The following is a 124,384-nucleotide window of genomic DNA, read 5'->3' on the forward strand; positions in this document are numbered from 1 at the left end:
CTGTGTGACCCCACTTAACCCAGGGAAGGGCCCCAGACTGCATCCAGCACCAGCCCTGGCTGAGAGCATGGAGGTTCCTAAGTCTTCCCAGCTCAGACTCTCCTACCTGGCCTCAAGCCATGGGGACTGTGACTATGTATCGATTATACCCCCAAGGTTCTCAAGGAATCCCAGCACCTCCTCTCTGTCTCTGTCTCTTCCTCTCTTTCTTTCTCTCCAACTGTCAGTCTGTCTCTGTTTCTGTCTCTCTCTGACTCTCTCTCTCTCCCCCACTCACCGTGTGTGTGTGTGTGTGTGTGTGTGTGTGTGTGTGTGTGTGTGTGTGTGTCTCCTCCTGTTACTCTATCTCTCAGACCTGCCATCTGCCTCTCTGATTTTCTCTACACCCCAGGTCCTCTCTGCCTAGCCTGGCTGCAACAGAAGGAACCATTTATCTAAGGAGCCCTCCTCACTGCAGGCCTGGCCATCCATCACAGCAGTGGTGACTGGAGCAGCTCATTTGTCACCTGCAGCCTGCTGCCCTCCCCTCCGGCCCCACCAAGCAATCATTCCATTAGCCATGGCTGTGCAGTCCCAAGGAGCAGCGCCTGACCCCAGGGAGAGGAGCAGGAGGCTGCCTCTGTCTGCCCCAGGCACTCACCACCCACCCCCATCCTTTTCTCTCCAACTATTTTTCCCTGGCCCTTTCTGTCCTTTCTTACTCTCCTCCCTCTGCCAGCTGCGACCTCTCCCTTGGTCTCATGGCTGAGTCTCCTCCCTTCTCTTCCCCCCTTCTTGTCCCTCTCCCCCTCCCTCCTCCTTTTCCTACTTTCCTTTCTCTTCTTCCTCCTCCTCCTCCTCCTCCTCCTCCTCCTCCTCCTCCTCCTCCTCCACCTCCTCCTCTCTGTGCCCCCTGACCTCCCCAGCCCTATCTTGGTCTGTGGCCCCTGTCCCATCTCAGTCTCTCTTCTCTTTCTGAGTCTCATCGGTCTGCCTCCAGATGTCTGTCCTCTTCTGACTCCATCTTTCATTTCTGTCTGTTAGCCTCCATTTTTCTTCCCCTTCCCCAGGGAGCTCGGAGGGAAGAGGAAAGAAAACAGGGAAGGGGGTGAGAGGGAGATGGGGCCAGGATAGTCCCTCCAGCACCGTGGGGAGGAGTGAAGCACCCCGAAGCTGGGAACAACCCTTATCCTGTTCCTCCTACCTTCTCAGAAGTCCTTCCTAGAGGCTGGCCTCAATCCTCATGGGATTGGGGAAGCTCCTTGGATAGACCAGAAGGTGTGCGCTGGAAGTTGGCCATGAGTGTGTCCAACCCTCTGAGTAGTAACTCACCTTTCCAATACCCATTGTAATTGCTGTGAGGTATGAAGACCTGGGCTCAGAGCCCCAGTACCTTAGTATTTTATTTATCTGGTACAATGTCACAGCGATATAAAAGTAACCAATACAAGGGGGCTGGAGAGATGGCTCAGTAGCTAAGAGCGCTGACTTCTCTTCTAGAGGTCCTGAGTTCAATGCCCAGCAACCACATGGTGGCTAACACCATCTGGAATGGGATCTGATGTCCTCTTCTGGAGAGCATGAAGATAGTATACTCATACACATAAAATAAATAAATATTTAAAAAAACCTAACTAATATGGAAAACTGGTACCAGAGAATGCTTTGTGAGCAAGCCTGAGCATGTGGCTCTTCAGCCTTCAGAGGAGGATCATAGGATAAATTGGGAAGGGTTTGGAGACTTGGGCTGGAGGAGTCCTGGCCAGGTCAGTAGGGACCTGGGTGGAAGCTTGGAGGACCAGAATGCCACACAAATGCAGACTTCAAAGGGGAGGAGGGTTCTTTTGGGAATGGGGCTAGGGCCCATTTGTGTTCCACTCTGAGGAAGAGCTTGGGCCACATTCTATCCATGTCTTGAGTCTCTGTGGGAGGCTATGAGGGTTAATTTTTAACTATCTATTTTTCACAACTGAGGATCACTCCAGAACACCCAAGGGATCATTGTGGAAGATGGAGTGGAAAGACTGTAGGAGCTAGAGGTGGTGGGTGACCAAAACAAAACAGTGTCTTCCAGACACACCAGCAAAGCTGCAAGTGTGAACTCACAGAGATTGTCATAGCACACACAAGATATGAACAAGATCTAGCCGAGCAAAATCCCAGCATGGAGAAAGGTGGTAGGCATGATGTCCCGCCCCTAGCTAAAGGAGACACTGGCAATCAATAGCTTCTAGTGGAAGGAGGTCGGGAAGATGGAGGAGAGAGAAGGAGAGAGAAAGAGGAGAGAGAGAGAGAGAGAGAGAGAGAGAGAGAGAGAGAGAGAGAGAGAGAGAGAGAGAGAGAGAGAGAGAGAGAGGAGCAGGAGGAGGAGGAAAAGAGAGAGAGAGGAGAGAGGGAGAGAGGAGATTTCTTCACTAACAGGACCCTGTGAGGCCATCTGTGCTCCAGTAGACAGGAAGCATGAAGTAAATTCAATGGGGGTGAAAAATCTCACATAAACTTGGAAAGGAGGAATGGCGGGAGGGGTGGAGGAGGAAACAGGAGGGGTGGGAGGTGGGCTTGGGAAACAGGAGGAGTGGGAGGTGGGCTTGGTTATTTTCTTTTTAACAATAAGAGCCTGGGGATGGAGAATTGAATCAGTAGTTAAGATTGCTGTTCTTAACTTGTTGCTCTTGCAGAGGACCCAAGTTTGATTCCACCGAGATGGTTGTTCAAACTTCCATAACCCCAGTTCCAGAGGATCCAGTCTGTTCTTCTGACCTTCAAGGGTATCAGCACACACATGGTGCACAAACATACATGCAGGCAAACATACACATATAATGATAAAATTTAAAAATCTAAATTCTTTTTTTCTCCTAGATAGAGTTTCTCTGTGTAGCTTTGGCTGAATGAACTAGCTCTGAGGACCAGGCTAGCCTCGAACTTACAGAGATCTGCCTGCCTCTCCGTCCCAACTGCTGGGTGGTCCTGGGCTGAATAAGAAAGCTGAGCAATCTTGCCTGGTGTCCTCTAGGTCACAGCACTGGGCCAGCCACCATCTCTTACATTTTGGGAAAAAATTCATCAGTCAGGGCTACAAAGAGAAACCCCATCTCAAAAAAAGGAGGAAGAGGGGGGAATGTTGGTGGTGATGAGGAAGGAAAAAGAGGAGGAGAAGGGGAGGAAGAGGAGGGGAAGGATGATGAGGAGTGGGAGAAAAAAGAAAAGGAAGAAGAAGAGGAAGAAGAAAAAGAGGAGGGAAAGAAGAGGAAGAGGAAGAAGAAAAAGAGGAGGAGGAAGAAGAAGAGGAAGAGGAGGAAGAATCAAGCAAGTCAAGCCAGCCAGCCATGGGGAACAAGCCTACTAGTAGGCATTGCTTCTTCATAGCCTTTGCTTCAGTCCTTGCCTCCATGTTCCTATCCTTTCTTCCCTCAGTCACAGCATGTGATCATAAGGACATGCAAGTCACTCTTTCCTCTTGCACATTGATTCTGGTCACAGTGTTTAGCACAGTAGAAAGCAAACTGGGAACAAAGGTGATAGACTATTCAACTGAGCAGAAGAAATTCCAAGAGGGCGTAGGATTCAGGCTACACCATGGTTTTACTGGGTGCCTTTAGACAGACTTCCATGGGGATCTGGATCAAAAAGCAGAAGGACTTGGCAAGTGTGCAGTCTGGGCAGAACAGAAGCACAAACAACCACTGTGAGCTGCGAGTCACTATGCATCCCTTTAATGCCAACACAATGGGAGGCATGGGTAGGCCAATCTCTGTGAGTTTGAGGCTAGGCATGCTGGTCAAACATGATGGGAACCTGGGGTTTAGACACCCTGAGTTACTCCTGAGCCTGTTGGGTGCTCTGTTTCAGGAATTTTCCTGGGAAGACTATTTCTATTCACCCTGGATAGATGACACTGCCAGCTTCTATTCATCCTGGATAGATGGAATGAAGGAGTCCATTGACATGCAGCTTGGTAAGCCAGTAAGTTTTGGGGGGTTACTTCTAGGAGTGTGAATGACTCAGACAGCTGCTTCACCCAACAGCTCACTTCAGAATGAGTAATGACTCATAAAACTGCATCCCTGATGTCGTAGTTAGGGTTTCATTGCTGTGAAGAACATCATGACCAACGCAACTCTTATAAAGAACAATATTTAATTGTAGCTGGCTTACAGTTTTAGAGGTTCAGACCATTATCATCATGCCAGGAAGCATAAAGGTGGAGGAGCCAAGGAGGAGCCAAGAGTTCAACTTCTTGATCCGAAGGCAGCAAGGAGGAGCCTGTGTCACACTGGCTAGACTTGAGCATACATATGAGACATCAAAGCCCCACCTCCACAGTGACACACTTCCTCTAACAAGGCCACACCTCCTCTGGTAAGGCCATACCTACTCCAACAGGGCCACACCTCCTAATAGTGCCACTCCTTAGGGGCCAGGCATTCCCACTCATGACTCTGTGGGGGCCAATCCTATTTAAACCACCCCAACCTGTCTCCCCCGTGCATCATGCAGGCAGACCCACTTGAAGAGTCTACCTCTCATCAGTTGTTCACTGCTTGTGTATCCTAGGGTTTTACACAACCTTAGATTTTTCACAACCTACTTTAATAATGGTTCTTAAATGCTTCAACCTCCCTTCTAGCCCACCACCCACCAGAGGTAGTGGTAAAGAAAGGTTACTAGGAAACAGGAGTTGTTGACCCATTTAGAAATAGTTCTTTGGGGCTATTCCAATCTTCACTGTTAGCAGTCCAGCCCTCTAGCTAAACACCAACACGAATCAGCAGTGGCAGTCCACTCTGTTCGGCAATCCCCACTCAAGAATCTGCAACAGTAGTTTGATTCAGAAGAAACCAAGAGGCTCTGCCAATTGGCCTGAGTCTGCAGAAGCTTCAAGAAGCTGCCAGAATACCACAAGAAGTTCTCTGTCGAGTTACTCTCTACCAAGTCAGGACAAGCAAAGACCAACAACACAATGCAAGGCGAACCAATGCCAGAGCCTCCTCCCACTGTCTGTGGGGTCATAATTATATTCTTCCAAACACTGGGATGCGGGGAATTGGGTGCGGCCGCATGGGCTAAGATGGCGCCCTGGCCCATTGCCAGGCCCCTTGAAACCCACGTTTACTGCCTTGCCCGAACATGCACAGTGAAACTGCATGCGTAAGCTGCTTGCCAAGTTAGATTATTTCTCGTGATCCGGATCTCTCAGCCTATCTGTGACCGACCTGAGCTCGTGCCGGGAGCGTGTGTGATTCTGATTGGATGAGGTGGTGTGGAGTGAGATGAGGCCAGTTGCCGCTATTGTATAAGAATAGCCCTTGCGGGCTGGAGAGATGGCTCAGTGGTTAAGAGCACTGACTGCTCTTCCAGAGGTCCTGAGTTCAATTCCCAGCAACCACATGGTGGCTCACAACCATCTGTAAAGGGATCTGGTGTTTCTGAAGACAGCTACAGTGTACTCATATAAATAAAAAAAAAAAAAAAAAAAGAATAGCCCTTGCCCTAAGTAAAGAAAGCTGCAAGTAAAGAGGAAGTAAAAGAAGCTGAAGCTGCATGAACCCGTTTTGGTGTCTGTGTCATTCTTGTCTCTGTGGGTCGGAGACTGCGGCATCGGGCATCCTCTCATGTGTCTGCTTCAGCAAAACATCCTTTCACATGTCTGCTTCAGCAAAACATCATATGACAGAACCAATCTCCAAAGAAACCAGAAATTTCAATGTCATCCTAGGGGGAGGAGTCTGTCTTGGGAGCTTTCTGGTCCATGTGTCGCATGAGCTCTTCCTTTAAAAAAGATTTATTTTTAATTTTATAAGTGTTTTGCCTGTATGTATGTGCACTATGTGCAAGTTTGGTGTTCAGGGTCAGATGAGGGCACTGGATACTCTGGAACAGAAATTATAGACTGTTGTGAGCCACTATGTTGGTTTGGGGACTCAAACCTGAGTCCCCTGCAAGAGCAACAATTGGTTATTAACCAATGAGCCATCCCTCTAGTCTTTAAATTCTTTTATAAAAAAAAAAAACTTATTGTTGGGTGATGGTGGTGCTCACCTTTAATCCCAGCACTAGAGAGGCAGAGGCAGGCAAATCTCTGTGAGTTCAAGGCCAGACTGGTCTACAGACTGAGTTCTGAGACAGCCAGAGCTACACAGAGAAACTATGTCTTGAAAAACACAAGTTTTTATTTTATTGTATTTTAAAGTGTGTGTGTGTGTGTGTGTGTGTTTATGTGCACCAGAGTGCAGGTGCCTGTGGAGGCCAGAAGAGAGAGGGTAGGTCCTCTGGAGCTGCAATTATAGGGGGTTGCAAGCTTTCTAACATAGGCTTTGGGAATCAAAGTTGGGTTCTTATGCATGCGTTTAACGGTTGGGCTTTCTCTCCAGCTCCTCATGTTAGTCGCAGGAGGTGCCCTGCTCCCTCCATGAACACGTTGGATCCTAAGAAACAGCTACAGGACAACGGGTGTGTGGCTTGGTTGATGTCTGCAGAAGCACAGCAGGAGAGAGGGTCCTTAGATACATTCCATTAAGTCACAGTGGAGACAGTGGCAGGCTGAATAATGGCCCCCAGATGTCCACTCTACAGTCCTCAGAACCTGAGAATTTCCAAATGTGACCCCAGAAGAATCTGTAGATGTGTCCAGTTTAAAATTCTGGGGACAAGGAAAAGAAAAACATTAACTATATAAGTGGACCCGATGTGCCACCACCTGGGACCTTTTAGTTAAGAGAGGGTCATAAGGAAACTCCATGAAGTGGAAGAAGCTGGAGTCAGAGGAGTTGGGAATGGAAGCTTCTGGAATCTTGGAAGCAGATTCTCTCCCCTTCCCCAAATTCCTGGGGACTACAACCCAGCTAACACCATGGTTTAATATGGCATCAGACTCTGAGGAACATCCGTGTTGCTTAAGCTGGAAGGTTTGTGGGAAACAGACTTTTGCAAGGTTTCTGATCTGGATTTTCAGACCTGTGTCTCATCCGGAATGGAAGGCACACAGCTTCTTGCTGTCCTGTGTCCAGCTGCCTTTTACACACAAACACTCAGAACACCGGAGGGGAGCATTCTCTCCAGAAAGAACCCGTAAGACTCACTTTCCCAGCCTCCTGTGTGTCTATCACATGACTTGAGTCCCAGTAAGGTCCTAAGTTCCAAATGTGCATCTTGCAGAAGGGGCCCCTGATGGGATCCATCTGTGAGGTGAGGGCGCATCAGAACAAGAAAAACATGACAGCAGTGACATGACCTCCCAGTGAGACAAACTGGGATGTCAAAGATCAGTTGTGTTTTGGATGCTAGGGATGAAACATTTTGCATACTAGGAAAATGCTCTGCCTTTGAGCAATATCCCCAGCCCTTCACTGGGGGATTCTATGCAGGGGCTCTAACACTGAGCCACACTTCCAGCCCCTCATTGGGGGATTCTAAGCAGAAGCTCTACCACTGAGCCACACCCCCAGCCCCTCACTGGGGGATTCTAGGCAGAAGCTCTACCATTGAGCCACCCCCTTCCCAGCCCCTCACTGGGGGATTCTAGGCAGAAGCTCTACCATTGAGCCACACCTCCAGCCCCTCACTGGGGGATTCTAGGCAGGGGCTCTACCACTGAGTCATGCCACACCCCAGCCCCTCACTGGGGGATCCTAGGCAGGGGCTCTACCACTGAGCCACACCCCCAGCCCCTCACTGGGGGATTCTAGGCAGAAGCTCTACCATTGAGCTACATTCCAAGCTATTTCTTTTGGACCCAAGCAAGTCTGCCATTCCTCACTTCCTCCTACAAGCCTTGATGGACATCACTCACCCAGTCCCTCTGGCACATTTCCACTGTACTCATTCATTCTTGCTAACATAGAGCTGTTCCTTGGTCCTCTGCATCCCGGGCCTCATTTCTGCCTTTCTTCACTGTGAGACCTTGGGTAAGCTGCTGCACCTCTCTCGGCCTCAGTTTCCTTTTCTGTGAAGTGGCTGCTGGTGCAGGGGGCATTCTGGCCCAGGTCCTGGTTCAGGACCCTCTGATCCTGGTCACCTCTCACTACTCTCTCCCCTCTCCAGATTTTCTAAGTGTGGTCTGTGCACCTTGACCCAGTTTCCAGCTCTACGCACTCCACATTGGGCTAATTAAACTCCATGCTCTCTACCCCCACACAGACCTCACCAAGTCTCTCCCAGCAAGGTCCAAGCTCAGATGTTTTCTTTTCTTACAGAAAGCTTCTCAACTGCCCTAGCAGCAGCACACACCTTTACGTAGGAAGCAGAGGAAGGTGGATCTCTAAGTGTGAGACTAGCCTGTTCTACAGAGTGAGTTCCAGGACAGCCAGGACAACCCTGTATTAGAGAGAGGAGAGAGGAAAAAGGAGAGAGGAGAGAGGAGAGAGAGGAGAGAGAGAGAGAGAGAGAGAGAGAGAGAGAGAGAGAGAGAGAGAGAGAGAGAGAGAGAGAGAGAGAGAGAGAGATTCTCATGATATTCTCATGTAGTCTAAGTTGGACAGGCTCTCCTTACTTACCTGCCTCCCTAGTGCTGGGATTACAAGTGTGGTGGTTTGAATAGCTTTGGCCCCCATATTCTCAAGTGTTGGAATGGTTGGCTCATAGGGAGTAGCACTATTAGGAGGTGTGGCCTTATAGGAGGAGGTGTGGCCTTATAGGAGGAGGTGTGGCCTTATAGATGGATGTGTGGCCTTTTAGAGAAAGTGTGTCACTGTGAGGTCTTAAAGACCCAGCTTTGAGGTCTTAAATGCTCAAGCTACACCTAGTGTGAAACACATCTAGTCCCTCCTGCTGCCTGGGGATCAGGATGTAGAACTCTCAGCTCTTTCTCCAGCATCATGGCTGCCTGCACACTGCCATGCTTTCTGCCATGATAACGGACTGAACCTCTGAAACTGCAAGCCAGCCCCAAATTAAATATTTTTTTCTTTAATTGCCTTAGCCAGGTGGTGGTAGCACGTGCCTTTAATCCCAGCACTCAGGAGGCAGAGGCAGGCGGATTTCTGAGTTCGAGGCCAGCCTGGTCTACAGAGTGAGTTCCAGGACAGCCAGAGCTACACAGAGAAACCCTGTCTCGAAAAACCATTAAAAAAAAAAAAAAAAAAGCATTGCCTTGGTCATGGTGTCTCTTCACATCAATGAAGCCCTGAGACAAGCTCATACTACAATGACTGATTTTATGTGATGTGGGGGATTGACCCCAGGGCTTCATGCATATGAACCCAGCCCTCTACCACATGAGATGCAGTCACAGCCCACTGTGATTTTGAGGTAAGGTCTCACTCACTCTGTAGCTCAGGCTGGCCTGAGACTCAGTCCTCCTGCTTCTGCCTTCTGAGTTCTGGGATTGCAGGTCTGTGCTAACGGTTTCATCCTAGAGTGTCCCTGAGCCCTTCATCCAATCTGTCACGCCAGATTTTTCCTCATGAGCATGCCATCTTGGAAACTTGCCTGCCACCTGGGTTTCCCTCTGCTCTTCTGGTGTCTCCCTTGCCTTCATCTCTTTCACCCCCTACCCTTTAAATGTTGGAGATACCCCGAGGCACTGTTTCTGTTCTTCCCCCGGGCAGCCTATGCCAGTCCTGGCTTGCTGACAAGTCCCAAATCCCCTTCTGCTGCAGTTTCCTTTTCTGAGGGCCACAGCACCCTAGACTTCTCTCCCCTGTTTCTTCTACATTTGGCAGCCCCCCACCACCCACCTTGTGCTCTCCTGCTCTCTTCATTCTAGACTGACAGGCGCTGGCTTGAGCCCGTGGCTACTGGAGCTGGTGGGGCCTGGAGGGTAAGGTTAGTGTGCTCGCTCATCCTTCAGTGCTGCTCTCAGGCACTCCATGTGTCTGTGTCACTCATGCTACCCCCAGCACAGCAGCGCGATGGGCCACTGCAGCCTCTGCTCATCTTGTGTCCAGGGAGGGCAGCTGCTTCCTTTGTACCCAGCCCTGTGGTGGCATGGGCACCTTCCCTGTCCCTACCCGAGTCACTTTAAGGTCTTTTCCCTAAATTCCCCTCAGTCACCACCTCTTTCCAGCCGATAGGTCTTCCTGTGCCTTCTCACTGGCTTGATCTGTTACCTGATTTCCAACACCCAGTCCAGCCTCCACCCCTCTTCTCCTGCCTGAGTTCCTGATTTCCAACTTCTGATATCACAGGAAGTCGCTGATATCACAGGAGTCTATGAGGAATGCTTAAAAATATAAATCAGGAGCTGGAGAGACGGCTTGGAGATTAAGAACATTGACCCGGCAGGGTACAGTTCCCAGTATCCATTGCGTGGCCCACGATTGCCTGTTCTGAGTATCCAAAGCCCCCTTCTGGCCTTCGCAGACACTACACGCACATGATGAACATACGTACACAATCAAAGTACACATACACACAAAACAAAAAAAATTATATAAATCAGCTGACATCATCTGCTGGCCTGCTCCTTTTAAATTTCTTCTGAAGCAGCCCTTTGCTCTTAAATCCTAATCCTCCGTGGTGTGGCTATTAACGGCTTTTATACTTGGTCCTCTGAAAGTCTCTCTGCTCCCCACTCCATGCAGGAAGCACGTCTTTCGTTTCTGCTCATTCTTTGTCCCACTCTGAAAAAGCCACTGCCTCACACGTCTGTACACATTAACTTTGTACTCATTCCCTAGAATCCACCCTCATGAACGAACACACACACACACACACACACACACACACACCCCTCTTGTTCCATGCATGATTCTGAGAAAATGACCTATTTTATTTAGGAAACTTCATCAACCTCAGCTCCCTCTGGCTCAGGCAAATTAGAGTCCTTCTCTTTTGCAATCCCACAATATCCTACGAAGAGGAACCATTTGTGGCTGGTGAGTAGGGTGTGGCCAGCAGAAGCTCAGGACTGTGAGGGGCGTGACAATCAGGGCTAGGTTCTTGGTTGATGGGTGGGGCATGGTACTAGAAACCTATGGCTGCTTGGCAGGGGCGTGGCTAGTGGAGGCTCATGATTGATGGGTGGAACATGGTACTAGAAACCAATGGCTAATGGGCAGGGGTGAAACTAGTAGATGCTCTTGGCTAATGGTTAAGGCATGGTACCAGAAGCCTATGGCTTTTAGTTATGGTTGTGGCTGGTGAAGGCTCTGGTAACATTGAATGTGGTTAGCGTATGCTGGTGTCCTGCTGTCTGGCCAACTCTAAAGCATAGGCTGCCTGGTCTGTTTCCTGTCGTCGAGATGTCGGAGCTGCTACCATCCATTTCCTCCTGCACCCCAACTTCCCACGGGAGGACTGTTCAGGCAGAATTTCAAAGTTTTATGGCAGTTTTTACAGAAACCACAGAGAAGGGACATCAAGTGATGCTGATGAGCAAGGGGTGAGAAGGGCAGTGGGTAATGGGTTTGATGCACAAATGGACAAGAAAATGCAAAAATAATAACTTAGGGAAAGCAGAAGGCTGTGAGGGTGGCAGGGTCACCTAAGGTCGCAAGGAGTGGGCAGCACTCCCCGTTCCCCAAGGATGTCTTTTTTGGGCAGGAAACATCAACAGTAAGAAAATGCAGGTGGCCTACCAACAGATGTATGGCCTGCAAAGTTAAAAATGCCCACCCAGCCCCCCTCCCACCCTCCCCTCCACCCCCGCCCCCCAACAGGCAGAGATGTGGCAGCATTTGCTGGCTTGTAGCATTGGTCCTCTGGGACCCTCGGTCTCCTCTTCGAGGGTCCTGCCCAGATTGGCTGGCACTGAGAGCAAAATAAACCTTCTAGACTAGAGTATTTTCGTTAACCCTTCTAGAATACTGTCAGGGGAGGTCAAGTGGGCTCCCTTTGATTCTCAGTCTCATCCACTAAGCCGGTTCTCAAGGCTGAGTGAGTCCTACTGCCCTCTCAGAAGGGAAAGTCTGTCAACGCCCCTTTCCCCAAGACATGCACCCTCCCATGCCCCCCTCCCCAAACACACTATATACACACACAGGCTCCTCCCTCCAAGGCGTGGCTAGGCTCTCAGAGGTAGTGGAGGGTGAGTAGGGCGCTGGAATGTCAGAAGTAGTGGGTTCAAGATGTGCCTCCTCTGGCTAAGCCTGGGGGACAGATACTCCAAACGTCCCTCCTCCATCTCCAAGCCTCTGAGTGGATAAATCAGGGAAGGTGCGTGCCTTTCTCCCTGCCCCCCACCCCACACAAACCCCTATCCCTTTCCCTGGGGCCTGCAAGGGAGCTCCCTGAGGGTTGGGGTGGTAAGGGCAGAGATGGATGGCGTCCTGGGATGGCACAGCCTCCCTCTGAGGTACCTAGGGAGATGTTCTAAGACCTGGGGGCACAGGTGGAAGTTCGTGGCTTGAGGGAGGGACACGAGAAGATAGAATCAGGCTCGGTGTCTAGGGAGACAGAGAAGTAGTGTCTGGCCAGGGGACTCGGGTTTAACTCACAAAGGAAGGGCTAAAGGGGATGCATCTGAGAAGGGAGGGCAAAGGATGGGATTCCAGGGGGAAAGGGAGGCTGATCCCAGGAAGAAGGCTGAGGAGGAAGAGCCTAGGAAGCGCCCAGGCTGAGTCTGGGTAGAGAGACCGGTGGGTCCAAGAGCAAATGCCACCAAGTCCCCACACTCAGGGCGGTGGCTAGGGCCCTAGAAGCCCCGGATGTGGCAGTAAGCCTCCAGGCTGGAGAAGAGAATGTAGAGGAACCAGAGGCCCAGGAAGAGGGCGGTGGTGGCCAGCTTGGGTCCCCGCGGGCCGCCCAGCTCGCCGCCGATCTGTGGCCGGCGCCGGTACAACAGCACTGCGATGCACACGAAGGCGAAGACGGTGAACAGCGTGACCGAGAAGGCCAGCGTGCCTGCACGCACCTCGAAGGGGCGACCCTGCACCGCCCAGTACACCGCTGCCACCGACCAGGCCACACCCAGGCCCAGGAACACGTTCACAGCATTGGAGCCGGTCACGTTACCGATGGACGCGTCGGCACACTGGTCCTGCAGCGCGGCCACCTTGCTGGCGAACGTGTCTACAGGGACAAGACAGAGGGGAGGGGGGTGCGGTGTGAGAGGCTGCGTGACGTCCCCAGACCATTGCCTACTTCCTTTGGGATCGGTCTTCATGCAGTAAGCTTCACTGTCTGTAGAACGCTTCTTTGGGACTTTTGTGCAACCAGTAGGCTCCACCGCCTACTCTCAATGGCATCCAGCTTGCTTTTTGTAAAGCTGGCATTGAGCTCTCGTCTAGGGGCTCACTTTTTAACTTTGGAGGAGCTGCTGCTGCCCAGCCCTCTTCCCATCACAGCCCGTCAGGAAACAGCAATGGGTCCCCACATGTGCGCTCCCTGTTGATGATGGCATTTTGTTCCAAATGTACTATCCTTCCCAAGAGGTTTGCTGGGGTCCAGACAATCATGGCCTCAGCCTCCCTACAGGACACAAGGCACTGCCCTGTTTCTGGGGCATGTTCACCCTTATACTGTCTGCTCTCTACTCTCATCTGAGTCGATTTAGCCAGGGTGGTATGCATACCTGCACTCCTAGCACTTGGGAGGCTGAAGAAAGAGGATCACTATGAGTATGGGGCCAGCCTGGACTACATAGTTGATTCCAGGGCAACCAAGACTACAAATTGAGACCCTATCTCAAAACAAAAACCAATAAACAAAACAAAACTAAAACAAAAAACGTGTGGTGGTATATGCCTATAATCCAAACACTTGGAGGTAGAGGCAAGATGGTCAGGAGTTCGAGGCCAGGTTCTTCTACATAATGAGTTCTAGACCAGCTTGGACTACCTGAAACCCTCTATAACAAAACAAAACAAAACAAAACAAAACAAAACAAAACAAAAGGTGAGATGGCTCCCTGGGTGTAAGTATAGCATATGGATCCTCGTTTGGATCCCAGTGTCTATATAAAAGGCTGGGCATTGAGCTGGTAAGATGTCTCAGCGGGTAAAGGCACTTGCCACAAAGCATGATGACCTGAGTCTGACCCCTAACACCCACATAGTGGAATAAGAATGCCTTGAAGCTGCTCTCTGATCTATGTCCATGCACCTCTGAGAGGGTTCCACCACCCACCACACGGAACTATGACATCACCTGGGCAGGGCCTGTCTCTATGGAGCTCCCCACACACAATGGGTTTTGTGAGGTTTTCCAGGAACACTGAGACCATTTCCAACCCCGGAGGGCCTCCCCTTCTTCCTAGAGAGTCTGTGACTGCTTTTTATCATTTCCTGCCACTTTAGTCCCCTGTGACCCCTTCCCTGGCCGCTCTGGGGTGGGGAAAGCCAGCACACTATACCCACAGGGCCCCTCCCTGGCCCTGGCATGGTTTTCTACAAAGCAGCCTCACGAAGTGTTACCAGGGATGGAGGTGCCCAGGGCTACGAAGACCACGGCATTGACTGAGTCCTTGAGGCCCACGGTGCATCCAAAGTGTGAGGCCAGGTCTCCGATGAGGGCAGTGAGCACACCAATAACCAGGATGCAGACACCAAAGCAGGCCCAGCCATTGCAGTACTCCGTGGGTGGAACGCAGGCGAATAGAACTTTCCAGAATACCGTCAGGAAGTGCATCACGTAGTCAAAGCAGGATGGCAGCCGCTCCTCACGGGGTCCATCCTCATCCTCCTCCTCGTCCCCTGTGGGCACATGACCCAGCTGGGGCACACATCATGCCTCAGACTTCCTTGCTTACACAGCTCCATTGTTAGGCTTCCAGACAGTTCCACATGAACTGCTTTCCCAGCATGCCTTGCAGCTAAGAAAATGTTGGTCTGAGATGAATATATTTATTTTCTCAGAATCCCTTGCAGCTAAGAGAGTGTTGGGCCCAGGTAAATGTAATTTCCCCAAATTCCTAGCAGCTAAGAGTATTGGGCTGAGGGAAGCTCATTTGCTTTCTCAGATTTACAGCTAAAAAAAATAAATATTGAGCTTAAGAAAATTTGGTTTCCCAGAATCCTTTGCAGCTGACAATGTTAGAGAAAAGTAAATATACTTACTTTCCCAGAATTCCTTGCTAAGGGAGTGTTGGGTCCAGGTCAATTTACTAACTTCCCCAGCATCCCTTGCAGCCAAAAGAGTGTTGAGCACAGATAAATCCATTTACTTTCCCAGAACCCCTCAAAGCTAGAGGAGGCCATAAATCTCTTTCTAAAATCACTCGGTGTCTCACAAACCCTGACCACTAGAGATGACCATGTCTTGAGCTAAAAATAGTCATTTCCTCAAAAGTCCTCAAAACCACCGACAGCCATCTGTACAGCTAGAAATAATCACTGCAGTGGCCTGGGGCTCTGGCTCAGAGGTAGACTGCCTGCCTAGAATGTGAAAGGGCCTGAGTTCCATCCTTAGCATCATGGACCAAACGCACACCAAGATTTCACAGTCGCCTTAACACAACTGGCTTTCCCAGAGTCTCCAGGAGCAAGATAGAGACAAACACCCAGCTAAAATTAGCTAAGCTCCCAGAATTCCTTGAGGTTAGTAACAGCCATGTCCTCAGATAAAAATATGCACTCTCGCCGGGCGTGGTGGTGCACGCCTTTAATCCCAGCACTCGGGAGGCAGAGAGGCAGAGAGGCAGAGAGGCAGGTGGATTTCTGAGTTCGAGGCCAGCCTGGTCTACAGCGTGAGTTCCAGGACAGCCAGGGCTATACAGAGAAACCCTATCTCGAAAAACAAACAAAAAAACACTCTCCCAGAATTCCCCTGCTTGTAGTAATGCTAAAATACATAGTTTCCCATAATCCCTTGCAACAGTGGGTCACTCTCTCCTCTGCTTCTCTGGAAATAAGACAAAAGGAGAGATTCTGAAATGTTCTAGCTCCCTTGGTACAGGCACCCTGCATGTGTTTATATTCTGAGCTTTGCAAAGAGTCCCATCCTGTCCTTTACTGTGACCAGATTGGCTTTTAGTACCCAGACATTTGTGTGATTTGAGAGCCTAGAAGTATCTGGAACCCTCATCCTGAGTTGATAAGCAGGAGGTGATGAGTGTGAAACAGAGCAGGCTCTCGGGTGCCAAATATTATAGTTGGAAGGGTGCTGGTAAGGAAGGTGGCCAGCGGCCAGCAGGCAGGAAGACAAGGCAAGGCTAAGCCAGCTGCCAAATCCTGAAGCCACATGCCAGGGTTTGCAATTATAAATCCCCAAGTTTTCTCTCTAAGAAGCAGGAGATCCCTTGCAGCAGTGGAGGAAGAGCGGGGCCCTGCCCCCACCGTCGGACACAACATCCAGCTTGCTCTCTCTTTTCTAACTTCTTACTTAACCGCTGGCTAGCTGAAGAAATAAAACCTTGACTCTGTGCGTATCCAAGTGTGCTTTGTGGTTTCTGAGTTCTTCAAGACAAAACTTTTAGTTTCAACCACAAGTAAAATGGAAATCAGAAACAAAAATGGAAAACCCAGCAGACACACCCCAGCCTTTCTGGCCCCACCTACTTTCTATGTTGTTCCTACTAGGACTGCGGACTTGACACTTTGAGGTGCAGGGGCTACTCTGCAATGATGAGGGCAAAAGTTTAGAATAAGAAGGCAAAAGAGGAGCCAGACCCAGGCATGCTGGGCATGTGCTTAGTCTCAGTACTTGGGAAGCAGGGGCAGGAGGATACCTGTGAGTTTGAGGCTGGTCTACATGGGCTGTTCAAGGCTAACCAGAACTACATAACGAGACCTTGTCTTGATAGATAGATAGATAGATAGATAGATAGATAGATAGATAGATAGATAGATTGATTGACAGACAGATAGACAGACAGATAGATAGATAGATAGATAGATAGACAGACAGATAGATAGACTTGTTGTACCTGAACTGTACTGAGACAGCTGAGGCCAGTGCAGACAGGCAGACTGCCTCACTTAGAGTTTTCCTTCTCTGCTCCAGACTCCACCATGGCTTACTACTGCCCTAGCATCCAGACTCGGCTGCTCTCTAGCATCATGGCCAACCCCTTTCTCATACCCCAAGTTAATCACCATCTCCAAACATTAGACTTGCATCCTTGGTGTTCCCTCTAAACACTCAGACTTCTGTCCTTGGTGTTCCCTCCAAACACCCAGACTTCTATCCTTGGTGCTCCCTCCAAACACCCAGACTTCTGTCTGTAGTGCTCCATCCAAAAACCAACACTTCTGTCCTCAGTGCTCCCTCCAAACACTCAGACTTCCATCCTTGATGCTTCCTCCAAACACCCACACTTCCATCCTTGGTGCTCCTTCCAAACATCCACCCTTACTTCCAGGCCAGGCCTGAAGCTTCATGTGGGCTCATGGGGTCGCTCCTCCTATGTCTGTCGTCCCTGGGGTTGTCACTGTTTTGTGACATGTCTGTCTTTTCCCCTGTGTAGTGAACTCTACAGGGCTAGAGCCAGGGCCAGGGCCAGGGCTGCCTCAGCCATTTCTTCATCTGGTCTCCCACACAAACAGCGTCTCCCTCAGACACATTAAAAATTGTGGCTTCAGAGGGCTGTGCCAACCACACTGGCATCTCTATGCTAATCTTGTATCTCCACAGCCCTAACTTTGAACTTCACCCAATGTTTCTTTTTATTTTTTACATTTATTTGTTTAGAGAGAGAGAGAGAGAGAGAGAGTGAGTGAGCATGTGTGTGTGCGTGTGTGTGTAAATCAAAGGAAAACTGCAGGAGTCGGCTCTCTCCTGCTACCTGAGTCCCAGGAATCACACTTGCGTCATCAGGCTTGGCAGCCGTCACTTTTACCTGCTGAGTCACCTCTGCCTAACATTTTCTTTAACCATCATTCCTGGCATATTAGTCTCTCCAGTTGAGGCCTCCCAGAAGGAAACTTGGTACTATGTATGAGAGGGAGTCCTGAATTTCAGCTTCAGAGCTCATAAACTGTTTGAGAGATTTGGGGCAGCCCTTTCCTCTATCTGAGCCTCAGTTTACCTATCTGTGACACAAAGGGCCCCGTGTAAATTTCCAAGATAGAATCCGTGGATTCAGCGGCCATTGTACTTCTGGCCACACGAGGGCGCCGTAGATCCGCGGGAGAACTAAGAAGGGTGAGGCCCACAAGCAGGTGGGAAAGAGTCAGGTGCCCTGGTGACTGTGTCCATGGCAACCGAGGAGGGATGGGTGTAGGGGTGTGTGTGTCTGTAGACCCACTGCTATTTCACTTATCTATCCTCTAACTTCTTAATGCTACTACGGTAAAGTCGGGGTTGGTCCCCCACCTACCTTGTGTGGAAGGCGAAGCTGAGCCTTCATCCAGTCTCCCAGCAGCTGGGACCACTGCAGTGTCAACTCTCTCCTTTCTGTTTCCACCTGCCTCTCCCTTTCTGGCTCTCCGCAAAGAGATGGGATGTTCATTCTCTGCCCGACAACTGCTCCCCATCTGCTTCTTCACCAACCCCACTCCGTGTCCTTTTGTGTGTCCCTTTGTATCTCTGTCTCTTCATTACCCCCCTTCACTTTCGCCCTGTCCCCTTAACTTACCTGCGCTTACAGTAACTGCCTCTATAAACTGCTCCCTCCATGAGTGAGTCCCAATCACCAAGGCCAGGTTCGTTTTCTTTATGAGTTTATCCACCGTGTTCTAGGAAAGAGAGGGTGAAGGGAGCAATCAGTTTCACAGCATCCCAGGGTGGTGTGGTTGGGGGCTGTGGGGCTGTCTCTACATTCCCTGTCCAGGAAGGTAACCATGTGCGTTCCACAGTGCTGAAGCTGGACCCCTCGGTGGTCCCCACCTTTGAGATTTGCATTGCTTTTCTGAATCTCATCTCTCCACCTACCCACCCAACATAGCTCAGGCCAGGCTTCAGGGAAGGGAAGGCCGGGGAAAGTCACCTTAAAATCATAAGACTCCTCAATGATGACCTCAAGGCGATTGTTCTCCCCAAGAACTGGCTTGCCCATCTCTGCTATCCTCTGGGCCTCCTCCTGCTCTGCAGTCATCTTCTTGTCTCCATTCCCTGCAGCATGAGGGATGGAGGTTAGATGCTCAGGAGGTATGCCTAACAGGGCCAGTAACACTCTCTTCTGTCTGGGACATTGGTGAACTCGTCCAGCTCCCTCTAACCACCTGCTCCCTCAGCCCATGAAATTCTAGGAGCACACTCTGGGTTCATATGTCGGAGGGTGTGTGGCCTCAGGCGATGCATTACTAGCTTGTCTGCTTCATATTTTGTACATCGATGGGTACCTATCTCATATAATCCCAAATGCCACTCTAATGTCATGCACCCTGCACCCAGCCCTAGGCCTCACTTCCAGTTCCACTCCTGGATATCACTAGCAACAAAACTTGGCTATGTGGCAGAGATAGCTACCAGTTCACCCAAGTCTGTGAGCAAATAGCTGGACTATATCCCCCAGCATTTCTTGCAGCTGGGTACTGCCATGTGACTGAATTAGAGGCAACAGCATTGTGGAAGAAGTGATGGAGTGGTGAGCCCCTTCAGGATCTCCCTTGTGGATCTGGAAATGTTCTTGCCCAATTGCCCACAGGCAGTAGAGACAACATCAAACAGCTCAATAGCAGGTGAAGGCACAGTATGGAAATGTCACACAACGAAAGAAAATCACGCCGGGCAGTGGTGGCGCATGCCTTTAATCCCAGCACTTGGGAGGCAGAGGCAGAGGCAGGCAGATTTCTGAGTTTGAGGTCAGCCTGGTCTACAAAGTGAGTTCCAGGACAGCCAGGGCTACACAGAGAAACCCTGTCTGGGGGAGGGGCGGGGGGGGGTTAGAAAAGAAAAGAAAATTACCTGCATCAAAGGAATACTCACAAACTTTGACTAACAACAAATAAAGTACTGAAGCAATCACTTGCTACTTTTTTTGGGTAACAAATAGGCATTGTTAGACTCTTTTGTTACATCAGCTTACAGGACCTCTCAAAACATCTTAATCTCAGGCAAGTCCTGACTGTATGCTACAGTGCAGATCTTGCTTCTAAACTGTCACTATATCCAAGCTACTGGCTCCTACCTCAACTCCGACAGCCAACTTGGTATCATTTCCTTTTTTCCCCCTCCTTGATGCAGTGACTGTTTTGAGACAGGGCCTCTATATATCTCTGGTTGACCTCAAACTATTTAGACCAGGCTAGCTTTCAACTCACAGAGATCTATGCCTCTGCCTCTGCCTTGCCTCCTGCCTCTGCCTCTGCCTCTCTGCCTCTCCTCTCTCTGCCTCTCTGCCTCTGCCTCTCTGCCTCACCTCCTACCTCTGCCTCTGTCTCTGCCTCTCCTCTCTCTGCCTCTCTGCCCCTCTGCCCCTCTGCCCCTCTGCCCCTCTGCCTCTCTCTCTGCCTCTCTGCCTCTCTCTCTGCCTCTCTCTCTGCCTCTGCCTCTGCTTCTGTCTCTGCCTCCCTCCCAAGTGCTTGGATTAAAGGCATGGGCTACTAAGTCTGTCTTTTTTTCTTTCTGGTAGCTCAGGCTAGACTCAAACTCTCTATGTAGCTGAGGATGACCTTGAGCTTCTGAATCCATCTCTTTCATCCCCCAAATGCAGGGATTACAGTCCTGCACTACCACAGTGCTGGGATGGGACCACTGGACAGGCAAGCCACTGACTGAGAGGTCCTCAGCCTTCCTGACCCCACTTCTAACTCAAAATCTTCAAATTCCAACTTCCATTTTAAAATTTAGTGTGCGTGTGTGTGTGTGTGTGTGTGTGTGTGTGTGCAGGTATGCAGGTGTCTGAGGAGGCCAGAAGGGTATGTCAGATACATGGAGTTACACATGGCTGTAAGCAACTCAGGGTGGATGATGGAACTGAGCTTGAGGCTCCTGGAAGAGCAGCCAGTGCTTTTAACAGCTGAACCATCTGTTCCACCTCAGTTTTAGCATAAACAGCGACTCCAGTTCTAATTTAACCCCACCTTAATCCTGGACTGCAGCCTCCATTTCAATTCTTGTCTTGGCCCAGCAGGAAGATGGATCTCATGCCCCAAACCTACCCTGTGACAGTCCTAACCAATGCCACACCGATTCATACATGCCACAAACTCAAATCTGATTTTACAACTCAGTGTCTGCAATCTTTGATTATACTTGCCAGCTTGAATGCCACAACCCATCCCAGTCCCAGCTGGCTCCAATCTTTTCCCATCTCTCACCTCCAACCTGCCCCAAGCCCAACCCTGGGGCTGCAATGGTTCCTCCCCTCCACACCCAGAGGTCCCTTCACTCACCTTGGTTGAGTAGCAGAGCTGGGGAGAGACAGAGACAGGGACACAATGAGAGAGTCGCTTCTCCTCAAAGCTCAGGCTCTGAGCCCCCCGGGGCCCCCAACCCTAGACCCCCTGCTTCTTCCCATAGCCACCTCTTCACCCCTCACCTGAGATGCCTCGCTTAAGCCACTGGGGCTGGCCCAGCTCAATGAAGAAGTTGTCCTTCTTCTCATACTCTTCGTCATCCACTATCTTGACCTGAAGAGTTTTCCTGGGGTGGGGGAGGCACAGTGCAGAAGGAAAGCGTAAGTCCCTCCAACACAGCTACCTTAGAAATGATGTCACTGGCTGCTGGGGGAGTTTAGACAGTCACTCCTTTAGGGTCATGACTTTGTCCCCACTTGTTAGAAACAACCCTAACCCCAAAGATTCAACATGTCTGGGTCCTGGAAGGAGCTGGGATGATGGCTCAGTTAATAAAGAGCTTGTCATGAAACCATGAGGACTGGAGTTCGATCCCCATCTCGGCAGGATGTCATGTCTGGGGGGGGGGGTAGAGACAGGCCATCCAGCCTAGTCTAATTGGTGAGCTCAAGACCAATGGAATCTGTTTCAAAAGAAGTGAACAGTGTCTCTGAGGATGATGTGTGAGATTGCTCTCTGCCCTCCACACATATGAGCACACACATGTACACATTAAGGAAAAAAAAAAACAAAAACAAAACACTGGGTTTGAAATCCCAACTACTTGAGAGGCTGAGGCAAGGGTGTTACCATAAGATCAAGTTCAGCCTGAGTTACAGAGAAAAGGGAAAGAAGGAAGGAAGAAAGGAAGGAAACATTTAAGTCTAACAGTACAAAATACCTGCAGCTTCCCACCCTCCGTTCTGACCACATTTGGAAGATCAGCCTAATGTGCCCAGTTTTTTTCCAGCATCTCTGTTCCCGTGGTAACCAGGGTGAGGCAAGGAATAGTCCAATGTTACCTGTCCCCTTAAGGCACTGAACCCACGTACCTCCTACCCCTCCTTGCAATCTCCAAGCCTCACACCAAGGAATGCTCACAGATTGGGTGCCAGCAACTCTTGGCTAGAGGAACAGTGTATGTAGCCAGCCCCATAAGGCCTGGCCCCAGATCCCAGCCACACAAACACCCCACCCACGCAGTCACCAATAGAGGAAGCTCCACCAGTCACCCGCCCACATGCACAGCCATCCCCCTGCAGCGCATGATCTCAGGGAACAGATGCCTGTTCGTTTGAGAGACACCCCCAGCACAGCCTGAGACAGACACTGTCACCCTGTGAGACCCTTTTAATGCTCCTCCATGGACCTTGCTCTTTTGTTATTAAATTACTTTTTGTTTCTGTGAGACAGTGTGTTACTATTTAGCCCAGGCTGGTCTAGAACTCACTAGGTAGCCCATACTGCCTTGAAATTCACTACCCCCTGCCTCTGTTTCTAAAATCTGGGGTGTCAGGCATGTGTTATCACTCCAGGCTTAGATTCCTCTCTTTATACCACTGGCTGTCTGTGTACACTCCCCCACCACGTGTCTCTCTTTGCATGTCAGCCTCTCTGACCACCATCATCTCCCTGCCTTTCTCTTCGGCTCTGTATCTCCCTGCCTTTGTCTCTTTCCTGTCTGCCCTTTTTCATCTGTGTTCTTTCCTCTTTGTCTTTGTCTCTCAGGGGCTCCCAAATGAAATAAAGTTAACACAGTGATGCAGAAGACTTCTAATCAGGCAATAATTCAATCACCATGTCTCAGCAGGTGAACCTACACAGCACACAGAGACACGGTCATGTAAGGACAGACACCCACCTCCACACTTTGGGTTTAAAATTATTTACTTGAAACAGGGTCCCCTGAGCTGGAGAGGTGGCTCAGCAGGTAAGAGCACTTACTGCTCTTCTGAAGGTCCTGAGTTCAAATCCCAGCAACCACATGGTGGCTCACAACCACCAGTAATGAGATCTGATGCCCTCTTCTGGCACATCTGAAGACAACTACAGTGTACTTATGTATAATAATAAATAAATCTTTGGGTCAGAGCTAGCGGGGCTGACTGGAGCGAATAGAGGTCCTAAAAATTCAATTCCCAACAACCACATGAGGGCTCACAATCATCTGTACAGCTACAGAGTACTCACATACATTAAATAAATAAATAAATAAATAAATAAATAAATAAATAAATAAATAAATAAATCTTTAAAGAAGAAACAGGGTCCCATGTAGCCCAGGCTGGCCTCAGACTCCACGTGAAGGCCTGGCAGTGTGGCTCAGTGAGTGAGGGCACTTGCCTTGGAAGCTCGGTGATCGAAATTTGATCCATAGAACCCATGTAGAAGGTGGGAAGAGAAAAGGGACTCTGTCAAGTTGTCCTCTTGTCTCTACATTTAGGCTGTAGTCCACACACACCATGCAAACACCGATAAAGAAATGAAAACTCAGACTTGATGTGTAGACAGGGCGAACTTGAACACCTGATCCTCCTCTCTTCACCTCCCAAATGCTGGGACTAAAGATGTAGGTTACAATGCCCCACTGATGTGACGGCACTGGGAATGAACCCCAGCGCTTCAGGCATGCTAAACACTCTACCACCAGGGCTACATCCACTCTTTCTGTTAAGCAAGTTTCCACACTGTAGCCAAGGCTGGCCTTCAACTCGTAGCAACCCTCCAGTCTCCAGTCTCATCTGCTGAAATTACGGGCAACCAAGACCGTGTCCAATTGAGCTTCAAAATAGTATGCCGACGGGCCTCTGGAGTGGGTCGGGCGCTGTCCGCGGTGCTGAAAGACCTCATCTGGGACTGCGGGTCTGGATGAGGAGCGTCTCCCAAGACACACTGGGCTCCTCAGATTCACAAACAGACACAGTGACACACTGACACAGTGGCATACACTTTGTCATGCACTCTCTTAGACAGCCCACAAACCGCTAACACAGTAGTCAAAGCTTGGTGATGGGTATGCCAATCAGTGCTCTGACAGGCAGCCTAGGAGAATCCCAACTGAAAGGACAGTGAGAGACTCGAGCTAGACAAGGAGAGGACTGACCTGAGATCTTAGAAAATAGCTTTCCTCCCAGGTTTCTGAAAATTCTATTTTACCCCTAAGACTCCAGTCTCTTTACCTTCTCCTTTTCCTTTATTTCTCGATGACCCCGGTTCTCTGGGTCTGAATCTTTCCCTATTTTCTGCTCCCATTTTTCTCCTTTGCTTCCTTCTCTTTGTGTCTCTCTGTTTTGTCTTTGACTATCTCCATTAAGTCTCTGATTCCTCCAGTCTCTGTGTTGATCCTGCCCAGGCCTCCACCCCAGCCTGGTTGCTTTAAAGCTCCTCTAATTAGCGCCTGCCCATCAGAGGAAGGATGTGTTTCCCTAAACGCTAATTAGCCTCCTGTTCTCTTGTCTCCTGAAGCCACAGCTGGAAGCTTGGGCGGAGGCGGGAGATGGGGGAGGACAGAGGGTGTCCCAGGCTGGGGAAGCCTCGTGGGGGAGGAAAGTCCCACAGAATTGCAGCAGCAAGAAGGGAGAGGGTTAGACGATCAGAAGGACAAGAACCATAAAAGGACAACTCTGCCATACCCTCTGTCTCTAGAGTTTGGCTAGGGATGATGACAGGGCTCCACTCCAAGCAACCGCCACCCGTCCACCTGCTCATCCCAAAGAGAGAAATATGGAGAGCAGCTTAGGGCTTCTGATTTAAAGCATAACCCGATGCAGAAAGAAAGACTGAGGACTGAGCCAAGACTCCAGAGAGATATAGCCTGGGAGGTCAGAGATACAGGGACTGGAAAACCATCATCGGCCCGCTGACGGCAAAGCAGAAGCCCCACGGCTGGAGGGAGCGCGTGGGTGGCATGAGGAGGGAGCCAGCCGCTGCGGGGGCGGTGGGAGCGGAGGAGCAGCGCTGGTTGTGCTAGGCAGGCGCGGGGGAGGTGACTCTCCAGGGACTCGAGCCCAGGGCCCAGGGTTTGCAATGCCCTGTCCGTCTGCACATCTACAGGACCTATGTGTGAGAATCCAGTCTTCAGGAATCCATGCCCCATGTCTCCCAAGTTCTGTTTCTCTTCTCGGCTCCCTGGGTCTCCCACTGTTTACCAGTTCCTCCAGTATCTCACAATTCTCACATTTCAGACTTCTCCCACACATAAGGCCTCACCCACCATTGGACCACGACTTCTACTCAGCCAAGCAACTTTTCTCTAGGTTGGCTGGGCCATGGCCACCTACAAACGCTCCTTTCTAAAGCCCCTCCTCCACCTGAGACTCCCCTCCTTGTTTCCACATCCCAACTGACTTTCAACCAAAGACCACCCAGGCCCCGCCCACTCTCAGACTCCTCTCCCATCTTCCCAGTCAAATTCCATTTTTTTATTTTTTTAATTTTTTGGTTTTTGGTTTTTTGAGACAGGGTTTCTCATAGCCCTGGCTGTCCTGGAACTCACTTTGTAGACCAGGCTGGCCTCGAACTCAGAAATCTGCCTGCCTTTGTCTCCCAAGTGCTGGGATTAAAGGCGTGAGCCACCACGCCCCGCAAATTCCATTTTTCAACTTGGGCCCCATTCAAATCCTTCTCCTTCCTAAAGTTGTGCTAGGCAGACTCCGCAGGGTGGCCAGTCTCCTCAACCCTGTCTCCTCCCATCCATAGATTGGCCATGATCCTTTCTTAAGCCTTGCTGCCCTTTGGGCACTTCAAACTTTGTCTCTGCATGGCTCCTCCCACTGTCAAGATCCTATCTTGTCTCTTTAAACCTAAGCTTGACTCCATCCCTGGCTTGACCCAATCAGATTCTCTTTCTCTGCATGCTTCCCCCTCCCCTCTTGCCCCTAGCCACCCTGCCCTGAGAATTCCCAAGCCCCCACCCCATCTCTACAGCTCCTCACAACCTCCTAGTTAAGTCCATTTCACAGGACCTGGTACGCTGGTGACACATCCAGCCACATCCCCATCTTTTCATTCAACCAGGGCCATTTGTCAGATCCAGCCCGCCTTAGCTCTGTCCCTTCCTTCAGTCAAGGCCATTTCTCAGACCCCACTCATCTTGGCCCTGCCCATCTCCACCAAAGACTATTTCCCACGCTCTGCTCTCTCCAATCCCCAGCCTAATCATTCTTCAGGCTCCACCCACTCCCAGCTAAGACCCTTCCTTAGAAGCCCCTTTCACCCTGGCCCCACCCCATCGCCTGCTAAGGTTATTCTTGTTTGTTTGTTTGCTTGTTGGGGGGTGGGGGGCAGGGTTTCTCTTTGTAGCCCAGGGTGTCCTGGAACTCACTCTGTAGACCAGGCTCACAGAGATCCGCCTGCTTCTGCCTCCTGAGTGCTGGGATTAATGGCATGAGCCACCACCGCCAGATTTAGGGCTGTTCTTCAGGTCAACTTTACCCTAACACCACCCCACCCCACTCTCAGCTAGGGCTGGTTCCTCAGGCCCACCTCCGCCCCTTCTCAGGCTCCGCCTCTCTCCCACCCGTACTTACATGGTCTCATCATCGCCGAACTCCAGCTCTCCACAAGCATCCTCGTAATGTACACCACCGCCACGGGCCGTGCCGTCCACTGTGCGGTAGGGGAGGCGTACAGTGCCACGGGCGCCCGAGCTGCGAACCACGCGCACATCCACAGTGCCCATGCACTCGCTCACATGCAGCAGACGGTCCTGGAAGGAGAAGATGCCTGCGTGGTCGTCGTCCAGGATGGTGACAGTGGCCAGCAGCGGCGCCACCAGCCGCCCCTTGGGCCGCCCACCGCCGTCGGGCTCGAACATGCCCTGAGCATCGCCCACACGCAGGTTCAGCAGCCTCACGAAGAAGTGCTCGTCCTCCTCGAAGATGTCGTCGTCGATGATCCCGATGCGCAGGTCCTTCTGCGTCTCCCCGGGCTTGAACACCAGCGTGCCCTCGCTGCAGACGAGAACCAGAGGGGGCCATCCCTATTATGTGCATGTGTGTGCAATACCTGCCTAGACCAGAAGATCTCCAGTAGCTGGAGGCACACAGTTGTGTGCCTCCCTGCATGAGTGTTGGGGCTCTGATCCAGGCCTTTTGGAAGAGCAGCCAGTGCCCTTAACCTTTGAGCCATCTCTCCAATACTGAAGATAGGCCTTATTGTCCTCAGCCTTCAGGTTCCCTTAGTATCTGCTGAAGTGGGAGTTTGGTGAAAAGCAAAACCCCTCAGCTTTTAGATTCTGCATTTGTAACAGGCTCTAGGGGCTGTGGGCGGTGCTGGGTTGAGTAGCAGGGATTTTTTTAGGGACTTTGGAATAGACCTTGTCGTTCTTCTGACTTAAGATAGATAGGCAGATAGATAGATAGATAGATAGATAGATAGATAGATAGATAGATAGATCAGGGCTGGGTAAGATAGTCCAATGGATAGAAGTGATTGCCACCAATCTTGATGACCTGAGCTTGATTCCTGAGATTCTCAAGGTGCAAGGAAAGTATTGACCCCACCCATAACTTGTCCCCTGACCTTCATGCATGCACACACTAGGCATATATACAACTACAAATAAATGTAATCTGGGGACTGGATCAGTGGTTAAGGGCACTGGCTACTCTTCCAAAGGACTGGAGCGTACTACATACACACACACACGCACACGCACACACACACATACAGACACATACACACACACACCACACATGCACACGCACATGCACACACACATATACATACACACACACCACACATGTACACACACACATGCACACATACACACATGCACACACGCATGCACAGATGCTCAAAACCATTTATAACTCTAGTGGTGCCAAGCATACAGTGGTGTGCAGACCTATGTGTAGGGAAAGCACCTGGACTGGAGCCCAACACTCATGCAGGGAGGCACACAACTGTGTGCCTCCAGCTATGGGGGATCTTCACTCATACACATAAAACAACAAAAATCATTAAAAAATGAAACTTAAAATATAAAGAAAAATAAAACAAACAAACAAAAACCCTCATTAAACACTGTGCATGGTGACACAGCCACACCCCAGTCCCAGGGGTGGGGGGATTGTAAACACATGTTCTGTGGGTAAGCTACCCCATGCTGACTCAGACGTTAGTGAGTTCGGAACCCTGTAGGTGAGGAGCTCAGTACCTCCTTGGATTGGGGCTCTGGGACTGGGAAGTGGAAGCCAGCACTACTGTGCTCAGTTTTATATAAAAGGATGTTCAGGAAAATCCCAGCTTGGTGGGGGGGGGACATAGGGAACCCAGGGTCCTGTAGAACTAAGAATAGAGGGATAGAGGGATAAGGGCTCCTTGTTACTGCAGTCCTTGCCTTGACAGACACTGTCCTTGGTGGCTCCTAGTCACGTGAGTCAACAGGCTGTAAGCCGGCTGAATGCCCTCCACCCTCAGTGTCTCAGATGCACAAGGGAGCTAATAGCAACAGATGCCCATTTGGTGCTCTTGAGGAGGGGATGGAATTCATACAGAAGCACTCGATGAAATTTAGCTGGATGTGGTGGCTCACAGCTGTAATCGTAGCACTTGGGAGGCAGAGGCAGGAGGATGACCAGTTGGAGGCTTGCCTGGGCTATATAGCCGGAGCAGTCGCCAGCAAAATAAAACAAATTATCTGGTGATATTTACATATTAATGTTAGAATCCTAGAAGTGTACAAGCTGGGGTTGTGGCTGGGTTGGTAAAGGGCTTGCCTAGCAACCACAATGTCCTGGGCTTCATCCTCAACACCGCATACAACAGGTATGTACGTATAGTGTTGCATGCCTGCTATTCCAACACTCAAGAGAAGCAGGAGGACGAGGAGTTCAAGATCACCCTGTACCAAAAGAGCAGTCTGGATGACCAAAGATTTGATCTAAAAACAAATTCTAAAATAAGATATTTGAAATTCCAACTTAAGGGAAAGCCGAGCATGGGGGTATCTGTATCTTTATCAAACAGTCTGACCGGACCCCACCAGCAACAAAGGAGCAGTCATTGTGCACCTGTAAAGTGCACCAAGGATCCAGTTTTCCTTCCTTGGCCTCCTGCAGAAAGTACACACAACTTAGTCTCTGTGTGCGGAAATATGAGGCCAACTCAAATTACAGATAGTTCTAGGACTGACCCTAGCTTCAAATGCACTGGGGATGGGGAGGAAGCTAAGGGGACGGCCCAGTGGCAAAAGTGCTTACTGCACAAATGTGAAAACCTGAGTTCAGCTCCCGAGAGTCCACATAAATGCCAAGTGGACATGGTGGGCCAGGTTTACCTCCAGCCTCAGAGGGTAGAGACTGGATTCTTGGAGCAAGCTGGATAGGAAGACTAGCAATATCTACACACTCTGAGTGATGGGAGAGCCGATCTCAGCAATGAGGTGGAAGAGAGATCAAGGATAGTTTCCAGCATCAATGAACGTGTGTACTGACACATGTTCAAACATTCCTATACACACATGTGGACACACCACTCAACCACACATGTGAAAGTGGAAGAGGACAGAAACATGGACACCAAACTCATGGGAGGTCTCAGAAACATGCAGAATGAAGGAAGTCATTGAGATGTGGCATTCAAGTGACATGTGTGCTCTTGGGTTCAATGGGAGGGGAAGGAGGGCAATCTGCCAGAGCATGCTGTGGGGACCCAGGAAGATGCAAGCACCCTGGAATTCATCAGGTTGACTCTGCTAAATTTCATTAATTAAAATAAAATAAAATAAAATAAAATAAAATAGCATGCTAGGCAGTAGTAGCACACACTTTTGATCCCAGCACTTGGGAGGTAAAGGGCAGGCAGATCTGAGTTTGAGGCCACCCTGGTTTACAGAGTTGAGTTCTAGGACAGTCAGGGCTACACAAACAAACAAACAAACAACAACCAAACAAACAAAGCCAGCATGGTCCAGAAACAAGAGGCACAAATAACTTGTGAATGTTGAGGAGAAAATCTCAAAGGCAACTTGCCTTGCCCAGAATGGTGTCTGGTACATTAAGAGGCAGGAAAGTGATAACCAGCACTTCCTCCAGGTGGCCAAGAACTTGATAAAACTACACACATTACAAAGGTCTGTCTGTGCACCAAGAACTGCAGGCAGCTGGGGCAAGGTGGGAAGCAGTGTGGTGTGGCTCCATTACCACAGGGCACACTATAAATGTGTTTAAGCAGCAGGGATGCCATTTCCTCTGAATAACAAAATATTTCATAATGGAGTTTGAGTGTGGCTTAGTGGTTACCCTGTCTAGAATCCCCCAGTAAAGGGCTTGGGACATGGCTCAGGGAAGTCAAGGAATGAATGATGACTGGATCATGAATGAGTGAATGATGAATGAATGCATTCATACACTGATGTTACAGATCTGCATATAGAAAGGAAGGGAGACTTTAAAGGAAGTGCTGAGGCTCAGCCCTCCCTTCTTCTCATGTGACCTGCCCAGGACCCACCTGAACCTAGACTCACCTTTGCTCAGGACCAATCTAGACAATGACCCACCTACTTACACTAATACTTACCTGGACCTGGGACACACTTGTAGTTGGGACCTATGTGGGCCAGAGAACCTCCAGAACCAGGACCCATCTGTACTTGGGACCCACCTGGGCCTAAGAGGCACCTAGATTGGAACCCACCTGGATCTTGGTCCTACTCATAGTTGGAACCCACGTGAAGCTGAGAGTGACCTGTACCAGAACGTACCTGTACTCATAATCGGAGCCTGCCTTTGCAGAACCGTCCTCGGTACGGTAGTCCACGTAGAAGGTGCTGTTGCCCTCACCGCCCTGGCAAGCCACGGACAGCAGCACTGACCCGCAGTTCTCCAGGCAGTGATAGAGGCTGGGCTCAAAGAAGATGCGACTGGCACCATCGTCCTCATCATCGGGGGCACCATCGGTGGCTCCCGGCCTGCGGGCAGCATCCGCAGCGTGTCTGCGCAGCACATTGCCTGCACCTGTCATCAGCCGCGTGGCTTGGATGCGGTAGAAGGCGCGGCTCTTCTGCTGGTGCAGCAGTGCATAGTACTTGGCGATGCCCATCAGCTGCTCCAGGTCCTTATCCGGGTGCTTCTGCTTCAAGTCCTTAAGGATCTGGATGACCTCGCGCCGGCTGGCATCTAGTTCACGCGCCTCAGCAGGACCTGTGCCCAATGCGCCCAGCTCGCCAGGGACCTCAGTGCCCACGAATGTGCCATCCAGCTCGATGCTCTTGGGTGGGTCTCCCTCTGCCCCGATGATGATTCCACTGCGAGGGTCGGTGCGGTAGCGCTTGTACACGTACTTGTAGAAGAGCAGTCGCTTGTCCGCCATCCAGGCGAACACCACACACACCGGGAAGAAGATCAGTGTGAGCAGAGCCTCCCACACCTGAAGGCAGCAGACTGTGAGTGCTCTACATGCTGTTCTCCTGCTCATCCCTGTTCACTTCTGCTTCTCCTATGCTTATATCTCTCGACACACATACCCATCTATCACACCCATCTTTGTGTCCACCCACATATCCACCCATCCATCCAATACCCACATCCACCCACCTATCCAACCATCTCTCTATATTTGTGTCCACCCACCCACCCACCCATCCATCCATGTGTCCACCCACCTATCCATGTGTATACTCACTCGTCCATCCACCATCCATTTATCCTCCATTTATCTATCCATGAGTCATGTACCTATCCACATATCTCATTCATCCATGTGTCCATTCATCCATCCACCCATCCACCTATCCATCCATCTACTTATCCATCCATCCATCCATCCATCCGTCACCCCACTTCCACTCACCTATTTATCAACCCTATCTGTGCTATCTGGTTTAATATCAACTTGACATAATCTAGCATCCTTTGGGAAGAGGAAATCTCAATTGAGAAGATACTCCCAGTCAGACTGGCCTATGGGCACACTTTTCAGGCATTTTCTTAATCAGTGATTGATGTGAGATGACATAGCCCAGTATGGGTGCTACCTCTGGGTACATGGTCCTGAGGTATACAAGAAAACAAACTGAGCAAGCCAGGAAAAGCAGGTCGGTAAGCAGCACTCCTCTATACCCTCTGAATCAGCTCCTGCCTTGAGTTCCTCCCCAGACTTCCTTAGATGATAGACTGTGACTTGGAAGTGTAAGTGTGGTAGTTTAAACAAGAATGCCCCACCCCCAGGCTCATAAGTTTGAATGTTTGGTCCCCAGTTAGTGGAACTGTTTGGGTAAGATTAGAAGGTGTATCCTTGTTAGAGTATGTGTAGCCTCACTGGAGAAGGTGTGTCACTGGGGATGGGTTCTGAGGTCTTTCTCTCTCTCTCAGCTGTCTTTGGATTAGGATGTAAATCTCTCAGCTACTGCTACAGCACCATGTCTGTCTGCTTCCTGTCACGATGATAATGCAATAACCCCCTGAAACTGTGAGCAAGCCCCCAATTAAATGCTTTCTTTTATAAGAGTTACTTTGGTCAAAGTGTCTCTTATAGCAACAGAACAGTAACTAAGACAGTAGATTAAGTAATGCTTCCCTCCCCCAAGTTGCTTTTAGTCATGGTGTTTTATCACAGTAATATAAACTCTAACTAACAGACCACCCATTGTCTGTTTTCCATCCATCCATCCATCCATCCATCCATCCATCCATCCATCCATCCTATCCCATTCATGCATCCATGAATATAAGCATGTATCTATATAGCCAGCCACCCACCCATCCTCCAACTCACCCATCCTCCCTGTACCCAAATACCCATCATTTATCTATCCCTGATCAACTCACACATCCATCTACCTATGTATCCTTCCTTTGTCCACACATCCACTTGCCTATCAATGAAAGCATTCACACAGCCATCCATCCATTTGCCTATTCACTCACTCACTCATGCATTCTTCTGTGCCCCTATTATTTATTCCTCCTCCCTCCTTCCTTTACCCTCTCCTTTCCCCACCTCATGCCAGCTTTAATGGCCTAACTCTTCATCTCTGCCTCTCTGACTGTCTCTTCTCTCTGCCCCTTACCCTAGCTGGTGTTTTCAATCTTCCCTCTCTTATCCCTTCCACTTGTTCCTGTTACCTAGGTTCCCTTGTCTCTATGTCCCCCCACCTTTTTTTAAAAATCTTTTTGTAGAACCCAGCTCTCTCCCTTGAAGAGTTTTCAAAGTTTTTCTCCTCTGCCCTCTCAGTAAGTGTGCCTCTTCAAATGTCATGTGCTCTTTGCCCATCTCACTCCTGGTCTTCTACCCACTGAGCACTATACCTTGCTACATATGTGCTAGACAAGGAGACATTCTTAACCTCCACCAAGTGACAGATTTCCCCACTTGTGGTCCTGGATTATCAGGGTCAGAGCCTGCATCTCTTCCTGAGCTTCCCCCTACATTTCCTTCCTCCTCTTCACCTGAAACACATGTGCTCTGATCATGACAATCTTTCCATCTCCCCATGCTACCACTGGTGACCACAGCTCCAGCCAGCCTCTCCTTCCTCAGAGTCTGAATGGCTCTCATGGGCACGACTGACTCTGAAGTTCATTTCCAGGAGCTCTAGATCTGCAGCTATCATTTATTTTTCATTCCTTAGATGCTGCACCATGTCAGGAAGCTCTGAGGAAACCTAGTGGTCTCGTGGTTAGTAAATGAGGGCCACCTCTAAGCTGCAGCTGATATGCATGTCCCCAGCATAGAGCACCACCAGCTCCTGACACATGAGAAACACCTAAGAGGTGAAATGATCTGGCACATTTTAGTGATTGTAGCAACATGGGAGGCTTAGGCTAGCCTGGAAAACTTGGTGAAATCTTTTCTCAAAAAGCTCGGGGTGAGCCAGGCAGTGATGGTGCATGCCCTTGATCCCACACTTGGGAGGCAGAGGCAGGCAGATTTCTGAGCTCGAGGCTAGCCTGGTCTACAAAGTGAGTTCCAGGACAGCCAGGGCTATTCAGAGAAACCCTGTTTCAAAAACCCAAAAATCCAACCAACCAAACAAACAAAACAAAAAAGCTCGGGGTGGGGGAGCAGCTGGACAGATGGCTCAGTGGTTAAGAGCACTGACTGCTCAGAGGTCCTGAGTTCAATTCCCAGCAATCACATGGTGGCTCACAACCATCTATAATGGGATTCAGTCCCCTCTTCTGGTGTGCTTAAAGACAGGCTACAGTGTACTCATATACATAAAATAAATAAATCTTAAAAAAAAATAAAGCTCAGGGGATAAAGGCACATGCTGCCAAGACTGCCACCTGGAGGTTGATTCCCAGGACCCACATAGTCGAAGGAGAAAACTGATTCTTTCAAGTCATCCTTTGCCTTCCACCTGGCTACCCATGTACCCTTGCACAAATATCAAGCTTTAGAGGGGTTTAGTTAGGTGTGGTGGTGCATGCCTTTAGCTCTGGGGAGACAGAGACAGGTTGATCTCTACAAGTTCAAGACAGGCCAGAACTACATAGTAAGGCCTTGTCTGAAAAATGTCTATATATACATTAGGTTTTAAGAAAGAAATGGATGGAGCTGGGATGATGGCTTAGTGGTTAAGAGCACTGGCTGTTCTTCCAGAGGACCCAGGAGATTCAATTGCCAGCACTCACATGGCGGTTTGCAACTACCCAAAACTCCAGTTCCAGGGATCCAGCATTCTCTTCAAGTCTCTGCAGGCAGCAGGCATACATGGTGCACAAACATGCGGTAAAACACTCATACACATAAAATAAAAATAAATAAATCTCCCCGCAAATGGCTTCATGGTAGAATGCTTGCCTAGAATCTACCATTGAAGGGCTGGGACAATGGCTCAGCACCACCTGCCTAGCATATGTTTTTCAATCTCCAATATGAAAAACAACAACAACAACAACAACAACAAAATGGGCAGTGGTGGCACATGCCTTCAATCCCAGCACTTGGGAAGCAGAGGCAGGTGGATCTCTGAATTCAAGGCCAGCCTGGTCTACAGAGCGAGTTCTGGGACAGCCAGGGCTGCACAGAGAAACCCGGTCTTGAAAAACAAAACAGAAAACCAAAAAAATATTTTTTTAAATTGAGAGAGAGGGAAAGAGCACATCTGTGCAGTTGCCTAAGGAGGCCAGAAAAGGGCATCAAATCCCTTGAAACTGGACTTGCAGGGAGTTGTGAGCCACAGGCACTCCCCACTGCTAAGCCATCTCTCCAACTCAGAAGGCTTTCACATAAATACCCATAATGCCATCTTTCTCATTAAAGGTAAAGAGGAAAAGACGGAAGAGTATTTCAGATGAGGTGGTCTCCCAAGTTCCTTACAAATAGGTCTGAGAAAGAAAGAGGATTTTTCATTTTTTATAACATTATTTATTTACTGTTATGAGGTGGGAGGGGGCATGGAGTCAGAGACAAACTTTTAGAAGTTGTTCAGGTCATTAGGCTTGGCTACACAGCACCTCTACCCACTGAGCAATCTTGCCAGTCCAGAAAAAGAATCTCTCTCTCTCTTTCTCTCTCTCTGTGTGTGTGTGTGTGTGTTTGTGTGTTCATTAATGGAGTTTCTCCATTAATCAGCAAAAGCCCCCAGCCCCTCCCACCTCATTTTCTTCCCTGAGTATAAATAAAAAGTCCATCTAGACCTCTTCTCCATCTGGACCTGTGGTGTCCTCCATCTTCCTTCTACCTTCTACATCACAGCCAGCTTTTATGTCACCTCCACTCTGCTGCCCCCTACAACTTACCCACAGTGTCTAGAATTCCTTCTTTACAGCTCTCTCTCCTCTCTCTCTCTCTTATCTATATGTATATGTGCATGTGTGTGTGTATGTATGCATGCATGTATGTATGTATGTATGTATATACTGGGTGAGGTTTTGACCCCCGTGCTGGGGAGGTGGAGGCAGGACCCCTGAGCTCAGGGGCTATACAGTCTAGCCAATCTCTAGGTTCAGAGAGGGTACCTGATTCAAAATATAATGTGGAGAGTAATTGAGGAAGGCCCCTGACATTGAGCTCTGTGCCTGCACACATGTGTACACTCACAGGAAGTCCTTCACCTCACACACACACACACACAAAGGCTGTTCTGGACCCTAAGCCAGGATGCTTTCCTTTTCACCAGGGCTGCTAGGAAGCTCAATGCTCTAGTTGTGATCTGGGTGCAAGCTTTCCCACGCTCTGATCCCGGAGTCTTTCTCTCTTTCCCCTCCTTCCCCGTCTCCTCCTTTCCTTTTCTTTCTTGTTCCTTCCTATGCTGGGTATGGAGCCCAAGACTTCCTGGACGCTAGGGAAGGACTTCACCCTTTAGTTACACCGACATCTCCACGTTCTCACTGTGCTAACCAGGCTGAACTTGAGCTTACAACAATCCTCCTGCCTCAGCTTTCCTAGTGTTGGGATGACAGGCACAAGCCTCATGCCCAGATAAACCCTGCAGTCTCTACTTTGATGCCAACTCTAGAGCACTTTTATATCTGGGTACTTCTAGAGTAGAATCTATTAAGTGACAGCAGTTAACAGATCATGCACAGCGTGAATGAGTGAGTCTTGGGCACCACAAATAAATTATGCATGTGGGTGTACGAATTAGGCCAGACCCATGAATAAATTATGCAAATAGAGGCAGCAGTCTTAGACTTGTGGGAAATAAATTAACCAAATGTTGTAAAGGTAGATAAGGACAGGCAGGGGTGCTGGTGAAGACACTGGACTTGGGAGAGATAGACGGAGGATTGTGGCAATCGGGGTGTGAGCCAGGCAGCTGTGAGTTTCAAATTTGTCTCGGTGTGGAAATAAATTATGCAAAGTGGACACCGGCCTCTGCTGGTGTCCTTGCCAATTGGATGGGAGTATAAACTACACTGAATCTGAACTGAAGCTGAATAATGAATGAGCCATGCAAACTGCCCATCTCTCTGGCCCTACAGAGAGATAAATTATGCAGATGTGGGTACTACAGATGCCAGTCCATGGATATATTATGTAAATGTGCCAAGTTACTCAAATTGATTTGCGCTGTCAGAACACAGGAGGCTGGTCTATGTAAGTGAAGTGTGAATTATGCAAATAAGAGATGTCTTACTGTAAAGTTGGGAATAAATTATGCAAAAGGAGCCTTCTCAGGTAACTATGTGGCAAGCTGAGGCATGTCTTACATGGACCTTGGGCTCTGTTAGCCCACGCAGCCTTGGGAATTACCTTCTGGGTGGGCACAGAGCTCTATCTGTACCTGCAGTCTTGACTTGCTGTCTTTGGCTCAGCCCTCTGGCGCAGTGTGACTGGCACACATGCACACACGCATGCGTACGCGCGCACACACAGACATCCCAAGCCACCAGGCTCCCCTGGGGTGTTGGTCTTTACTCACCTGGACCACACCTGGGGAGAAAACTGCTAGAATGAGATAAAGCCAGACATAGGCAAAGATGCTCCAGGAGGCTGTGACAAAGAAGACCCTCAGGTGCTTGATCTTACGGCTCTCGCCAGCCGGAATGACATACACACAAACAGCAATGACCACAAACATGTTGAAGGCGGCACTGCCCACGATGGTGCCTGGGCCTAGCTCACCGGCCTGGAAGTTGTGGCCACAGACCTCGATGACAGTCAGCAGAATCTCAGGCGCTGAGGAGCCCAGGGCCATGAGTGTAAGGTTGGACACTGTCTCATTCCAGATGCGCACCGTGCCCACGCTGGTCTCCCCATTTGCCTTGGTGATGGTGATCTCTTTCTCCTTGGATGTGATGACCTCAATGGATGCCATAAATCGATCGGCAATGATAGACACACCCAGGAACATGTAGACCATGGCCACAAAGTACACCACAGCCCGTGCAACCTTGTCACCCAGCGATGGGTCCTCGGGTTCCCACACAGGCAGCAGCACACCTGGTTGGCAGCGGTAGGAACCTTGGCAGCCTTCTGGGCTGGCATCGCTGTCATTAGCTGCTGGAGGCGGTAGGGAAGGGGTCGGAGTGGCTTCCCCCAAGCAGTGGGGTACCCCCAGAAGGAGAGCAACCCCCATCAAAGCCAAGGGAGCCATGGGGGGTGGTGAGGTCCTGGGGAGAGGAGCAGGAGATTAGATTGAGTGGATCACATGCCTCCCTGTCACTCAAAAGGCACAGTGTGGTCTGGGCGTGTGGCTCAGTGGTAGAGCCCCTGCCTAGAATCCCCTAGTGAGGGGCTGGGGGCGTGGCTCAGTGGTAGAGCCCTGCCTAGAATCCCCCAGTGAGGGGCTGGGATGTTGCTCAAAGGCACAGTACTTTCCTACTATGCAGTGTGGGTCTTAAGGTGGTGCTCATTGATAGACCACATGTGTAGCATGCAGAAAATCATTACCAGCACTGTCAAAGAACAGTATCCCAGTTTGTTAGGCTACAAGACACAGGTGAGCTGGGAACAGGAGACAAAGAGACACAGAGATTACCACATGGATACCCAGATGAAAAGACACAGGAATGCCCAGGACAGAGTGTGAAACGCTGGAAACATCCGTGAGTCAAAGCACCTTGGGTGCCTGCAGCCAACCATCACACACTCTCGTGATTTTGCAGCTTTGCCCAGGACAGGCTTATATACCCATCTCATCCAAAGGTCCCTAGGAGAACGTCCATGGCAGCTTTATCTACAACAGGGCCAACCTTGAAACAACTCAGAGGCCTCTCAACAATTAAATGCAGAAACAGTAATGGAGTAGTATACAGCCCCTAAGCAGAGAGGGGACTGTGGCTAACCGTGATGACATAGAGGAACCTGATCCTGAGACGCACGGCTGAGTGAAGGATGCCAGGTACAAAGAACACTGTGAAACCCGTGTCAGCTGGAGGCCAGGAGCCCACTGGGCAATTCCAGGCACTGCAGCTTGGCTCTTGAGGGGGCTGTAGTAGGTTCTGGGTATGAGCGTCTATTTTTGTCTTTCTGTGTTTATGTTTCATTACATTTTATTTATTTTGAGGAGGGTTTAAGTGTGCCATGGCCAAAGAAGAGATAGGAAGAGAGAATTGACTCTATACAGTTGTCCTCTGACCATACACATCCACACAATAATAAATAAACAATAAGCACACAGGAGCGCCCATCCATTCTTCTTCCAGAATATTCCACAACTCCAGTCTCAGAGGACTGTGGAGCCCTCCCTTGCTTGCATGTGCCTCTGTCCCCCCTGCTCTGTTTCAGGCATTCTAGCCTCTGCTGTTTGTCCCTTGGGGCCTGAAGCCGGCTCTTCCTTGGGGCTCTGACTGTGCTCTCCACAATGACACCCCTGGCCTTTGACTCAGTTCACAAAGTAGAGGATCAAGGCTCAGAGAAGTGAAACAATTTGCACAGATCACCCAGCATCCACTCCCCCCAGAAGGTACCCAAGGTCTGAGCTCCTGGCTCCACCCTCAGGTTGTTATGGTAACCCAGTTGCCTATTATAGAGAAAAGGCAGCCCGAGGAGCTGTCACCTGAGCCTGCTGTCCATTAGAAATGCCTTGGGGTGCCTCTAGCCTTGTCTCCAGGAATTTCCACCTTCTATGTCAGTCTGAAAGTTCTTCTCGAAGTCTAACCCACAGCCTACCCTCGACTCACACCCACAGACCAGGAGCCCGCTCTGGGGGAGGGAGGCAGTATGTTGGCAGAACTTCCCGAAAAGGAGTGGAGTGTGTGTGTGTGTGTGTGTGTGTGTGTGTGTGTGTGTGTGTAGGCAGGGGCGGGGAGAGGGGTGATTCTTAAAGAGCCGATACACAGTTAGCCCCCTAGACAAGGCCTTTAATGATATATCTAATTAGCAGCCCCTAATTAGCAAACACTCATGAGTAATTATGAACCCACCAGGATCCCAAGCAGACTTCCCTTTGCTTCTCCCTCCTCCCTTTTTGGGTTTTGGGAGAGACAGGAAAGACCCTGTAAGTCAAGAATCATCTAACTGCCTCTTTGGGGGAGGGTGAGATGCCTGGGAAGTCCTAGTTCAAGTCTAACCAATTGTTCGTCCAGGTTCAGTCCTTCAGGAACACCAGGGTCAGTGGACTAATGTTTGCCCGCCCAGAGGCAGGGTCTATTTGATCCCTTTTTGCTGTCACGCTGATTCCTCCCCCCATCTCCTAGTCTTGGAAGAGGGACTCAGGAGAGAAAGCACTAGATAAATATTTGTGAAACACTTGGACAAGAGGCCTGAGCATTGTCTGTCTATGGCTGGGGAGGCCACACTTACTGCTCCAGGCTTCCTCCTCTGAGTCTTGAAAGCTAATCTGGGTGTAGACTCAATGGCGAAAGGATCAGGTTGAGTCCAGGGAGGGCCGGCAGGGCAGATGGTAGCACCTTCTCAGGGTTGCATCTTCAAGGCCGTCTCTCCACCAACCTCATGGGCTGCTGGCCAGCTGGGATAGTGATGAGTGTCCTGTTCTGCCTGGCCTATCTCTGGGGGATTCTGGAAAGTCAGGTGGGACTCCTCAAGGCAGCCACAGAGGGTGAGGACCTGGCGTGTATACTGACTGCTGGGGGTGGGGGCGATGCAAAGCAGAGTGGGAATACAGAATTCAGAACACACACACACACACACTCACACATACCACTCTTTCCATCAACCACACAGGGCCCCCACCACACACACAGTTGCAGATTGCAGACTAAACTGAGACCAGTAGGGAGAGAAAGGACTTGGTCAAGTCAGAGGCAGAACACAAATGTGGCATTAAGGCGTGGAGCTCCTAACCCAGTGATCTTTTAAGCCATCTGGAATCCCCACGCGCCTGCCACGCAGGGCGGGTATCTTGTAGGCAGAAAGCTCACCCCAGCTCTGGCCCAGGTGTTGGTTAGCACCTCGCCTACCTTCTCTGGAGCCCTTCCCCAGGGAAGGAAAACGTCAGGCTGAGCCCCTTTGTAGAGTCCCCAGAAGGTTACTGCTTTCCCACCCAACCTCGCTGTGAAGGTGTGAGGCTGGAGGAAGTGAGACTGTGAGAAGGACCTGTCTAGCCTGATCTTAGAACAGTGCCCAGGAGTAGCAAAGTGCCTCAGAGTTGTCCAAAGAATCAATGGACAGTGAGAAATATGGGAGTTAGACTTTGGAAGGACTGGTCGAATGTTATTACACAGGTTAGGCTGTAGGCAGGACCAGTCTCAGAGAGTCAAGGTTGAGAGGATGGAGAGACCTGGGCTAAAAAGGGGTGAGGAGGAGTTGGGGGCACTCCAGGCCCTCGGGGGAGTCCACACTGCGGGGAATCTGCCTCCTCCAGGTTCCCCGTGCATCAGGGGCGGAGACAGAGGTGTGTGGGTGTGAGTTGGCTGCAGGCAGAGGGAGAAGAGGGAGGGGAGAGATAGACCCAGGTGCCCAGAGACGGACAGACAGACATACACCATACACATGGCGCACGCTGAAAGCGGAGCAGCCAGGACTCAGAGCCAGGGCTCAGAAAGCCCCCGCACTTGACGATGCGGCGCAGCCTGGATTCCCGCAACCCCGGAGGCTCCGGACGGCCACGCCGGGCTCTTACCTGCCTTGCGGCCGGGCCGGTCCCCGCTGGGCCCCCGCGGTGGGCCCCTCCGCCCGAGGAGAAAAGGGAGAAAGAGGGAGAGGAGCCGGGGACTGAGGGAGAGCAGGGAGGAGGGAGGAGAGGGGATGCGAGGAGGGGAACCGGGGAGGGGCCGAAAGGAGGGCGGAGCCCAGGGGAGGGGGCGGGGACAGAGAAAAGGGGGGAGTTGAGAGAGCAGCCCCGGAGAGGGGTGTAGACTGGAGAGGTAGGGGAATACAGCTTGGGAGGAGGCCGGGGAAGGGGGCGGGGACAGAGGAACTGGGGCGGGGGAATCAGCCGTTAAGAGAGTCTAGGCTGAAGGAGGGAGTTGCTGCTGACGGGAGGGGGTGGGACAAGTGAGCTGGGGAAAGGACCACCAGGAGGTGGGAGAGAGGAAATTTAGGCAGGGTGGTGTGTGGGAACAGGGTAGTTGTGGGTTGGAGGACAGGGACAGCCTGGAAGAGGGAGGAGTTGAAGGAGGAGAGAGGGTGGGCACAGGGGAGCTGGGGAAAGGACCACCAGGAGGAGGAATATAGTCGCCGGAGGAAAAGAGGAGCCAGGAGAGGGCAGGGCTTATGGGAGGGAGCGAGGCCTGGGAGCTCAGACTAGAGAACCGCCGAGGGAGGAGCCAATATGAGGAGGCGTGGCCAGGGGCCTGGGGGCGGGGCTACAGAACAGAGCCTGCCCTACAAAGGGGCAGGAGGGAGGAGCCCGGAAAGGGGCGTGGCCAAGGAAGCTAGTGGGTGGTAGAGGGGCTTGGCAAGGCTGGGGCTGCAGGTTGCCCAATCTTGGGGTTCAGCACTAGAATCCGAGGACAGCGATGGAGGGCGCAAGTTTGTACACCAGTCTGTGCTGTGGTATCCCAGTCCCTCTCTTTGATCACACACGCACAGCAACCCGTCCATACAAGGGCCCAGAGATGTAGTCATTGCTACAAATAGCCACAGGCTGGCAGACCTGGGGGAAGTGGGGGAAGGAATGTCGGGAGGCATATCTTTCCAAGTTCACAGGCTCAGCCTGCTCAGAGCACCTTACAGAAGACAGGGAACTGCTACCAGAGTGCCCAGGTACGACAAGAGCCATTCCCACTGCTCCTGCCGCGCCAAAACACAGTCTCACTCCCAATCCCCAGAGGTAGATGTTGTTAGCTCCATTTTGACATTACGAGGGGGAAACTGAGGCAGCAACTGTGGCTTCGGGTTCTGATTCTTTACCGCATTCTGTACTGCCTCTGGGCTAGCAAGGCAGGGAAGGATCAAGATCACCCAGTGTGGTGACACACATCTGTTTGATTTCCGTACTCAGGGGGCTGAGACAGGAGGATGGCTGAGTTCCAAGCCATCCTCATAGCAAGACCTAGATCACAACAGTTTTGGGGGAGGGGGCTGATGATGTGAACCAGTTGGTAGCATGTTTGCCAAACATGCAGTAAGCCTGGGTTCTGCCCTCAGTACAGTATAAACTATGCATGGTGGTGCATGCCTGCAATCCCAGCAATCAAGAGGTGGAGGTGAATCAGGAGTTGAAGGTTACCCTTGGCTAGAGGCCAGCTTGAGCTACACAAGACCCCTTCTTAATTTCCCCCCAACTGCCAAGTCCTAAGCCAAATGTCCTAGGATTCTGAAGCCTTCAGGTAGTTGAATACAACTGGGTGCACAGGTGCGAGCACTCATGCCTGCATGTGCACACATGCACACACCTCAGGACGTGTGCATCACTCGCCTTCCCATCACTACCCTCAGGACAAACGCCACTCCAGGCTCCCTCCTTCTAGAGGACAGGTGACAGGTGCTGAGCACAAAATGGTACAGCAGGAAGAGAAGGCTGGCCTTGCCAACAGCCGGTGCCCGCTGCCAGCTCCCAGCTCTGGAGGGACACTCTTGGGCCTGCTGCCAGGAGAGGGAAATTCCAACTCCCTGAAGCTTCCCACGCTTCGGCCTGGCTTTTGGAGGTTGGAGCCTGGGAAGTCAGGATCTTGGCATCTGATGTCCTTTGCAGTGCACGAGGGTGGTCAGATTTACAGGTGGACTTCCCTAGTAGGAGTCACTGCTACCTACCCAACCCCACAAACACATGTTCCTCCAAGGAAGCGTCCAGGCCCCACCCCCAGCCTGGAGTCCCTCTCTATTATTTTACCAACCCTACAGACCCCAATTCTATTCCTGGTTAGGGGTTGGGGAAGCAACATTTCCTCTGGGCTAAATTCCTCTGGGCCTTGGGTTAGAGACTCTGATGGAACCATGGGGGTGGTGACTACTCTTGTCTCTCCGATCCTTTTGGGCTGTTTAGCTGAGCCCCAATACCTACTTGAGCACAGTATCTCCTTGGGCCTGTCTGCCTTGGTCTAGCTGTGACACTCCACACCAGAATCTATGCTCACTTACTTTGTTAGCCTTGGTCCATGGCCAGTGTAATCCCTTTTCTTTCAAGACCAGCCCCCTCCTAAATGGACCAGTAACAGGATCACTTCTTCTCTGGGGCTGAGGGGGTCTGCAGAGACCTTACTGGGTTCACTGGAGATGCTGAAAATCCCCAAAGATTCCCTAGTCTCCATGGGTCTCCCAGGGGACCCAACAGAGCCTGAAGCCCCTGGTGAGTTCTCACTTCCCCCTCAGTGCTGACTCCTTGTCTGTGGCCTTATTCATCCTAGGTTGAGACAATGAACCTAGGGTAGGCCTCAGTGGCATTTGTCTGGGACTCTACTTCCTGAGTTTAGCTCACCAGAGCAGAGAATGGCTCCATAGTTTTCAAAAATGCACCCTCCACACACTGTAACTTTCTTTCTTTTCTCTGGGTCTAACCTAGGAATCTCTGCGAAGTCCTCCTCCTCAGTTCTTTGAGAGTGAATTAAACAGTGTAGAACCTGGCACACAGTAAGTACTTGATAGATGCTTGCCAGACAAAGGAAAGGAAGACAGCCAGGACAGCTTTGTTGCTCTGAATGTGTAAATGGTCCTCAGGGACCAACACCTGATGGGAGCAGAGGTTGGCTGAGAACATCCCTTTTCAAATGGCTCAGACAGTAGTTATCAGCTAGGGTCACACAGCACACCAGGGTGGGTCAGGGACTCTTAGAATTCCCCTTCTGAGGGAGTCCAAGGGGCACACTCCTCTTCTAAGATGCTTCGCTCCCCATCAACAATGATAGATATGAGGTGTCCACACCTGAGAAGATGGAGTGCTCAGGAGGCTGGGGGCTCCACAGGCCTGGGCCCCACTCTGTCCCCAAGGCCCTGCTGATGTTTCCTCTGCTCCACCTGATGACGAAGCCGTGTCAAGACCAGCTCAGAGGCCTGGATCAGGCTGTGCTGTGGGGACAAGAGAGGACGGTAAGCTGTGACAGGAGAGGGACACGTTCAGACCACACTGGGCAGAGACTAGACCACAGGGTGTTGGATGAGAATTGATCTCCCAAGTAGGAGGGAGCAGAGGCTAGACTTGGGTTGGGGATACAGCTTTAGGTCAACTTCCTGTGGGAGGGGCAAATTAGACCCAAGTAGAAAGAACTGAGATTGGAGATCAGCAGAAGGCTGGGCATGGTGCTCCAGTAGCTGAGACACAGGGACTGAATTCTGGGACAGCTTGGCTATACAATGTGACTCTGCCTTGCAAACCCAAGGGCTGGGGGACATAGCACAGTGAGTCTTATACTAAGCACCAGACACAAATAAATAAGTGGAAAGAGAAAGGCGAGGAAGGAATAGGAGAGTAATCAGAGGAAAGACAGAGATGGCTCAAAACCAGACTACATTAGAGGGTATTTGAAGTTCAGCTGTTAGAGAGAAGCTGAGGTTAGATCACAGCAGGAAGGACAAAGGTGAGATCCTGCAACAAATGAGAGGTTAACAAAGCAAGAACCAGGCAGAAGTGGAAAGCAGAAGCTGAGGTTAGACCTCAGAGATGCTCCTCTGGGGGCTCATCAGCTGCCAGCTTAACTTAGGGTTTAGTAGGAGACTCTGCCTCAAGAGAATAAGATAGAAGAGAGAAGGACACACGAAACCCTCCCTGCTCGTTCTGTCTCTGTCTCTGTCACACACACACACACACACACACACACACACACACACACACACACATACACACACACACTGAGATTTTAAAACCCACAGCATCTAACTCTGCTTTACCAGACTGATACCTCCCTCATGAATGCCACTGGGTAGCATTCTCTTGACTGCCAGAGACCTCCCAAGGCCAGGCTATCCCTTCCTAAAGTCAAGACACCATGCCTATAGCTGGGCAACTGCCCCATTCTCAACCTCCGTCCTACCGAGCCTGGCAAGGTCCCTTAGTGAGTGGCAGCTTCTGCCTCAGCCGTGGCAGGCCTGATACCTGGAGGATGTGCACCCCTTTCAGGGATATCACGGCCAGCTCCCGCAGGCCGTCTCCAGTCAGGTCCACATGGGCCATGGCCAACAGGGGGCTGGCGAAGCTCCTGCGCCACAGCAGGCGGAAGCCTCTGCTGTCCTCCGGCAGTCCACGATACTTATAGCAGAGCAGCTCCTGTGGGAAGAGGGGTGACGGTCATGCAGGCTGAGGAGGAGGTCACTGCAGAGACACACATGAGTGACAGGCCCATCTTTCAAGACCCACCTGTCCATAGGTGGCCACCAGGACTTCCGGTTGTCCATCTAGGTCCACATCAGTGACCAGGCCACAGAGGACACTGTCAAACTGGTCACTGCCAGGCAGGAGAAGTTGGTCATCCAGACCTTTGTTCAGAAGATCCCTGAGGGTTCCAAACACGGGGTGGGGTGGGGGGGTGTGCTAAGGTCAGATGACAGGACCTTGCCACCTTTGGTTCCAGACTGTAGGTGATGTCCGACTGGCTTCCCCTGAGGTCCAGACTCACTCCTAACGCTGTGTGCCTTGGTTTCAATGTTTGTACCTTTGAAAGTGGTTGGTCTCAAGTGTTCATCCTGTAGATCCTCTTCTGGATGGCCTACTGTGCTCCCAGGTGTACACCCACACAGTGGCTCTTGGAGACACAGTACCCTGATCCCTGAACTTCTAAGCACTTGGTACTTTACAGAGCACAAGTGTGCAGGAGCTGGGTGGAATTAGGAGTGGATGGGAATGCATGGAGTGGGGGGATAGGGTGGAGGGGATGTGGGGTCAAGGATGTAGTTAAATCGGTACAATGTAGCATGAATGAGGCCCAGGGTTTGACCCAGCACCACAAGAGCTGGGTGTGGTGGTAAATGCCTGTAATCCCAGCACACGGGTGGCACTGGCAGAAGGACTGTCAGAGTTCAGGGTTATCCTTAGCCTCATAGTTGGAGGGCATCCTTGACTTCCTAAGATCCTATTTCACCCCCATTCCTAAAACATACAAAGCTGACTGTCTATGTTAGCATTACAACTGTACAATTTGTGGTGACTTAAAATCCAAGAAGGTGGGAACAGTGACATCATGGAAATAACCAAGGACTGCATGTGTAGGCTTTCTCAAGCCAGTGTCTGCTGGCATCTCTGGTCCACTCATGTCAGGGGTTTGGGTGTCTTTAAAGGGGGGAGAATCTCTACAAGATCCAGATGTGAGTGCTCCCACCTTCTGCTCTCTTGACCCTAGCCACCTCAAAGAGTTGACAAGGTTAGACCACACCACACTGGCACAATGTTAAATTGTGCCCAGAAACCCCAGGCATGCTCACCAGTACACCACAGCTGGCTCCAGCATGCTGGCCACAAGCAGACTGTATCCTTCCTGCTGGGGGCTGTCCTGGGTTGCTATGGAAGAGACAGGAGTTGGCAGGTCTATGGAGACAGGATCTTCCTTATCCCCATCCCCTCTGCAGTGAAGAATGCTGGCTAGGACGAAGACCCAAGATTGTGCCTCAGAAGGGAGGATTAGAGGTTAGACTATGACAGGACTGTGGCCAGACTTTAGATGGCGTTAGTCTGAAGGTAGAACACAACAGAAGAGACAAAGATTAGAGCAGAGTTGAGGTCTAAGGTTAGACCGCACTGTGAGAATTCGGGTGAAGGGGACCTTGCTTAGAAGGTGAGGGACAGGTTAAGGTGAATGTCAGTGTGGGACAAACCAAAGTCAAGGAATAGGAAGAAAAGCACCTGGGGGGTAGGGTGAGACCATGATTGACAGTTGTCAGTCCAAAGGGAATGAGAAATCTGGGGTGGGGGAAGCCAGTGTAAGATAATAATGAGGAGTGAGGGCTAGACCACAAAGGGAAAGTTGAAAGTAAAGAAAAAGTTGAAGGTTAGACCAAAGTGGGGAGAGAGAGGTTGGATAACAGAACTGATCTGAGGCCAGCCTGTGGCACAGCTTACAGGCTGGAGAGGGGCCCCAGGAGGAGCAAAGGGTCTGGACTCAGGGTGTGTGGGGGGAGGGGAAAGCTGAGGCTGCAGAGTCCACTTCCCAGACCCCAGGTTGAGAGTAAAGAGCTCACCCTCCGAGGCTGACAGGCTGAACACAATCACTCGGGAGATGGGCCCATCCTGCTGGATTGTCCATGTCTGCAAGATCTCTGTGTGGAAAGCAGGGACTCGGGGACCTGTTCCCATCCCTGGGCTTGTCCCCACTCCAGGCCTCACCCTCACCTCGATTCTTCTGGTCCACGTGAGCCACACGCACATAACCACTCTGGCAGCCCAGAGCCGAGAGCCGCTGGGATGAGCCAGGGAGGTTGTGGACATCAAGCCAAAGGACACTGGTAGGAGGACAGTGGATGGGTGGACAGACAGGTTGATTTCCCAGAACCCCACCTCTGCTTTCCGGACCACCCACCCCCTCCCTGAAGCACCAGGAGTCAGCCTCTGAGCCCCATCCTGCTTGCTCTGGGGACACCCACCCATGATCAATCAACTTTGAGGTCATGCTGAAAGCTGGGAACATGCTACCCAGCTGCCTCTTTTTTTTTTTTTTTTTTTTGAGTCAGGGTTTTATGTAGCCCAGGCTAGCTTCAAAGTCAAGGGTGAATTTGAATTCCTGCCTCTCCTGTCTCTACCACCTGTACATTATCATGCCTAGATTACAGGATGGAGCTCAGGGTTTTGAGGTAGGCAAGCATTTCATCAACTAAGTGACACTCCAACACGCTTCCTACTTTCTCTAAGGCTGCTCTCCTGTGTGCTGTGCTAGAGGGCAGCCTGCTCTGTCTGGCTTCTCTGTACACAGGGCCCTGATCCCTTCTTTGAGTGCCGTGGTCCTCTCCTACCTACTGGTCAGGTTCGTGAGCTCTGGAAAGAGGTTTTCCACGGGCTGCTCCTCAAACTGATGTAGTCCCTCATTCTGAGGAAGCAAGGCCCACCCCAGGCGATGGAGTCAGTTAACAGCCACAGGCCAGCACTGTCAGACTATGTCAAGCCTGCCCACCTCACCTCCTTGTAGAGATGAATAGCTGGGTCGTTCCCACTCAGAAGAAACACGGTCTCCAGCTGGTCCCCAACCTGGACTCTGAAAGCAAAGAAATCTAGAATGTGCTAGAACCTGAGTGGGGTTAAATTCCTCCAGGGATTTAGAAATGCCACTGTCAATTTATTTTTGAAATAGGGTTTCCTGAACCCAAGGCTGGTCTTGAACTTACTATGTAGCCATAGCTACATGGCTTTGAACTCCTGATCCACTTACCTGTACCTCTTACACCCAGCCTGAAATGCCAAAAGCCTGCAAGAACGCTGCCACCCAGAGACTCACATGCCAGGTGCATGGCTTAGTGTTCTACAGACTTGTGTACACCAACTCTTAAGTTCCGCAGCTGCGAGGTCTCAGAGCGGCCAAGGACAGGTGCTGGGAGCCCTGCTCTGAGAGCCCCCAACTGCTCAAATCTTCACTCTAGGAACAGGGCAGGGTACTTCAGAATGAATCTGCAAAACCTCACAGCAAGGGTTCAGTGGATAAAGGCAACTGCTACCAGTCTGGATGATCTGAATTCGATTCCCAGGTCCACACAGCATGGAAGAACTGACCCCTGTGGGTTGTTCTCTCACCTCCACCTATATGCATGGGACCCTCTTGCACACAAGTAAATATAAAAGGATCTTCATAATAAGGTGTATATATACATGCATGCACACATGAACACACATGCATACCAGTACATCCTTGCACTTGCACTTGCACATGCACGTGTACACATGCACACACCCACACACACTTGAAGCTTCATTTTTGTATCTCTTACCTACTAAACCAGAGGTTGGGCACTAAGGACCTGCATACCAAATCCAATCCACTAAATGCTTTTTGTAAATAAAGTTTTATTGGCACAATCCTCATTCATCTACCATGCCAACTGCTGTTTGCTTGCTCTAGTGGTAAAACTGTACAGCTGTGAGACCAACTGTCTGACCCTCAGAACCTAAGATTTACTAACTGACAAAAAATGCAAAACAAAACAAAACAACAATGTTGCTAATCTCTGGTATCAGTGTTGTTATGAAGACTCGCAAATGAACCCACTTTCTTCTTCTTTTCTTTTTTTTTTTTTTTCGAGACAGGGTTTGTTTCTCTGTATAGCCCTGGCTGTCCTGGAACTCACTTTGTAGACCAGGCTGGCCTCGAACTCAGAAATCCACCTGCCTCTGCCTTCCAAGTGCTGGGATTAAAGGCGTGTGCCACCACGCCCGGCTTATGAACCCACTTTCTTTGGGATTTTAAATTGTGAAGATTCTAGATGATCTACCTCCTTACAGGTCCCTCTACAGAATCTCAGGAGCTGCTGGGTTTGATAGAACCCCCCCCTTTTTTTTGGAGACAACTCTCATATAACCCAGGCTAGCCTTAAACTCACGCAGCCAAAAATGACCTTGAGCCAAATTCTTATCCTCCTGCTTCCGCCTCCTGAGTGCTGACATTAGAGGTATGCACCACTGGTTTATGTGTGCTTTGGATAGAACCCAGAGCTCTGTGTGCTAGGCAAGTGTTCTACTGCCTGAATGTATCCTCAGCATTCAATTGCATCTTTTAAATCTGGGAATCTCAGGGCTTCCGGGGCTACAGAACAATTCCAGGTCTGGGAAGCAGAGATCTAGAATTCGGAAGTTGAGTTCCCAGTGCTCAATTAACCCACTGGAATGATCTACCTGAGAGGTGACAATGTAACCATCTTGGCTGCATTCACTCTGAAAAGCACCATGAGAACCAGACTGGTAATGGCAGGTGTGTGGATTCCAGTCTGCTAAAGTTCCGTGAAACCCCACTTCCCGGCTATACTTCCCATCACCTTTTGGGCCCCTAACACTACCTGTTTCCAATCCTTAGTGTACGAAAAGCCTTTTGTTTTCCAGATAGGGCAAAAGCCTCTGAGTGCAAGGAAAGGGTAGGAGAGCATGGGTGCCCAGGGTCACTCACTCTGCGTGGCACAGCTGGAAAGGTGTGAACTGGAGTTCCAAATTCAGGCAGCTCTCTGCAGAAGGACACAAGTTAAGCCCAGCAGCCCCTGGCAGCCCCAGCCACGCTCTCCCCTATGCCCCACTCACCTGCAATAGAGTCCAGGTTGTACTCTGAGCCAGGCTCATAGTCACAGTAAATGTTAAGAAACGGACTGCCCTTGTCTCCTGAGTCCTGGGGGTGGAAACTTCTCATAGGGGAGGTAGGGGAGGTGACAGGCATTTGGAGTAGATTCAGAGCACTTGAGATAGACTTGGTGGGATCCACAGTGACTAAGGAAGAGGGCGTGGACAGGCGGAGGGTGCTGTGGTACCTTTATAAAAGTGATGCCCACAACCAGGCCCCGTTTTGGGGGTGACTTGTTGAAAGTGTCGATGGAGACGATCTCAGCATCCACTATGAGGGGAGTTCAAAGTTCACTGATTAGGCAGGTCTCCACTCTTGCGGCCTAACCACACTAACTTCATACCACTGCAGATAGCTGGAGTCTGACCGCTATCATCATGACCTCTGAACACCGACTACTATGCTGCTGATAACCTATGTTTGCGGAATCCTGAACCCTAATACTTTCAGGCCATGATGACCACTGTCTGGGACCCTAATGATTATCAGTTTTGACCCTGACCTCGCAACACAGTGACAATCTTAGAACCCTCAACACCAGACTCTAGTCCCTCCCCAGGCACCACAGCGCCACGCACCGGGAATGTAGTTGAATTGCAGCTCTTTAGCCACAGGCCGGATTTTCTGTCGGAGGTCTTGATAGCGGAAGCCGAGCACCTTGCCTTTAAGAGTGGCGGCCAGCAACTCCCCTCGCCCGTCGGCGCCTCCAGCAAGCCCATACACGTTGCTCTGCGACGAGAAGCGCGTGAAGCTGTCCTCCAGAAGTGGACAAGGTCCCTCTGCCACGGCCGCCTCCCCCATCCTGGCCCTCCGCGATCGGTCCCAGCTGGCCTGATGCTCCCCAACCTGTCAGGAAACCTCCACTAGCGCATACTGATGACGTCAAGAAGCTGCGATTACTGCCCTCTACAAATATGGCGCTTGGTTCCCTGACTGGGCGGCCCAGACAAAATTGCCCTTCTGCATCTGAGTGTTCTGTCCTTGCCCGTTTTGGAGCTATGGAGACGGTCTTCCAGGATTTGAGATGGGGGAATGGAGGCGTCTCTGGGCCTCTCTGAAAGCAGTGTGAAAAGGAGAATAAGTATCACCCTGAACTGTGGGTGGGCACACACTCCTGTGATTACAGCACTTGGGAAGTGGAGGCAGTTGCACCAGTTTCAACTCTAGTTCTACAGAGTTAGAGGCCAAGCTTAAGTATATAAGTACTTTTCAGGCCCGCCGGTCTGCATGAGACACTCTCTCTATACACACACATGCACTCCTATAAATACACTCATTCTCCAACAAAAACTAACTGAACAACAAAACAATTACAAAACCTAATTACTACCCTTTTGGATAAGCACATTCGATCTGCCAATTTATTTAAACTCATAAGCAAGCTGAAGTGGAGGCACATATCTAATCTTTTTACTTTTAGAGACAGGATCTTATTCCATAGCCTTGGCTGAACCAGTAATTTACAAATCAGGCTAGCAACAAACTTGTGACAATCCTCTTACCTCTGTATGCCAAGTGCCAAGAACACAGGCGTGCCCTTCTAAAGTAGGTATTCTTAATATTTTTAAAACATTTATGTATATGTTTCTGTATGGGCACATGTACCATGGCGTGTGATCAGAGAACAAGTCCAGGAGTCAGCTCCCGTCACCTCCTGGGTCTCAGCAATTGAACTAGTTAGGCATGGTCGCAAGCACCTGTGCCTGCTGAGCCATCTTGCTGGCCCTAAGGTACTCTTGAATCTATTATATAGGCCAACTGAGTTAAGTAAATCCTTTAAGCAATATTATCCTTAAAACAGTAAAGTGTATTCTTATACCAGGGAAAAGATCAGCTAACCTATCCATCCTGGTGGCAGAAGAGACTACCTGCTTTAGTGAACATTCATAGTGACAGTCTGCAGGACCCATGGCTACCTTGTCCACCCACACTGCACCTGGTGCCATCACACCCTTTAGAGTCCCTCACAAACTTCTCACCAGAACTATGCAAAGAGCTTTACAAAGTTTGAGCCCGAAGCTGAGGGAGAGCAGGATCTGGGCTAATGCTTCTGTGATGGAGGGCTTACCAGCCAGGTGCTATGAGGCCTTCATGGGGTCTGGATCTGCCACTTCAATCAACCCCAGCACCTGGGATGCATAGCCTCAGACACAAAGCAGGCTCAGTAGATATGCCAAAGCCCTGCCAACTCTAGGCCAGATAGATGGCATAGGTGATAAGGATGCTTGCTATGCAAGCCTCACAGCAACCCAAGCCCAACCTGTGGAATCCATGGAAAAAAGTCAGAGGAAGTGGTGGCTATCTGTAGTCCTAGTACTCCTTTGGAGAGATGGAGCTGGAAGCTCATGGGCCAGTTAACTTGAAGTACTAAGTACATTAGTAGAAAGAAGTCCCTGCCTTAACCCCACACACCTTTAATTCCAGTACACTGGAGGCCAGCCTAGTCTACAGCCAAAGCTACACCGTGAGTCCCTGTCTCAAACAATACACACAAGACTCTACTTCAATAAGGAGTTAAGAAGGACTGACAATGTCCTCAGACATTCCGGGCCATGGTGTCTGAGCATACACATACTTAGAAGCCTCCAACCATGTGGTAGGCCATCAGCCAGTATGTTGTTAGCACTGAGAACTTCCCCTGGGCAGTCTTTAGACATAGTGTGGCGATGAAAGGTGGTGAGGAGCTGAGCATTCCAGATTCCTGGGCTGGTGAGGAAGAGCTCATGGCAGGTGAGCACAGTACTGTGCACCCTGTGGACACCTAGCAGTGCTTCATGAACCATCCAGAATGAATGAGATGTGCAGGTTGGCATAGCCTCTCGTTTTTATTATTTGTGTATGTAATAGATGTATCTTGTGCATATCCATATACACAGGAAGACAGTTATCTGGTCATATTCTGTCACTCTTATTCCTTTGAGACAGGGTCCTTTTGTTGAGGCTGCTGCCAGGCTTCTGGCCACCAGGCTCTAGCAATAGTCACTGCCCCACCTTGCAGACTCACATGTTCATGTGGTCACACCAGTGTTTTTAGCATGGGTGCTGAATATCTGACCTTGGGTCCTCCTGTCTGTTGTAGTAAGTGTTCTTACACACTAAGCTCTCCCCACTTTCCCAGCTGTGCGGTTTCTTCTCTTCAGGCTGCTTCTGACTCATGTAGAAACTTATAAAACATGTTTTCAACCCTAGTATGTATCTGAGCCACTTAGGAAGCTTCCACAACATCAGGGTATCAACCTCAGTCTAACCAGAGCAGCAGGCTGCAGCCCTGGACATGAGTGGGACATTCTCACAAGGCTTCTTGGCAATCCCATGGTAAAAAAGTTGTCAGTCTCCAGCCTCAGGTTTCTCCAAAGCTGAGGGCCAAATTATCAACTGAATGAAGCTGTTGGGGACAACTGGAGGGACAGGGGAGCAGAGCGAGATGTGTGGAAGGCCAACTTTTTCTCCTAGGCTGTCTGCTTCAGTCAGGGCAATCCCATGGAAGGAGCCCAGCCCTGGCAGACCCCCTGCAGGGTGAAATGGGTATGAGGCTCCCATCATCTTGGGCCAGTCCACAGCTTCTAGAAAGCACTCTGGTTCTGAGGCTCACTGCAGAAACCTCTAACTCCTCCAGGACAGCCAAGGTCCAAAGGGAAGGGCACCGAGGGTACAAGGGACAGCTCAAGAGGCTCATGCAAAAGTGGCAGGTTTTATTGTCCTTTTTGGGCCAGCTGCAGCTTCAGGTCGATAGACCTGGGTACATGGAGAGAAGCAGGTGCGCAGGGCAGGGCCAAGGCACCCCGTGAGCTCCAGGGCTGGGTCTAACCTGAGAGGTTGGCATTGTAGGAATAAGGGAAGGCTCCAGGGGCAGAGGTTACCCCCAGTCAGGGAGAGCAAGTCTCAGAGCTACCTGTGTTCTTATCTCTGCTAGGGGACAAGGTAGGAGATATGGAAACAGCCTTAGTACACTGCTGGTCAGGAGATGGGACCAGACCCTGACCTCTGGTTCCTGAAGCACACAGAAGTCTGAATTGGAGAATCTGTCCAGGTGGACTTTCCAGGGCAGGAGGGCACCTCTGGGGGCTTAAATAAACGGCAGGGTGAAAGACGCAGCGGGTGACCAGCCATCCAGGAGAGCTCGCCTGGTGCTGGAGAATGTGGCCCACATTGCACCTACTCCTTCAGACTCCTGGTGGGAGGTGTTGGCTCCACCTCTGTGACAGACAGATGGGTGGAAGGCAGTGGCTGGAGGCCTAGCGCAGGTCCTCCTCGTCACCCTGAATGGTCTTCTTTATGCGCAGAAGCATGGTGGTAAGCCACTGGTCCAGTCTTGAGATGGAGTCATATTCCTTCACCTATGGCACAGAGAGGGTGAGCCATGACACACTGCTCTCCTGGAACCCTCCTTGGCCCCAGTCCTGAGGTTTCCTAGAGAGCACCCTGTCACCTCAGCCTGCAAAGCTCGGAGTATGAGTTGGCAGGAAAAGACTTGTAATTTAAAAGACCTCCGAGCACCCTGGCTTTGTGGGTGGACTTGAGGCCTGGAGGCATTTGGAAACACTGCCTCTCCCACCTCCGAGCCAAGTCAGGGGCCTGGTTACTGAGGGCACCCAGAGAGTGATGTCAGCAGCAAGTACTGGCTAGAGAACCAAGGTAGACACAGTTGGAAACAAATGTTCAGGGTGGAGTGGGAAAGGGAAACAATCCCGCAGGGCAGGCAGCTGAGGAGTCCAGTCCAGCCGTCCACAGGGGCGGGCTCTGAAGACGGTCTGGTTTGTGGGGCAGAGAGATGGACTGAAATTCCAAGGGACCAAGGCAAGTACCAGTCTCTCCTCAGCCTTTGTGCCACCATCTATAAAGTGGGGCAAACACTGAGGGTTCCAGGATGACTCACAGGAAAGAAAATGACAGTCAAGGCCCAGGGCCTAGGGTTCAAGTAGGGCAGAGTCTTTTGGGGATGGGGAAGTATTGAGAGGGTTTCTCTGTGTAGCCCTAGCTGTTCTGGAACTTGTTCTGTAGACCAGGCTGACCTTGAACTTACAGAGATCTTCCTGCCTCTGCATCCCAAGTATCGGGATTAAAGTATGTGCTGTAACTGCTTGGCTTAAGTAGAGTAGAATTTATGAGAGAGCACGTTGGAGAAGATCCACTGGCCAGAACTTCTGTGCCAGCCACTCACCGCCTCTGTGTAGCTGTCCACATTCTGTTCTTCATGGGCTTCCAGCAGCTTCTGCAAACAGGGTCAGAGTCAGCCAGACCCAGGAGATGTTGTGGGGTGAAACTGCAAGGAGGACCCCACACTGACAGGTTCTGCCCCAGTTGGGACAGTGTGGTGCATGTGCAGGGGAAAGCCCACCTCCTGGCCCTGCCCACTTCTCTCCATGGTCCCTGTGTTAACTGTACTTGTTTCAGGTAGAGAACTGAGCAGGATGGCAGGAGAAAACAAATCAAACACAGCCCCGAGAGGCAATTTTGGTGGTTACCCCAGCTGAGACCCAGATCCGAGCTTCCCTGCCCATCCACACCCAGATCAGGAGGAGCCAGATCCGATGCTCACTTTCATCAGCTTGCATTCCCGGGAATCCGAGAAGGCCGGGAAGAGCTCCTCATACTTCTGAACAGCGAGCTGAGCAACAGGAGAGAGGGTGAGAAGAGCTAAGAAAGACTGGGGCACCAAAACCACCGGCTGGCAGTTCTGATTTGGCACTTCATGCTCTGGTCTCCAGGATCACCTGACTCGGGCCTGATGGTGCCACCCCCAACTCAGCTGAGTCCAGGTGGCAGAGGTGGTGGTAGAAAGGGGCAGGCTTTCCAGGCATTGAGTAGGGAAGGAGGCAAAAGAGCCTACTGCACACGCCAGGCCTACAGCTGCGCATTCACACATGGAACCCTGTGAGGGCCTTGAGTGGGTCAGTGGCAGTGGGAAAACTTACTGGGGATGCCAGGTGAGTTGGGTGGGGGTGCAGCTTATTCTGACAAAACCCAACTGCGTGCTCATAATTCATCAGTGCAGGCCGGGTGTGGCTCAGTGGTAGAGCATTTGCATAGCGGACATGAGGCTCAGGGCCCATGCCTACCCCAGAAAGTAAAAAGAGCAAACTGTTCTACCTCCCCCAAATGCACAGCCGCCAGCTATGCTCAGGCAGGGAAGGAGACTGTGGGGCAACCAGACATCATGTAGTCCCTGTGAGGCTATCAGGGATTGAAAGCCAACGTCCAGTTTCCAGATCCTTCTACCAACCACTGCTATCCCTGTCCCTGACCTTTTGCCCAGAAGCACTGAAATTTAGTGGGCAGGCATAGAGCCAAAGGTAAAGTTGTGCCACCAAGAGTCCCAGGTCTTGGCAGGAACTGTGCCTGGGGTTCAGCAGCTTCTGCACCATAGGTGAATGGGACAGTCAGGATACACAGTCCCATAAAGGGGACAGGCCAGCAAGGAGCCAGCCAGCAGCTGGGAACTCAGAAAAGCATCCAGACTGTTTTCCATCCTAAGCAAAGGGTAGGGGCTAAGTAGATAAACTGGCCTCTGACACTGAGGAACATCTTGGCCTGTTGACAATGGCAGCCTGGAAAGGTGGCCTGGCTGGTGGGGGCTCACCTTGGCGTTGAGCATGTCAATGCAGAAGTGGCAGAGGGCCGCCTTGAAGAAGTAGTCTTTGGCGCTGTACTTGAGGAGGGGACTGTCCATGGCACTGGTTCCCACCTGTAGCCACATATCACCATGAGCTTAGGCAGGCAACTCAAGGGTGAAGGTCATACCCTACTGTGAGGTCTGGGGACCTCAGGATGACAGTGAACAGAGACAGCTCAGCAAGGTTACAAAGTGTTGCCAGAGTGACCAGAACATGACTAGGGTGTGGGTGGAGCAAGGGAAGCCAGGTGTCTGTGGGCCTCTCCCCAAGTCGGTGGGGGAGGAGGCAACACTGCCAGATACACAGGAAACTGGCATTTAGTGGGCAAAGGGGTGGCAGTTGTGGGAGTATGAGAAATAGTGCCTGCCCTTCTCCCACGGCCATAGCCTGTCCCACCTCAAACACAGTGTCACATGACACTTGCTGCTTCCCATGGTTCAGGGTCCCTCCTCTGCTGATTCTTCTCCCTCCCGCCTTACTTTTTCTGCAGAGGATACCCAGCTCTGGGGAAAGAACCCATGAGGAGGGGCAGGACACACCTAAGACAGGTTGTAGGTGGAAGAAGCATTTGGTGAGAGTGGCCTGGGAAAGAGTGGGGATGGACTGGGGCAGGCAGACGTGGGTGGCAGAAGCTGACAGCCAGGCAAAGCCCACCTGCTCATAGATGTCGATAGCCTTCTGGTACTGCTCCAGCTGTGCGGCGTAGCCAGCCACCTTCAGCAGACACTTGTTGGCTGAGCTGTGGGAAGGAGGGGCATGAAGAGACAGTAGCAAGTCCCATAAGGAGGGGCAGGCTGGGGAGGGGATACCTGTTGGACTCTTCTCCTTTGTAGTAGTCTGCAGACTGCTCATAGTGGGCGATGGCCTGGGGAGACATGAGAACGGGGCAACTGGAACGGAAGACAAGGTGGAGCAGTGCTTTAACACAGCCTCCCCTGCCTTCCAAGATCACAGGGAAGGGCATCATGGTGGGTGGGAACCATGAGGCACCATAGGCCCAGGCACAGCCAGCCTGAACACCAGCTCACCTTCTCTACATCCACCAGTTCTGTCTCATAGATCTCAGCGATGGAGATGTGGTGCTTGGCTGCGATTGTGAATCTGCCCTGGGGGCAGGGGGAGAGCACAGTAAAGGGATGTGACCAGAGATGTATTCCACACCAAGTCTCACCCCAATCCAGTCCAGCCTTCTTGGGTTCCCACCTCGGTAAAGGGTCTGACCACACAAGACAGGGAGATGACTCATGAAGGGATGGACAGCAATGAGCTAATAAGAGCAGTGGCCTAGTGTGGCCGACTACCTAGCAGCTGTCTCTCAGGATAGTAGCCTTCCTAGAGGGAGAGACTGAGCATTTCTCAGGCTCCTAGGGACATCAGGGGAGGGCCAGGCAAGGGAAGCACTGCATAGACACTGCAGCCACAAGGGGATCACCAAGGGGACAGAGGCAGCATGTGCATGAGGACATGAGCAGAGGCTGCAGCACACACCCCGTTCTGTAGCTCAGCTCAGCGATCAAATCCCTGCCCTCTAAAGCACAGCATAAACAGGACAGGACAGAGCAAGGCAGGATCAGCAAGCAACCCTTACCATGTCTGTATAGATCTCAATTGCTCTCATCAGACAGTTAATGGCCTCTAGGGAGCAAAGAGAAGACGAAGAGGTCATTATAGCAGGTCCTGAAGACAGGAGGCAGACTGTACTCCCTGAGGGAGATGACAGGCACGTGGTTGCCTTAGCTTCAGGGCTCTTAGGATCTCCAGAGCAACCGGAAGGAAAGGATGGGAGCCCTAGGCCCCGGGCAACCTGGTCAGATTGGGTATTTCTGCATATGAGACATGCTGCACACATCTTCCCAGGGAGGCCCTCTCCCTTAGGCAGCCGTATTCCCAGCTTTCAAGCATGATCAGGGCACAGTGGCATAGTCAGACTCCCACAGAGTCTGAATCAGACTATCAAAGCCCTACCATCAAAGGGCAAACTGACAGCCAGTGCTAAGCTGGGGCAGGGGCTACAGTGCTCAGCATCTGTCCTTGGAGGCTTTACCTTGAGTAAGCCCTATCCTTGATACTGGCCTGACTGGCCCCTCCTGCAGAGAAGGCTGGATGCACTGAGCACTGGGCCTCTCATGGGGGCTCTGCACCCCCAGCTCAAGAGCACTGTCCTCTCCTTAGTGCACCCAAAAGGTCCTGGCCCCGCTGGCTGCTTGAATAGCAAGCTGTACCAAACACCAGGATGGCACCAGGCTACCTTCGTTGTACCACTTCTTCTAAGATTTTAAATTGGGAAAAGGATTTTTTTTAAAACAAGTTATTTGGAGGAGAGAGGCCTGAGTGGGAGGCACATTCTAGCAGATGGAAATGAACTCTCAGTATCTTCTAACCACCATCTCAGGAGGGGAGCACTGGGCAACGAATGGGGTTGGGGAGGCACAGCCGGTCAAGGGTCTAGATGGATTATAGAGCTAGGAAGGCTCCATGGCTGCCTGGGCTCTCTTCAGATGAGGATGCTAAGGTTGCTTCCTGCAGGGATTTCAGTAGCTAAGGCCTGTTGGCATGGGATCGGTTGATGGGGCAGTCTCTGCCACAGAAGCAGGGGAGAAACATGGATTCACAGGGCCTTGGCTCCTTGCTCTGGGAACAGCTTAGACAGTAGCAGGCTGTTGGCTGACACCCTTATCTGCTTTCACTGAAGGGCTTATCTGATGCCACAGGTCTGTTCCTACACTCCTGGGTGTTCAGCCTGTAGAGAGCAGGTAGAGGGTTACAGAGCCCAGCTCAACTCTGCATTACCCTGAATCCCTGGCCATATGCAGATATAAGCAAGCACGGTTCACAATAAAACAGGAACAAATTGCAAGCTCCGATAAGGAGAGAGGATGGATGAAAAGGCGTCTTATACATAGCAGGCATCCAGGAAACACCAGTGGGCGTGGGGTTAGATAGAAGACATGTGAAGACAGACTATTTCCCTGCCTGTGCACATGCACAGCAGGCTCCTACTTTAAAAGGGTTAAATTCTCAGGCCATCAGCTGCTGATAATGGAAAGCCTCAGGTGAGATTCCTAAAGAGATGATGGACGAGACCATACGGCAGGTGATCAGACAGGTAAGGGAGATCCCTCATGAATAAACTGGGTGTTCAAGCCTCCCCTGGCCTTCCAGCTGTTTCCCAGGATACTAGCCACATGGGGGAAGCTCTAGAGCTCAGGGTAGCTCCCTTCTGGATATCAGAAACTGCTATGTACACGTCACGGTAGGCCTACGCTATCACTGAGGAGAAAGCAAAGCCCAGAAGAGTGATGGGGCCAGGAAGCTGTTTCATGGTGCAGCCCAGGGCCCTGGGCTCCTCGGGGAGGGGAAATGAGCTCAGGCTTCCCGGGCGCCTTCCCCTGCTTGGCTACTCTTCTCTGTGAGCCCTGTCTCCCATACAAACACACTCCTTTTCCCCATCTGTGCAACTGTGACTGGGGAGGGCTGGATGTCACACAGCTGCCATCCCTCCCTGTCCAGCCTGAGTCCCTAGCCCTTAACAGCCCTTAACAGTTGTGTGAAGCTCTGCTCTCACAACTGCTTTCCCTGCCCTGTAAGCCGGCCTCTCGCAGTCTACCCTCTGCACCTTCACACCCCTGGCTGCAGCAGCCTTGGTACACCTCCACATTGCCCACGCCTGGGTCTCCAGAGGAAAATGACATGACCACAAGCTGGGAGGTCCAGTTCTGTTCAAAGAGCTCCTGACGCTCTGGCATCCTGCAGGCTGGCAGCCACTGCCACCCAGGAACTAGTAGTCCTCCCGGCCACTCCTGATGGAGCGACAGCTGAGGGGCACAGATGCCAAGCAGTATCTCCAGAAACACAAGAGGGGAAAGCATGAGGATAGCTGTGTGGAGGAGAGCACTGCCCTGAGCCCCTGGGTGTATCTAAGTCCTAGCCCGATGAGAGGTCATCCATCTCTCTCTGCTTGTCAGGCCTGAGCCCCACCACATCACAGCTAAACAAACAGGAGTGACCAGTCAGCCCAGGCACAGAGTCAACACTGTCACCTCTCTAACTGGGAGTGGTTCTGAAACAATGGCAGCTATTCACTGATGCTGGAGAAAGCAGGGTGCTTGCCTTCTCCCCAGAAGTGGGCCTTTGTCCAAACACTGAGCATCCTCCTTTGAAAAGAATATTCACTTCTTTTTCATTCTCCTGAGGGGAAAAGAAATCCTAGATATTTAAAAAATTTATTTATGAGACTTAGTCTCACATAGGCCCAGGCTTGCCTCAAACTCACTTGTAACTAAGAGCTGAGGATGGCTTTGAATGCCTGATCTTTCTGCCTCTACCTACCAAATGCTTAGATGATAGGCACGCATCACCATGACTTCATTAGACACCTCTGCTTGCCAAAGTTTAAAGTTAGCAATCTATGTGGCTCTAAGATTTAAAAAAAGAACCATTCTGGGAACCAGGGATGTGTACAACATATTCTCAGCACATCAGAGGTCCGGGCCGAATCCCTAGCATCACAAAAATAAGTGAATAAAAATATCGAAAGCAAACCCCCTAGCCCAGGAAATCCAACTCTGATGTCCATGGGCTGGGCTGTGTCCAAACCAGGCTTCTGTCCCCATAGGCTCTGCTTTAAGGAACTGGGCCCTGGCAACTCTCTCTGCTTCTTCCTGGAGTGCAGGGAAGCAAGGTCAAGCTGATTTCCACTTTACTTGGCTCATCCTGGACTGCCTGCTCCCTTCTGCATGCTAATTCTGACAACTGAACAGCTTTGCCTGGCTCCCTGGCAAACAGTGGGTCTGAAATGGAACTCCCACTCCCAAATGTTCAAAGCCGGGGAGGGGGTGATGGTTGCACACTAGGGTGGGAGAGGTGCCACCTGCAGGGCAGGACGCCAGTGCCAGCCAAGGACCAGCCAATTCTGAAGTTAGGGTTTGTTTTGTTCCTGGCCTATCATGTGTCAGGCACTGGAAACCCCAGATCTGTACAGACACCTGAGGATGTGGAGACAGCATTCAACTGCTTTTTATCCATGGCTCACACAGGTCCTTACCTTGGGGGTCAGCTTTCTTGAAAGCATTGCCAGCGTCCACGAAGCAGGTGGCTGCATCGTGCTTGCTTTGGAGCTGTAGGTGCAGTTGGGCAGCCTGGCAGAAAGCATTCCCAGCAGCTAGAATAGAACAGATTGTCCCACCTTCAGTCGCTGCCCCAGGAGGCACTTTGGGCTCTCAAGAAGACAGCTAGAGTCTCAGGTAGAGGCCAAGATCAGCCCACTCCAGCCCAATGGTAGCCTTTGCAGAGAGAGCTTCTTTTCTGGTTGAATGAGGATGTCAGAAAGCTGCCTTGGGAAGCCTAGTCCCAGGTATACATAAACAGCCAGCGTGAACCCAGTACCAACCCCATACCCTCCACCCAGCCTGTGCCAGCAACCCCAGAGGCACCACTTCCACAGAGAGAAAGGAAAGGCAGGCATAGCTGAGCATGGCAAATACACGACATCCAGGCTCTTGGGTTTAGCAACTCTCCCCTTGAACAGGGAAGCCTGGAATCTAAACAGAAAGCAAGGGAGATACAGGGAGGGTATGAGGGGTGCTCTGGGAAGGTACAGGGGAAATGAGCCCATTTCTCTCCTCAACTTCCCAAAGCTCTCAGGTACACCCCTATTATGAGTCCTCGCCTAGAAAGGGAAACAGGAAATGGACAGCAAGAGCCAGAGTCCACAAAGACAGTGCTCATGCCTGAGAGCCAGGACATCCTATTCTGCTCACAGACGTCCCCAAGCCTGGCCAAGGGGAGGCAGCAGGTCTCCCCCACTGTGCTTCAGTATCACCTCAGCTGGGCTAAGGTGCTCCTCCAGTCCCAGCCGAGCTTAGGAGGACTGGCTTGCCTCTCACCTGAGTACAGCAGGACACACAAAGCTTACCAGGGCTTTGCCCTACCATTATCTGACTACATCATCAGTAACAGTAGCAGTACTTGTCATTGTTACCCTACTGTTTTGGTTTTTCTGAGGCAGGTTTTCTTTTATTGCAGAATAATCTCAAATCCCCGAAGTAGCCCAGGGGGTCCTTAAACTCCTGCTCCATCTCCGGAGTGCTGGAACACACACTTGGCTCCTGAATTATTTTTAGGAGATCTCTACATAGTTAAAAAACAAAGTTGAAAACATGGAACAAATGGTCTAAGACTTCTTTCTGTTTTGAATATGGGGAGGGGCAGGAATACAACCTGTGATTAAAAAGCAGGCCTTGGAGTGCTGGACTTTGGGAGCTCCACTCATAGGACGTGGCAATAACTGAGTCTACTACCTTGCAGCTCTGGACCCTACTGACCAACCTTGCTGACAATGGAAGCCACACTATAAGATCAAGCTTGGTAGGCTCCACACAATGATGGGCTGCCCCAAAAGATCTCATCTGGAGGCAAGTAAATGTCCTCCATGCCTCCTCTCAAAAAGACATCCTACCACCACCCCAACTCAAGGGGCAAAGCACCCCATTTGGTCTCATGCTGTGGCATCCTGAGGATGAAGAGGGGACTTCAAGGCCACACGCAGGGCCAGGCCTGTGGGCTGAGGGCACGCACCGCTCCAGTTCTTGGCCATCTTGAACATGTTCGCCGCTCTGGCATAGATCTCGCATGCTTCCTCTATTTTGGATGAGCCTCTGGGGGAGAAGGGAAGAGATGAAGAGATCATCCAGTCTTCTATCAGAAAGCAAACCCGTGCTCTGCCCTGCCGTCAGCTGAGCAGTGCTCTTAGCCCTGCATACAGGCAATCTGCAGGGAGGAGGTTGTTCGTGCCATCCCTGGAGGGGAGTGTGTGGGTTCCCATGGTAGTGGTGATGTTGATTCCTGACCTCCCCTCCTCCACAGCCTGACTCTTCAGCCCCTTCTAATTCCTGCCTAGGTGGTAGGTGACTACTTAGACCTAGGAAATCTACAGATTCCTGTACTTGAGGAGACTGCACAGCATTCTGGGGGAATCCTCAGGACTCTGATCCTTGCACATGGCCATGGTTCCAGAAAGGCCTCAATACAGAGTGTGTTGTCAGACTTCAGAACAAGGCAGATACGGCACATGACAGCCATATGGAGGAACACTATCACAAGACATAAATAAAAAATGCTCCTGAAACACACATATTTATATAAACACTGAATATTTTTGGAAAAATATACCCAAACCTAGTAACAGCATTGTTTGCTGAGGTAGAGCCTGCAGAACTGGGGCTGGGGGTGGTGGTTTATCCACTGTACACATTTACGCTACTAATTTGTTTTGTACCATCTGCACATCTTATCTTTCCGAAAATTTATATATTTTATTACCTTATTTTTAACCAGACTTTCTTGTTGCCTAGGCTGGCCTCAAACTCTGGATCTTCCTGCCAACGCCTTCTGAGTGCTGGGATTACAGGTATGCACTACAGACCCATGTGGTCCTGGGGACAGCCTCATACATGCTAGGCAAACTCAGCTCTATCTCCAGCACTGTATGTTTTATTATCAGGATTTATATTTGACCCTGTAGCCCAGCAATGAACACCACCATTTGCAATTTATCCTAAGACACAAACCATAAGAATTGCAAAGGCACTTGGCATAACATTCTGGAAATGCAAAACCGCCCTCTACACCCACTGTGCCAGGGTAGGAGCCTAGGAGACACAAGTGGAGCGGACTTTTAGTCTCTTTGCTGAATCAAACTTACACAGTGGGAAGTGATCTAAGACTCCCCATCCCACTGTGGGCTTGTACTGTCACATCTGACTTTAGCACGTATTCTGCCACTGAGCTCTTATCTCCTGCCCCAGTATCTTGTAGATATTTTTTTTTTTTTTTTTTTTTTGAGGCAGGGTTTCTCTGTGTAGCCCTGGCTGTCCTGGAACTCACATTGTAGACCAGGCTGGCCTCGAACTCAGAAATCTGCCAGCCTCTGCCTCCCGAGTGCTGGGATTAAAGGCGTGCGCCACCACGCCCGGCTTCTTGTAGATATTTTGAAATCAGGGAGAAATCAGGGATACCTCTTTGGGCTTTACTCTTGCTTCTCAACCTCCTAGAGGTTCATATGAACCTTCTGGGCTGAGGGCAGGGAGGTGGGCGTGCAGGAGAGGGGAGCTTCCTTACTAGCTCAAACGCCTAAGTCCCTTCCATTCAGTCTTCCAACGAGCACTAGCCCATGAAGTCTGTGACCTGACAAACTCTCATCAGCACATGAGCAGTCGATGACATTCTCCAATATCCCATCAAACGGATTTGAAGCCTTCCCAAACTGTTAATGATTTAAAAAAAAAAAAAAAAAAAAAACCAAAAAGGAACATTTCCTCATGAAAAGTCACATACACTATCCTCACCACCTGCCCTGTACTCCCCAAGTTAACAGATGCAGCGTGGATGACAACTGGGAACTTGGCTCTATCACACAGCTGTGGGGGCTATGGTGTTCATGTGTGATCTAAGACAGAACATAGCCCTGATCAGTGTGGGGCAGCACCCACAACCCTGAACATGCCTGCCCATGTGCTCAATAGGTGGGTGGGCCTGGATTGGTTTTAGAGGCTGATCACTGTGCTAAGCCAGCAATGGTCTGGAGATCTCCTGAGTCCAAACAGCACCAGGTAAAGTGTTTCCTCAGAGTCCACCCTCTCCTGCTCTGGCTCCATGTCCCTCTCCCCCACATTACTGCGACCCTGTCTTCCCTTGAGCCACTCCCAGCCATGGTGAGGCCAGAAATGTTCATGTTGCTGTCAGCACAGGATAAATCAGGAAGGCCCCTTGAACCTGGATGTAAAACACCCACAAGGACCTTTGGAATGTACTAGATGTACATGTTTCTCAGGATGTACTAGAAATACAATCCAGAGCCTGGCACATGCTCAACTGCTCTGCCATTGACACCTAGAGCCCCAGGAATATCCATATTCTCTGTCTCTGTCAGAGCCTCATGTATCTCAACACCCAGGCTAGCCTCAATTTTGTTATGTACTGAGGTTAGCCTTTATGCTTGATTTTATGTGGTACTTGGAATGTGGGACCTTGTGCATGCCAGCCAAACTCACTATCAACTAAGCTATATCCCTGAAATTCTTTTTTTACATTTATTTTATGAATATGAGTGTTTTGCCTGCATGTATGTATGTATGTATGCATACATGCATGCATGCCATCTGGGTGCCTAGTGTCCGAGAAAATCAGCTGAGGGTGTCAGGCATACTGAAAGTGTAGTCCCAGACAGTTGTGAGTCACCATGTGGACTCTGTGACTTGAATCTGGGTCCTCTGGCAAGAACAACAAGTGCTCTTAAGTGCACCTCTCCATCCTTTGGGACACTGTCTGAATCGTCCCTGCTCACAGGCATTAGCCACAGATCACACTCCAGTGATTCCCCAGCTAATCATTACTTGGTGGGTAGAACTAAGTCCTATGAGGCCCCAAATGCTCCTAGCAGAGCAGATGTGTCCAGTGTCACCAAGAAGCCCGAGGCGGAGTGGTGATGAACAGTCACTGCTGGCTAGGTTGGCTTTAGCTCAGCACAACAGGCAGACTCAGCATAAAGTCTACCAAGCCACTGCCTGAAGCTCTCTGATCCCATGCTAAGCTGGGCTGACCTGTCTACAGCAGGGAAAGCCAGAGGGATTACTGCCTCTGGCCCCAGGCTGCCTCCTGCCCCATACCCTGGTCCTTGCCCTGCCTCCGTGAGATGGCAACAGAGGATCTCCAGAGTCCCAATTCCTGTTGCTGATGGGAGGAAAGTCACAAGGGGCAAATCTACTTGTGTAGGTTACCCAGTAAATCCTGAAGAAAGCCATATGCACACTTCCTTAGCTGTGAAAACAAGTATCTGAAGGTTTGATGATGGCTGTTCACCGAGAAGGAAGCCTGCTGTCCACATATGCTTGCTCACAGCTGCTTGGCATGAGGGCTGTATCTGAGGGTGTGAGGCCAGGGCTCAGTCCTCAGTGGCACTGGAGGTGAGATGCACAGCGTGTGCAGAGGCTGAGTCAGCAAACACGGTTGAGGAGCCGAGGAAGGGAAGTCAGCAAGGTGGATAGGGCAGGGCATGGCACAACTAGGTTGAAGCAGGCAGGACAAGGAAGAGTAGAGGGCTTGCTCTGTCTGGCATGAGTGAGAGTGGCGGGAAGGAAGATGCCCTCAGATCCACTGTGCTATGCTGCTCCTCTGCTGGCTCACCAAGGCTTCCCACACCAGCTTGGGGAAGCTGTTTCAGTCACCTCTTTACTATGTGGCCTGACTAGAACTGCTGACCACTGAAAGGATGCCTCCTGCATGAGGCACCATAGGCTCACTGGCTGCGCCCTGAAGGCTTTGGGTAGAGCTGCTTGTGACAGCTGACAGCCTCCCCCACTGACCTCCTCCAAGCTGCCTTGGTTGCACTCTTCAGCCCACAGCTCCATGCCTCACTGGGAATAGAGGGAACTGGTTGGGGCTGGCCTGGTGCAGGCTGTCTATAATTACCGCTCAGCTCTGCTCCCCCAAGAGGCGGAGGAAGCAGCCTCAGGCCTCCCAGGCACAGCTGCCATATGGAGTGCTGAATGGTGCCAGGGAAGTGCAGGCGCTGTTGGCAGTGGCCAGGGGCTTCTGCAGGACTGGCTTGGCCGGCCTGCCTCCATTCCCTGGACACTTTCTTGCTCCAGAACCATGCCATTTCATTCCCCTTGCAGTTTGAGTCTGGAGTCTGAGACTGTCCCTTCTGTCCTCCTGGCAGCCACAGCCACTGGTTCCCTGTTCTCTCCTAGGACTTAAGGCTCACTGGCCAGATTAGCCACCCAGGGTACTTAGTTGCCACTAATACAATGAACCCACGGCTTGCCACAATCAGCCCTGGCTCCCAGCAGGGTTCTCCACTGGTGCTGTTGCTGGGGGACCTCTAGGAGCATGTGCAAGCTGACACTGCCTGTCCCTTGTTGAGCACACCAGTGTCCTCTTGAAAATGAGGGTGGCCAGGTGCATGCCGGTCTTGAGTACACAGAGAACATACACACTGCTGGGCTGCTGACAGAACAACTCTGCTCTTGCTGGAGTTGCCAAGCATCCTCTAGGTAATGGACACATTATATAGCCAGCCCTCACAGGTCAGCATAGGCAGGAGGACCCAGAGAGAAAGGATCACCATCTCGCCACCATGCCCTCAAATCTTCTTGGAACCCTCTCCCATGTGTCTGTAGGACAGTGACTAGCAGGAACTGTTCAGGCACTTGTCTGTGTCTGTGACCTTGGGCTAGTACCCCAGAGCCTGCCTCTCCTCAGCCACACAATAGACTGAACCTGACCTGGGAGAAATCTGAGAGAGCACACACGGGCACCTGGCCTCGGCACAGGGCCTGGGAGGTGCTCAGGAGGCTGCAGAGCAGAGGAAACAACCCCTCCACAGTGAGCGCTTTCAGAGTAGTTGTGACGATGCGTCCTTGCCTTTCCTGTCACAGGGACAGGGCTCCGCACCTTGCGGGTGTGTCACTGTCATCACACCCCACAGAGTCAGATCACCTCAGCAGCTCAGCATGGGTTCTGAGGCCTCCTCACTTGTGAGCTGTGCACACCTCCTTTGTTTCTAGACTCCCGGGTCTCCCCTTCCTGCACCAATCTGCCAGTGCAGACAGGACAGTGGCCTATGTCTCTGGCTCTGCACCCATGGTGTGGACCCATCAGGATCACGAATGTTCTAAAAACCTATAGCTGTCTTCAGTATGTCCTAGCTTCCCACTCGTCACAGGGGGGCAGGCAATCCTTCCACGCTGACATTGCATAAGGAAGTAACCTGTGACTCAAAGGGTACCATTTGTTTATATAAATGCTACCCCCTCTCATGGAAGAGATCTGAGCAGATGCTGGTGTCTGCAGGGTGGGGTGGGGGATGGAGGGTGGTTAAGGGAGGACACTGTAGTTAATAGTGAGTCTACTGTCCCATCACACTGCCAGCTCAAGGAGGGGTCACAGGTGTTGCTCATGCAGCCTGAAGGCCTCCTCTGTGTGCCCCGACAGGATCTCACTCCTCACGGCCCAGAATGCTGACATTTGCCTTCCTTACAAAAAAAGTGCTGGGCTTGCCCCGGCCTCTCGGCAACTTCTTCCACACAGGAGGTGACAGGGAACCTTTGTGCAACCAGTTGGCAGAGGCCATCCTGTGATTAAGCCAGGAGCCCTAGGATTCCCCGACAAAGCTCACCTGCCCTGCAGACTGGGCAGGAGCCATCCTGCTGTGTCCTTGCAGCTGGTGAGCTGGTGGCTCCTGCTGGGAGGATAGTGAACTTCCCAGATGGCAGGGAGCCGACACAAAGCAGAGCCTGCCCCGGGCTCTGCACAACGCCTGTGGGCCCAGGTGGAGGAACCCTCCCTTCCCAAGCAGGAGTCCGACTCACTTCCAGAGCTGGCCTTGCAGGTGCCTGTCCTCAGGCAGCTCAAACGGAACCAGCTTGTCAACATGTCATCTGGCTGTTTGTATACAGAACACTCTGCCACCTCCTCCAGTTTCCCCGAGCCTCCAGCTCAACTTGCAGCGATGATACCAGTGGACATCTCATACTCACGCCCCGAGTCAACAGTAATCACTGTGCTCCCGGCCAGCCTGCTCACTCTATAGAAACATGCTGGGAACAGGGCTCACTCTGATCTTTTCTCGTCAAGGAAGAAACTCCCCAACCACACTGGCATCCCACAGGGAATGGTTTGTCCTGGAACTCCCTATGTATACCAAGCTGACATCAAATTTACAGAGATGTGCCAGCCTCTGGTTCCCGAGTGCTAGTCTTTTGGTTTTTGAAGGGAAGGTTATAAGGCGAAGTTAGGGATCAGGAAGAGCCCTACAGAACAGAACTGTCCTTCAGGACCAATTCAGTCCCTATGGGTTACAGCAGAGGGGCAAAAGGAGGGGAAGGGTATCCAGACTCTCAGGCAGGCATGCCCATCACCAAGGGAAGGTGCTAAAAAGGCGTTGTCCTTAAACTAAATGGTGTTTTAAAGCCCCCTAGTGTCTACTAGCCCAGAAATCTAGACATGTGAAGATGGGTGAGAATAGCCTACTTGACCCATGTAACCTGAGCAGAGGCCTCTTAACTTGGGGAGCTTTCATCACGGGCATTCCCAAGAGCAGAAGTCGCCTCAGAGAGCAGCTGAGTGAAGGCTGCTTGTCAAATGTTTACCAGGCAGCCCCAGATCTAAGAGGTGGGCCCATCTGGTGGTGGTTTCTCTCCAGGTGATCTTGGGGTACTTCCGAGGCCCCTGAGTTCCAGTGGGCCCTGCTCACTTCCCTATAGTACATCCTCTATTCTTCCTGGAAGGACCAGGAGAAACCCACTTGCTCTTTCAAATGTTTGTAGAAAACTGCTGTGGGGGCAGGCAGCAGTCTAAGGGAGGCAGCACCTCAAAGTAGTCTGCCAATGCCCTCCCTACACACAGTGTCCACAGCAGGCATGAGTGTCCTGGAGTCTCTGGGCTTCAGAAGCACTAGGCTAATGGAGAGGGCTATGGAACTCCAGGGGCCAGGTCTGACCACCTGGTGTCCCCTCTGCTTCCTGTGCTGCTAGACAAATAAATCAAGTCTAGGCTGCCCACTTTATCCTTTACCCACCTCCACAGTGTTCTTGTGGGGACTACATAAGGTTGACTGCCTGGCCCAGGCAGGGCTGGGCAGCAGAGGGAGCAACTGGCAGGCATGATCCACTATTGCTGTAACAGGGTTCCTTCCACATCACTGTGTGTGTGTGTGTGTTTTTTTCTAAAGGGTAAAAGAGGAACCTACTGCAACAGGCCCTCACTAAAATCCCGCAGGCTCCCCAGTACCTCAAATCCAAGCCCATGCTCACAGGCTTCATCTATGTCCAGCCCCCCCGGCCCCCAAAGTCATGGTCTGCCTTGGAACTCGCCTGTACTAACCCTTCCTTCAGCAGGCAGGCTTCTGGGCCTTTTCTCAAGCTTGTCCCTTCTGCTGCTCTCCAACTGAGAGACCCCTAGATCTCTTGTTCAGCCCTGGATGAAAGCCCACCCTCTAAGAAGCCATCTCTGTCCCTGTCCTACCATCCCTGCTGCCTAGACTGCCCTCCCAGGCCACTGTTCCCAGCTTCACTCCTCACCAAGAGCCTCCCTCAAGTCCTCAAAGTTTCTTTTCAGCTCAAGAACTTTAAGTGCATGATACAAACTGGCCCTTACACCCAAAAGCTCTGCTCTACCAGTGGCTGGGAAGTGGTAAACAGGTGGGACACACAGCTGCTCTCCTGGGAGCAGCCCAACTCTACACTTATCTCTCTGGGCCAAAGAGATCAGACACTGAGCCATCAGGAAAACTACTGCTGAAAACGGAGCCGGAGGCACCACCCCTACACCACGCCTAACCTGAACTTCTTCCCTTGTGAAGACTGAAGAAACTCTCTCTCTCTCTCTCTCTCAAATGAAACATTCTCATCTAACTGACATAGCCCGTCATTAACCAGATGTCTGTGCAGCAGGTATAAACATTTTTTCAAGTTCCTTTGCTAAACATTATCTGATGGCAAACAACAAGGGATGGCTTCCTCCTCTCCCTCCCCTTCATGTCTTTCTGTCCTCACCCAGCTTATAACAGTCTCTCCCAGAACTCAGGCTTTTCTCCCAGCCTTCCCCCAACTTCCTGGTAGTCTTCTGTATTGTTCCATCCTTGCTTTGGAGGCTTCTGACTTTGTGTCCTACCCCTGCACAGCTCTTCCTCAACACCTGCCTGGACCTTTCCCCAGTGTTCCTCTCTGCCTGTTCCTTCAAGAGCTTTGCCTGCTGCCATGTAGTGTCGTCTCCTCCTACCACCTCCTATATCCCAAGGCTCCGGCCCTCTCCCCAGACCCCTCAAGCACTCCAGTTCTACCATCTTGGTTTCCCCATCAGCATCTTACACTCTCTGAGTCTGCTTCTTCCTGCCTGGTGAGCCTTTCAGCGGGCCAGACTCAATTCTGAGCGCAGTACACATAGTTTATACTCATAACAAACTTCTGCAGTTAGTTTTTACCAACAAGCCTTTTCAGAGAAACCTACTCCCTTAAGATAAAGAAACCTCGGAATCGCATCCCAAGCATGGGTTCTGCTGCTCCTAAGTTAATATGGCTGAAGATGGCAAACTTGCATAAACTTTGTGTGAGGTATCTGCCACCTCCTGGGTGTGTTCAGACTCCAGACTTGAGGACCACCTAGTAGGCGGTGGTCCTACCACCCTAATGATTCTCTTGTGTGCCTCATCCTCCCATCACCTTTGTCTTGGCTAAACCAGTGTCACTGTCCATTCATGCCTGTTCCCCAAGCACAAGTCTCCACCTCTCAGTCCAGGCCTCCTTGCCATCAGTCACTCTTAGCAGGGCCCCACTCACCCTCACACCTCGTACTCCGGCTCATCATGCCCAAGGACGCCCCAGCCCGGGTCCCCTCGGTCTGGTGTCCTCACCCCGGCAGCCTGGGCCGCACAGATCCACGGGCACCGGCCTGGGAAAGGCGCGGCCACCAGTCAGCGGGTGTCGTCAGCCATGGGGCCACGGCCAGGGCCTGCAGGGCCGCTGAGGGGCTCCCAAAGAGCAGAGCAGAAGAGCCCGCTCTTCCCCCGCCTTGGGCCCAGCCTCGCCCACTGCTCACCCAAAGAGGCCGGAGAAGAAGGACTGCGAGTTCTTCACCTTGCGCTCCGCTTCAGCCAGCAGCGCCATAGCCTCAGCCTGCTTCCCGGAGTTGTCCATGACGTCGCGCAGCTGCTCGGCTCAGGCCCGACACAGCCTGGCGACGACTCACAGGCCCCGGACACCGCGCACTCAGCGGAGCTCCGCCCTCTGCGTTGACGTCACCCAGGCCTGCCACCCCACGTGAACCCTGCGAGCCAACCAGTGGGCTCAAGCTGCCTACCGCACTCAACACCTTGACCCCCCCCAACACGTGAGCACACGCCGCGGTCTGACGCCGCTAGCCTCCTGGAACCCCCCACAAGCGCACTGCCACGTGACACCAAATAAGCCAATCATAAGCCCGAACCGCCAAGAGCCCACCGCCCCCAAAGCGCGACCTTTGACTCCCTCCAACCAATCAGCAGGCTCTATAGACTTGTTCCGCCACGCCTCGGGGGAACTGGGTCACACTAATCACCTGACCAGTGTCGCGGCGCTCACGTGACGCCTCTAGGTTCAAGCTCCAGGTTTGACTGACCCAGCAGTTTAGCTCCGCCTTCTGTTTCGCTTTACGTCATAGTCACTTGGGAAAAAGCTGTGCAGTAAAAACGAACCTTCTTACTCCCTCTGGCGATCGTCTCTAGAATTGGCTTGGGGAATCCAGAAGGTCTCCATTTCTAGTGGGATGGCTCAGCTGCTAAAGGCATTTGCTACCAAGTTTAACAACCATATTTCGATTCCTGGGACCCACATAGTGGAAGGTGAGAACTAGCTCCTCCAAATTGTTCTCTAACCTACACACACAATGCCTTTAGGGAGTATCTTGCAGTGCCACACACAGAATGTCACTAGATACTCAGTCCCATGTAAAAAGCTGGGTGTGTCAGCGGGCACCTGTAACAGGAATGGGTGGGTGGGAGACAGGCATAAGCCTGGAGCTTGCTGGCCAGCCAGTCTGGCAGAATCAATGAGCTCCAGGGCCAGAGAGAGACTTGGTTTCGAAAAATAAGGTGCAGAACAACTGAAGAAGACTCCTGACATCAACCTCTGGCCTACACACACACACACACACACACACACACACACACACACCCAGAGTTAAAAATTAGTGAAAAAGTCTAAATAAAGCATGGTCAGTCAGTTATTGACAGTGGTTCAGTATCTGTACTAAATACACTATGCTATAGTAAGAGCAACATCTTACTATATGACAGTAACTGCTATGTGGGAACTAGCATAAGCTAGTTTTCTGTAAATCTACAGTTATTCTAAAGATCAGTCCCCAGGGCCCTGCCCACAGCGATTCCAGTCCCAATAGTGTGCTGTGGTACAGGAATCTGTATCTCTTCTTTACCGAACTTCGCTGATTATCAGAGAACATTTGAGGAAAGTGTTATGTGAATTGGGTGTTGGGGACAGGAAAAGGCAAAAGACATCTTCCCCTGACCCTTTCCCATTGAACACTTCCCCAAATGTACCTGTGCTCATCATGACTGTACACTGACCTCAGAGCTGGTGAGTCTGGATGGCCACAAGCAGATATGGTTCCACTTCCATTTGCTGCAACGTGTCATCCTTTTGGGCAATGAGCTATGCAGCAATAGATGACTATATGCCCTCAACCCATAAGGCCAGAACTGCATTTCCACTCATGGAGTTGGGTCACTCAGGGTAGAGCAGTGGAATGAATGCTCACTGCATAGCAATGCTCAGGTCACTGGGAACACCCACCAAGCAAAGTGCATTTCCTAACTTACCAGCTACACACATTGGGAAAAAATGTTCAAGTAGGAAGGAAGAGGGCCATTCTGGTTCTGGGGCTGCCTTGTACCCCTCATTTCCCTCAAACAGGATGTCTCAACAGCTCCAAAATCAATTTCCTCCCTGCCTTTAAGCTTTAGCTGAGATGTTGAGACCTTCTCTGTAGTGCTGGGATGGGGCCCTGGGTACAGGAGTTGAGGCATGGCTCTTGCAGGCTGGGGTTGGTATAGATGTCCCTGACCTTACATGGGCTACAGCAAAGGCACCATTCTGCCTGCTGTTACAGTCTTTCACCTTCATTTCAGGTTGAGCAGCTACATCCACACATGCTTTTCTGGCTTTAGTCTAACCAACCCAACCCTTCCCATTTTCATGGCCAAATCATGCCTATTGTCATTACTTTCTCACGAGTGCACTCTTTCACAGCTGCTAGAAGACCCCTTCTAAAATGAAGCTCTTTGATAAAGGGGCTTTCATTGCTGTGTGTGTATATGCCCATCTACAGAGAAGAGCTGGTGTGTGGTGCTAAAGAGAGCACAGATGACTGTGTGCCCACCTTCTCCCCTCTCTCTGCTCACCTCCTGGCCCCAGCTATGGCCCTGAAGCTTCTGCAGAGCACACAGGCTTGGAAGTTGGAGGACAACTCTTTAAGAACCCAATTTAATAAGATACAAGCAGACACGTAAAAAATACACCTAACAATATACAGTCTTTGCAAGACTAGGGATGATGGGAATGCAGAGGCCCTGCCCAAGGAGGGCCCAGCTCACTGTGTCTCAGGTGTCCTTACTGATTCTCTCTAACCAATGTCAGTCCCATGCCAGCTCAGATCTAAATGTCACCTAGACCAAACCTTCTGCCTCCCAGGGTCCCCTCCTCCAAGTGACTGGGACAGCAAGTAAGCAACTATTAACCAGGAGATAATGGAGCCTCTGATTATCCACATGACTCCAGAGCTACCTTGAGGGCTTCTGCCTGTTCATGTCCAAATGCTACCCAAACTTGCTAGCAAGGCTAGAAGTGAGAGGACAGAGAGGATAAGAGTGCCCCAAACACTTCTGAGAGGCCCAGGGCACTGGTTCAGAGCTGAATTCCCCTCTCCTTGCAGACCAAATTCTAGCAAGAAGTCACCACTGCAAGGGGCCCATGTCGGCCCCCAGCTCCTCTTCTTCCTCCTCCTCTTCCTCCTTCAGTGGGTAGGGCTTCACAGGCCACTTCACCCTAACGGGTTCCACATGCTCCTGGAGGCGGTGGCGCTTCATGTGGGCATTCCGACTCTTGATCTTGTCGAACACCCTGAGGAGTCAAAGGATGTGGGTCAGAACCAGAGGAGCTTGGGAAGCAAGTCAGGCCAGAGGGTGAAGGTCCAGAGGGAAGGCTGGTACCTCTCACACTCTCTGCAAGGGAACACGCCCTGGCTCTCCACACTCCCTGGAGGCTCAGGAGTGCGCTTGGGGGCTGCACTTGGGCTGGAGTGAAGGATAGACTCTCTCCTGTAACTCTTGGTCTTTATCTTTAACTCAGGAGTTGGACGGTGGGTAGGTCTCTCTCGAGGGCTGCAAGTCACCTACAGAGAGGGTAAAGATGACCTAAGACACTGGTGTGGGACCATGTCTTCTTCAGGGAAACCTTCCCTTGAGAGCCTCCACCACCCTCTGACTGGACCACAGAAGCACCCAGACCACTTCATCATGCATCTTCTACCTTGTCTTCAGTCCTTTCTACCTCATCCAGCTCTCTTCTGCCCCTCTTCTCCAGCCCAGGAGCTCGGCCACAATCAAACTTAACCATCTTTTTCCAGATGTAGTAGTACTCAACACACTGTGCTACACTTTTAGTCTGGATCTAGTGGGAAGGAAGATACAGAAGCAGGTTGTGGGCAGTACCTCACATGTGGACTCCACCCTGGAAATCCCTTCCCCAACATCTCTGCCCATGGCTGGGCAAAGGCAGGGATCTTGGTCCTTCTGGGTGGTGAAGGGTCCAAAGTGAAGCCACACAGTAGCCATCAGCACTAAGTCCAGCATGCTTCTTCCCTGTAGGAAGACACATAAAGACCCACAGGTAAGGAGGCTCACTGTGACATTACAGCAGGCAACAGCCAAACTCGGTGAGATTAAGATTAACACAGAATGCCTTTCCTCTCTGGTGAGCTTCCAGCCACCACAACTAAGCATAGCTGAGGAAGCCCTCTAGGGAAAGTGGCCCCATGAGAAGGACAGTTATGAGTGTACACAGCACTCAAGCCCAGTCACTTATTCTTGCAAAAATACGACTCCTGGGCTGAATGTCATACTGCATGTCTCTGGAGGCAAGGCAAAGGCAGCATGATTTCTGAGAGTTCTAGGACAGGCTGGGCACATAGTGAGTTCCAGGTCAGTCAGGGATATAGAGCAACTGTGTCTCAACAAACATGACTTTTGGTGGATGTCTTTAATCCCAACACTTTGGGAGGCAGAGGGCAGCGAATCTATATGCGTTCAAGACCTGTCTGGTCTACAAAACAAGTTCCAGGACAGCTAAGGCTGCACAGAGAAACCCTGTCTTGAAAAACAAAACAAAGCACCAATCAATTAAACAAACAACAAACCAATGACTTCTAGATCCCAGTGTAGTGAGTGATATGGGGCCATAATCCTACATCTCAGGAGGTTGAGGCAGGGGGACTGAGAGCCTGAGGCCAGCCTGGGCTACACACTGATGCCTTATATCAAGAAAGAAAGAACCTCTGGATGGTGGTGGAGGGAACAAAAATGGAGAGCTGGAGGTGGGACCTAGTGGTAGAGAGATTGCGTCCTATGAAAGAGGATGTGGGTTCCATTCCCAGCACCAAGAAGAGGAGGAAGCAGAAGGGAGGTAGGATGGAAGGAAAGTTCGGCTGCCCAGGAAACTTTTCCAGGAAATTAACTGGCCAAGTGAGCACCTCACTCCAGAGTACACTTTCTCCACATGGATCTGAAACTGCTTGTGTGCTGTCACAAACTAGAAGTCAACCAGCACGTCCTCTGCTTAGGAAACAGCACCAAGTTAAAAGGAAATGGAAGCTGGTTTCTGCTTCTGAGAAAGATAGAACAACAGGAACAAATTCACCTTCTAGCCAAAAACAACCAAAGAAACAGTGCTGGGAAGGGTAGTGAGCTCTGAGAGCAGACTCTGTACATGATGCTCATAACCACTGTATTTTATAATTGCCCAGCCTGGAACCCCCTCAAATGCCCATCAACTATAAGTGATTAAATACAACTGTAGTACATCCATGCAGTACAGTATTATTTAGCAGCAGAAAGGGTGAACTATTAATAAATGCAACACAAATGAACCTCGAAGTAAGTATGCTGAGCATAAGCAGCTAGATAAAGTGTGGAACAAATGCTGTTTGGCTGCCCTAGTGATACAAAAGTCCAGAAAGTACAGCTTTCTTACAGACCAGGGCTGACCAGGGACATGGAGGGAGGCACAGTGGCCTGTGCGATAGGCTGTCAGGGAAGGAAGAAGCACTGGGGCCTCACAGACAAGTTGCTATCTTGCCCGTGGTGACAATTCTATGGATTCATACATATGTAAAATATTTGTCCTTGCACCTTGATTATGTGTAGTTTTATGTCTTAAAAAAAAACAAAAAACAAAACAAAACAGAAAAGAGTTAGGTGGTAGTGGCACATCCCTTTATTTCCAGCAAAGGCGGGTGGATCTTTGTGAGTTTGAAGCCAACCTGGTCTACATAGTGGGACAGTCAGAACTACATAGAGAGACTTTCTCAAACAAACAAACAAATAAACAACAACAAAAAACAAACACCAACAACAAAAACAGAAGAGAGACTTAGGTTTTATGTTTATGTATTTTTCAGCACACGCACAGGAGTAAATCAGGACAGAGAAAGGCAGCAAGTGCTGAGTGGAGTGAGCAGCACTTACTGATGAGAAGCAGGGCAGCAGCAGGGTAGCCTTCTAAGGTAACAAGCCGCTTACAAGGTACTGAATGTGCTGCAGGCAGGTAGGGACAGTTGTGCGAGGCAGGGCTCGCTGCCCCAGCCCTCTGTCATCTTACCATCTTGTGTATCAGGTAAAAGTCCTTCTTGTGGGCACAGAATGCCTTCTTGAAGAGCCTCTTCTCCATGGGGGTCCAGATGTCTGAACCTGCCGGGGAGCAGCCAGGGCAGGGTAGGTTTTTCTCAAGGGACCACAGCCTGACTGACATTATGAACATTGATGATGTACTAATTTCAGTCTTCCCTAATGTTACAAAGCTGGGGACTCACTATCCTCATGTTATAGATATGGGCAACTGGCTGGGGCCTTAGTGGCCTAAGAAAAGCAGGTGAGCTCAAGCTGCCTGACTTTGATGTGCTCAGCTTACGTCCATATCCCCTGCTCTAGTCAGAAACACTGATCATGCTGGAAGAATTCTGAGTGAATGATGGAACAGGGCTGGTGGGGTTTAGTGAACTCAAGGCAGTGCCTGCTGAGTCCCCCTGGAAAGAACAGGCCCCTTCAGGAAGACAAAGGCCCTGGAAAGAAGGCCAAGGGGAAGAAGCAGAAGTGAAGTTTGCTATCAGCCCTGGCAGAAATCAGCCAGGTCCCACTATCAAGCAGCCCTTTCTCCTGTCACCTGTGTAGCGATAGTCAGCCAGTGGGTGAGTCCGGGGCTTCTGGGGTCCTCTAAGTAACAGAGTCTCCAGGGCAACCTGGAAGGACAGGAGATGTGGGCCAGTCACAAGGCATGGGAATCGGGGACTGTCTCCATTCTTTTTTTTTTTTTTAATATTTTTATTACATATTTTCCTCAATTACATTTCCAATGCTATCCCAAAAGTCCCCCATAGCGCCCCCCACTTCCCTACCCACCCATTCCCATTCTTTTGGCCCTGGCATTCCCCTATATTGGGGCATGTAAAGTTTGCAAGTCCAATGGGCCTCTCTTTCCATTGATGGCCGACTAGGCCATCTTTCGATACATATGCAGCTAGAGACAAGAGCTCCGGGGTTCTGGATAGTACATCATGTTGTTCCAACAATAGGGTTGTAGATCCCTTTAGCTCCTTGGGTACTTTCTCTAGCTTCTCCATTGGGAGCCCTGTGATACATCCAATAGCTGACTGTGAGCATCCACTTCTGTGTTTGCTAGGCCCCGGCATCGTCTCACAAGAGACAGCTATATTTGGGTCCTTTCAGCAAAATCTTGCTAGTGTATGCAATGGTGTCAGCGTTTAGAAGCTGCTTATGGGATCCATTCTTCTTTCATTGAAAAACAAATGTCTCTATAGTCAACTTGTTCAAGGTGACCTACAGGTGTTTGGTCCTTATGCTGGTGGAAAATTTGTTGGCCCATGATGACTTCACTAAGCATCCCTTTGAATATCATACTTGCCTTCACAATATGACATTTTTCATGAAGAATACTATGTGTGAGCTTGTGAGGCACATTCTCCTACCCACCAGAGGCTGCTGCCTAGAAGAGTGCCATCTCAGTCGGCACTCCATTTTATTCCCTCTTCTGCACTCCATCCTGGGCTGCTTTTTCCTGTCAGCCGAGCTGGGGATGGAGCCTGGACCTTACATATGAGCTATACCACTGGCCTTTGATTTTTGAGACAGAACTTGATACTGTAACCCAGGCTGGTCTTAAACTTATTCCAAGTGCTGGAAGCACAGGTGTGAGCAACCACATTCCTCAGCAATATACTTTTAAAGCTTTTGACTCTCCAATTATAAACCCTGTGAGGTATGGGCTACTCTAATCCCAGTGAGGACTGGACCTTCTTTAGGATCTGATACAAAACAAAAATGAGGATTTCCACCTAGTGGTGGTGGTCACACCTTTAATCCCAGCACTTGGGAAGTAGAGGTAGTGGATCTCTGAGTTCAAAGCCAAACTGGTATACAGAGCAAGTTCCAGGACAGGCAGGGACACTCAGAGAAACACTGTCCTTGAAAACAAAAAACAAAACAAAACCTCCCAAAGATTTTCATTCAGAAAGTCTAAAGACTCCGTAGATAAGGACAATGAAGTATTAAGCCAAGAACAGAGCCCTACATGGTTAAGGTCCAGTGGGTGCTCAGTATACACATGTCAGACACTGCCCCTCAGCTTGGCAGAAAGCATGGTCCAAGACTAAGTCTCAGGTCTTAAACACTGGTCCTCCTGCACTGTCTCAGAACCCTTTCTCCTGGAGTAGTGGTTCTCAACCTTCTGAATGCTGTGATCTTTTAATACAGTTCCTTATGTTGTGGTGACCTCCAACCATAAAACTATTTTCATTGTTATTTTGTAACTGTAGTTTTGCTGTTGTTATGAATCATAATATAAATATCTTTGTTTTTAAATGGTCTTTGGGTGACTCCAAAATGGTCATGGCCCACAGGTTGAGAACTGAAGTCCTAGAGGATCTATAATTGACAGACAAATCCTGTAACTGACCAGCCTTTACTCCTCTACTCTGCTATTTTAGCCTCAAAGCACTGCAGACTTAGATCTTCACCTTCCCTCAGCTGGGCCATCCAAGTCCCAGAAAGCCCAGCCTCAGGTGTGCAGGGTGCCCATGGTCTCACCTGAACACTGCCCTGGGCATCATGCAGGCAGTGCAGGGCAAGCTCCAGGTTGGTGCCCCCTCCTGGCATCACACTGGAGCATGCTACATTGCAGAGCTCCATCACTGTGGTCCCAGCAAAGCCGAAGAACATTAGGAAGAAGAAAGGAAGTCAGGCACATGAGAGAGGTAGCCTTCCCCATAGCACAGGGGCTTCTGGTCAATTCCCTTTCCCTTACATTCCCAAGGTGGAGGCAGTCTGAGTAAGGGGAACCAAGAGGAACCATAGAAGCCCTGGCCTGGCACCTGCACTGGCAAGTGAGAGGTGGGGGAGGGCCATGCAGTGAGGGAGAGATGCTGGGCCGAGGGTAGGAAAGAAGGAGCCTTGGGATCTGACTCAAAGCCTCAGCCACCTCTGTCCTGGGTCTCTGGGTTGGTCATCACATCTCCCCATGGCTTCCAGACCAGAGAAGCTACATTCTCATCCATTCTGGCCAGCAGCCTTTCCTGCAGTTCTGGGATCTCCGCCTGAAATCTGCTTCCTACGTTGATATGTCTGAAACAAGGCCATACACAAATATTGAGATGCAAAGTTGCCTAAGCCAGAGACAGTAGAGATGTACCATGCATTCTGCTCACAGCCATAGCCTGCTCATAGCAGTTTGCTGCCATTTCTCAGACATGGTGGCTGTTTGTTACCTTTATCACTCGACAGACATAGGCATTTCAGAACACTATGTGCTGACACTGACTACCTGTGTCCAGTCCCAACCCACAAATGCCCTTGCCTCCTGTACTATACTTTCACCACTTCTGCCCAGAAACCCAAGTCCACAGCAGAGATTCTGTCCCACCTCCGTCTGGTCTGCCCTCCCTCAGAAGACTGGCCTGGGAAAGGAGACTCTGGAAGGTCAGGCTGATGGAAGCACCCTCACTAGAAGGACTTGGGCACTAAGGGTTCCAACTCACGGTTCAATGCTGATTTTAGTGTCATCCTTCACCACACAGATGCCAAAGGAGCTGTCCACTTGGTCTAGAAAACACACAGGGAAAGGCCTCAACAAGACTGACCTAACAAGATCCTCTGGGCCTTCTACCTGCCTTTGTGGACATGGTGAAAACAAACTGTAAGGCCCAGAGAGAGAAAAAGACCTCTGAAAAAAAGCAAAGGCAGAGCTGGGCGTGGTGGTGCACGCTTTTAATCCCAGCACTTGGGAGGCAGAGGCAGGCGGATTTCTGAGTTCGAGGCCAGCCTAGTCTACAAAGTGAGTGCCAGGACAGCCAGGGCTACAGAGAAACCCTGTCTCGAAAAACCAGAAAAAAAAAAAAAAAAAAAAGCAAAGGCAGAAACTGAATAATTTAAAATAAACAAATACAGAGCAGCAGAGACAGGCAGATCTCCATGGGTTCAAGGCCAGACTTGTCTACATAGTAAGGTCCAAGATTTCCAGGGCTACACAGAAAGACCCTGTATCAAAAAAACCAACCAACTGGTGAGGCTGGTGAGGCGGCTCAGTTGGTGAAGATGACACTAAGTCTAAAGAACTTAGATTCATCTTTGGGGCCTGCATGGTGGAAATAGGGAACTGACTGCTACATGCTGCTCCCTCCCTCATTTCACATGTGTCCACATACAAGACAGACAGATGGAGAGGTAAACATAAATAAATAAATAATAAATAAATAATGACTTAAAACTAATAAAAAACCCACACACATCTTAAAACAGTTAACAGGCCAGTGAGATTGTTCAGGGCATAATTGCCTTAGACCCTTTGATTCAATTCCCAGGACCCATTAAGTGGAAGAAGAGATCTGACTCATGAGTTGCCTTTGAACTCCACACATGGCACCCATGCACATATGATTAAGCACATATAATCAATCAATAAATATAAGCTTTAAAAACTGAAAAACAATAGAAACAACTTTCTCTTGGTAATAATCAGAGTCTGTGAGTCCTGAACAAGCTTGACTTTCTTCCTCACAAGCTCCTGGCTTGGGTAATTGATGTTTTCTCCCAAGAACTTCACTCAAAGATGGGGCTACCCCACAACACACAGCTCATAGGCTGAAGAAAACTGCAGAAGGGCCTGTGAAATGATCCAGTGGGTAAGAATGTTTACTGCCAATCCTGATGACTTGATTTTGATCCCTAGGCCCCACACAATGGAAGGAGAGAACTTACCCCTACAAGATGTTTCTGACCTCCACATGTACCCACGTGTGCAAAGAGATACATTTCTTTTTTTAAACAAAAGCAAAATTTAAAAACTGTACAATTAAAAAAATAACGGAAGGTAGAACGATGAATTTTCATCAAGGAGTAACTTTAAGAGGTGGAAATCTAGTGATAAAAAGTACAATAATTCATGTTAAACTCAGCAGGTTTGCCTGAGTTGGTAGAAGGAAATGATCACCACACCTGGAGAAGAAAGAATTAAGAACCTGAAAAGGAAAAGAATGCAGAAGGTTGGACACCACTGAAGGCTGAAACCACATGCAATGGATGCCCCAGACAGAGAAGAGAATGGAAAGATGAAGAGAGAATGGTAGGAGAGCCCACAGACTTGGTGAGAAACAATGTACACATCCAATAAGCACTGTGATTCTAAATAGGACAAACACAGAGGGAAAGATGCAAAGTCAAAGATCAAAATCTCAAAAGGAGCCAGGCGTGGTAGCGCACGCCTTTAATCCCAGCGCTTGGGAGGCAGAGGCAGGTGGATTTCTGAGTTTGAGGCCAGCCTGGTCTACAAAGTGAGTTCCAGGACAGCCAGAGCTACACAGAGAAACCCTGTCTCGAAAAACCAAAAAAAAAAAAAAAAAAAAAAGCAAAGATCCCCAGATTTAAAGAAGATTGAGGAAAATCTGTTGCTATCAATCTTGGCTTATGAGAAATATTACAGGGGGAATAATCTTCACCCTTAGGAGAAAGATACTAAGACATCCCACAGCACAGATGGAATCTGAACACGGCTGAGAGTAAAAGAAGCTAAGCATAAGGAACCACATACTGTGATTCCATGTATTTGAAACCTTTCAAGCAGCCAAGCCTACAGAGACAAAAATTGGATGAACTCAGCCCAAACCTGGGGAAGAGAATAGGAAAGGAATTGTGATAGAGTGGAGTTTCCTTGTTGGAAAATAAAATAAGTTTAAAATAAGTTGTGGGGCTAGAGAAAGATGGCTCAGATTGCTCTTGCCGAAGACCCAAGTTCAGTTCCCAGTACCTACATGAGATAGATCACAACTACCTATAACTTCAGCTCCAGGAGATCCAATGCCCCTAATCTAAACTACATAGGCACCTGCACTCTCATGCACATATAATACCCACAAACACATAATACATACAAACACATATTTTTTTAAAAATTAAGCTAGGCATGGTAGTACACACCTTTAATACCAGAACTCGGGAGGCAGAGGCAGGCAGATCTCTGTGTGAGGCCATCCTGCTTTAGTGTGGTCCAGGCTAGCCAGGACTACACAGTGAGACCCTGTCTCAAAACAAACAAGGATTAACTGTAGAGCATGTGAATTTTATGCCATTAAAGCTATTATTACCTTTATAAATCTTTAAAAGGAGGTTGTAAAGGAGGCAGTGGTGTGGCTCCACCCTCTAAAGTGCTGGCAGAAGTAACTGTTCAGGTAATTATAAAAGGTAGTGTAATTTGTTTTCTCTTCCTAATTAACTTAAATATCAGATGTATAAGGCAATGCATATCATGGGCCTGAAACATCTAGAAATGTAATATATGTTACAGTGACAGTACAAAGGACCGAAGCTGTCGTCTCTGGAGATAGCAAAGTCAGTTTGGAACTCCTCAGATCAACCCCCAAAATGCCAATAGAAGGAACAAACAAGAGAAAACAAAACAAAAACCTGTGTATTTACAAACCCACTGCTGGAGAGACAAAACAGAATTCCTAGGTTCACTCAACATCCAGCCTATTTTGTTCCATGAGCTCCAGACCAGCGAAAAACCCCGTCTCTAAAGAAAGAGGCGGGCTGGTGAGATGGCTCAGTGGGTAAGAGCACCCGACTGCTCTTCCGAAGGTCCAGAGTTCAAATCCCAGCAACCACATGGTGGCTCACAACCATCCGTAACGAGATCTGGCGCCCTCTTCTGGAGTGTCTGAAGACAGCTACAGTGTACTTACATATAATAAATAAATAAATCTTTAAAAAAAAAAAAAAGAGGCATTAACAGGGTTATCATCTAGCCTCCACACATATGGTGGCTTGAATATGCTTGGCCCAGAGAGTGGTACTCTTTGGAGATGTGGACTTGCTGGAGGAAATATATCACTGTGGGCATGGGATTTAAGACACTCATCCTAGCTGCCTGGAAGCCAGTCTTCTAGTGGCCTTCAGATGAAGATGTAGAACTCTCAGCTTCTTCTGAGCCATGCCTGCCTAGATGCTGCCAGCTCTCACCTTGATGATAATGAACTGAACCACTGAACCTGTAAGCCAGCCCCAATTAAATGTTATCTTTCTAAGAGTTGCCATGGTCATGGTGTCTGTTCACAGTAGTAAAACCCTAACTAAGACAACACACATGTGTACCTGTATATACATGAACACACACAGAAGAATAGCACCCAATGGTAATGGCCCCATGGGAATTACAGACAAGCATGGTATGGCAATGAAGAGTACAGCAAACTCAGCAGGCAGTGCTTGCTTTCTTCTATTGCTTTGACTTCATGTGACCAAATCTATAAAACTGTACATAAAGTTGTAAGGACAACAGTTCAGAATGGAGTCTGCTGACACATCTGCTTAGAAACAGATGGCACAGGAAAGGCCCATGAGATGGAGAATGCAGTGTCTCTGCCCTTCACCATTACTACATGAACACAAATCTAAATGGATTCTGCTAAGGAAAGATGTCTACTGCACAGCAAATGGCATGTGCCTGCCTTTCCACCACTTGGGAGACACAGGTAGGAGAATGGGGAGTTCCAGGCCAGCCTGGACCGTATCGAGATCCTATCTCAAAAAACAGCAACAAGCAAAGATATGTAAGACACACACTGGGAAAAATGATTGGGACAAAGTACAACAAGTCCTAAATAAATGGGAAGATGGTCTGGTCCATCATGAATAGAAAGGTCTAAATTATTTAGGATAGTAATACTTTCTAACTTATGTACATATTAAACAGGGTAACTATTAAAATAACCACTGATCCTAAAATTCCACAGTAATGCAATGGACCTATGGCAGCTAACACAATTCTGGAAGACAGAACAACATAAGAGAATTGAAATACACCTATTTGAAAGCTTACACAAATCTACAGTAGTCAAAGCACTATGGTACCAGCATAAGCATGCAGATCATAAAGAAGAACTAGTCTATGGAGCAAACACATGCACTGATGATTAATGGAGGTGTGTGTTTGCATTTGCAAGTGCACATTTATTCAGAAAAGCATGCAAGTGTGTATGGGGCACAGGTATATGTCACATGTTATTCCTCAGACATCACTCACCTTGTCTTCTGAGACAAGATCTCTCTCTGGCCTACAGCTCACTCAACAGGCTGCACTGGCTGCCAGGAAAGCTCCAGTCTCCCTATTGCTGAGAGTACAGTGTATGCCACTACACTAGGCTTTTTTTTCTCATAGGCTCTGGGAACTGAACTCAGGTCTTTGTGCCTTGGTAACCTGATTTTAATAAAGCCAACTTGCTAAAACCAACTCGATGGGAATTATATTTTCAGCAAATGATCCTGGAATGAATGGAATCCATGCAAAATAATAAACTTTGATCCTTACCTCATACAATATCCAAAAGCTAGTTGGAAATCCACTAAAGATGTAAATATAAGAGTCAAAATTATAGCTGGGCAGTGGTGGCACATGCCTTTAGTTCCTCTCCTTGGGAAGCAGAAGCAGGTGAATTTCTATGAGTTAGAGGCCAGCCTGGCCTACAGAGTGAGTTCCAGAACAGCCAATGCTAGACAAAGAGATCTTGTCTTAAAAAAACAAGCAAACCAAGCCAAACCAAACCAAACCAAACAAACAAAATTATAAAACTCTCTCTCAAAAAAAAAAAAAAAAAAAAAAAAAGATACTGTGCATCTAGTGTCTCACGGGGCTGAGGCAGGAGGGGTATGAACTCAAGACCTGGCCTACAGAGTAAACAGGAGTGGAGTGGCTCTTCATTACTCTGTGCCAGTCAACTGGTCACATATAAAGCCCAGTGCACAAATGACACTAGGAAAATAAAGAGATCTCCTTAGTTTATAAGGAAGGACACACAAACAGCCAATGAACACCCAGCAAGATTCTTGGTACCAGCCAGGCATGGTGGCACACGCCTTTAGTCCCAGCACTTGGGAGGCAGAGGCAGGCAGATTTCTGAGTTCGAGGCCAGCCTGGTCTACAAAGTGAGTTCCAGGACAAGCCAGGGCTACACAGAGAAACCCTGTCTCAAAAAAACAAAAAAAACCAAACAAACAAACAAAAAAAGATTCTTGGTACCAGTAGCCAGTAGGATAATACAAATCCAAACATAACAAAAGATAACAATAGGTACCTTTCTTTCATCTGACAGGACGGCTAGAAAGAATCACAGTCTAAAAGTGCAGGCAAGGGGCAGAGGTATCAGGACTCTCCTGATTGTTAACAGGAATCCAAAAATAGGACACTCTGGCACTAGTTTGGCAGTTTCTTAGATGGTTAAATAGAATTTCCATGTGAGCCAGCTTTTCTTTGTAGGTATTTATACAAAAGGAATTGGTACATAGACCCCCATGGGAAGTTATACACAAATGTTCTTACAGCATTATTTACAACAGCTAAAAGGAAAACAACACCCATACCTATCAGCTGATGGTTTAAAAGAGTGGTCATTGAGTAGACTATTACCAATAAAAAAGAAATTCTAACACACACTACCACCTGGTGAACCCCGAACACATCAAACTAAGTAAAGTGGGTGATACATAAAAAGCCACACATTGTATGATGTCACTTATATGCACTACCCAGCATAGGCAAGGCTATAGGGACAGGAAGTAGATGAATGGAAGCCAGGAGGGTGGTGTAGCTGCCCGGAATACAAGCTTCTGGGATGGCAAAACCCATACTATCTAAAGATAGTATGCAGGGAAGCTCAGAGGCCAGAGAGCAGCCTCAAAGCACAAGCTTAAATGGCTGATCTGCATGGCAGGCAGGCATGGTGTGTGTCTCTGTCTCCATAGAGTGGCTATAAAAATGAACAGAAGAGGATTTGGGCTGAATGGCCTCTATGTGTTCTTTCTGGCTGTTAAAAACAACAACAACAACAATCCAACCAACCAACCAACCAACCAACCAACCATCTAGAAGAATCATCTTGGTATGTTTCTGAGTAGCAATGAGTCCCCCAGAACAGAGACATACAAGGCTGGAAAGAATGGCTGGATCATATACTGTAAGGCAGAGAGATTGTGGGCCATAGGAGAAGCACCTTATCCTGGAACAGAATAGCTTTCTGGCCTCACTCACCAAGTACAGGGCTGATAAGGTGGGGCCCAGCTCTGGATGTGGAGCAGAGGGTATTGAAGTACAGCCCAGAGCCCTCACGAATTGGGCTAAGCATAGGCGGTGGTGTGTAGGGAGAGCACTGAAACAAGCCCTTCAGGAGGTGATCCACCAGGAACACAGGAGAGTGCAGGCAGCTCTGGTGGCACCCTCCTGGGCCTGGTTCCCCGAGGGCAGAGGGTGCAGGAGGGGCAAACAGGGCCTTGAGCTGGGGCCGCTTCTTCCGCTTTCTGTACTGGCAGCTCTCCTTGCTGTCTCTCTCTTCCCCATCTTTTTCTTGTCCCTGAAGAAGAGAGGACAGAACCACAGGTGTCACCTGAGAGCACCTGTTGTATCAACTCAGTCTTCAGCTTGTTCAGGGATGGGAAAATGGGGCTTGTCATAGGGACAGGGGGAAGGAGGATGTGTATGTCTGCCATAGCCATTCCCAGGGTTTAGCACAGGAGCTGAGTAGGACCTTCTGTTCATAGCCCAGCCCCACATGAGCCAGAGCTGACTAACATACTCAGTATGGTGACATCCTGAGGCTCAGAGCTGCCTCATATAGTCATATAGGGATACATGGGGGCAGTTCAGTAGCTCAAGTGACAAGCTTCCAAGAATGAGGGTCAGATACAGGGTGTATGCCTTTGATCTCAGTACATAGGAGGCAGAAGCAAAGTGGATCTCTGTGAGTTCAAGGCTATCCCTATTTACATAGCAAGTTCCAGGTAAGGCAAGGCTATAATAGATACCCTGTCTCACAAAATAAATAAGCAAACAAACAGAAAAATCCCAGAAAGTAACAAAAATATGTATAAAAAGGAAAAAAAGAATGGGAGTCAGAGACAAGAGTATTATGGCAACAAAAATGTGTTCTCCCAGATGCCTGTGTCTTTTATGAGCCAACACTGGCCTAGCACTGACACAGAAACTTCAAGCCAGGGTCCAGTAGTAAAGAGATGAGACTCAGGGAGATCCATCACTGCAATCATAATGATGTTTCATATCTTCTACTGTTCCTTTCTCCATGCCAGCCTTCCTTTTCTTCCAGGTCTTAGCTCTGACATACCTTCCTGCCTGGCCCCTCAGCCTTCCTCAGTTCCTTCTTCTCCTGCATCCCAGCCCTGCAAATTTTGGGTCATTGCTGACTAGGGTCAGGACTTGGGCTGTCAATATCATTGCTGTCAGTGGGGCTACTGTAGGCCTGCACAGATGGTCCTGGCCCTCATGTTACCCCATGCCAGGATCCTGCCTTTAACCTGAGATAGATGACATTGTCTCTTCATCTATCCCCAAAGCCTGTCTAACCCTGGACTACAGAAGCCACCGTTTGCCCCTTCACCTGTTGCTCCTGCTTCCCTCGAGGTGATGGCCACTGGTCGCTATGGAAACACATGTGGCTGCTCAGCCCTTTCTCGGTGTAAAACATCTGGCTGCAATTCTTGCACACAAAAGTGCTCTTTGACTCCATCCAGTCTGTGGGACCCCCATTTGGCTGATGGCTGTGGATAGAGAAGGCAGAGGGAGAATGGGAGAATGAGGCTCTAGCCCTGACTGCCGCTTTATTGTTCCTGTCTTTGCTTTTGGTTTGGTTTGGATTTTGTTGTTTTTGTTTGTTTTTTTTTGCATGTAACCCCAATCCACTGAAAACTCGTACTAAACAACAAAAATGGAAGACCATATTCAACTTTCCAAGGGATGAAACATTCTCTGCAGGGCTGGAGGCATCTGGTTCCCTCACTCAAGACAGTACAGTGAAGCCAGAGGACTTTCCAGAGGAGTGCCTTGGTGGGGCATGAGGGCTTCTGAACTTACCATCCGCCGGCCAAGCTCTCTTCCTTCACTGGATGGGGGAGTCTGTAGATGTTTCCACCCTGGAGATGAGAAGATATCTGAGCCAGCAAAGCCCAGACGAACAAGGAAGACAGCATTGGGGAAATCTGCTTGATGGTGCTCTGGGCAATGGTGTCTCAGATTTGACACCAAAGCAAAGCAGAAAACCCAACAGACACACTGGACTCATTAAAATTGAAAGCTTCAACCCCACAAATATTCACACATAAGATGAAAAGGCAGCCCACACAAGGGAAGATAAAGTCACATGTCTGATGTACATACAGAATATATATACATATGTATGTATGTATATGTATACACACACACATACATATGCAAGTCAGTAAGACAGCACTTCACAAGCACATGGGAGGATTTTAACGCCAGGGCACGACATTGGCAGCACCAGCAGACACCACTGCATGGCCTAGTGTGGCTGTGACAGCAAAGAGCATGGAGAAAACAGGGCACTTGTGTACAGCAGCGGCACTGGGAAACTGCTGCTTCCTAGGAAGTAGTCTGGTTACTCCTTAAACATTGGGCAAGAGACTCTGTAGGATCTGGTGACTCCAGTCCTTGGGTCTAGCCAAGAGAAACAAGAACATGCATCCACAAGAAAGAAGCTGTACACAACTTCCCAGTAGTCACTCACATGAGCCATAGTGGAAATAGTCCACTAGTGAATGGCAAAATAAAATCTGGCCTGTCTACCCACGGGACATTGCTCAGCCAGAAAAAGGAATGGAGTAGGGTAGGTAGCAAGATGGGGGGAGGGAGGAAGAGGCACTTGCTGCCAATCAGATGAAAGGAGAAAACCAGCTCCCACAGGCTGCCCTCTGAGTCCCACGTGACCTCTGTGGAACTCATGATCCTGCTAATACCCACCCCCAACAAAAAATGTGCCAGATGGAACAGATCTTTAATTCCAGCACTCAGGGGAGGCAGAGGCATGCTGATCTCAACTCAACTCTGAATTCAAGGCCAACCTGGACTATATAGCAAGTCCCAGGTCAGTTAAAGTCACATACCCTGAGTCTAAATCTAAGTGTTCTGGCCAACAGTAATAGTTGTGTAAACTTGTGACTATACCTATGTCTGCCAAAGCACCAACTTTGTAAGAGTTCATTATACATCATTTGGCTAACAAAGATGTAAATGTTTATAAAGTGGTAGCTGTGAGATGGAAGGAATGATGCTGGTTTCACTAAGAGCAGTGGCTAAGTGCCCAGAGCAGATGGTCACTGCATGATACACAAAGGACTTGGGTTCTGTGCATGTGTGGGGAATGCACAGCCATCACACGTAGTTAACAGTTAAGGGAGGAGGCCTGTACCTTTATCTTCCTCAACAGTTGAAGGAGGGAAATCTAGGTGGAAGTAGGAGGCAAAGGAAAGCAAGGAAGGTAGCTTAGTGGACAACAGCCATCAGTGCCTCTTATAAAGTCACATCTGAAGACCTACTACAGTGAGGGAAGTACCTGGACAGTTAACCAATGCTATAAATCCAAGGACATACACATAGCCCTGCCACAACCCAGAACATAATAGAGGACTACAAATACCTGGATTCTGTTGAAGATTGTCAGCTTGGACTTCATGTCTCTGGGTGGATCTGCCAGAGGCCCAGCCGATGAAAAGGAGGCCATGGCCACCTGGCTGGGAGAAGCTGCACAGCACACATCCATCTTCACTTTCTCCTTCCGGAAACCTGAGAATCTCTGGGCCCTGGGGTGCCCTGAGAAGAGCCTGTAGCCTCCACCTCGGGGGCAGGCTGGACCCTTCTCACCTCTCATGGCCCCTGAAGCCAGGCCATTCTCTCCTTGCCCCTGTTTCCCAACCAGCTGGGTTCCAGCTGGCTCATCTCCACCTAACTGGGACTGCCTTGAGCCTGCACTGGGGATAATGTCCCCCAGGTCCAATGTCCCTTTGGCCAATGAAGAGCTGTCTGGATTCCGGGAGGGGAGCAGGGCTGGCCCTGTGAGGGATGGTGGTGCAGAGGCCACTTTGGGGCCTCCTTTTGTGTCTCGCTTAGGGCCACCAGGAGATGTTTCTCTGGACACTGCAGGCATGGTTTTCCTCCTGCGGAGTGGGGATCCTTCTGGCTCCGAGTGTCCAGGGCCTATCTGGAAAGAGTCTACAGTGGGTACTGGTGGCAGAGTTTGTGGTGGCCATGGCCCCTGCAATGGCTTCAGAGTGGACTGCTTTCCCTCAGGCCCTGGTCTCTGAGCTGAGGCTGTAGCCACCTGAGTATGGGAGAAGATCCGCTGGGACTTGGCAATCATCTGGAGCACCTGCATCTGCTCATGGCTTACTAGAGACTCCTGTGACTTCATGAACAGCTGCCGGAAGAGGGGTGTGGCATCTGAGGGGAGCCCACCTGGGTTCTGTGCATCTTGGAGCCCAAGCTCAGTGGGGCTCTGCCATGGGAATGACTCACAGTCAGGTTTGCACTTTTTGGGAGCCCAGGTTTCATCTTCCCCAGCTGCCTGCCGAACTTCACTGGAGGCCTCACCAGGGGCCTTTAGTAGTGCAGGAGGAAATGGCAACAGTTCCTCCTGGCTGGTGCCCAGGCTGGGTGAAGGCTCCACTGAGGTAGGGGTGCTACTGGGCCCAGAGCCTCCTCCCTCAGAGCCCTCCCGGGATGCCACTGCAGGGGGCTTGTGGACCATAAACACATTGCTGCCTTTGTTCTTGGGACAGCCAGGCAGGTTCCGGAGCCACTGGAAATTGTGGCTGGAAGGCTGGGATCCTGAGGGGACAGAGTGGCCTCTGAAGAGAGGCAGGCAGGCAGGCAGAGAGCTGCCCTCTGGCCAGCCTTCCAGGGAGGATGGCCGTTGAAGCCGTGGAGACTCTGACTCCAACTCTGACTCTGGCGGATCGGGGGCACCATTCTCAGCTGCCCTTGACTGGACAGGTGTGAACACTTCGGGGGCAGCTTCCTTTCGTGGGGGATGAGTTTCCTCAGCAATCTCAGAGCCCAGGGTTCCTGGGGCCACTGGGGTGCTGGCTGGTGTACATGATGATGATCCCAGTGAAGTGGGGCAAGCACAGGCTGAGCTCCTTGCTTCAGTATCAGAAGGCCCCACTGCTGGGCCAGGAGAAGGAATCTTCTGGTGGACGATGCTGCTCACAATACAGCGAAGGAGGTCTCTGTTGGGCAAGACAGAGCCAGGGGACCTAGCTTCTGGGGGCCCCAGGGACCTCAGGCCACTGGGTGGAGGCTGGTTAGCCACATCATGGTTGTGGGTTGGATCCCCATAGGCCTCCTCTTCTGGTGGAGCCTCCTTCAGGATGCATACCCCATGCTGGACTTCATAGTGGCGGCGCAGCGAGCGGTAGTCACAGTAGCTCTTGCTGCAACCTTGCTCAATGCACACAAAGGGCTTGGTCTTCTGGTGGGTGAGCATGTGCCCAGTCCTGTAGTGAAACATGGAAAGGAGGTCGTCGGGAAAGCCCCACACCTCAATACAGGAAGTGCTTGGGCCCCCTACTTTGTCTAACCAACTGGGGGGTGGTGGCTCACTTCTCTGCCCTCATCACTAACAAACACTGAAATCCCATGCAAGCCAGATCAAGTTTCCCCAGAGTGGGTTCACAAGAGACAACAACAGTTCTCTAGAGGTAAGCTCTGGGGACCTGGGCACAACAGGAATGTGTTAAAAGCATGCATGCATACACATACACACACATCACTTTGGAGGTTCACAAAGCATTGGGTGTGTGTGTGGGGGGGAGGGATCATCTTTAACCTTTGCTTTCATATAGCTCCACCAGCATTCCTGAGAAGTAGAGCTCTGTAGAATACATTTGAGGAGATGCCAATCTGGGACTACCATAGTACTGTGTATGGGGACAGCTTCCTGGAACAGCTCCCCCTTCAGCCAAGAAACTAACTTACAGAGAGTTAATAAAACCTTCCTAGAGCCAAAAGGCAGTGTGTGGAAGTGTAAATGCATGCACATATATGTTGTACTTACTCCTGTTTATGTGGACGATAACAGAGTGAACAATGAGCCCTCACCCTTGGGGTTCTAACAATCTAGCTTTGGACAATCCCAATGCATGTGGCTGGGATGTTTTAATGACTACTGTCTTTCTATAGAGAATGTCCATGATCTTGTGAGGGAAGGACTCAAGAGACTAAGGATTAGTCCTAGAAGAAAATTACTTTTGCCTTAGGTGAGTCTAGGCCAGAGGGTGAAGAGAGAGGTAGACTTATCAAAACCTCTCCCTCTAGCTAGGCATTGTCCTCTTCCACTCTTTGAGCCTCACAGCAACAGAGGCATTAATAACAAGAGAACTTTGCTCTAAGCTTTTATACAGCTTTGGGGGGGGGGGTGCAGGTTGCAGACCTGTTGTCCTTAGACACCTGCTAGGGACTTAGGGCATCTCTTTACTAAGTTAGCCAACTTCATTTGTACTGTTTTGTTTTGCTTTCTCATATAATCCAGGTGGGGTTTAAACTTGTAATGTATGTAGTTGAGGCTGGCCTTAGACTCTTGATCCTCCTGCTTCTACCTCCCCAGTGTGCCAGCACGCCTGGTAACTCATCACATTTATAAACCACAAGAGCCATGTCTGCAAATAGACAGGGATTTCCTCACTGGTGTAAATTTGGGGCTTAGTAAAGAGACTGCCCCCAGACAATAGCAGTGTGAAGAGAACAGAGTCCACACTGGAGGACAGGAGACATACATCTGAGAAGCACAGAAGTGGGAACTCAACAGAGGACCAGATGGATGGGTGAGAGGGTAGGAGAAGGACAGGTGCATGCCCCCTGCCCTTCTGGCCAGATTCTTGACATACAGGTGGTCCTGCCGCTTGAAGGCCTTGCTGCAGACTTTGCACACGTGTTTTCTCTCCTGGCTGTGCGTCAGGTAATGCTTGCTCAGGGAACTGGCGCTGCTGAACACTTTCCCACACAGGCTGCAGTCCAGGAGTGGATTCTGAGGGGAACTGTGCTGTCGCTTGCCTTTCCTTGTACTCCCAGTGGCCCTGCCTCCTTCATCAGCCTCTTTAGGCACCTTGAGTGCGCCCAGCCCCAGGTCTAAACAAAGGGAGAAAGCACAGGTTATGCTGAGAAGGATGGGGGAGTGCTAAAGTAATATAGACCCTCAGCACAGAGCCCTGTCCCAGTAGTCTGAGACTCCTCCACTTCAGAGGCTCTGCACGGACAGATGACAAGACTTAGCTAAAAGGGAACTGAGGTCTGGACCAGGCCTTATCTATAGGACTGCACCAGGTCTTGGTGCAAGATGTGGAGGTATGGATCAGGTTGAGCTTCTAGGGCAGCAGTATGATAAAACAAGCAGGGGTGGAAGCCAACCTACCCATACAATGTCTATCTAGAGATGCATTATCCAAACCAAAAGCACTCACCATCTTGCTCTGCTCTTGGGTTCTCACCTTTTTACAAAAAAAAAAAAAAAAAAAAAAAAAAAATCTACCTGCTTTTTCTAGTAAAATGTTAGAAACAACCTTATATCTGATTAGAGAGGAGGTGAGTGCTTTATTTACTCTCTCTCTCTCTCTCTCTCTCTCTCTCTCTAACACACACACACACACACTCACACACAGAGAGAGAGAGAGAGAGAGAGAGAGAGAGAGAGAGAGAGAGACTGGGGATTGAACCCACGGTGTGACACATGCTAGTGCTTGGCAAGTACTCTATAAGTGAGCTACATGCTGGTTTGTATTATGACCTAGTAAACAACTTTCCAAACAAAAATTGGAGAAATATCTAAAAAAAAAAAAAAAAGGGGAAGACTGGTCATACCATAATACTACTAAAATAGAAAGGAAAGAAGAAAAGAGAAAGCAGCCTATTTGAAAACAGAATTACCCCAGGTGAAAAAAAAAAGTAAAATTAAACGGAACAGGAAGATTGGGGTTCAATGCCAGAGAGATGGGCAGATTTTACTTCTCTCACCCATGTGTGTATCTGAAATTACCATATTTTCTGTATCCCTTGGTAAAATGTTAGCTATTTTTATGAATTATGTCTCCTGAGGGGCAGCTGAAGGAATTGGAGACATTCAGGTAGAGGAGGGGGATGTTCAATTATTAGAAAGGCCAGTGTGTGGAGAAAGAACAGATAGCCTGTGTTTTGTTTCAGGGGGACAGAGAGAGGCTTGGGACAAGAAGACTGAAGGGAGAAAATTCACCTTGGTAAGCAACTGAACAAAGAACTCTAAAAGTATAAACAAGATAGAACCAGGCTCCCTCAGATATTGTCCTCAGACTTGCTGGGGTACTTTTAAGTATACCTTAAAGCACCTGAGTTTTATAGAAAGCAATGTCATGAAGCTGAAAAATTGTGAGCAGAATGCTCAGTGAACCAATCCAAAAGGAAATTCAGTATGTGAAAAGCTGTTCTCTCCAGGAGCTGGAAAGAGTGGGCACTGGCTGCTCTTGCAAAGAGCCAGAGTCCAGTTCCCAGCACCCATGTCAGGCAGCTCTCAACTGCCCGTAACTCCAGCTCCAGGGGATCTAGTGCCTGCTGTGTCCTCCACAGACACCTACATACATGTAGTATTCACACCCACAGAATTCACACATACACATAAATAAAATATTTTAAAAGCTGTTAATAGAAACCCTTTAACAGTCCAACAAGACTGTGGTATGATAACACATTAAGACATCTATGACACCGGGCATGGTGGCGTACACCTTTAATCCCAGCACTTGGGAGGCAGAGGCAGGTGGATTTCTGAGGCCAGCCTGGTCTACAGAGTGAGTTCCAGGACAGCCAGGGCTACACAGAGAAACTCTGTTACAAACAAAGATATCTATGACAATAGCAATCAGTCCTCTCTCACATAAGACTCCAAATACACCAAGCTTTTAAAACAACAAACACAAGCATATCAGTTATGTGTGTGAGTATACTGTTGGAGGTTGGAACTCAGAGCCTTTAATGTGTACTAACTTAAAAAAAATCAACATATATCTGAGCAATTTCACCTGTGAATTTGAAGATTTATGAGGTAAGACCTATTGGTTTACACCTGTAGTCCCAGCTAAGGCAGGAGAACTGCTGACTTCAAGCTACTCTGGGACACACAGTGAGCCCAGACACTCAGAACCAACTTAGCTTAGTCCCCACAAAACAAAAAACAAAGTATTTATGTGTACTACATGGCTTAGAGGTGGGTTTTTGCTTCATACTTTATGTTCTATAATAAATACATTTTCCTTTTTTCCACAGAGACAGGGTTTCTCTGTGTAACCCTGGCTGTCCTGGAACTCACTCTGTAGACCAGGCTGGCCTCAAACTCAGAAATCCTCCAGCCCCTGCCTCCCAAGTGCTGGGATTAAAGGTGTGCACCAATATCCCCAAGCACATTTTACTTTTCTAATTTAAAAAATTAACATAGTCAGAAGTGGTGGCTCATGCCAGTGGTCATCAGCACTTGGGAAACTGAGACAGGAGAATTACTCAGACTCTGAGGACAGCCTGGACAACACAGTGAGACCCTGTCTCAAATAAACAAATAAAAGTAAATGAAAATTGGGTATGTAGTACATGCCTTAGTCCTAAGTACTCAGAAGGCTGAGGCAGGAAAATCACTTGAGCCCAGACACTCAGAACCAGCTTAGCTTGATCACTAGCACAGTAAAACCCCCATCTCAAAAACAAAAAAGAAAAAAAAAATGACATATGCATATTTACTTATATGGGCCTTAATTTAAGTTTTAAAAGCATAGAGTTGAAATTTAATGCTTGGGCTGGGGGCATCGTAACAGTTGAATATAAAGAAAGGCTAAACTGAGCAGAACCCTAAGAATAACTGATGACAATTAGGGTTCCTGTGTCCAGGAAAACACACATCTCTTTCACGAGTACTTTTCAGTATCACCACGGCCCAAAGTGAGTGCCATACTATAACCCTGGGCCTGGCTAGTGCCATAGTCAGTCTTCCCATGTGCACTCTCCTAAGTTCCTAAGACTTCCTGCTCTGCTATCATTCCAACACAGACACAGGCCTGTCACTGCTTGGTAATCTTTCGAGTGGGGCCTGCAGAAATCTTTCACAGTAGCAAGTTCTTGGAGTACTTCCTCAGACACAATCCCAACAGATTACTATCTGAGTTTCAGGCATTTAGATGTGGACTTCCCTTCAAACAGTGGGATTATAAACTCCCTGGACCCCTACCCAAGTCAACCCATTGAAGCAACTTTCCAGGAACCAATAAAGAGGATCAGAACCAAACCAAAAATAAACAAAAGAACTCCATTCCTGGGCTGGTGAGATGGCTCAGTGGGTAAGAGCATCCGACTGCTCTTCCAAAGGTCCAGAGTTCAAATCCCAGCAACCACATGGTGGCTCACAACCATCCGTAACGAGATCTGGCGTCCTCTCCTGGAGTGTCTGAGGACAGCTACAGTGTACTTACATATAATAAATAAATCTTAAAAAAAAAAAAAAAAAAAAAAAAAGAAGAAGAACTCCGTTCCACAGGGGACCAACAGCAAACTAAAATGATACCCAAGCTGCTCAATTATTTCACTAATTCTCTCCTTTTCTTCCATGGTTGAAGAGAAAACCTTGGAACTGAATCAAGGCCCTATTTAAGATTGAAGTATTACTGACAATATTGGTTGTAAAAAACAACTAGCTGGGCATGGCACAATCTATAGTCCTGGTTCCTGGACAGACTGAGGCAAGAGGTCTGATGGAGCCTCAGTGTTCTGGGAAGATGGCAAGACCTCTCTCTTTTAAAAAGACAAAGCAGGATTTAATCAAGCACTTGTCTGCATTATGGTCTATGGGAGGCTTTGCAGTCTTCTCCTTTTTCATGTCTCACCACTGTTCTAGAGCAGTGGGCATGTGAGAATTGGGGTCCCCTTATTTTACATGACATGAGGCCTGGAAAAGCTAGACTAGTACAAAACAGAATGGACAGGATCTCCACTTATTCTGGAAAAATGCTCTTGAGATATAGCAGTAATATAAAAGTCCCCTACAAGCCTGATGGTCTGCCTATACACAGATAAAAGATGGGGACCCCAGTCTGTGAGATGGCTCAGTGGTAAAGATGGGACCCCAGTCTGTGAGATGGCTCGGTGGTAAAGATGGGGACCCCAGTCTGTGAGATGGCTCAGTGGTAAAGGCACATGCTATGGAAGCCTGAGGACCTGCATTTAACACCCAGAACCCACAAGTTGGGAACAATTCCAAAGTAGGATAAAAGCCTCCTATACAAGAAGAGATTTTTGTTTTGTTTTTCTTTTCCTTCCTTTAGTTTAGCATGTTGAAGTCAGGGTCTTACTATGTAGCTCTGTCTGGCCTCAATTTGTAGTGTTCCTCCTGTGTTTGTATTCTACATGCTGGAGTTATGAGCAGGCATCCTCATGCCCAGCTAAGGAGACCTTTCCTAGCCAATGCCTGATTCAATCCCTGGCTACCTGCAGGAACTGTAGGTGCTCAGTCCTTGAGCAGCCTCACCTTGTAAGGAGGTCTGTGATTCAGGGTCTGCATATTCTTCCAGCAGCTTCACAGAGTCACTGTCCTTCCCCGAGTATAGGGACAGGGTGTCCAGATTGTCCTCCAGCACTTCACTGGGCATATCCGATGTGGAGAGACTGGGGTCAAGGTCCAAACTGCTTAAGCCAGCGTAGAGCAGGTCCCGTGTGCTGGGGCCCAGGTCCCGGTTGAGTGTGTCACTGCAGTTGAGCCCTTGACTTTCAGAGAAGGATGGGAGGTGCCCTTCTGATGGAAGTGCTCCCTCTTCCCCAAGACCGCATGGCTCCATGGCTTTCCACTGCCAGGTCCTGGCTAGAGCCCGTCTCCAGACAAGCAAAGCCGTGTCCAGAGTCAGGAAGGGAAGAGCCCTTGCTGGCAGCTAGCTCCTGAAAATGAACAAGGAGGTATTAGAATCAAGAGGTGGTAGGTGTAGTAGGCAGAATGTAGACTTGAAAATGGAGCCACTTAGATGGGTCTGTTCTTAGCCATTTAACCTTGCTGCATGACCTTGGGCAAGATCCATGAACTCCATTTCCTCATCTGTCAACTAGACAAAAGGATAACACATGGTGGACTGCAGAGTCCTCTGCCTCCAGTTATAAATTTTAGAAAAATCAAATAGACTTTAATGTGTGTCCAGGCAGAAAAGACAAGCAAGGAAAATCCCAAGGCCAGCAACAAGGAAACTCAAAGTTAGAGTCTGTGCAGGCACAAGTCAGTCCACTGGGACATTCAGGCCCAAGTTTAAGCCTGGGGATGCTTGTCCACTTGTTCCATGTGGCCAGGAGACACATGAAATACCACTGCACAAAGGGAGGCTTACTGTGTGTGTAAAAGAGCCTGGACTGGCAAAGTCTCATACAAAAAAAAAAGTAAATACAATGAGTTTTAATATAGAGTAAATGTTGACGTTAGGTTGGTGGTGTAGCTCAGTTAGTAGAATGCTTATCTAGCACACTCAAACTTCTAGGCTCCACTCAGCATCACATAAACTAGGCATGCCTGTAGTCCCAGCACTTGGGATATGGAGGCAAGATATCCTTGGGTAAATAGTTTGAGACCAGCCTGTGTTTCATGAGATGCTGTCTCAATAGTCCTATCACCCTGGTCCCCAAAAAGGAATAAAAGAGGAAGTTTTACTAACCACCTTCTAAAAATAAAAGATTACAAGGAAGTACTATGAAGAACTGTGTTTAGACAGTGCACTCACACAGTAGATAGGCTACAATACACACCCAATGTGTTAGTCATTGAACTCAGATACAAAAAAAATCAATGAACAAATTTCTAGAAATAGACAGATTATCAAAACTCACTCAGAAGAATATATGAATGGTCTTATAGCAGATAAAAAAGAAGGCGATATGCAGTGGTGCCCACCTATACTTCTAGCATGCCAGAAGTTGAGTGAGACAAGCCCTTGAATCCAGGAGTTCAAGACTGGCCTAGGAAAAACAAGCAGGAGAAGAAAAGAAAAGAGAAGAGGGAGGGAGGAAGATAGGGATGAAGAGAGGAGAAAGATGGGGAGGGGAAGCAAAGGTAAGAGGAGAGAGAAATGAAAAGGGAAGGAAGGGAAAGAAAAATAATAAATTCATATTGAATTCAAATAATTCTCACCTATCTTACCACAGAAACACAAAACAAAACAACAAAACTTTATTATGTGGTGATGAAACATGCCTTTAATTGCAGCACTTGGGAGGCAGAAGCAGATGGATCTATGTGTGTTGAGGCCAGCCTGGTCTAAAAAGTAAGTTTCAGGACAGCCAGAACTACACAGTGAAACCCTATCTTGAAAAACCAACAAAACAAAAATCTTTATTAAAACTCTTAGTAATGGTGAAAGGTTCAGGGGCCCAGCAGGCCTCTACAGGAAAATATGACCTGCTGGATGGAGCAGAGCTCTAACTTACCCTAGCCCATCCCACTCCCTGGCTCAGCAGTGGTCTTGAAGAGTTAGCTATGTGTCTGGTATGGGTTCCTGATGCTGAAAGAACAGAGTAGAATTTGTTCTTAAAGAACCACAGCCTCCCATCTGACCTATCCTAGTTCCCTGAAAGCCCATGGCAAAGGTCTTGATCTTATTTTATCTAATTTGGGAATTCCTCAGGATGGAGATGAGCTGCAAGAGGACAGTTGCTGCAGTCTGGGGCAGGAACTGACAAGCTAAAGCCAAAACAGAAAGCTGAGGTGATGGTGCACTGCAGGATAACAACTCTGAAAAGCTTTCATCTTAGGTCTCTTGCAGCACTAGACACAATCATATCACACCACCCAGCAACCACTCTCCCCGGAGCCACCTGTATAGCTCAAAGTACATGACCACACAAAACCCTGCACACACGTGCTCATGACAGTTCCAGCCATAGATGTCAAACCTGGAAGTTATCAAGAGTCTCTCACAGGTGAATGGAGTATTATTCAGTAGTAAAAAGACAGTAAGTGGAATATGGTGCATGATGATGCATGCTTTTAATCTCAGCACTCAGGAGGCAGAGCCAGGAAGATCTCTATAAAGTTGAGGTCTGGTCTACCTGGCAAGTTCCTAGCCAGCCAGGGTCCCATAGTGAGACCTTGTCTCAAAAACAAACAAACAAACAAACAAACAGGCAATAACCAGGACTGGAGATCACTCGGCAGTTTAGAACACTGACTTTTTCCTCCAGAGGAACTGGGTTCAATTCTCAGCCCCCACATGACAGCTTACAATCATTTGCAACTCTAATTTTGGGTGATCTGATGCCCTCTTCTGAACTCCATAGACATATATGCAGGCAAAGTACCCATACATGTAAAATAGAACAAATTTAAGGGGATGGAGGCAATAAGCTATCAAATCACAAAGGAAGGGAAGGACCAGAAATGCAGAGATTATGAGAGTCAGCAGAAAAGGGCAAATATTGTATGACTTCCCCTATGTGGCATTCTGGAAGACAATGCTTGTCAGGTTGGGAAAGAATAGGAGACATTCAGAAGGCATTAAGGTGGGGGCAGTACTATTCTGTGTAGAGAGCTGTAGTGGTAATGGTGGAGACATCACACATTAGTCAGGAAGCACAGAACCACACTGTACCAAGGGTGGGCATTAGAGTAAACATGGACTTAGTTACCCTCTCTCTGAAGCTGCTTTGTATAATTCTGGGAATGACTACATGCTCATAAAAGACCTGACAAGGTCCTGAATGTCCCCTCTAGCCTGTTTTGTTTAAGCATGGAGTGAAGGCTAAGGCAGTACTGAAATACTGCCTAGCAGGACTGAAGGGTGCTCCATACCTGGACACACTGGTTGTTTTGGTTCGGTGGTTTGGGGTTATTTATTGTGGATACTCAACTCTTTTGCTGGTGGTTGAACAACTCTTTCACAGGAGTAACCTAAGAGCAGCAGAATCTTTGTCATTGCCTTGCTGACTAGTAAACTGACAGGACAGAACTGATCAAGCATGAGGACCTGACTTCAACGCCTAGCACTCACATAAGAACCCAGGTATGGCAGTGCACACCCTTGATCACAATGCTGGAAGGTGATGCAGAACAATCTGGGGCTTGCTGCTTTGCCAGTCTCACCAAATTGATAAGCTCCAAGCTCAGGAAGACTTTGTTCAGAAAAGCTAATGTGAAAAAGAGTAGGGATATGGTTTAGTATAACATGTTTGCTGTACAAGCCTAAGAACCAGAGTTTAGATCCTCGTCATCCATATAAAAAGCTGGGCTAGCATGGGTTCATACTAGCTACAGGTCCTGCATTATAAGACATTTGAGACCTTTAACTTGCTACGTACTAGAAGCTTGCCCAGAACTCATAATCTTCCTACCTAAACCTCTCAAGTGCTAGAAATGAGACCACCTACGTTGCTTTTAAATAAGGATCTTGTCATTTTCTGTTTTTACTCTGAAGATAATCTAAAAGAAAAAGGGGCAGCAAGGCAATCAACAAGGGAGCCCTTTCCAGGAACATTAAAGATACATCTAGATAGCCATCCCCTCATTAAATTAGTGTATGCAAGCTGATTACACTGGCTGGGCTACCTTGTTTGCATTTCATTTGCAATTTAATTTTGGCTTCATAGCTGCATAAAGGCTGTGAGCTTTAAAACCATATGGCTTGTTTTAGCATCATGAATGACTTGTTGAAAAAAAGAAAAGAAGAGAAGAGAAGAGAAGAGAAGAGAAGAGAAGAGAAGAGAAGAGAAGAGAAGAGAAGAGGCCGGGCAGAGGTGGCACATGCTTTTAATCCCAGCACTTGGGAGGCAGAGGCAGGCAGATTTCTAAGTTCGAGGCCAGCCTGGTCTACAGAGTGAGTTCCAGGACAGCCAGGGCTACACAGAGAAATCCTGTCTCAAAACAAACAAACAAACAAAACAAACAAACAAAACAAAACAAAACAAAAACGAAGGTCTTGTTGAATGGTTTAGAAAACAATTTAATTCAACACTGGGGATCCAAAGTAATCTTTTTTTTTTTTTTCTTTTAAAAGAGGCCTATCACAAGCTAGGGAGAAGGTTGGGTTGGTAAAGTGTTTCTTGTGTGTGCATGACAGCTTGAGTGTGGATCCCTGAAATGAATATAAAGTGGGCACATTGGCAAACCCTATGAGTGGAGGGGTTGGGGATAGGGTAGAGACAAGGTCCCTAAAGCTCATTAGCTAACCAGCCCAATGGAATGGATGAGCTTCAGGTTTCACAAGAGATCCTGTCTCAAAAATAAAGGTGGAGAACAATTGAAAAAAATGCATCTTGTCATGTTATACAATATGACACACACATGTGCACATACACTAAAAAATATAACACACACCAAAATAAATACCAGTCAGGTCAAACATGATATCATAGTTGTGATCTCAAGAGATATAAAAGATTACTGTAAGTTTAAGGCCAGCCAATGTAATGCAGAAAGGACCTATCTCAAAATAAACAAACAATAATTATAATAAAATAAGCTGTGCACGACTAAGTAGAAGGATCTGGAGTTCAAGGCCAGCCTCAGCTGTTATATGGCAAGCCAATGTGAAGCCTGTGTCAAACTACATACAAATAAGTGAATTAAATAGGACCTATTATAAATTATAGACCTGTTTTCTTTGGCCTATATTTTTTTAAATGAAGATATATTTTTCCCAGGCACAGTGGCATTTGCCTATAATCCCAGTACTTGGGCACCAGGGTCATAAGATCAAGGCTAACCTGAGTTACATAGTAAGACTGTCTTTTAAAAAGCAAGGGCTTGGGCTGGTGAGATGGCTCAGTGGGTAAGAGCACCCGACTGCTCTTCCGAAGGTCCAGAGTTCAAATCCCAGCAACCACATGGTGGCTCACAACCATCCGTAACGAGATCTGGCGCCCTCTTCTGGAGTGTCTGAAGTATAGCTACAGTGTACTTACATATAATAAATAAATAAATCTTTAAAAAAAAAAAAAAAAGCAAGGGCTTGAGACAAGGCTCAGTAGTTCAACTACTTGTATAAATGCACTGTCCTTGTTCTATTCCCAGCACAACTAGACAGAATTTCCTCTACATATATAGATTTCTATCACCTCTTGAACTATTAGACTTGCTATTCCCTGACAGTGAACAACAGGACAGAGTCAGGTATAACTGTCCTCTAACCAGAGCTCATAGTCTTTTCTGCCCATAGTCCCAACTTGTCTCCCTGGCATACCCTTGTAATAATTATTCTCGTGATAACAGCATGGACATTATTCAGGTTTTATTATATGCCAAGTACTGCTGAGGTTACTCACATACCATTTTTAGTTTCCTTAACTCCTCCCTGAAGCATGTGCTACATTTTTAACCTTGTCATGGGTGACATAAAGAAAACCCAGAGAATAACTCATCCCAATTCAGAGCTAGAAGAATCCTGCCCTGAGCAGTCTGATCTCGAAGCCTTCACACTTCAGCTCTCTACTATGCAATTATTCCATACCTGACATTCGGTTTCTGCCTTGCATTCTGAAATTGAACAATCAAGGAAGACCTCCTCCTCTAGTTACACAGTTTTAACCTGAGGGTTGACTCATTTCCTCTGATCACTTATTTAAAGACTGGATTTTGTCTGATGACTGTATTTCTAGCACATGGAAAACTGGGACAGAGAATTGAGAGTTTTAGGCCAGTATGGGCTGCAGAGCAAAGTTCTGCCATAAGAAAAAATGAGACATGGAGAATGAATTTAAATATTTCACACAAGAATCTGAAGAATACCCACAAAGAAAAAAACCTTAGCATCGAGTCAACTAAAGAAGAAAAGGAGACATCAAAGTTCTTCCTTCCCAGGAGCTGGTCATAGCAGAGAAAGCAAGGAAGCACTGAGATCTAGAATAGCAGTCATGGTATGGTGGCACACACCTCAACCCCAGCCACAGGACCACCAAGGGTTCAAGGTCATTCTCATGAGTGCACAATGAGTTTCAGCCTGGGATCCTGTTTCTAAAAGGGGGGAAACACAAAACCTAAAACAACATTTTTTCTTTCTTTTAAAAGAATATAATTTATTTTTATTTTATGTGCATTGGTGTTTTGCTTGCATGTATGTCTGTGTGAGGGTGTCAGATCCCACAAAACTGGAGTTATAGACAGGTGCTGCTGCCCTGTGGATGCTGGGAATTGAACCCCAGTCTTCTGGAAGAACAGCCAGTGTTTTTAATTTTTTTTTTTTTTTTTTTTGAGACAAGGATTTTCTGTGTAGCCTCTGGCAGTGCTGGAACTCCATTTGTAGACCAGATTGGCCTTGAACTCAGAAATCCACCTGCCTCTGCTTCCCGAGTGCTGGGATTAAAGGTGTGAATTTATTTTAATAGGGTAAATACAGAAGACCCCTAAGGTGTCCCAAGAATCTTTCAGGAAGTTCAGTGGTCAAAGCTATTTTATGATAACATCCATGTGTTTATTCTCAGTGAAGATACATGACATGGTGTCTCAGCTGAGTGCTGAGGCAGGTATGAGACTCCATATGACTATAGAAATATAAGTCAACATTATTCTTTGCACTAAATTTCTATTATATAGCTTTAAATTAAGATGTCATTTATATTAATACAGAATTGTTCATTTGTTATTGTATTTTGCCATGAAGAATAGAATGAATTATTTACTCATTTGGTTGTGAGACAGGGTCCCACTGTGTAGCTCCGGTTGGCCTGGAACTTACTACATCGACCAAGCTGGTCTTTCACTCACAGAGATCTGTCTGCCTCTGCCTCCCCAACTGCTGAGATTAAAGGCAGGCACCTCTAGCCTATTCTTGTCTTTCTGAGACAGGGTTTTACTGTGTTTCTCAAGCTGATCAGAGTCAAGAAATCTCTAGTGACAGAGGAATTACAGGCCTAGCCCACTGTGCTCACTCAGATTTTTGGGGGGCCCTGATCTGGTTTTTCTCATGTATACTTCATACAAACAATAACACTTTCAACAAGCCACATCTGACTGTATTTAACTACTGATCTCCTGCGTGTCTGGGCTGCTCCCTAAGGTCTAGTCACTATCTTAATTTTGCAGTGCTGGGATCAAACTTAGTACTTTGTGCATGGTATACCATTTGCAACTTTAAAAATCCAGAAATATTTAAGATAATACCTTCAATACATTTAATATCTCAGAAGGCTGAATGGAGATACCCAATAACTTAATTGAAATTCTAATAGAAAATATTGATCTATATATTTTACATCAAAGCTTCCTGGGATTCTCAAGTATGAAAAGTTTTTGTTTTTGCTTAAACAGTGCCCCACTGTGTAGCTTTTCCCTTAGCCTCCTTAGTTGGGAATTACTGGTATGTGCTACCTTACCAAACTAACAGGTTACTGAGGATAAAAAGTTTAACACCTGATATTCTAAAGAGAAAAAGTCCTCTAAGGTATTTACCCTGGTAAGTATATTTCCAATAAAAAAAGAAATCCCTACCTCTGGTGACAGAGTGTTTACTTAGCATGTACAAGGTCTGTGTTGGCTTCCCAGCACTGCAGAATTAACAAACTTCCTAATCCCAAAACTTATATCTATATCTATATCTTACTTTCTCAAGACAAGGTTATTCTAATTGCTTTGGCTGTTCTAGAATTCACTATGTATGTAGTCCAGGCTAGCCTTGAGCTCAGAGATCTGCCTGTTTCTGCTTCCAGTGCTGGGATTAAAACTGTGCACCACCACACCCAGCCCAAAACATATTTTCTGAGGTCTCACTTTTTTTTTTTTTTTGAGACAAGACCTTTCTGAGTACTGGGATTACTGGTGTGAAAAGTACTCTGTTTTTTTTTTTAATGTTTTCTTGAGACAGAGTTATATTTATCCCTTTGTACGCTTTAAACTCAAAGAAGAGAATGACCTTAAACTTCTGATCTGCCAGCCTCCATCTCCCAAGTATTGGGAGAATAGATGTGCACCACCATGCCAGGTTTTCTGTAGTGCTGGAGATCACATCAGGGCTTCATGCATGCTAGACAACTACTCTTACAACCGAGCTACATTTCCTGCCTCCTGCCCTGCCGTTTAGATTTCTGAGTATGGATGTTTTGCCTGCATGTACGCCTTTGTACCATATGCATGCAGTGCCCAAAGAAGCCAGAAGGTGGCACCAGAGCCCCTGGGACGTGGTTAATAGATAGTTACTGAGTTTTTTGAGTGCTAGGAATTGACCCCAGATTCTCTGGAAAAGCAGCCAGTATTCTTAACCAATAAGCCATCTTTCTAGCTCCTGCCACTTAAACTATTAAATTCATTGCTAGCATTAGTAATTTATCTTTCACATAGAGACAGTTAATAAACCAGAGGCCTCGCCTAAAAAAAAAAATTCTTGCAAACTTGGCCTGGTATTTGTGCTTGGTTACCTGCACTAGCTGCCATCACTCAATGGAGAGGACACAATTTGAATTGCCATAATCCCTACTAGTATGATCCCTCACTTGTCCCTGTAGGGATGAGTTGCTACCCTGATCCAGCAGAAAAGGTAAAAGGTTTTTGTTTTGAAATGAATATCATCAACAAAAACATACTTCAATCTAATAAGAGCCTGCCTTCCTCAGAAGAGGTCAGCTAGCATGTGCCCTGTGTTCTCTTCCAATGACTTTATACTTATCCTTCTGCTGATTTTGCTAGCAACATGTATGGTCTTCACACTACTGCAAGAATGCTGAGAAAGGCTGGAAAGTGATCCACAGAACACAGCAGGTGTCTTTGAATAGGTACAAAAGAAGAAAACTCACCAGAAAAGCAAGTGAGCGACTCTCCTGGAAACAGGAGGGCCGGACTTAGGCCCCACTGTGAAGGGGTTTCAGGTGGTAATCAGGCCTTCACTATCTCCTCCTGGAAGGGTGAGGTGGTCATTTTTGAAAACTCATCCAATATCTTTTGCCCTGAAAACAGGTAGTGAAAAGCAGGGGAAGTCAGAACCGGGGTCTCAAAACAAGCAAGGAAACGGGTATGAAACTGGGGAGAAAGACAATTTGAGCAGGAAGTGAAGCAATACTAAGCTGGAGAGAGAAATATAGAGGAAATTACTACATCTTAAAAAAAAAAAAAAAACCCACCTTATTCCCTTCCCACCACCCCAGCCAGGTAAGAGGTACCTAGAGGGTTTGGTGGGGCAAAATCTAATGGGGGCAAAACTGGTGAAAAGGAATTTTTGTTGGAAAAGTGAGAAGGGAGGGTTAGAGAAGCAAACACATTAGAAGAGAAACTTGAAAAAACATGAATTGGCTGTATTGGGTAAGTATTCCAAAAGGGGAGATTGTAGCCTAGATAATAATATTAATATTATTATTCTTTTTTCTTTTTTCTTTTGTTTTTTTTGCTAGAAACTAGGGAGATCTTGGCTGAAAACAAAAATAGTACTTTTGCTAGAAAAAGCACAGGGAGAGGCATGATCAAGGAAGCGATGAAGAGTTTGATGTTCGTGCTGGAAGATCCTCAAAAAGAGATACATCCGGGTCCCCCAAAGCGGGACACCTGAGGAAGAAGGGGGCGGTCAGCAGAGGGGCCTGCGAATGCAAGGCCGCGGTGCAGAAGTCGCAGAGGTCGGGTAGGGCCCGCGGCGCGAGCTGGGGCACTGCGAGGGGGCAGTTGGGGGACCTGGCAGGGATCGGGTAGAAAATAAAGGTGGGTGCAGTGGGCTGGGGGCACCCCAAGAGTCTTTTCCAAGGAGGAAGGGGGCTGCGGGGGTGCAGAAGGAGCGTGCGCGACGCGGAGCTGAGCGGCGTCCTTGGACAGGAGCCACACAGGCCCGCGCTCGGGGAGGAAGACGAAGCCAAGGAGAGGGTGACGAGGGGTTGAGGTGAGAGGAAAGGGCGGGCAGACAGGGCTAGGGAGAGAGGGGAAAGGGGAAAGGGGCAAGGGCAGCAGCAACCGGGTTTTACCCGCCCCCGGGGGCTCGCGCGCCGGGCCTCGTGCCTCGCGCCTCGCGGGGCCTTCCCAGCGGCCGCCCGTCAGCCGCGAGGCGCCCGGACGACGCCCGGCGCGCACGCGCAGCCCGGTCCCGGCCCCTGGCGCGTGCGCCCGCCATGGAGTGTGCGCGCAGGCATGGCCCGGCGTCGTCGCCGCCGCGAGCGAGCGAGGCACGCGCGGCCCGGGCTCGTGGCGCGTGCCTCTGGGCTGGGCTCCCCGAGGCTTAGGGGAGAGGGGCGTGGCTTCTGCGGGTCATGTGACCCACCGCGGGGCGGGAAAGGAGGCGGTTGGTCGCCATTTTGGGAGGCGGGCGGTTGGAAGATCGGGGCGAAAGGGGCAAAAGGGAAGGGCAGCAGGGGGAGGGGCGTGAACTAAGAAGAACTGAGTCCTCATTAAAACAATGCCTGTGTGCACTGGACACCCTCCAGTATAGATCCCTGGTGACAGCAGTGTTCCCTGAATGATGGAGACCACTAAAGCCGTTCTGCGCATCCTCTTGGGCTGGCAGATTCCTGGGAGCGGAGATCATGTTGTGTCCGCTGCAGGAACTGCAGGACTGGCTTATTTATTTACTTATTTATTTATTAATATTTTAAAGAATATCATGGGTTGAATCCATGGCCTCATTCATTGTTAGACAAGCGCTTTTGCCCTGAAATTCAGAAATTCTAGGCAGGGGCACTGCCACTGGGTCATGCCCCTAGCCCTTCACTGAGGGAGATTCTAGGGAAGTTCTTGCTGCTGAGTTCAGGTCCTTAGTGATAAATTCTACCCTGGTGCTCTACCACCAAGTTATGTCCTCAACTCCCTTTGATACATTTTTGAGGCATGGTCTTATTCTGTAGCCCAGTCAGGCCCCGGTTGATCCTCCAGCCTCAGCTCCTGAAGTAGCTTTGATTACAGTCCTTCCCCTCTGTTCTTGATCAGTGATCTATTTATTCTCCTGTACATCTCACAGAAGATTCATGAAGCCACATTTGATCACATTCAGCTTTTTTTTCCATTGTTGGTAGTTTTACAAATATGGAGACAAATAAATAGACTTAATATTAATGGCTGTATGAAAGTACTGTGCCACTCAGCCCTTGGAGAGTCCGTGGCAGAAAGATCACCACATGTTTGAGTACAGTCTGGGCTACAGTGTGAGACCTTATGTAAAAATTAAAAAAAAAAAAAAAAAAAAAAAAGCATCGTTTTGCTTGCTTATCCCCTAAAAGCACTGGCTACCAATCTGAGAACGTGAGTTCCATCCCTGAATTACACGGTGGAAAGAGAGAACCAATGCCCAAAGTTATCCTCTGACCTCCACATACACACTGTGACACACATGCATAAACACACACAGACACACACATATTAAAAATTTTAAAAATGCTTTGAAATACAGATTTGGTGCTGGAGAGATGGCTTAGTGGCTAGAAGAGTTTGTTGCCATTGCAGAAGACCAGGGTTTGGTCCATCGCCCTCATATCAGGCAGCTTACAGTGGCCTGTGTCTTCTGCGAGAGCAATAAACTCTAACAGCCATGCCATCTCTCCAGGTTTTCTAGTCCTCTGCAATAGCAGCAAAAGCTCTTGAATTCTGTAGCATCTCTCCGGCCCCAGTAAAAAATAAATCCTCAAAACAAAACTTCCTTTAAAAAACATAAATGTGTGGGCTGGAGAACTGGTTCGGTGGTTAAGAGCACTGGCTGTTCTTCCAGAGGACTTAGGTTAAATTCCCAGCTCCCACATGACAGCTCACATTGTGTGTAATTTTAGTTTCAGGGGACCTGACACCCCCTACACAGACATACACACAGGCAAAACATCGGTGCACATAAAAAAAATTAAAAAAAAAAATCAGCCGGGTGGTGGTCTTTAGTCCCAACCCTTGAAAGGCAGAAACAGGCAGGTTGTCTGTAAGTCTGAGGCCAGCCTGGGCTACAAAGTGAGTTTCAGGACAGCCAAGGCTACACAGAGAAACCCCATCTTGATAAACCAAAGAAGCAAAATAAAAGCAGAGACATCTTTTAAACAATTTTATTTACTCATTTTGTGTGTGTGTGTGTCAGTGTCACAAGCGCACAGGTGCTCCAGTATGCCACAGTGTATGTATAATAGACAGAGGATAAATTTCCAAAGTTAGTCCACTTTTTTCACCTTGAGAGTTCCAGTTGGCTAATCAAACTTAGTTAGCAAGCCCCTTTACCTGATGAGCCGTCTCACTGGCCCAGGTGGAACCATTTTGTTCAGAACTTCTGTAATGTAAAGTTGAGACTTACATTTGATCAGAACTGAAATTCATTGAACGTAACATTCATGGGGCTGACGACATGGTTCAGCTGTTAAGAGCACTTGTTACTCTTAAGAAGGACCCAGGTTCAGTCTCCGTCACCCGCATAGTTCATAACCATCTGTAACTTCAGTTCTAGGGGACCCGATGCCCTCTTCTGACTTCCTGAGCACAAGGCACAATACATACATAACTGCATTCGAAATAACTCATAAAATAAATAAATCTAAAAATATACAAAAGCCAAAACACTAAGATTCAGTCTGAGGGAGGGATCCAGGAGATGCCTCAGAGGATAAAGTGCCTGCTGATCAAGCATGAGACCCTGGGTTAAGATTCCCAGGAGCCATGTAAAAAGCCAAGCAGAGCTACTGGTGCCTTCTGGGAAGGCTGAATCTCCAAAGCTCTTTGGCCATTAAGTGATCTTTAGGTTAGAGAGAGACTTTGTCTCAAAACATAATGAGGAGGGCTGGGGATAGAGTGCAGTATTAGAGTGTGTATCTCTTACTCAGAGATACTGAGTGCAATCTTCAGCAATACCAAAAAATAATTAGCAAGGTGGAGCATGTTTGAGGAAGACAGCTTCTAACACACACACACACACACACACACACACACACACACACACACGAGAGTGAGGGGATTTGTTCTGTGTATTTAAAATCACATTTATTGGGCTGGAGAGATGGTTCAGCAGGTAAGAGCACTGACTTCCAGAGGTCCTGAATTCAATTCCCAGCACCACATGGTGGTTCACAACCATCTGTAATGGGATGTAATTCCCTCTTCTGATGGGTCTGAAGACAGCTACAATGTACTCATAAGTAAAATAAATAAATCTTTTCAAAAATCACATTTATTTATTTTGTAGGGGTTCCTACATAACACAGCATATGTGTGAGGACAGCTTGTGTCAGTTAGTTCTCTCCTTTTACCATGTGGATCCCATGGATTGAACTCTGGTTCTTGTGCTTGGCAGCAAGCACCTGTACCCACTGAGCCATCTCGCCAGCTACATCTGTGGTTTTATTTAACATATACAGACATTAGCATTTGATCGAAAATGGTCCCCAGCAAATGCATGTATTGTGTACTTGTTTCTCAGCAGATGGTACTGTTTGGGGAAGGTGATGACACTTTGAGGGGACAGCTGTTTGTCAGAAGTAGGTCACTGTCAGACAGACACCCAAATCGCAGTCCTTCTCTGCTCCTTGGTCCACGATGTTGTAAACTGTCTCCAACACATGTTCTGATGGCCATAGACAGAACTGCTGTACCCTGAGCTACATAGAGAGAAGGTGGGGAAATCTGAACACAGTGTACTGTATTGGTTACCTTTGTATCATGTGACAAAATATGTAATAGAAACCATACATGGGAGGGGAGTTAATCTTGGATCACGGTTTTGGAGGGATTTCTTCCAACCAGTCGTGGGTCTGGTCTCAAACTCACTAAGGAAGAGGAGGATTTTGTCCTTTTGTTCCTCCTCCACTTCTCTAGTGCTAGGAGGACAGGCATGCAACACCAGAGCAGTTTACGGGAAATGGAACGTGGGACATCATTCATGTTATGCAACCACTCCACCAGCTGAATGACATGCTAGCTTTTCCTGATTATCTCTTTGGCTTGTTTGTCTTTAAACTTTTAAAGATTTATTTATTTATTTATTTCACATGTATGAATGTTGTGCTTGCATGTATAGTGTGTGTACCTAGTTCCTGTGGAGGTCAGAGAGGGCATCAGATGCTCTGCAACTGAACTTACAGATGGTTGTGAGCCACCATATGGGTACTGGGAATCAAACCCTAAGTTCTCTGGAAGAGCATCCATTGCTCTTAATAACTGAGCTGTCTCTCCAGTGCCCTGATCAGTAGAGCCTGGTCCTTCAGCCACATGAGCACACTGGAGAGACAGGGCAGAAGAGGAAAGGCTTAGGGTATCCCATATTTGCATTCTGAGAAGGTCAGGCCTTGGAGAAGCCTACCAGTGTGGTCACTGACAAGGAAGGACCAAGGAAATAGAAAAAAAAAATCAGAGATTGCCCCAGCAATGCACAAGTTAAAGACCAACTCCAGCAGCACAGGCCTCCTGCTCTTCTCAGCCATCTTTTCTTGGGCATTGCTCAGCCCCTCCTTTGGTGACTCATCATTTGAATCACTCACTTCCTGCAAGCACCCTTAGCCTCCTCACCACTCTGGTCCTCCCGGGTACTCACCTGACCAAACTTCAGCTTCCTGTATTCTCCAGGCTGGCAGAACCTGCAGGAGGAAACCACTCAGCCAGCCTGACGGGTTCTGCTTGAATTTGAAACCTCAGACCTTTGGTGAGCACAGGACAGTGTCTCCCAGTAAACTGGGAAGAACTGAGCTGGTGTTGCCTGATCTGCCCTCCTCCACTGACCCAGCCTGCTCTTCCCAAGCAGGAGGAAGTCATCATTTGAAAATCCTTGATACCCATCTGCAGAGCACAGAGCAAAACCCACCTTCTCCTCCCCAGCAACCTCCCAGGGGAAGCTCTTTTAGGACCCAAGTTCTAGGGTCTATCTACTTTCAAAAACAGAGGTCAAGCCATGTGTGGTGATACACACTTGTAATCTTGGCACACAGGAAGTGGAAGCAGGAACACCAAGAGTTCAAGGACCTCCTTGGTTTATACTGGGCTTGAGAGCAGCTTGAGATACACCAAAATACACACACACACACACACACACACACACACACACACACACACAAGAGGTGTGTGTGGGGGAATAGTTTTAAAATAATAATTTGTGCTGTGTAGATGGCTCAGCTGTTAAGAGCACTGGCTGTTCTTCTAGAAGACTCAGATTCGATTTCAGCTGTCATATGGTGATGCCCAACCATTTATAACTCCAATTCTAGGGGATCCAGTGCTCTCTTCAGATGACCATGGGCACTTCATGGAGGTAGATGGGAAGCTCAGTAATAAATACAGGCAAAACACCTATGCACATAAAATAAAAACAAACAGACCCTTAAGACGAGAATCATTTGGGCTGGAAAAATAACTTATCAGTTGTTAAGAGCACATACTGCTGTTCCAGAGGATTAGAGTTTGATCCCCAGCATCTGGGCAACTCACATCTGCTTGTAATTCCAGCTCTGGGGTATCTAATACCCGTTTTTTGGCCTCCAAAGACACTGTACTCATGTGGTGTACAGACATGAATGCATATAAAAAATAAAATATTTTAAAAAGCATTGATCTGAAACACTTTGTCTTAATTTGTAAATGGAATTTAAGAACAAAAGGTTAAAACAAAAGTCTGGTCACAGACTGTGCCCGGAGGTTTGTCTTCTCTTCTAGGTGATCCTGGATACTGTTGACAATTAACATCAGTGTGTGTGCATGTGCTCACGCGTGTGTGTGTGTGTTGGGGGGAGTGGGGATGTATGTATGTGAATGTGTGGTGTGGTATGTGTGTGGTTTGTAGTTGTGTGTTTGTGTGTGTGTGTGGTGTGTATGTGTGTGTTTGTACGTATGTGTGTGTGCATGTGCAACCCATGCTCATGTGTGCATGCAGGTGCCAGGACATGTATGTACTTGGAAGATTGACATCTGGTATCTTTCACTATTGCTCTCTGTCTTTTTTTTTTTTTTTTTTTTTTTGAGACAGGGACTCTTAACTAAATCTGAAACTTGCTCAGTAGTCTACCCAGCAATCCCCTGAGATCCACCTGTCTCTGCTCCCTCCCCCACAGTAGGGTAACAGATGTGGCATCAAACCATCTGACTATGATCACCCTGTGTATATTGCTCTCACAGTGTGGTTTTACTTCCCTAATGACTAACGATGCTGAACATTTTTCATGTACTCTTTGGTGCTGTGCTAACCACCATTTGCAAGCTGGCCTCAGCCTCACCACCTCCAGAACCCTCATATCCATATTTAACAATCTGGGGGCTTAATTTTCATTCTTTTTCCTCTCAACAACCTTACCCCTACCACAACTATTCTTTTTGTTATTTTGTTTTGGGTTGGTTTTGGGTTTTGGGGGGGGGGTCTGAAAGATTTATTTTAGGCTGGGTATAATGTCACACCCCTATAATCCTGTCACCAGAGAGGTAGATGCAGGTGGGTCACCATGAGATATTTGTGAACCACTGGGAACTGAACCTGGGTTGTCTGGAATTTCAGCCAGTGTTCTTAACAGCTGACTCATCTCTCCAGCCCCATGGTGAGATTTAGCCCAAAATCTTATCTCAAAAAGCCAAACCTGGAGCTGGGTGGTGGTGGCGCATGCCTTTAACCATACCACTTGTGAGGCAGAGGCAGGTAGAACTCTGAGTCTGAAGCCAGCCTGATCTACAGAGTGAGTTCCAGGACATCCAGGGCTACATGGAGAAACCCTGTCTTGGGGACTGGTGGGGGCGGGGAACTTGGGGAGAAAACTAGAAGAGTGGCTTGGTGATTAAGCCTTCTAGAGGACTTAGACTTTGGCTTCCAGCAACTCACAACTGTCTGTAACTCCAGCTCTGAGATTCAGTGACCTCTTCTGGTCTCCAAGGGCGTCTGCACTCTTCAAGCATTTATTTGCACAGACATAGGGCATACACATAAATAACAATAAAAAACCTTAAAAATAAAAAATAAAATCCCAAGGCTGGCAAGATGTCTCATCAGGTACAAGACTTCAGCTACCAGGGTTGACGACTGGAGTTCAATCTGCACACCAACATAAAGGAAAGAGGCATGCCCACTACACACACAGACACACAGACACAGACACACAGACACAGACACACACACAGACACAGACACACACACAATGTCTTTTAAAAATGAAAATAAAGTATAAAAATTAGTGAAGCTGGATGTGGTTGTGCATGCAGTTTGGAGGCAGATGGTGGTGGATCTTGGTAAATTTGAGGCCATCCTGGTCTACATGGTGAGGTTCAAGCCAAGTGACATAGTGAGAAAAATGTCTCAAAAGCACACACACACACACACACACACACACACACAAATTGGTTAAGTTCTAAGTAACTTTTATTAAGCATATTGTTAGAATGGGTCTATTTTGCTATTATGTTTATATACGTATATATATATATATATATATATATATATATATATATATATATTTATTTATGTTTTTGGAGACAGGGTTTCTCTGTGTAGCCCTGGCTGTCCTGGAAGTCACCATCTAGACCAGCTTGTCCTCCAACTCACAGAAACCCACCTGCCTCTATTTCTCAGGTTCTGGGATTAAAGGCATGTGCTACTACACTCTGATTATGTTAAACTCTTCAATGTGCCTGTCTTAGTTTTCTATTGCTGTGGTAAAACACCAGGAACAAGGCAACGTATACAAGGAAGGTTGCTTTGGTTTGGTTTGGGTTTTGTTTTTTGTTTTTGGTTTTTTTTTTGTTTTTGTTTTTTAGCTTCTGGTTCCAGAAAAATGAGAGCCCATCATTATGACATCAGGGAAGTGAGGTTGCAAGTAGGTTTAGCAGCTGGACCTGGAAGCTGAGACAGCAAACTGGGCATGGTACAGTCTTTTGAAACTTCAAAGCTGTTTCCTTCCAGCAAATCTACTCTTCCTCATGAATTTACCCAAACAGGGCCATCCTACTGGGGACCAAGTATTTTAAAACTGGAGAATATGGTAGACAACTCATACAAAGGACCCAGTGCCTCATTGATAAGTTAAACTTTACCATAGACATATGTATAGAAGAAAAATAGAAACAAAAGACAAACTTGGCAAGTGGCAGACACCTGTCATCTTGGCAATGTGGAGGCTGACCCAGGAGGATTACTAGAAATGGGAGGTCAGTCTGGGCTACATAGTGATTTGAAGCCTAGCATGGGCTACAGAAAAAGAACCTGTGGTAGAGCTCTTGATTAGCAGACACAAAATCCTGGGTTCAATCTGGTGCATACCTAAGGTTTTTGTGCTTGGGCGGTGGAGGCAAGAGAATCAGGAGTTCAAGGCCAACCTTGACCCTATCTCAAATAATTGAAAAAAAGTAGTATTCAATGTTTAGTATTATCTGTTTTCAGGCATCCACGGAAGGCTTGGAATGTGTCCTTTGAAGATGAAGGGTCTTACTCCTCCTGTAAATAATAAATCCACTGTCTTCTTTGACTCTGCTCCAGCAGTGGTGGCCCATGATAAATAAATACATTTCCCCTGTGTAGTTTTCTCACACAGGAACTAAGACCTGGTCTTCAGAAGTTAATTTATAATAAAAGTAACAATAATTTTTATTATCTTAAGACAGGCTTTTTCTACTTAGTCCTTAGTGTCTTGGAACTCATTAGGTAGACCAGGCTAGCCTTGAACTCACAGAAATCTACTTGCCTCTGCTTCCAGAGTGTTGGGATTAAAGGTGTGTGCTACCTTTATATGTAAGGTGTGGCTTAAATTTATATTTTGTTTATTTTAATTTACAGTGTATTTATTTGAGTAGACGCTACAAATTTCTAACTTTACAAAGTTACAGAACGAAGTGGGCAGTGGTAACGCAGACTTTTGATTCCAGCACTGGGGAAGACTATAGAATAAGTTCCAGGATAGCCAAGGCCACACAGAGAAACCCTGCCTCTAAAAACCAAACCAAGCTAAAACAAACAAAAACAGTTACAAAATGAGCTAGGATCCACCCAACTCCTGTCCATTCATTTCCATTTTGTAAGTTATTCTGTGCAATTCATCAGCAAATGATTCGTGTCTTTTCATCCATACTTTTGGCATTTATAGAACTCCCCTTCTCCCTGAGTGGTTGCAAAAGCTGTTGTGTCACTTTGCGGTTTCCTTGTTTATTGCAGTGGCTTCCTGTCCCACTGTGGGCCAGGATCATAGCTGATTTCAGAGTCTTTCATTGTTGGGCAGCTAGGTTGCATCTGCCTTTTAAAACATAGTCATGGTTTTTGTTTTATTTTGTTTTAGGAATTTTTACAAAAACGTGCACCTCAGTTTCTTGACTGGCCTTTATTAAGGAAGCTGACAGAAACCCCAAAAGGATTCTTCAGATCCAAAATCCCCTCATTAGCGTTTCGGTACTCTAAGAGCTGTCAGCCGCCGGCCCCGCCCTCCGAGGCCCCGCCTCCGAAGCCCACCCGCTCGGGCCGATTCAAATGCAGCCAATAGAAGCGTGTAAACAAACATAAGCCACGCCCACCACACGAATAATTTCGAGCACCAGGGCGCGAAGCCTATTTTATCTTGTGTGTGGGGGGTAGAGGTGGGGCGGAGCTGTGGCCACGCCCCCACATGCGGCCAATCAAAGGCCAGACTCCGCCCCTCGCACTTGCGGTGCTGAGGACCCCAGGCCGGGCTGGGCTAGTCGCTGCCTGATTTTGCTGCGGGATTACAGCGCTCTGATCGTGGCTGTCCTCGGAAGGGGTACCTTATGGCTACAGTGGAAGGGCATGGCTAGAGGACAGAGACTACGAAGAAATCCCCTTCTCTTCCTCCTCCTGGCCACCAAGACCCGGGCCCTTGGAAGTCTCGTAAAAACTTTGTCTTCTCAACCTTATTTAAAGCAACCTGGAAAGGCAGGAGTGTTTCAGGACCGGAGTCAGGCTTTGGTTGTTGAAGTGTTATATGCAAAAGAAAAAATGCACCAATCGCGTGCCATCAGTTTCTCGGATAATGAAACAATTGGGGCGCAAAGTTTGCCTGACAGGAGCCGCGGGGAAGTGTTTCTACTTTCAGTGGAGGAAGCCATTTATTTAAAATCCGGAGGTGGGGAGGTGGAAGAGGGGCTGACGAGGTGGCTCAGTGAATAATGGCGCTTGCCACCAAACCTTGATCTGAAATTTATCTCCAGAAACCACGTGTTGGAAGGAGAGAAACAACATACACACACTGAAAAATAGAACTGGCGATGTGGTGCAGTTGGTACTTAATCTACTATCTAAGAAGCCCTGGTTTTCACAGCACCATCCAGGCACGGTAGTTAAAGCTGTAATCCCGGAAGGGGGTGGGGTGGGGGGGCGGTCAGGAGAGTTCCAGGTCCGCCCTAGCCTACACAGCAAGACTGAAGCCCACCTAGGCTATTAAGCGGATGCTATTGACACCGTCTGTCGACAGATGGCGCTGATGAGGTTCTCCAGGGTAGGAGCTGGGCTGTAGTGAGCTGAGTTTCTGAAAGGCTCAGGGCTCTGATAGAGAGAGCTAAGGCATATGCAGAAATGTGCGGAAAAAGGATGCTTTCTTGGCTGGAGGAGGGTTCAGAGGACAAGATGATGTCAGGCCTTGTCCACAGCAAGAACACGGGGCTTCTACCTTTTCTTTTCCACTATACTGTCATAATTAAAACTGTCAGCCTAGCCTGGTGGTGCAGGTCTGTCAACACTGGAGCTAAGGAAGCTGAGGCAGGAGGATCGAAAGTTCAAGCCCTGAACTTTAGCAACTTAGACCCTGTCAGTATAAGAAGTGAAAAAGAAGGCTGGGGATGGTGACTTGCTGTGTGAGACCCTGGGTTTAACCTGCAAAAGAGGTTTAAAAGAAAAAAAAAAAAAAAAAAAAAAGCAGGAGCCATCTGAGCCCTTTTTTAATTTTTATTTTTTACTTTTTGGTTTTTCGAGACAGGGTTTCTCTGTTTGGTCCTGGCTGTCTTGGAACTCACTTTGTAGACCACCTGCCTCTGCCTCCCAAGTGCTAGAACTAAAGATGTGCTGGGTCATGTGTAGCCCAAGTAAGCCTTAGATTTGATATGTGATTGACCGTTGTTGTTTTTGGAAATTTATTTTTATTTCGAACTATGGTATTCTTGTTTGAATGTATACACGTTGCATTCCAGTGCCTAAGGAGGCTAAAGGAGGGTATCCATCCACTCTTCTGGGACTGGAATTAAAGGCTGTTGTGAGCTGACATGGATGCGGGGAACAGTACCTGGGTCTTCTTGTAAGAGTAATTCAAAGTCTTAACCGCAGAGCTACGTCTCCAAGCACTGATCCTAAACGTTTGATGCTCCTGAATACATCCAGAGTATTGGGGTATAGGTGTGCAGCCCACTATGCCTAGTGTATGTGGACCTAGGATAAACTCTAGCAGCTGAACTGTGTCCCCAGCCCCACAGTGCTTTTTGAATACCATGGGCTCTTGTCACTAGCTTGGAAGCCTGGATGGGCTTTCAGGGATGCTCAGAGAAGATGGACATTTGATCTCCCAGGTCTGTGCCAGCTCTGGCTCAGCTTGGGGGTTGGCTTGTCTTGGCTCCTCCACACCCAGCCAAGGACTTCCAAGTAGCATGTGTTTACAGCCCTCGCCTAAGAGGTCTGGGGTATTCGTCATAGACAGTATCTTTCCAGCAAACCTTTGTTTTTGAGGCAAGGTCTTATGTAGCCCAGGCTTTGAACTTAGTGGACATCAGAAGATGACTTTGAACCCCCAGCTAATCTTTCTTGTATACTAAGTGCTGAGTACCATCATCAGGGTGGAAGATATACCACAGTGCAGAAAGACCCAGAACCTAACAGACATGGTAGCACAGCACTTGGAGGAGCTGGGACAAGGAAATAGCCAGTTCAAAGTCAGCCTGGGCTATGTAGCAAGACCTCTTTCTCCAAACACTAAATGAAATGAAATCTGGTGCTTGTAGAGCATGATCTACATGTAGAGAAACTGAGGCTGTAACTTGCTTGCTCCTTGCCTCACCTAATAAACGAAGGTGGATGCGAGGCAGGAAGAACAAGGGAATGCATGCCTCTCACTGAATTCCTGATGCAGCTAGTTAGAACACATTTCCCATGTGAATGTATAAGCTCATGTAAAGTCAACCCCTTGGCCTCAAGTCATCTAGCTCTTTGTCCTGCCTTAAGTTCTGAGTTTTCCGATGCTGGTAGCTCTGGTACAGACAACCAAATGCCACCCAGGTCAGGTCATTTTGCACAGAGGACATTTTCAGCAGAGGGTTGGGTCCCACTTCCTGGATGATCTTGGACAAAACACTTCCCTTTTGGTGAAAATGGAGGCTAACCCTTTCTCCTTTGGGCAAGTCCTGAGACTTTTTGAGACAGGCTCTCCGGTAGTCCTCAGGTAGTTGAAGATGACCTTGAACTATTGATTGTCCAGCCCACATCTCCCAAGTGTAGTGATTCTGCATGTCCAGCCCTCTTGGGGCAGTTCTGATTGGAAACATCCTCAGGTCGACTCATTGGACCAACTACACAAAAATAAAAGCAGGGTGCACAGTGCTGGTTTCCCAAGTGGTCCACACACCTCCAGTGCCGGCTGTGTGAAAGGTGAACACTCTCAAGGCTTCACTTCTGCAATGGATTCTACCAAGTCACCATATAAAGGGAGCAGCAGGCACTTTCTTTTCTTTATGATGGCTCTATAAAACTGGCCCATCACATTTTAAAAAGACACCAAAAACATTCATTATAAGCATAGCGCTCAGAGGACAACTTGTTGGTTGCCGTTAGATCTCTCTATCAATGTGGCTCCTGGGGATTGAACTCACTGCCATGTCTGGTGGCAAGCGCCCTTATCCACTAAGCAACAAACTCGCGGTCAGCGTTTTAGAAAACAGGAAATAGAGGCACAGACAGATGAAATAATTTACATCACCTCACACAGCAAGTAAGTAGCAAAGGCTGATGTTTAGCAGGATCCTGCTCATTTGTTCGGGGGCCCATAGCCTCCAGCCTCTTACAATTTTTCATTGTTGCACCCGGACCTCCACATACCACAAAAACACCCTCATTACTTAACTATATATATCCTTAGACCTCACGATAGCAATAAAAAGAAATTAAGCTGGTCATAGTGACACACAAGTATAATCCTAACGCCTGGGAGGTGAAGGCAGGTAGAGCGCGAGTTCCAGGCCAGCCTGTGCTTCATAGCAAGACCTAGTTCCCCGCCAAACCCTAGTGCCGCCATGGAATCAACGATAAGGCTTACAAAACAGATCAGTCAGTCGTTTATACAACGCATTTATTCGATACCTACTGTTGTGCACCAGGTTTTCTAGGGCTCGGGAGAAACAAGGGCATGTGAGACCGGAACGTTAAGAGATCAGACCAGTTCTGTGCAGAAGGGCAGGCCGGTGCGGTCTGGAACATGCTGAGCAGGGCTAAAATGCCCGCTCACCAAGTGCTCTGGGAATAGACCTGTGAATCCAAGCGTCGCTCAAAGGATTTTAGAGCTTCGGATCTGCGCTGCCGGCCAGGCGTGAAGAAGCAGGCTATCTAGCAGGGCTAACCACAGTCCTTGCGCTACAGCGGCTCAAAATCCCCAGGCTCGGAGAGACTTGATACGCCACGTCTGGAGTCCAGGTCACCCCCAATCTTCCCACCGCCTGGCACCCTCTGGGTCCAACGCGAGGAAACATCACTGTCCCACCTCCTCAAGAAGCCTCGACCGCACTATCTTTGCAAGTCTTCTGAAGTGCCTTGTGGAGCATCCTCCCTCAGAAGCCACCATCCTGGGCCAGGGAGCACAACGGCCCATCCCTAGGCGGGCCTGGCGCAGGG

The 124,384-nt window shown here is 48.9% G+C and overlaps 4 protein-coding genes across 10 annotated transcripts; all 4 read right to left on the bottom strand.

The window, feature by feature from the left end:
- Positions 1 to 11,584: 11,584 nt before the first annotated feature.
- On the bottom strand, positions 11,585 to 41,641 carry Slc8a2 (solute carrier family 8 member A2). Of its 2 annotated transcripts, XM_021166777.3 has the most exons (10): positions 41,437 to 41,640; positions 37,333 to 38,023; positions 30,724 to 31,388; positions 26,546 to 26,968; positions 21,221 to 21,324; positions 21,075 to 21,092; positions 18,725 to 18,849; positions 18,374 to 18,473; positions 14,274 to 14,552; positions 11,585 to 12,930 (listed from the first exon to the last, which is right to left on the bottom strand). In XM_021166777.3, exons 2-10 carry the CDS (start codon positions 38,005 to 38,007, stop codon positions 12,554 to 12,556), a joined length of 2,766 nt encoding a protein of 921 aa, XP_021022436.1. In that variant the 5' UTR covers positions 38,008 to 38,023; positions 41,437 to 41,640; the 3' UTR covers positions 11,585 to 12,553. The 2 variants fall into 2 exon arrangements, with proteins under 2 accessions (XP_021022436.1, XP_029335938.1); XM_029480078.2 differs by lacking the exon at positions 21,075 to 21,092 and having other exon boundaries at positions 41,437 to 41,641.
- Positions 41,642 to 44,071: 2,430 nt separating this feature from the next.
- On the bottom strand, positions 44,072 to 51,792 carry Kptn (kaptin, actin binding protein). The gene is made up of 12 exons (XM_021166778.2): positions 51,508 to 51,792; positions 51,117 to 51,199; positions 50,893 to 50,977; positions 50,765 to 50,819; positions 48,793 to 48,868; positions 48,630 to 48,703; positions 48,013 to 48,122; positions 47,862 to 47,939; positions 47,109 to 47,184; positions 46,048 to 46,183; positions 45,787 to 45,957; positions 44,072 to 44,762 (listed from the first exon to the last, which is right to left on the bottom strand). Exons 1-12 carry the CDS (start codon positions 51,728 to 51,730, stop codon positions 44,637 to 44,639), a joined length of 1,293 nt encoding a protein of 430 aa, XP_021022437.1. The 5' UTR covers positions 51,731 to 51,792; the 3' UTR covers positions 44,072 to 44,636.
- A 2,809-nt stretch (positions 51,793 to 54,601) lies between these two features.
- Napa (NSF attachment protein alpha) lies at positions 54,602 to 73,375 on the bottom strand. The gene is made up of 11 exons (XM_021167665.3): positions 73,138 to 73,375; positions 64,120 to 64,199; positions 62,588 to 62,704; positions 59,132 to 59,178; positions 58,572 to 58,649; positions 58,353 to 58,408; positions 58,198 to 58,282; positions 57,510 to 57,614; positions 56,469 to 56,537; positions 56,091 to 56,141; positions 54,602 to 55,266 (listed from the first exon to the last, which is right to left on the bottom strand). Exons 1-11 carry the CDS (start codon positions 73,233 to 73,235, stop codon positions 55,165 to 55,167), a joined length of 888 nt encoding a protein of 295 aa, XP_021023324.1. The 5' UTR covers positions 73,236 to 73,375; the 3' UTR covers positions 54,602 to 55,164.
- Positions 73,376 to 75,564: 2,189 nt separating this feature from the next.
- Znf541 (zinc finger protein 541) lies at positions 75,565 to 110,672 on the bottom strand. 6 transcript variants are annotated; one of them, XM_021168423.1, is made up of 16 exons: positions 110,628 to 110,672; positions 109,479 to 109,628; positions 100,261 to 100,664; positions 95,615 to 95,855; positions 92,371 to 94,225; positions 90,789 to 90,865; positions 90,316 to 90,475; positions 88,956 to 89,274; positions 82,417 to 82,480; positions 81,861 to 82,003; positions 81,470 to 81,573; positions 79,530 to 79,605; positions 78,969 to 79,057; positions 76,623 to 76,763; positions 76,304 to 76,485; positions 75,565 to 76,214 (listed from the first exon to the last, which is right to left on the bottom strand). In XM_021168423.1, exons 3-16 carry the CDS (start codon positions 100,565 to 100,567, stop codon positions 76,046 to 76,048), a joined length of 3,927 nt encoding a protein of 1,308 aa, XP_021024082.1. In that variant the 5' UTR covers positions 100,568 to 100,664; positions 109,479 to 109,628; positions 110,628 to 110,672; the 3' UTR covers positions 75,565 to 76,045. The 6 variants fall into 6 exon arrangements, with proteins under 6 accessions (XP_021024082.1, XP_021024081.1, XP_021024086.1 ...); XM_021168422.2 differs by lacking the exon at positions 110,628 to 110,672 and adding an exon at positions 110,221 to 110,612; XM_021168427.2 differs by lacking the exon at positions 110,628 to 110,672 and adding an exon at positions 110,107 to 110,612 and having other exon boundaries at positions 90,789 to 90,847.
- Positions 110,673 to 124,384: the final 13,712 nt, after the last annotated feature.

The sequence above is a fragment of the Mus caroli genome, unplaced genomic scaffold (genome assembly GCF_978045245.1).
Source record: "Mus caroli unplaced genomic scaffold, Mus_caroli_1 scaffold_8, whole genome shotgun sequence".
Lineage (NCBI taxonomy): Eukaryota > Metazoa > Chordata > Mammalia > Rodentia > Muridae > Mus > Mus caroli.

Excerpts from the sequence above, each read along its gene's own strand:
- Slc8a2 (XM_021166777.3), bottom strand. The coding sequence starts at position 38,007 with ATGGCTCCCTTGGCTTTGATGGGGGTTGCTCTCCTTCTGGGGGTACCC. Across the intron at positions 21,325-26,545 it reads TTCGGCGATGATGAGACCAT|GAAAACTCTTCAGGTCAAGA; the intron begins GTAAGTACGGGT and ends CCCCCACCCCAG. Across the intron at positions 14,553-18,373 it reads GGCAGTTACTGTAAGCGCAG|GGGACGAGGAGGAGGATGAG; the intron begins GTAAGTTAAGGG and ends ATGTGCCCACAG.
- Kptn (XM_021166778.2), bottom strand. The coding sequence starts at position 51,730 with ATGGGGGAGGCGGCCGTGGCAGAGGGACCTTGTCCACTTCTGGAGGAC. Across the intron at positions 51,200-51,507 it reads GCAATTCAACTACATTCCCG|TGGATGCTGAGATCGTCTCC; the intron begins GTGCGTGGCGCT and ends CTCCCCTCATAG. Across the intron at positions 50,820-50,892 it reads CAACCTGGACTCTATTGCAG|AGAGCTGCCTGAATTTGGAA; the intron begins GTGAGTGGGGCA and ends GTCCTTCTGCAG.
- Napa (XM_021167665.3), bottom strand. The coding sequence starts at position 73,235 with ATGGACAACTCCGGGAAGCAGGCTGAGGCTATGGCGCTGCTGGCTGAA. Across the intron at positions 58,650-59,131 it reads TTGAGATCTATACAGACATG|GGCAGATTCACAATCGCAGC; the intron begins GTAAGGGTTGCT and ends CCCTGCCCCCAG. Across the intron at positions 56,142-56,468 it reads GGGAATGCAAGCTGATGAAA|AAGCTGCTGGAAGCCCATGA; the intron begins GTGAGCATCGGA and ends CCCTGTTTGCAG.
- Znf541 (XM_021168423.1), bottom strand. The coding sequence starts at position 100,567 with ATGGAGCCATGCGGTCTTGGGGAAGAGGGAGCACTTCCATCAGAAGGG. Across the intron at positions 95,856-100,260 it reads ATCACAGACCTCCTTACAAG|ACCTGGGGCTGGGCGCACTC; the intron begins GTGAGGCTGCTC and ends CCCTTTGTTTAG. Across the intron at positions 82,004-82,416 it reads ACTAAAATCAGCATTGAACC|ACATATCAACGTAGGAAGCA; the intron begins GTGAGTTGGAAC and ends GCCTTGTTTCAG.